Source organism: Parasteatoda tepidariorum, chromosome 7 (assembly GCF_982258835.1).
Source record: "Parasteatoda tepidariorum strain Cologne lab strain chromosome 7, Ptep-v5.0, whole genome shotgun sequence".
Lineage (NCBI taxonomy): Eukaryota > Metazoa > Arthropoda > Arachnida > Araneae > Theridiidae > Parasteatoda > Parasteatoda tepidariorum.
The window spans coordinates 27,708,080-27,852,258 of record NC_141761.1 but is presented as its reverse complement, the minus strand read 5'-3'; the positions used below and the strand labels follow the sequence as shown (position 1 = coordinate 27,852,258).

The window sequence follows — 144,179 nt, the reverse complement described above, 5'->3', positions numbered from 1 at the left end:
TTTGCCGATTGTTGAGACGAGTTTTATTTTGTTAATAATAAAGAGTTTATTTGCGTAATTGATCTTTGATAAAAGGAAAAAAAATTTAAAAAGAAATTTTCTTAATTATATTCATAATTTAGAAATTAACGTGTTTCATAAATTATATATATATATATATATATATATATATATATATATATATATATATATATATATATATATATATATATATATATATATATATATATATATATATATATATATATATATATATATATATATATATATATATATATATATATATATATATATATAGACCAACATGTTGAATAACTGATAAACATTACAACGAGTTCTTATAAAAGAAACGATTACGTGATGAATGGTTATTAACTCTCACTCGTACTCATACGTTCCTGCATCCTTATAAATTTTATTTATGAGTGAAAATTGAAATCATTTTTGAATTCGTCTGTTAAAATATATTCAATAACATTGTAATTCCATCGCTTTCGTTACAAGCAAGTTCAACTGTATGTTTTTTAGACCAACATGTTGAATAACTGATAAACATTACAACGAGTTCTTATAAAAGAAACGATTACGTGATGAATGGTTATTAACTCTCACTCGTACTCATACGTTCCTGCATCCTTATAAATTTTATTTATGAGTGAAAATTGAAATCATTTTTGAATTCGTCTGTTAAAATATATTCAATAACATTGTAATTCCATCGCTTTCGTTACAAGCAAGTTCAACTGTATGTTTTTTAGACCAACATGTTGAATAACTGATAAACATTACAACGAGTTCTTATAAAAGAAACGATTACGTGATGAATGGTTATTAACTCTCACTCGTACTCATACGTTCCTGCATCCTTATAAATTTTATTTATGAGTGAAAATTGAAATCATTTTTGAATTCGTCTGTTAAAATATATTCAATAACATTGTAATTCCATCGCTTTCGTTACAAGCAAGTTCAACTGTATGTTTTTTAGACCAACATGTTGAATAACTGATAAACATTACAACGAGTTCTTATAAAAGAAACGATTACGTGATGAATGGTTATTAACTCTCACTCGTACTCATACGTTGTTGCATCCTTATAAATTTTATTTATGAGTGAAAATTGAAATCATTTTTGAATTCGTCTGTTAAAATATATTCAGTAAATTGAGTTAAAGAGAGAAATAATAATGCGGATTCCTTTTGAATTGACAAAGGAATCAATTTACATATATATGATGCATCTCCCTCATTGAAAACTTTTCACCAATAACTAAAGCAATTGAAGGAAAGCGTTCTGATTGAGTCCATAGGGATAATTCTATTTCCTTGAATAACGACAAAACAAATATATTTGAATAATTTAAACAGAATGAGCTGTTTGAATAAAATAACCTTACGTGGTAAAATCTTCTATTTAAATATTACTATGACATTAGGAAAAGAAAAATTGGGGTGACAAAAAGTGAAAACAATTTTTATTAACTGCAAACTATATTTATCTTTACAAATTGAAATTATTTTTTTAATGTAGAAAGATTTCTAATCTAGATGATAATTTCATAATATATAATTTTTTTACCTTGCAAGTAATCAGTAAAATGCGTGTTTTCTGTAATTTAGTATTTTAGTTTCTGTAAATTCTGTAATTTAGTATACTCTCGGAAAAATTAAAACATAATATCAATACTTTGAACAGTAATTTCGTTCAAACGTGCAGCAATTTTTATGAACTACTAACTGCATTAAGGTTGTAACAAAGTTGAGCAATATTATAGTTAAATGCTTTTAAAAATTTCTTACAGTTTAAGTTTCTGATTGTTATGACACGTTTCTGATTCATGTAGTTCATTCATAAATGAAAGATTTTTTATTTAAACTGAGCGATCTATTTATTTATAAATTTGTGCTTAAATGTATTTTCTCGTCCCCGTCTATTTGTTATTGTAATAATAAAATATAAAATTGTCTAAAAAAATAGAAAATATAGTATTAAGCGATAGTTTTAAACAAAAAGAACAAGAACTTTCTTACACTATGTTCTTCAATGAATGTAATTAAATTGTAGGTTTTTAACTTTGTGTATATGAAAATTACTTGTATAATTTTTCTTATTTTTTAGTTTACGTGAAATATATAAAATCTTTTATTCTTTTACGATTTCCTTGAATTACAGTGGTTTCGAACCAAGTGTTATTAAAGAAATTTTTCTTTAATAAATGCCATATTTAAAATCTTTCGCCACCTTGGAAAATATACTTGATTAATACCTTCACATTTTAATTATAATTAATTTAATTAATTAATTTTATAATTAATTTTTGATTAGGGCAGAGGCCGCATATTGGTCAGAGGTCTTATTTGGTCTCTGGACTGCAAGCTGAATTACTTCAATTTTAATTATCACTATCACGGAGAATATTTTGCCCTCAGAAAAATTGATTCACTGTTGAACCATAATAATGATACCTTGAACTATAATACGGTTCAAAACCAAGTCTTTAAATATGACCACGTTTCTGTTGAAGTTAATCCATAGTAACGTGTAGTTAAGCTTACGAAGTACTATAATCTGGTTCAACTTTGCACCATATTACAGTTTTAGCAAATTTAAGTTATTTTATGATTCAGCAGGCTCCGAAACTCTTAAAAGTATAGTTTTGTGATTACTAGTGAAAGAATTGGGCTGCTCTATTACAACCTTAGTGTCTTAATAATATTTTATACCAGTTCATAATAATAATGTTAATCGTAGCTTAAATTTACTCTGCATAAATTACACTTAAAAGTGCTGACGTTTTGAGTGGGTCTGTACTTTTTACATTAAAATTTTTCTGAACAGAAAAATCTGATATGTCATTGTTTTTCAGTTATATTTACTGTAAAATCACTGCATCACTGTAGTTAAATAAATATTTCTCTAAAAGTTAAGATATAAAATTTTACGGTAAAAGGGATTTTACGAAGGCTTTACTCTAAGGTGCCAATACTTTTTACTATAATTTATTCCGGAATTTCTCACAGTGTACTAGAAGAACGGTAATTTAAGTATTAAATACACAAGTGGGCGACCTTTGTGCTAAAATTCAAACTAAGGTAAACAACTTTTAGAAGCACGAAAATATTTATAAATGCAGACAGCTGTTTCGGGTGCTCAAAGGGCAACCTTCATCAGTGCAACAAAAAGAAATGAGAGAAAACAGGGTAAATATATAGAGAAAGGTGACGTCACAAAGGGTTTAGAGAACCCTTCCCTCCTATTGGCCGTTGCCCTAACCCCCTTGTGACGTCACCTTTCTCTATATATTTACCCTGTTTTCTCTCATTTCTTTCTGTTGCACTGATGAAGGTTGCCCTTTGAGCATCCGAAACAGCTGTCTGCATTTATAAATATTTTTGTGCTCTTAAACGTTGTTTACCTTAGTTTGAATTTAAGTATTATTTTATTCATGCAATCATGATTATTTTCAGCCGAGTGACTTAGTTTAAATAATTCAATATTTTGTAACGATTTCTATGCGAAAACACAAATTTTGGTTAAAATATCCGGATCAAATAACGGTGAAAAGTACCGGCACTTTGGGTCCCGTTATTTTTTACCATAAAATCCATTTTTATTCATAGAACAAAGAATCTAATAAGCCGTAATTCATACAATAGTATCTACTAAAAAATCACGCAATCACTGTAATTAAACTATTACTATAAAATTACGGTATGAAAAAAATTTTAGGGTAAAATTAATTTTACGAACGAAGCTCGCAGAATGCCATTGCTTTTTACTGCAAATTGATTCGGAATTTTTTAGAGTAAAGAAACCTGCTAACTTTTTATGACTATTTCTTATAATCCAGTAGCTATAAACTATTCATGTTTATGCAGTTTGTTTGTTTTTTGTGACACAAGCTTTCATTTTACATGTGTACAGATGCTCGAATTTTAAAAGAAAACCGAAAATTTGCGAATTCCTAACGAAAGCATAGTAAAAAATTCAGGTTAAACCCTCAGTGCAGCCCTTATCATTGAAATAATATCAAATATATGGCATTTCTCAGCCAAATCAACTTTACTTAGCAGTGTTAGACGACTCTAGGGCTTTGGAAAAATCAGTTTTTTCATTTAGTTCTTAGAGGCTGTTTTAAATATTCCCTTCCGTGCATTTAAAAAAACAGCTAAAAAAAAAATTTTTTTTTTAAACTACATTTTTTGAGTAAACCGAATTCAAGCAAATCTTAACTGATTGACTCCTAATTTAAACTGTATGTATAAAATTACGTTTTTATTGAAGTCAGTAAGATCTTTTTAGTTTATTCCGTAGTTGTTTAAGCAATATAGTTAGCAATTTTAAATTCCAAAATAACCTAAAACTATTTCTGTAACTTCCATTCTATCGTTCCCATTGCTAAAATACAAAACTGAAGAGTTAATTTAACCGAATAAATAGTTTCTAAATGGTTCTTTAAAGTATCATGCTAAAATAACCAAATTTTTCACGCATTCTAAAACCTATTTTTTTTCATTAAAATCATTACCAAAGCTCTTCGGTAAGGACTACCGAACCCAAAGAGCCAGAAATACGGTAAATTTTACTATATTCTGGTATTTTTCCTCATACATACATTTTTCCTTGGTGCATTTTATCGTTTTTATTTTTTCTCACAAATCAAGCTGTCAATTGATAGTGTGGTTGCATTTTTATTTTCAAAGATGATTCGAGATGATAGAATATACAGCTTAAAGATAATAAGAGGCAGTATAGTGATCAAACACGATTTCACCAAAGGTGACAAATTTACATCAATCTGTTCCTTGTGATTTTTTCCTGATAGATACTTACTACGTTTATAGAGGAATGTTCACAAAAAACAGCAAAATTCACGGAAACATTTTATTCTCCCCGTAAAAATTGAAATGTTCTTCACCCAAAAACACCATTAAACTGTACTCTCCAGAACAATTAGATAAAGAAGCTTATTATTTTATGGTAATATATTTTGATCTTTAACAGTAAGAGATTTAGCTTATTATTTTTTCATAGTAAGATAACACTTTTTTTCTTTTGGCTTGGAATTCTAAATGATTTTAGATTATTATATTTAGGATCGAGCTTTAAAATTTTAACTTTTTTAAATGAAAATGTAGTTAACAGAATTTTTTCTCTTTCATTATTTTTCCAGATAATTTCCCATAATTTATAGTAACAAAAAAAAGAGTTTGTCAGTGTTTGTTTCTCGTACAACCGTTTATCCAAAAAATTGCCAGGAGCGTTTAGTCAATAACAACAAAGATTAACTGCAATGAGTTTCATTTGACATGATGCTGCTGCTCTTGGCCATCTCATGATAGTCAAAATTTACCACAATCAAAAAAAATTTTTCCTTCACTCATCTTTTCGAGTAAACCATGAAAAACCTATCAAAACAGTACAGTAATAACTATATTAGTATATTTGGTACATACTAAAACTGTGCCAATCACCATAATACCAGTAGTACTAATTACAAAAATTAATTAAGCATTATTGACGTCACTAGTATAAGATTTGTTTGCAGTTCTCTTTAGGGAATCAATATCTTTAATCCATTGATTTTGCTTTTTAGAACATAACTTATTTTTATTTCTTTCAATCGAAATTAATTTTAAATTATTTAGCTCAATGGAAGCACTTTTTCAAAAACGCAACCTTTTATCCATTGATTTTGCTTTTTAGAACATAACTTATTTTTATTTCTTTCAATTGCCTTTAATTTTAAATTATTTGGCTCAATGAAAACACTTTTTCAAAAATACAACTAGCACCAAAATAAATACGTGGTTTCAGATATCTGCAGAAATGCTAACTCAGTGACGCTGCACTGATCCACAGGCCATTCACGTTGATCACTCTGAGATGGTAAAAAAATAATTAAACATTAAAGAAAGGGCAATTAAATGTTAAACAGAATCATCAGCAGTTTTATTTATAACAGTGGCTAATGAAAGCCAATGCCTTCCGAATTTCTTTTCAAGCTTCTCTCCTGAACAAACTAAATAAAATGTTTAAATCGCAGCATAAATTGCTACTTGCAGAGAATGTCTTTCAGCAACATAGAACAAACAGTTCTAGAGTTATAAGACATTTGAAATAGTGTTCAGAGGCACCGGATAGATAAAAATACCGAATAAACACAAAAGAAAATTTTAAAAAATAACAAAAAATGAATATATTTTACTTTTTCATTGCTTTTAATATTCAATTGGCTTTATAGAAATCAAGAAATTGTTCATTTATTAGATAAAAAGCAAACACTTTTAACAATTATTTTACCACTCAAAAACCTCTTAATCATATTTCATTTCCTTTTAACTTAAAATTAGGAAAAAAAGCTCTTTCATTAGCTTTAGTTTTATTCTTTAATTTTAGAAAAGATCACATCTTTTTAAAAGGAGCGAAATCCTTTTCAAAAGAAGAATCTCCATTATTCCTAAAATGATGAACATGATTATAGTTTCTTATTTACAATAAATATGATATGTCTGTTTTTCCTAAAAATTATTTTCCAATTTCACGAGGTCTCTTATTTGTATGATTTAATTCAAATCTCATCATATAACTGGAATTTTAAATTTTTAAGTTCAATTCTTAAAAAATTTAGTTAATGGATGTGTGTTAAATTGAGTAAAAATCAGTTTACTGATTGTTTTCTTTTTTTTCTATTGTAATTATTATCGATTTGCCCCTAAAAGTATTTTGAAATTCTTTCAAATAATAGTAGGAATTAGGTTAAAACAAAAAGGAACCAGAATGTTTATTGCTTTTATTGAAGCAAAAGATCTTAAAGTCTTAAAAATGTGAAACAATCTGTATAAATAAAACAAGATGTTTGTACGTTCCTTATACACATCCATAGTTTTGGACCGTTTTGTTTATCATTAATTTTTATACTTAGAATTTTTGGCAGAAATGAAAACAAAAAAGTTCATTCATTGGATACGACAAGTTCACTTTTAAGGGAGAAAGACTCAAAAACACTTTCAAACTCCATCAAATCACTGTTAAGGAAGGTGGTTGTGCCAAGTATCGAAATCTGTTTGATTTCTGGAGAGAAGAGTTGAACGATAATTAATAACACCCTGAGTTCAAACTGGAAGTTAAACAGATTTTTGTTGTTTAATAAGCAATTTTTCTCAGAAGTGACTTGCAAGAGCATTCTTTCCTTCCATTGTATATCCCTATTGAAGTACTTTGTACAACTAAATAGGATTCTTTTCACAACACTTAAATATTTGCTTTATTTTATTCATATATAGAGAGAACAGTCGGCAAAGAATTCTGTTAGGTTAAAAAACATTTCGCTAAAAAAGAACAAATTCTAAAAGAAATAAAAATAAACAACTTAAAATATAAAAATGCTGTTGCCAGCCATAGAATTTTTTGAAAGTTAACTTAGAAATGACAAACAAAACAATGTTAACAAAATGACGTAGAAAGCGCAACTAGATCAAAATTATGATACCTGAGTGCTTGACGTAACACCTATTGTGTGTAATTGTTTTTCTCGAAATATGTATATTAAGGGGGCTACTAACGGAACACCTAATGTATAGGGGTTTATTTTGTATTTCTTTTTTCTATATATGTAAAGTTGCTCACAACAGAACACATAATGTATAGAAGTTTATTTTGTATTTTCTTTTTTTTTAATACAGATATTAAGGTCGCTCATAACAGAACACGCAATATAAAAGGGTTTGTTTTGTATTTCATTTTTTCTAAATATGCTTAATGAAAGCGCTCATAACAGAACACGTAATATACAAGAATTTGTTTAGTATTACGTTTTTTTTCTAAATATGTTATTAGGTGCTCATAACGGAACACCCAATACATAGAAGTTTCTTTTGTCCAGCATTTTTTTCTAAATATGTTGATACATTAATGTTGATCAAAAAGTACATCCAATATGTAGTGGTTTACTGTGTATTAGCCATTATATAGTAGTTTGCTTCGTATTACATTTTTTTTTCTAAATATGCATATTAAGGATGTTCATAACATACCACCCAATATATAGGGGTTTTTGAGTACTACATTTTTTCTAAATAGGTATATTAAGGGTGCTTATACAAAAGTACCCAATATATAGGGCTTTGTTTTGTATAATATTTTTTCTAAATTAGTATATAAAAGGTTCTCATAACAGAACACCCAATATATAAAGATTTTTGTGTATTACATTTTTTCTAAATCTGTATATTAAGGATGCTTATAACGAAATATCCAATATATAGGGGTTTCCTTTGTATTTTTTTTTTCTAAATGGATATATTAAGGGTACTCATAACGGGATACCCAAATATATATATATAGGGAGTTTTGTTTTATTTTCGTGGTAAAACCTTTCTTTATGTCTCTTGAAAGTAAAACAATTTACAAATACTTTTTCCTCCTTTTTCCAAAACGCAATAATGATATACGAGTATTTGTCATGCTATTGGACTTGGGTGATAAGCTTAGTTGTAGGTGGTAAAGACCGTACATAATTTAGAAATAAAGAAAGCTTTAATTCAAAACTGTTGCTATCAAAATTAAATTTACCACCCGAGTGTTTCAAGACACTGTTTCGGAAAAAATGCGCAGCATTTATAATTATTGAGTCATTACAAATTAAAAATAATAAACATTACCCTATTTCTATATCATTAACTACGAAATAAGTTTCAATAAATTTAATCCATGGTTTATTTTAACGCTTCTTTATATTTTAACAAGACCGTCTTTTAACTATTTTCCTTGCAAGTTGAAGTTATTCAAGCATTTTAAAAGAGTAAGTTGAACTTTAAAAGGTAGCATTGCCTTCAAGGTAAAAGAGATCGACAATGTTTAAAGATAGGTGAAATTCAGAGTAACGATAATAAATAGTTCCAAGTTTAAAACGCCGTGTCAAGTCTCGTACAAAAGTTACACGCGCTTCTAATGCGCATTATACTTGAGGCGTTTCGATAGCAATAACACTATTTAGAATTTCATTCGACACGTCAAATTAGTCCTTTCATTTATAATTGGAGGTATCTTTTATCCCATCGAATATAGAAATTTATTCCAAAACCATTTTAAATAGCTTTTCCGGAAATATAATATGAATAGAAAATTTACGGTGAATTATTTGGAGTTCTTAATGTTAGGTTTTAACTAGAAGGATTTAAACTATTTTAATCCAGGTAAACTGAATAGAATCAATTTTATGACCAAATATTTTTGAAATAATATAAATGTGTTAATTAAATAATTGATTCAATGTTGGGTTTTTAAAAAGTTGGCAATATCTAATATTTATCAAAATTTATCCTTGATAACGCAAGTTATTGTTCAAATCGATATAATTTCAGAAATGAAATGTTGATGTTAATAGAATAAAACTGAGATATCAATTCCTATTTAATATAATTAATTTAACGCGGTAGAACTAGTTTTAGCACCAAAGTCTATGAAATTTTATAAATTTAATATTTCCATAGTAAATTTATTGAAAAATTTAAAAATAAACTAATTTGATACTTAGAAAAATATTTCTTGATATCAATTGTTCAAATCGATTGAGTTTCCAGAAGAAATTGTCTCAGTTTATAGAGAAATAGGGTTATTAATCCATATTTAACAGAACTAACTTAACTAGGTGGAATTAATTTTAATGCCAAATTCTATAAAATTAATAAATTCAATATTTAAATTATAGATTCTTTGATGAATTTTTTTAACAAAAGAATAAACTAATTTAATATTTATAAAACTATTTCTTCATATCAAATATTCGAATTGATGGAGTTTCCAAAATGAATTTTTAAATTTTATAGGGAAAAACTTAACTATTAATCCCTATTTGTTTTAAACTTCTTTTAGAATGGATTAATATAAATGCAATCAAAATTTATGGTGCTGCAATATTTAAGGTGCTCATATTAGTTGAAAATTTAGCAATCCATCAACAGGCGAAATTTATTATGTACTAATTCCTTCCAAATCCTTAAATCTTGTTAATGCTTGCTTGAACTTGGAAGATGGCTCTTTGATAAGTCTAAAGTAAGTTGGAATGATTGTATAATCTTGTGTAGAGGCAAGTGTTGTACTTTGAGACTTTTTTCCCATCTTAATTTTTAACTTCGTCATTTATATTCCTAACAATATAAAATCAAAAAAGTATTATAAAAATATTTTCAGCTGCATTACAATTCTTCTCTCACAAAGAATTTGGAAACAAAATTTTGCCAGCCAATTGAGTTTCAACTTTTTGACCTTTTGTTTATTCAATTGATCAATGTCTTATGATTTATAAATTTCACTATAACCAGCTTATTTGTTATTAGTAGTAATCGATTATCATTGTTTTTACAAAACCCGATTAGATTATATCAGAAAAAACATCAAAATTAAAAAAAACGGGCGATGGTCCTCTGCCTTAGGAAAACATCAGTGTAAGTAAAGCATCAGGCAAGTGTTAACCGGGAAGTGTTTTTATTATTAATAATAAACGGCACATTCAACCCTATATTGTTTTGTACAGATTAAGCTTTTTATTATTAATAATAAACGATTATTAGTATTAATAATAATCAATTATTATTGTTTTTACAAAACCCGATTAGATTATATCAGAAAAAACATCAAAATTAAAAAAAACGGGCGATGGTCCTCTGCCTTAGGAAAACATCAGTGTAAGGAAAGCATCAGGCAAGTGTTAACCGGGAGATTGCACACTCAACCCTATATTGTTTTTGTACAGATTAAGCTTTTTATTATTAATAATAAACGATTATTAGTATTAATAATAATCAATTATTATTGTTTTTACAAAACCCGATTAGATTATATCAGAAAAAACATCAAAATTAAAAAAAAATGGGCGATGGTCCTCTGCCTTAGGAAAACATCAGTGTAAGGAAAGCATCAGGCAAGTGTTAACCGGGAGATTGCACACTCAACCCTATATTGTTTTTGTACAGATTAAGCTTTTTATTATTAATAATAAACGATTATTAGTATTAATAATAATCAATTATTATTGTTTTTACGAAACCCGATTAGATTATATCAGAAAAAACATCAAAATTAAAAAAAAAACGGGCGATGGTCCGCTGCCTTAGGAAAACATCAGTGTAAGGAAAGCATCAGGCAAGTGTTAACCGGGAGATTGCACACTCAACCCTATATTGTTTTTGTACAGATTAAGCTTTTTATTATTAATAATAAACGATTATTAGTATTAATAATAATCAATTATTATTGTTTTTACAAAACCCGATTAAATTATATCAGAAAAAACATCAAAATTAAAAAAAACGGGCGATGGTCCTCTGCCTTAGGAAAGCATCAGGCAAGTGTTAACCGGGAGATTGCACACTCAACCCTATATTGTTTTTGTACAGATTAAGCTTTTTATTATTAATAATAAACGATTATTAGTATTAATAATAATCAATTATTATTGTTTTTACAAAACCCGATTAGATTATATCAGAAAAAACATCAAAATTAAAAAAAACGGGCGATGGTCCTCTGCCTTAGGAAAACATCAGTGTAAGGAAAGCATCAGGCAAGTGTAAACCGGGAGATTGCACACTCAACCCTATATTGTTTTTGTACAGATTAAGCTTTTTATTATTAATGATAAACGATTATTAGTATTAATAATAATCAATTATTATTGTTTTTACAATACCCGATTAGAATATATCAGGAAAAACCTCAAAATTATAAAAAACGGGCGATGGTCCTCTGCCTTAGGAAAACATCAGTGTAAGGAAAAGCATCAGGCAAGTGTTAACCGGGAGATTGCACACTCAACCCTATATTGTTTTTGTACAGATTAAGCTGCTTATTATTAATAATAAACGTTGATTAATAATTGTAAAAAATTTTGATTATTAATAATAACCACGTCACTAATAAATCGTATACCGTGAAATGAAATTTTCTCTAATCTGCCCTTAACCTATCGTCAGAGAAGAAAAACAAAATTTTTAAAAAATATCAGTCTAAAACTAGTAAACAAGAAATTTTCTTTTTATTAAATGAAAAATGATTAATATGATGATGATGAATTTTGATCAATTTGATGAATTTGATGAAAAGTGATGAATTTTAGAAATTTACTTTTAAAACCGAAACAGTTTTTATCATCAAATATGAAAACACCAACTCAATACTGAATAAATCGTTTCCATCCCCATGAAGCAAAAATAAAATATGAAACATAGATCTTTTTGCCTGGTGCTCCATAAAGACTGTCCTTAATTTGTATTTTTACAATGCTTATGAATAATAAAACACCAAAGTAACGCACCGAGAGTCACAAATATTTAAACAAAGACGAAATACTATCGAAATCTAATGAATCACTGCTCAGGAGGGTGGGGGTTTGATTGCGAGTGGAACTGAGGGGGCTGAGCCATGCGCTCTGTAGTGTGGAGGTAGCGAGTTCGAATCCACTTTTTCAGAAGAAATTTTAAAATTACTTCAGTCGGAAAAATTTGACTCATAATAAGTTCAAATGTTACTAAAAGACGTGTAAATGCATTGTTTAAAAAATTACAAAACACTTAAATCATGAAAACTGAAAAAAAATCGGTGAAGAGATTTTTTCTAAAAATGTATTTTTATTTCGGCTTACTATTTTTGAAATTTTAGAAAACCATTGCAGAAATCATAACCATTTAGAAAATCAATATGGATTCTTTATTTATTTTTTTTATTTTTTAATGATTTAAAGCGGGGGATTTTTTTTTTAAAGTAAAATCTGAAATAAGTCTTCATGCAACTATAGAAGTTCCTAATTTTTACACTAACGGCACTTTTATTTGTTTCTTTAGCATAAAGTTAAAAGAATATTTCTTCTCAATATGATTATAATTACGTTTTTGAAGGAAAAAAAAGAGCGTTGATTTAAATTCTTGTCAAATAGTTTGAACCAAAACAAACTCTTCCGCCTCTTTTTTTTCCAGCAGAATAAAGCATACAGTAAGGGAAAAAAACCGCTTCTAATCATTTGACTGCTTTTATTGAAGTACTTAAACTGTCTTGGGATTTAGAATGCATAACTCTGGTAACGTGGTAAAAAAAAGAAGGAAAGAAAATTTAACTGTTATAGCATAGGGATTTCTTAAGACATTACAAACATCTTGAAAAAAAGCCCTTCGCCAAAAGTATTTGTTTTATAAGTTTTCAATTGAATTTCAGTTCCTTTATTCTTTACTTACTTATAGAGAATTAAATTTAATACTTTTTATGGGCTTTGTTGTAACTATTGTTGTTAAATTATTTATTACTTGAAAATCATACTAATTGTACAAAGCGATCCATCATTACCACCCCGATTTTGAATTTTTATTAAGTAATTTATAAACTACTAGTGGGCTGCGCCCCCTGCTCGCTAACGCTCGCCAACCCCCAAAAATTGCTACGCAATCTTATAGGGTTTGCTTCGCAATCCAAGCTCGCTTCGCTCGCTACTGACTTAGATACATTGGAAATGCACAAAATTCTAAGAATTCAAAACAATCATTCAAATCCATATAAAAACTTCTTTTTTAAAAAAAATTACATCTTTTTAGTAAATACTAAGTCATTAAAATAAATTTGAATTCAAATAAATGACATGTAATTCCTTAAACCTATTAGAAATGTGCTATAGTATAAAATCTTAAGATGAAATTTCTAAAACTGATATCTCTTCAAAAAGGTTAAAATTTTGGCTATAATTTAATCTATTACAAATTGAAATAAGTAAATTGCAATGGAAAAACCTGCATATACAAAACATTATGCTTTTAAAAAATAATAATCATGAACGATTCACAACTTTGTTAAAAACATAAGTCTTAGATCTTTGGCATACAAAAGAAAAACTTGCAGAAACTAAACTTTAATTTGCAATAAATACTATAAATACGCGAAATAAATTCGTAATACATAAATTCGTGAAAAAAAGCGCTTTCTACAAATTATAGAATAGAGATCTATCGACAAAGACTACTCACTTCTGCCTAGCTTAATAGTATGAGATTGCCGCAGCTGATAGGGTGAATTTTGGAAGAGATCACATTGGTGAGAATGCTCTCTCTGGTTATTTCAGTTTCCGTTTTTAAAAGCGCTATATGTTGAGCCACCTCAGCTAGGTTTGGCATGCGACATTTTTAGCGACAATCATTGGTCAATTTTCTAGCGTTGCCATTTGGGGAGTTGTAATGAGGCTTTTTTTGTCGCCGTGTAAGAGAAATATATATATAGAGATATTGGAGATTTAAAATAAATTGAAAGATTATAAAGCTCCTCTCTCTCTTTCTCTCTCTCTCTCTTTCTCTCTCTCTTTCTCTTTCTCTCTCTCTTTCTCCCTCTCTTTCTCTCTCTCTTTCTCTCTCTCTGCTCGCTTTACTCGCTTAACACCCTCCTCCCCCTGTATCTTCCAATTCTCTTTTTTTTTCTTGACAGTAAACAAATTATTGCATCATAATTTAAAATTATTCAGAAAAAGATCCCGAAATATTTTTATCTTATAAACTTAAATTTAGATTCACAGATTTAGTTTCCGATTCTATAAGGATAGAATTTAAACTTTACAATTTTTCTCAGTTACCTTTGCATTCTCCTCCACAAACATTTCTTTATTTTACTTTTGATTATTATGAAAGCTCTTTTGATATGTACCGATACACATCCGATACTGTATCCAAATTACTCATGAAATTCACTTCTACGAATAGAATAAAATGAATAATATGATCAAAGAATAACCTAATCCATTACCGAATCAATGAATGTGCATATCGCTGAAACAGGAAATGTATTAATCAGCAAGGGAATAAAACAGGAAATCAATGAACCAGACACATGTGAGTGGGTGAACTGATGAATAATCAAATCAATAAATCAGTGTGTTGAAAATTTAAAAAATGAAACAGCTAATGAAAAAAACTCATCAAATCAAGATACAAGTAAATAAACTAGTTAGATGAATCAAAAAGCTGTTTTTTAACGGCAAGCACTGAACTCTCATTCTTTGCCACGGAAGATACCGGAAGTGTTGCCCTTTAATGTGTGCACCAGGTGCACCTGTGAACCTTGGTCACGGAAGCGAGCAACAATACCCACGCCACATTGTCACAGATACTCGTTCATAGGGTAAATCACATTCACACAACAGAAGACAACACACAAAGAGAAACATCCATTCCCTGAGCGGGAATCGAACCCGCGACCATTGGCTTCACAGTCTGGCACGCTAACAGCTCGGCCACTTCAGCCGGCAAATCGAAAAACTAAATTATAGTGGATTTAGCTGATTATACAAGACTGATAGTCACTATAGTCAGCTAACTATAGTGACTGATAGTTAGCTGACAATAGCAGAGAGATAATTTTAGCTAAGGTGAACATTTAAACCACGTGGAAATGAGAAAATCTATTTTCATATTTGGAAATAAGAGTCAGTTCAAATATTCAGACAACAAACTTAAGAAGACGTGGAAAATTATGCAGATGAAATTTATAACATTTTCATCATTTTATATATTTAGAAAATTTAAACTTCAGATGCAGAGAGAATGAAGAAAAAGCATTTTCCTATTTAACGCCATCAAAACAGTTTTAAAAAAGGAAAGTATCAATCAAACTAGCGTATATGAAAATTGCGTGTTGCTTTTATGCGTATGAGAAAATGGACACTATAAAATCCATTAAATTATTTTGTAACGAATCTAAAATGCCAAAATAATTAGAGTTGAAAGAAGGTCTTGTGAGTTTTTGGAATATATTTGTCCTACTAATTTGTTTCGAAAATGCTTGTTACCTATAGAATAACAATGCAAAAATATTGTTCTACAATTTCTTAATATTTTTAAGAGTCAAAAACATACAACGTAAAGTCATTTTAATAAAAAATAGTATGTATATTTAATTGAAACTGCAACATTGAGATATATTTAATTACAACTTTTTCCTAATAGTTTAAGTAAATTACTTCTAATTTCATGAACATCTGCTTTTCCTTTACTTTATTATTATTCCAGTGGCTTTCAGACTTATTAAATTCTGCTTATTAAATATTCATTCTAACAAACTTCAAAATTGCCTTTTTGATTAACTTCTCAAAAACAGTAATTGATATTTGAAAGACTCTCTGAAAAAAAAATCAAATAACAAAAATATTTTTGTTTTAATTAACTTTTGAAAGATCTTAACTAAGCTTTCATTTTATTTTCTTCCTTCTTAAAAGAAACCCTTTTCTGTCATTTTAATTGATGAGAATAAAATTAATAACTTCAGAAATGTTCACTTTTTGTTTTGACACGATTCATCATTGCAATTTTCTTTCAAAACCCTCAACTAAAAGAACATATAGCGATAGATAGTATACGTTGCTTAGTTTGTTTTATTTTTTTTTAATTTGATCTCTTTTTCACTGCAAAAGTGTTTCAAAATTAATGCAAAATACTTTGAGTTTAAATGAACTTTTTATCATTATCATTGATAAAGACAAGAAACACTTTCATATAAAATTATAAACGTCCAATTGCAAAGTTTTCTAATCCTTTAACTTAATTAGAAAGAATGATTGTAAATGAAGTTCAACGCTATTATGTTTAATATAACTCTAATTTTGAAGAATTAAAAAATAAATAAATAAATAAATGGCATGACATTCTATTGACGGGCAAGGCCTACTATGTCCATCCCAGTTTTTGTGACCTAGTGCTCTAGAGTGCAAGTGCAGATATCCCGATTAGGTAGCGAAACCCTAAGTATTTAGTCCCCAAGCATGCTTGTTATACATTTTGTGACATTACCCAGTCCGGGGACAGAACCTAGGACCTCGAGACTTCTAAGATAACATTTTTCTGATTAAAATGAAGTTATTATGAGTTATGATTAAAATAAGTCCTTTCTGGTTAATATATAGCGCTATTTTGGTTAATATAACTCTATTGTAGTTAATATAAAGTTGTGGATTATAGTTAATATTTAATGTAACTCTCGTCTGGTTAAAGTAACACTATTTTGGTAGTTATTCATACGCTGATTAATATAAGTCACTGCAACTGAAATGTTAGTCATTGTAAATGCATAAGGATAAGTCATTGTATAAGGAAAAACTAAAAATATATAAGTCTTCGTAATTGGATATGGAAAACAAACCACGGGAAAAATATGTCAACAATAAAAGAAAATAAAGTTAAATACAAATTTTAAAAACAATGTTTTTCAAAAGAGTTGAAAAGGAAAAAATAATTTAACTTTCACTTACCTAAAACAAAAATTAGGTTGATTAATTAAAATTAGGTTGATTAATAAAATTAGTAATTAAAATTAGGTGGATTATAGGAGATCGATGTTTTTCACGAAAGTGATGCACCCTTCGTTTTTCGTTTTAGGTATGCCAAAAATTTATCTGTCTGCTTTTCTTTAGTGTACCAAAAAACTAATTTTTAAAAGTTTAATTTTAGTTTATCATTTTCTGCTTTTTGGTTCAGTCTTAATTCTAATAAGCGATCGAAATTTTTATTTGTACTAAAAGGATGTAAAATTCTGCTTTTAACCTTCAGAAAACTTTAATTTTCATCGAGCACAGAACACCATCGTTACAGACACGAAGGAGAGTTAATAAAAACGTAGTAAAATAAGTATATTTTTGATGACGAAGCGAAAAAAAAGGTTTAAAAACTTTCTCGCTCTCATTTGTACAATCTGAATCAGATTTTATTCATTAAAATATTCAGCATTGTCTTAACAACTCTATTCAAAAAAGTTCGAAAGTAAATTGACATGTATTCTATTCCTGTAATTGTAGATTAAATATAAAAAGTTTGACTCATTTTTGAAAAATATTTTTCGAATACTTTTCACATAATAAATTTTTTCATTGAGCATAATATGATAATTTGTAATGTTAAAAATCTTATAACAGTATTATTTTTTAATTTAAATCATCTTTTTTATTAATATTTTTTTTATTAATATTTTTTTATTAATATTTTTTCAAAAATTTACAAGCTGAATCAAAATCCTCTGTATGATTCACATGAGAAGTGAATCAAAATGACGATTCAAACTACACCGAAAAAAAAAGTATGGTTGAAACTACCAGTATAATATATAATTCACTGTGTTCAGCTCCCTATGGGAACACCAAAAGCTCAATAATTTTTACCGAAGCGCTTTGGTAATGGTCTTGGTAAAGTTAAGTAAATAAAATATGATTTTATAATTTGTGATATAATTAGATGAATGTGGTAAAATTTGTTATTTTATTATGATACCTTAAGGTCTGGTTTCTTAGGACAAGCGCCTTATCTGGGCGTCAACGTCCCGCTGACGCCAACAAAATACTGGTTTCTTAGCTCAAGGTCTGGTTTCTTAGAACTAGCGCCTTATCTGGACGTCAAAAAAATACTTTTTTGTTAGCTCAGCGTGAGCAGTCGGTCCAACGCAGACATTATCTCTCATTGCGCATGCGTTAATAACGTAAACGAATATTTATTTTGAATTTGTATTGATTTTGTTATTGTCGACCAGTGTTTTAGAGAACAAATAATGACTTTGCCCAAGAAAAAACACATTATAGCTCAACTAAATGAAGAGTGCTATGTTTAATGAAGAAGCTATGTTTAATGTCAAAATCAAAATCTTGGCTGATTTCAATGTGCTGTTGGATGTTGTCCGCCATTGCTTCCGTGGTTAACGTCACGTTGTAATCCAACTGCAGCTGAGTTGGACGGCAATTGTAGTTCAAGATGAGCGTTCGATGACGTATACTATCAAACTCACAAATAGACCAATCAGAGGTTAGCGCTGATTTCCAGCTGACGGCGTCCTGTCCTAAGAAACCAGGACTTTAGATAGAGCATGGTAAAAAATAAACCATTTATTCAGTTATGGTTTTTATTAACCAGAATTAAAATGTTTGTTAACCAGATATGTCATTACCCTACAGAACGGTAATTTTACTGGAATTTCTTTCTGCGTGGATCTTCAGCAATAACAAAATATCTAAAGTAATGCAATAATTGCATCAAATATTCACTTGATAATGAAAGCCAGTGGCGTACGCAGAATTTTTTCAAGGGGGGGGGGTTCATAATTTTCAGAAATTACTAAAAGAAATTCGAGTATGTAATAAAGCACTATTACTTCCCTAATTTAAACAGCTAGACAATTTTGACTTTTTATTTCGACAACATTGTTTAGTTAAATTTTGTTTTTATTTTTTTAAGTTTAAGAATATAATTTTTTTTATAATAAGAGGTAAAATATTTTATTTTTATTAAAAAGTAGGAATAAATCAAGCCAGAAAAAACTACTCATACTGTAACAGCTACCTAAATAATAACCATATAAATGTGAATATTCCATAGAAAACCAATGAATTTAACTAAAAAATGACTTACCAACAAATAGGGAATTAAACCAGTATACAAACACGCTAAAAATTTATTGATTTATACTGTAATATCCAAACGACGGGGTTTTTTTGCAAGTTCGTTTAAAATGTCTTCGACAGCTGGGGTAAATTTTCTATGAATGCTTAAGAGCGCCAATCCATTCATTCTATTATTTCCCGTTGAGTTGCGTAAATAAGTCTTCAAACGGCGCAAAGTCGAAAAGGATCTTTCGTTTGCACTCGTTGAAACAGGTAGAACGACCAATATTTCTAGGAGTTTGAAAATGTTTGGTGTTATATCTTTATTGCACATTCCAAGAGCATCCGCCGTAGTTTTTGGAACACTACCTCCGTCTTCACTAATCCTTTTTAATCTTTTATACCAGAGTTTTAGTTCAGACTTAAGGCTTTCTTTACAGGTATCCAAATCTCCAGCGTAAAATTCCACTAATGCTTCAAAAGCCTTTATGTTTGAAGGTTGGCAAATGAAAGGATCGGCAGGTAGAAGACACTGAAATCCTTTCAAAATATCACGATGCGATACAAATCTTAAGTTTAATTGTGTTACAAAATTTTCTATAAATGGAACAAAAACACTAACTCTGAAATATGTTTCCGGTGTCGATGAGGGAAAATTAAAGCGATTTTTCTGTCTTCCTGTTATTCTAGGGATTTGCATGGAAGTGAAAGATCCAATGCTTGTTAGCATAAGAGAAGAAGAGCTGAATATTTCAGAGAATGTTTCAGTGGCATTTTCACGCATTAATTTTAGATCTTTAATGACATCTTCTGCAAGACTCACTGCCTCTATCAAATCTATGCTTGTTTTTTGTATGTATCTACAGAGATGGATTGTTATGGTGAAAACTTTGTAAATGCACAAAAGAGATATTACGAACTGGCAATTAGATACTGTGCACAGTAAAGAATTAGCCTGGGTAGCTGATTCCTTATCCTTCCATTCTGATATTTTTTTGTAGTGTTTCGGCGATAGGCTCGAAAAGTTCCACCACAGCGATTACTGAGTCGTATCTTTCCATCCAACGGGTTGCACATAGCTGTTTAATTTTCTCCCTCTTAGAGCTGGTTTCCATCTCCTCTATTGCTGAAGATAGGACATACTGTCTTTTTGGCGTATTTAAAAAGTCGTATAATGTTTTAATTGTCCCTAAGCAATTTCTAATGCCGGTTATTTCGCATGCATTTGATACAGCCAAATTGAGGCTATGAGCAGAGCAATGTACATGGAGTGCTGATGGGACAATACTTCTTACGTGGGCTTGTACACCATTAATTTTTCCACTCATTGATGCAGTACAATCGTACCCCTGTCCACGTAACTTTTTTATATCAACTTTCATAGACTGTAATTGGTCTAATATTGTTGTTGGTATTGCTTTTCCGGTTAAGTCATGCACCGGAATGAATTGCAAAAACTGTTCGGTGATGTTAAAATTTTCTTTATCGACATATCGAACGCATAACGATAATTGCTCTATACCTGCAATATCAGTTGTTTCATCTGCAAGAATGGAAAAGCAAGTTGCATCATTAATCTTGCTGACTAGTTTTTGCAGGATTAAAATATTGCAAACCTCAATAACTTCGTTCTGAAATCGAGGGCTGGTATACTGAGCATTTTTTCTGCTTGACTCTAAAATGTTCTTAAGAGTCGAATCGTTCTTACTCCGGAAACGAAGCAATGCCCGAAAATTTCCGTCGTTCTCTTCACCTGGTTGTTCAGCAATTATTCTCGAATCCTTATGTCCTCTTAGAGCGAGACCTTGATTTCCACAAAATAGGATGGTTTCCATGATTGGAGTAATGTTTTTTCTATTTTCTAATTTTCTTCTGCTTGCTGCACTGTCAACTTGTTCATCCACAGGTTTCATCTTTCCAAATAAAATATCGTTTAATGTCCCAGCAGTTTCGATCGATATTTTGTTATAAAGACATTTCTCGTGTTCAGAAAATCGCTCTACAGCATTTTTCCAGTTGTCAAATTTTACATTGCACAGTTGGCCTAAAGGTTGCTTTCCAGAACCGGCACCACTTGGGACGAAAAGTACACAAAATTTGCAAAAAGCACCACCCTTCACCTCTGAATATGCAAGCCATTTCCAGCGATAAAGCCATTTGTACTGAAATTTCAATTTTCTTTTTCCTTTTTCAGGAAAAACAAATGCTGAATTGGGTTCCCAAACATTTTTAAGTATATCCAGTCTTTTATCCTCGCATGTATTATCTTCTGAAAAAAGTCCAATGTCATATGGGTGGGAAGTAACACTTTGAGGGCCGCTTTCACATTCATCAGATTCTGTTACGCTAGAAACGTTTTCTTCAACGGACGTATCATATTTCTGTTCAACAGAAAAACTTACATTGGTACTAGATGCTGTCACCTCACTAATTTCAGGTCGTGATTTTTCCTCAAAGTAATTAAAATTGTTAAATTCTTGCGTTTAGACATCCTAAAGATCCAAGAACAGCAAAAATATATACATATATATTGGCACAGAAATATCCACTAACCTACGATCTCAAAGTTTCGAGCTGGAATGAATAACTTCAACGAGCACAGAGTCTCCAAAACAAAACAGATTTAGAAACAAGCTCCGAAGGACAAGCGGCAGAGATAACACTTAGTCTGACTAAAATCGAAAATAAATGTAACCCCCTTTCATATAATTTTTTTAACCGCATCTACAAAATTCTCGAATGGTCTCAAAGACGACAGAACGTCTAGTATTCCAGACCTCGCGAATGCCAGCCAGTCTCGAAAACTATCGCGACTGGCAGGTCAGAAAGGAACCAGTGATCGGGACTCGCCCGTAACAGTATCACGTGAATTTGGTTTCAAAAATACAACCCTATTATTGTAAATGTTTTATCAGTATTCTGAGTAGGCATAAGGCAAATAAAAATATATAGTCTTAAAAAATAATAGCCCGCATAATTTCTACTAAAATTTTTATTTTTGTCTGTATTATTTTGTAAATTCACTTTGTCTGAGCTCAAGGGGGGGGGGTTAAAACCCCTAAACCTCATCCCTTGCGTACGCCCCTGATGAAAGCTAACAAATCTGAACCAAATTGCTGAATGAGTTTAGATCGAATTCCTAAACTGAACAAACCCAAAAGCAATTTTATTTCTCACTTTTTTAAAAAGAATTAAATAAAATTATTTTATAGAATTTTCATTATCTAAATCAGATTCCTAAACGAAAATGAGGTATTTGTTTTCAAAACAAATGATATTATAATTTTTTTTAAAACCAATGTGTTAAGAATAAAAGTGCACGAAGTAATGGAATATCTTTTTTTAATAAAAAAAGGGTGTTAAATGACGCATATTAAGCGAGAGAGATAAAAAAAACAATTAATGCTCTTATAAGTCCAAATAAATGACTATATTGACTTTGTAATAATCTCAGAACATTAAGTAAGTTCACATTTAATTTTAACAAGACTTGATATGGTAGTCGTTTGTAGAATCGTCATACTTATTTCCTGCTGATTTTGAAATCATACTAAATTTTCGTAAAGATAAGCTAATTTTTCTCAATTACAGAAATTAAATAATAATGAAGTAAAGTTAGTACCAAAATTACGTACTAGATTTGTGAGAATAGCAAATGCGTCTGACGGTCATGAGGAATCTAGGAACGAAAGCGAGCAAGGAGCAAAAATTCTTAGTTAAAAAAAGTATTAGGCATGTATGTTAAAAATAATGATTAGAAATCTTATTTTTAAATTTATACAAACTGATCACACTTGCCTCCTCTTCCCTTACATCATGCTACATGAACTTGGCATTTTTTTTTTTCCTTTTATTATTTTTAACGTGTTATTGTTGCAATCTTTCTCCAGAAATAAAACTGCTGGTGTTGGAACTTAACTTAAAAACTATTCTAGGTGCATGTCGAAATTAATCAGATAATTCGCATTTAATCTGCATAATTTATTCGAACTTTAAACCTATAATAGCAATAACAGTATTGAAGAAGCAATATTATAAAAATAATAGCAATATTAAAGAAGCAATATTATAACAATAATAGCAATATTAAAGAAGCAACATAAATTACGAAATTATGATTATTAGCAGAGATTTGACTGCTAAGTGTTCAAATTTTAACTTCTTGCTTTAATTTTACTTTTAGCAATATTAAAGTAACAACTTGAATTACGAAATCATTTTTGGTAGCACAAATTTGACTGCTAAATAGTTAGAATTTGATTTCTTACTTTAATTTTATTTTTAACAATATTAAAGTAACAATTTGTATAACAAAATTATTAATATTTGCCTAATTGGCATGGAAATACTTCATGCCAAAACATTCCTAAGTTTCTTTCTTTCATTCTACTTTTGAATAGGAACTTGAAGATTACCTTTCTTACACTAACCACCTTTATTAACATTTCTATACCAAATAAATGAATAGTTCAATTGCCGAACAATGTTTTTCATTTTAAAAAAGTAAAATATATATATATATGTATTTAAAGATTTTATTTAGAGATGAAAATGAAATTTCTGTTCTATTTAGGGAATTTCATTTTATAAAAAAATTCCAACAGATGAAAATTAAAATAACCATTCACATTTTTAATTAAAATTTTCTAATTAATTATGTTTTTGATTGAATAATGACATATCCTACTTAACATTTGAACTTTCATGATTACAGAATATTTTTTCAGGAAAATTTATTTTATTTTTTTTCCATATATGTTGAAAAGACTAAAATTAAAAACGGTGAAATGCAAATGATTAAAAAAAACACATAACAGCACTGAAAAAAAATCAATAATAAATAGGTAATTACATTTTTTTATATTCTTTTCATACACATTTCTTTCTTATTTCACAAATATACATTAAAGGTTTTGGTGCTTAAAAATCATTTATTTGTTAATTAATTTTAAAAAATGCTCTTTATCTCAAGAATCAAAAAATAAATAGATATAATTACTCTTATATTCCCTATTCCGACTAATTAAAAAAAACAATTAAGAAAGTAAAAAATGCTTTTGAAAAAGTCTCTTTACACAAATTCTTTTTTAAAACCCAACAGCACAATTATGATCTTTTTTTCATTAATAAATTTAGTTCAAAATTCCCTAGGATTTTTCTTAAAGGGGAAAAATAATTTCAATGATTTTGGAAGCGAATAGATTTATTTACAGCCTCGCTTCTTGAGGTAATCACTTTTTTCCCCTCAAGTTCCATATCTTAATTAATTTTCTCTGATATATAAATCGTTCGTAGGTTACATTGATTAATTTCGAATGCAAATTAATTTTAGTTAAGGCGACAGAAAAAAGTAAACAACCATAATTTTTATGGAAATAAGAAGAGGAAATAAGACGGAAAATGCAAATTAAATAGTTTTCAAAGTTATCCAAATAATTATTTTAAAATTTATTTTAGAGGGCAAAAATCTTTTCATCACTTAAGTTATTTATTACAAAATATAAAGAGCTGTATTTAACCAGTTCAGAAGGTAAAATTATGTAATTGATATAGTCTGATATTGAAAGGGAGAGTTTAAATTTGTTGTGATAATTACGACTTCAATTTCTTTTTTTTCTTTTTTAAGATACCGAGGAAATTTTAGTAAGTGTATCAAGAAAATAGCTTAAGAAGCCTTTTCTCTCTCCATTCTGGATTTAAGTTAAATTTTTTGTTCCTTTCTTTTCTATTTAACAAAATTTTGATCATATAGCACTGACGTGCGGCAGCGTAGAATCGTCGTCCTGGTGAGGCCAACATACTGAGTTCGATCCTCACAGCTTGAAGAAAATGCATAAATATAATAAACTTTTATTTATTATTCTTGTGTCTTCTAGTAGTTTCTTCCAATGAATGTTAAGAAGAATGTCCCAATTCATCTTTTCCCGTTCCGTTATTTAGATTCATAAAAGCTCAGGTGTTTCAAGTCGAAACGCCAGTTGCTTCATTCACTGTACATTTGAAGATTTTTAATAAATCTCTTTAACTTTCTGGACTGCTTTAGATTAATTCTACGCGTCATTATTTGGTGGAGGCCTCCGAGCAACAAATCAGAGATGGATGGCGATTTAAGGAGTCAACGCTTATAAGGCTTAGGTTCAAAATATCAAAAAATGCCCGAACCTTCCGTTACGTTGAGCAACACATTGGAAATCCCCCTACCTTTTCTGGAGAACTAAATCAAGATCCTGGACAATGGTTGAAGGAATATGATCGAGTAGCCAAGTATAACCATTGATATAGGATAATGTGCCTTACAAATATCTACCTTTTTTTCTAAGTGGAACAGCCAAACAGTGGTTCGAAAATAATGGAAGCAGATCAGCATCATGGTAAGCGTTCCAAACTAGCTTGAAATCTGCATTCTGTGACTGTCTGCGATCAAGTACATCGTGCTGAAGAACAACTGAAAACCAGAGCTCAACTACCGGTACTAATTATTTCATATATACAAGTTGTTCTAGGATTGTGTGATCGTGTTTATCCTAGCATGAGTGAAGAAGGCAAGGTTGCTCCTCTGGTGAAGGGCTTGCTGAAAACATTTACCAAGTCTTATTGACGAAAAACGTAACAACTACGGCCTTTCATGGAATGTTATCAAAGAGTAGTGACGTGGCAACAGCAATGAATTGATCGAAAGACATTTGAAACACTGCCAAATGCTGCAAATTATGCTTGAATTGAAGATAACTTTAACTTGTTGTCAATGATTCTCCAAGTAGTGAAAGAAGAAATCGCCCGATACCTTCCTGCTGCAATCCCGAATCCTGAACCGACTGCTAACTACTCAGAAAAAGTTATACAGAATGAATATGTTAAAACACTGGCTCTCATAACTAAAGCAAATCTGACCCGGTTTCACGCCTTCCTATCTTCTGCACGGCAAAGAAGCTGAAACCAATTTAAATACTATGTTCCCAAATCAACCAAGATTTAAATGTGATTATGCTACGCATCTTGTTTGTAAAGCGGAAGAAGCTGGATAACTTGCCTGCCTGCTTACAATTGATATGCAGGAACAAGGCAAAAAGCGGTACGATTCAAAACACTGACCAGTGTCTTTCGTACCAGGTAAACTCGTTTAGATTTTTCAAGCATGCTCAGAAAATTGGTTTGTCTGAAAAATTATTAAAGTATTTTGGACCTTACAGAATAAAGTGGAAACTATCTCTGATGTTACTTATGAAATCAAAAATGTTGCACCTCCCTCAAAGCGCAAAATTGCAGGCACCACCAACGTGGTGCGCATGAAACTTTACCATGACCCATTGCATCAATTAGAACCATGTGAAACCAAAAATGCAGAAGAACAGAAAAGTTAAAAAACAAAGAAACAATCTAAGAACTAGAGTTAGAGTATCGAGGTCTAATCATCCGATCACTTTCCAGAACAGCCATAAGGTTAAATAGCGAGAACGCTGTTTCCTTTTTATTATTTCTCAGGGAAAATTCTTATTCTAATGTGACCAAAACATTTTCCTTCCAATCGGAATCAAAATTACCAAAATACAATACAAAATATTTGAATGAATTATTTCTTGTTGAAAATTTAAACATCTAAAACGTGTATACATGATCATAAGTTCCAATAATTTTTCAATAAAAGGGAAATTTAAATATCTGATGAAAATCATTCATTTTACCCCTATTTCATGAGCAAAATTATATTTCGAGGAACGGATTTTCATATACTAAGTACAAATCGATGGATTAACCTCCAACATGCTAATTAATTTACGCTAACTAAATTTATAAAAAGGTTAGAGAGCTATAATTAAATCGAAATGGATTAGTAATTTGAAATTGATCAAAAGAAGCGTGAATACAAACACAAATTTAAGTACTTACAACTTTTTCTCTACAATTACTTCTATAAAAGAATAATGATTTTTATTGTTTTATGAATTGTATATATTGCACTTAAATAATTGAGTGAAACATTTCATTCTTGTGTTTTTAAATTTTTCCACAATTTTGTTTTTCAACTATTTCAGTTTTAGTTCTTTTCAGGTGTAAGAACTATTGAATTATATTGCTGCATTTTTAAATATTTTCGAACGCATACTTACGTTACGGATAGAAATTATGACTCTTTTTACCACGTTTATATCAACTTGCCTTCGTGTATGTCTGTTCGGGTGGAATTTTGTAATTGATTTTAAACTAACTCCTTGACTAGCTACAGACTTCAAATTTGGCACATAGTTCAGAATTGGATGACAATGCATGAAAATGAAAAGAAAAAAGACATACAAAGTAAAATAAAATTAAAATTAAGGAAAATTAATATTTTCGCGATTGTCTTTTGTTGTCGATTCGATTATTTCAAATTAGTGTCACATGTCAGTTGAAAGGTTTTGTGTACAGTGAGTGAAAAAATTGAGATTTTGGAAGTGAGTACCAAAAAAAAAATAATAATATTTTTAAAAACTACGTTTTTGTAGTGGAGAATAATAATCAAAAAAACAAAAATTTGAACGTGGGGCTCATGAAATACATTACAGTACATATACACATACATATACACATTTTCTTACTCATACACATGCACAACCACATACACATACACATTCAGATACATTTACAGATATACATACACATGTTCTCAGGAGCACACATATTGTTACTGTTATGTATTTCATGCACCCCACGTTTTTCGTTTTTCAAATTTTTGTTTTTTGATTATTATTCTCCACTACAAAAACGTGGTTTTTTTTATAAAACCATTGGAACCATGTATAGTAGGTCACATAACATACTTTTACTACAACAAATAGTGTTTACAAATAACCATTATTATCACAATAAATTTAGGTTGCGCAATCCATTACCATTTTTATTTATCACGAAACAATTCTAATTAAAACGATAGATATACAACTATAATTAAGCGATAGTAAATTTGTTGAGTGTGGTCTTGTTAAATATTTACTGAGATGTGTTGCGTTAGAAAGCTCTTCAAATTTTCCATTCAAATTTCGCAGTTATAATGAAAATCATCGAATTTGTCAGTTCGTGATGATAGGGAAAATTGGATACAAACAGGAGATGTCATCTTTTCCCTTTAAAGCCTCCCTATGCCATCTTAATCTAAACAGCTACCTCCACTTATTAGAAATCTAAAGAGAGAATCGGTGAATGAATAGAAATTTATTGGAGCCTTAAGTGTTTCCCCAATTAAAATTGAACGCCAAACTACTAAGATAATGCCAATATATCCCAGCGTTAATGAGTTATATATACTTAGGAACGCAATTTGTGAAATTAATTATGTCAAAGTACAGTGTAAGAGTACACTTTAAGCGGAATAATCATGTGTCATAAAAGAGTTAAAAATTAACGATGTCAAATAAAGATGGTGATTAATTGTTTATTATTAGCTGGAGAATAAGGATCATTTCTGCTATGAGGAAAGGAATATATTTGTGCTTTATTAGGACAAGTTTTGGACAAACAGCCTTAAGCTCTCTTTATGTTAAAGTCTTTTAGGAATTTTTAAAATGTTACTGTTTAGGATTACTTGCCAACAATAAAAATGCTTTTTAATACAAAGTTTAAAAATTAATCTCTTTCAGTAAGAAATATATGTTGAAAATTATACTCAAATTTGCAAAAATAATTTTCTTGCTTTTTCTCTTCCTTCATTCTTCTTCCTATTATTATTATTAATACTATTATTAATAATAATAATAGTTATAAGAAGAATTTCAGTTTAGTATTTTACACATTGTGCGATCCAGTTTGAAATATACAATATGAAAAAAGTTATTTAGATGAAAATATGTATTTCTTGTATACTGTAAAAAATTCAAGATTAAATTACATTAATAAGTACCGACACTCAGGGCGCCGGTACTTTATATATATATATATACTAGGGGACTAAGCCCCCTGTTCGCTGCCGCTCACCAACCCCGATTATTGCTTTGCAATATTGCTTCGCAATAATTGTCTTTTCTTGGCAGAAAACAATTTTTCTATTAAATTTAAAATTATTCACTTAACATATACGTACTAAAAGGAATTCTGTTTACTTACTCTTGTGCCTCTACTTCCCACGTCTAAATATTACTCTCAAATATTACTTTACCCAAATATTAGATCTCTTGGTGAACGGAAGTGATTTTTCGAAGTAATCATTTTTTAAAATAACATTTATATTCTTATAGCATTGTATTGTTCAAACAAATTTGATGAGTTCACAACCATAATTTAATACTCTCGCTAATAGTAGCAGTACTGGAAAATAAGTTTAAATTAGGGATACAAAAATATTCAAAGAAAAACAATACCTTTACGACTATTGTTAATTTTGTGCTAATGACAACCTAAACAATATGGAAATGAATGAGGGAAAACTGGATCATACCACGTGGTTTTCTAGCCAATAAAAATGCACGAACAACAATGGAAAACTGCGACACCATCATTAGAATTTTATATATTACTAGCCGCCTAAGGCGGCCAGCTGTCCGCCACGCTGAAGGTTTTCACAATTAAGTTTTTTAAAACATGGCAGGAAATCTGAAGATTAGTGGACAATTAAAGTGTTCCTGTCCAGCAATTTTGTCTTCATATCCAGTTCTGCTGCAGATGTGTTATAGCTCTTGAGGATGTTTGAAATTATATAGCTGCAACGCTTAAGGAAAAAAAGAACTAAAATGCTAAATACATGAAAAGAACACGAAAACGAATAAACTTTTTATGGTATCAATTTCTATTTCTATATAATTTTTTATGGTATAAAATTCTATTTCTATATCTGTTACGTCAAGCACTCAGGTATTATAATTTGATCTAGTTGTGCTTGTATGATTTTGATCTAGTTGCGCTTTCTACGTCATTTTGTTAACATCGTTTGGTTTGTTATTTCTAAGTTAACTTTCAAAAAATTGGCTGGCATCAACATTTTTATTCTTTAAGTTGTTTATTTTTTCTTTTGGAATTCGTTCCTTTTTAGCGAAATGTTTTTCAACCTAATCGAATTCTTTGCCGACTGTTCTCTGTATATATAAAGAAAATAAAGTAAATATTTTTAAAGTGTTGTGAAAAGAATTTTTAGTTGTACAAAGTACTACAATATCGCTATAAAAATTATCGTCTTCGCTTAAGAAAAAAAAATAGAGCGTGGAAAGAAGAAGAAAAACTTATTATAACAATTATGAACAGCGACAAATATATTAAAGCGAAGCGTTCTATTTACGTATCGAATATGTTGCCACATTTTAATACAAAAGTTAAACTTTTCTCCACTTTAATAAATGTAAACTAATGCGAACTTTACAATTAAATTATTAATTCCTTCGTATATTATTGGTTTAAGTTGTCGAAAATTAATATTTCAATTGTGAGGTTCGCATTAGCATACATTTATAAGAGTGGGGTAAAGTATATGCATTTTTTAATAGTTTTTTGAATATGGCTCTTTGAAGACGAAAAAGCAGACGAAAAGCATAGACTTACAAAATGACTGATAACTAAATAACTAATCAAAATTTTTGAAAAAGAAAAAAAATACTTCTTCATTATGTCAAAACACAATTATGGGCCGAGTTTCGTGCCCGGGCGAGGCTTCTGGGGCGATATATTCTGATTACAGACACACACACACACACAGCCGCGTTTATTATTATGTATAGATATATATATCCATCCATCTTTAACAAAACATGTTACTGAATATTAAAAAAACTGATATACTGTAATTTTGGCAGTAATAATTATCTTAAAATCTCTGAATCACACTAATTAAATAAATATTACTATAAAAATTACTGTATAATATTTTACGATAAAAGTGGATTTTACGGATTATGCATCCTAAGTGCCGGTACTTTATACCTTAATTTGTTACAGAATTTTTTACTGAATGCACTTTTGGCCGAAACAACGTTAAATGACAAATTCGTTAAACGTGCACTATTGTATCCGAAAATTCATATTTTTGCGTGTCGATTTAACGGGTTCTAACTAGCAACACACAATAAAAACTTACAGGCCAAGGAAAGATGCCCTCATGTACACTGAGAACGACGCCAACTTAGTCGCTATTTTAGCGAACCTGGGTACTTTAGCGATATTTTTGGCGAAAAAAAAGACTTATCTACCTTCCCGAAGTTTCTAGGATATAGATGCATTAGAAAGGAAGATATTTGAGAATTCACTAGCAGCTTGGCGACTTTTCTCCAACAAGAACGGTACGTGATGAAGCATTTTGGCTTTGGGATATGAATCAGCACCGTTTGAACAAAATCACATAGTTTCATCTTAGGAACAGAAAAATATACACTGTATCTTTGTTATTTTTACCAGATTCAAAGTAGGGTTAGACACACTCAAATAACTTAATTAAATAAAAGTAACTCCTAAATGCTAGTAGCTGTTAAATTCAAAATTAAATTTCTTATCTCGTTAAATCTTATTTCATTAATCTTAAGGCGTTGGATATCTTATCGGAAAACATTAAACACCTGTTTTTTTCTTTTTCAATCAAATGTGTATTTCTCGAGATGACTAGCAGTTTCAAAAATTTTGAAACACTCTATATGTTTTTAGGTCATAAAACGCTTTTGGTCAGTTCAACCAAAGAATGATAGTTTTGGGATAAGTTTTACATCAATTAAAGTTTTGGGTTTATTAAATCAATATGGTAATAAATTAATAAAAAGGTTTATGCATGTATACGATGTATAATAATTTAAAAGTCTCATATTTTCATAAAAACTTACCAATACCTTTCTATGCATTTTCATCTTTTCCATTCGAATAATTAAATTATAGCAACTCTCATTTCAAAAATGAAAAAAAAAGAAGATAAAGCTTTTTACTTTGGCCGTGAAAGCTTTTAACTTAAATGACTAATGTCTTTCAAAGTCTGAATTAATTTATTGATTTTAAATTTGACTTATATAAAAGTTTTCGGTATAAAAATTTTCAATTTATCAGAAGAAAGCAAATAAAAACTCTCTACTGTTTTAGGAACAATTTGAAATGCGATGTAAAATGTTCTAACTCTTTTCTCATTACTTCTAACCGTTATTTCGAAATTTTTCTTCGGCGTCCATATTTTATTAATTCCTCCTCCGTTTCAAATTCTCCTTGACTTTTGAAATGAAATTAAATTGCTGATAAAAATAAAATGAATTCAGGAAATAATTCTTCTTAAAAAAAATTCATTTATACCTGATAGTTTTTTAAATCTTGCAAGACAAATAATGGCCGGGGAAAGAATTTGAAAAGAAAAATAGAATAACAAAATAATTGCATTTTACAATATTTCTTACATTCTATTTTTTATTCCCCCCCCCCCCCCCCAATTTAAAAAATATGCGTAGATTAAATTTTTAAAAGTCGAAAAATACTTTTTAGATTATCGATAAAATTAAATTAGTGTAACAGCATACTATTGACTGGGAATCAAGATATTTAAAAGATCGTAGAGTAATTTCTAAAAAAACATAAACGAGAAAGTTAAAAATAGTAATGAAATTTTTTTAAGAAACAATTTGTCTAACGAAGAGCGTATAAAAAATCTGCAAGCTATTATTGACGTCAAAGATGCTTTATTAATTTTTGTAATTGGTACTTATTGAAATAATAAAACTAAGCTTTGAACCAAAAAGCAAAATTAATGGGGAAAATGTACTCATTTGTTTCGGGGAACTGTCTAAAGTCACATTGCTATTATTGGCACCAACGATGCATAATTTTAGTAATAGGTCCACTGCCATCATGGAAATTGGTGCAGTTTAATAAGTACCAAATATGCTCTTATATAGGGACAAAGTATTTTATAAATAAATTCGGTGCCGATTACAGCTGCACCAATACTGTATGTACATTTTCATGGCAAATTTTTTGCGGCCCCTCGAAGAAGTAACTACAGGAGAAAGTAGTTTGATGGTGTTAAATTTTAAATATGAGTGGTCATGAGCAACAGCATTCAGTCAGATAATTAATACAATTTACCGTTATTTTGATGGAATGAACTAATAATACGTGCTTTGCTTAATATCGTAAAACTACCGAGAAGGCCACCAAATAATAATTAAATAAAATTCATTGCAATTATTTTACCTGTATCATTTGTGTCATTGTTGTTATTGTGACATGATTGCGAGATTTAAAAAGAACTAGCTTTTTTGGAAGTTCTGATTTGACCGCTTTTTACTTGTTTATTACTGTTTGTTCTTGTTGCAAGGTCTGTTTGATCTTGGTGCACCCTCATTCGTTAGTGTTAGCATATTGTTCTAGCAGCGAGATTAAGTTCATTTTTTAAATTGTCACTTAAGCTTAAATTTCAAGGTTAGTATATTTTTAACAAGATAAGAAGTGTTTTTTAACGATTATTTTTTTCAAATGTCAATTCTTACTTCTTGAAATGACAGGTCTTCAAATGACGATTCTCATAACGATTCTTCTTTTAAACATAAATAATAAATCGGGTAACAAATATACGCATACAAGAAATGCTACTCAAGAAAGAGTTTTAAAACACAATGATCGCATTGTGAACCACATAGCTTCAAAGCACACTACAAACAGTTACCCGGAAGTATAGATAGTCAAGAACATGCAGCGCCTCCTAGTGCAGAAAACACCAAACAAAAACTAGAAAACTTTCAGTAACAATGTTTTTTCCTCTAACGCTTCTGTAAAACAAGCTTAAATTAAATTTAATATTTAAAAAAAAGGGTAAAAGTTGTAATGTGACTTAATATATGATCATTTTCAGCTAATTTGTGCTAAAAGGACCTATGTTACCCATCATGCCCGGGCATCAAGCCTTTGTCCGGACTTGCATAAAAATAAAGAGTAAAAAAATAAACTTAAGAGTTTCATCGTTTGAAATAATTAATGCAAGAATGAAAAAAAGATTTTTTTTTCCTCCTAAATCACATGCCTTTTTAACTTCCTTAAATTAATTAACAAAATTTAGAATAGAACGGGGGAAAGAAAAAAAATTCTTTTTTTTGAAATTGTGTGTTAATGAGATAGCTTTTTTGATAGCTACTTATAATGCCCTTTCGAAGAAAGAAACTTTTTTTTTTTAATTTATTTTCATTTGGATCTTTATTTTTCCTTTGTAGTATGACTTCAAATATCTTATTTAAGACCTCTAATATACTTCCCACTCATAAATATTTTTTTATTTATTTATTTTAGATTGAAGTTGTAGGTTCTAGAAGAAGGTTTCGGAAGTCTGAAATGAGCAAAACACTTTTACACTTGAGTGTTCAGCCTCTTAACTTGAAACTTTTGACTAATTGCGATTTAGACAATGCAAAACTTTTTGTCCCCTTTTTTGTTTAAATTTCGGTCAGTTGAATTCTGCACAGAATAAGTAGTACAACTTAACCTCTGCCTTTCATATAAAATTAACTACATTTATAGAAGATTATTTTATTTTTATAACAATCATTGAACAGTCGTCCCAACTCCGTAGCCTTGTAATTTTGAACCCAATCCAGAGGGCAACTTCTGGATCAAGTATTGGGAGAAATTTGTCTTCGTGAAGGAGTTTTTGATGGAACTAACCAGCATTTGCGTTACATTGCGAGAAAAACCACGAAAACCTCCCACGGTTAGCCTCACGGCAAGGGGACTCTAACTCATGATCCGTCTACCACTGAGGATATTTTATATCAGCACTGTGGTCGGTGTAAGCCGGGTGCGGAATTCGTATAGACCAGCCATCGCTGGGATTCGAACTCGGTTCAATTAATTAGAAGGCGAACACTCTATCCCCTGAGCCACCGCAGCTCTAAGGAAAATTATGAAATATTCGCACAAGCAAATTACGGAATACAGTGCAGATACTTATCTCTTAAATTTGAGAGAGAAATAAAATTTATGTGCAGTGAAAAAAATAAAAAAATACTGATCACCGTTAATAACTTTTGATCTAATGATCGGATCTTCATGTTCTGGGACACAATTTTAATGGTTTGAAGCGGTGACCTCAAATATGCTAAATATAAGGGAAGACGATATTTTAAGTGTACGAAATCAGACAGAAAAACGTACTATCTCTCTGCATAAGCATTCCTTTTTTTCGACAGATTCGGATTTCTAACCCACAAAATAACTTAATTCGCAATCTGAGAAATATGGTCCCCGTAGTTTAGTGAGGAGAGCGATCCAAAGTTTGGACCCCTTAATGTTAATTTTACTTTTTACGTAATTCGCTATGTCTCGAGAACTTTCAATGCGAATTGAAAAATTTTTGCATACAATTATAAAATTTGTTTGCCCAAAGATAATTCCATGCAAAAAATAAATTTTAGTAAATATTTATTTTTTTTAACAATTTATTTAATAATAATAAAAAAAAATTGAATTGTAAGGTAGAAAATTTTTTACATTATTTTAAAGTATGTAATTTTACATGACAAAATACAAAATTTAAGCAAAATCGATCGAATAGTTCCTGAGGAATGGAATTTTAAAAAAGTCGTATAGTTAAAATTTGATTTCTCTGGAGCAATTCAACCGATTTCGTTCCAATTTTGTATTTTTTTCCAGCCCCGTAATTTTATGACTAAATATAGAAAAAAAATTACTTTTGAAATCACAATTAATTTGGATTTTTTTGGACGGAAACATAACCAAACATTCTACTTTCATTTGAAAGAAATTCAGATTATTTTAATTCAAGGGTTCGATTTAAATATTTATACAAACTAATGCAAAGAATTTTTTAAACTCTCCCTTGCTTTTTCCGAATGATTTTCCTTTTCGTTCCTTTTGATGCGCAAGTGACGTCTAATCATCTAATTTTATTGTATGTTTCGATTTTGATGATGTTTCTACTCATTTAAAAAGAATTTTTATCAATTTGAATTTTTACGATGAAAATTTTTCCCACGTGAGTTACTTAAGTTTAGTTTTCTTTCAGATTGATCCATATTCACTGCTGAGAAAAATTGAACTATTAAAATTTATCGATTTGAAATTATATTTTGGGTTTTCGATATGAATTTTCATTTATTTTTTTCGTAATTTATTCGGGGGTTTTTTTATTTCAGTTACATTTAGCGATTTTAACTCATTTAGTGGTGGGAAAAAATTAAACGAATAACTTATTAAAAAATCGAAATGACGCTTTTCCCAATTTGAGTTTCCAGCTTTGTTTTCCAAAAAATCGTATGTAATTTCGATACTATTTTTTATTTTTAAACATACCCACTTTTTTCTAACTTCTAGGACAGGTGAAACGAATAAGCGAAATAAACTCTAATCACGAAGAAATTAAAGGAACTGAAGCGTTAGCTGCATTCAAGTAAAATTTTGGATCAGGAACTTTTTTCTGTTTTGAAGAAACGGGTAAAACAGATACATCAGCTCCAGTATCGATAAGAAAATTTCGTTTACTAGAGTGATCATAAATAAAAAGGAGACTTGAATTCTGGCTACCATCATCTTGCGCCGCCAACGATGACCTAATTAGTTTTCCGATTTTTCGAAATTAGCAACAAATGAATAGGGTTTAGTGCATCTGGTTGACTTTTTACCAAAACGACGATGGTACCAATAAATACCTTCCCTTGAATTTGATCGGTTCCTATAATTGGAACTTTGGCGATTAAAATTATTCTTATTTCTAGAGGTACTGCGTGATTTTCCCAGCTCACTAACTTCTTTAGAAAGTTCATTAATTATGTCTAATATTGTTAATATATTCAGACTTTCTGATTTAGTCGCTTCTGGATTTCTATTGGCAGAAAATTCGCCAACCCACTGGTACCTGCCGCAAGTTTCTAAAATTTTATCGCCCATTTCAGCCAGTTTATCAAGAGTTTCAGTGCTGACAGCTAAAATGGCAATTGTTGTAACCAAAGTGGTTTTAAGACATTGTCATTTACTTTACCCATCGCCAAATTCCACATTTCGCATAGCAATTGACTAGGGCGCTTATGGCCAAGATCTAGTTCGGAGAAGAGTTTTTTTCGTTGAACACTTTCGGAATCACTCAAATGAACAATAAGTGCTTCCTTTAATGCGGTTTATTGATTTTCTACGGGAGGTGACAAAACTATATCACTTACCGTATTCAAAATTTTCTGTTCCAAGGCAGCAATGGTGATGTTGTACTTTGTGATTTCAGCCGAAACTTGACAATTCTTAAATTGGGCTTCAATATGCGCAAACCATAATTTCGGAGTTTCATTCCAAAACGGAGGAGGCTTTACTGAGACGACTTCAGTATATTTAGAAGTACTTGGATTATCGAGTTCTGTATCTCCAGTATTAGGCATAGCTTCTTCAATGGTTGCAATTGAGTTATCAAAATCACGTCCGAAAGTCACCAGTGAAGCGCAATGAATGTTTTGAAGAATAAACACATTAAATAATTATTATTTACACTTATTTACAATTTATGCATGACTAATTTAGGATAAATGCGGCATCAAATATTTAAGATGCAAATACGCAAAGATATAATAAAACAACATTCTAATCCAATTCTAAAAAGTAAGAATTAAAGTTGTAGTTAAAACAAACTTAAAGTTCATAAATAATTATAAAAACAATTAATGCAGAATATGATGAGTGATGTCACGTCGCTTCAGAACCAAGCAAGAAATTCTGAAAGTTGGTGAGCAATAGCAAACAGGATGCGAACCAGACAATATAATTTCAACAAGATAACAGTGTTTGAATTATTTTATAGTGAAGTTCGAAAAAAAAATTTAAGCCGCATTTACTTTAACGAAAACTTCTAGCTGCTCGAACCGCGGTGCTCATACAGAAAACTGATAGTGAAGAAAGGGTGATGTTGACAACCGAACTTAACCAAAATAAATGCCTCAGTTTATTTTGTTGGCATTCTGCATCGAATGAAACAAGGAAGTGAGCATGCCTAAAAGAGATTCTCATGACTTCTTATGTCCCGCAGTGGACTGATCGTTAAGACACGGTTCCCAGCAGATCACCGAAGTCAATCATCACTGCCTGCGGTCAGTGTGCGGGTGGCTGTCCACTTGGATCAGTCTGTGTAGGGACCGAGGGTGTGCGGTATGGGTCGTCGTTAAACTGTTCTACCGTAAAGTGCTCGACTTCGCGTGCAGGTAGTCGGGCTACCAAAGCAGGGGTGCCATCCCCTCTGCAGAGGATCAAAACTGTGATGGCATCTTCGGATCATCCCTGAGGATGATCAGAAGATTCCTGACCGTCGCCAATAGCCCATTGTGCAGCTCTAGTGTGACGTAAATGAACTACAACTACAACAACATGACTTCTTATAGAGTGCACAAACTACCATTTCTTGGTTTTCTTATTGCTGTTACCTTTTCATCATAAAGTAACATTAAATAAAAAAAGCATCCCAAGAAATTGAAGCAGTAAGATATTACTGATTAGAAACTTCATTCGCTTCAAAAATATACAAATACTAAAAATGTAATATAAATTCCTCCCCAACTCTTCATGACAGGTGGAAATGTATTTTATCCTCATTTCCCTGTCGACCTCTGTGATTTTCCATGTTCTGTATTTCATCTTTTCTGTAGGAAGTAGTTTTTCTAGTTTGGTTTTTCACCTTTATTTTTCCATTTTTTCGCTTTTATTTCAAATCATTTTTGTTTCTTTACATTAACGTGTGGCAAGTTTTAAAATGGGTGCCAATTTTTAAAGCTCTTGAAACATGTCGTTTTTTTTTTTTTTTTTTTTTTTTTTTTTTTTTTTTTTTAATATTTGTACATTTTTGAAGCGAATAAAGTTTTTAATCGCGCAATACAAAGTAATATCGTTTTAGCTTTAAGTTAGATTACGTTATTTACAATTGTTGAGGTGACTGGTGGACGTTAAAACTGTCGGGGTCACAAAATCCTAAAAGTTCCGATAACAAATCTGAGGTTACAGAATTAAAGATTAATCGTTTCCTGGTTCATATTAAAATTACGAGCTGTGGATGAATGAATGGTGAATAATTGGGTCCTCACTGTAAAACGAGTTTTGACCTGTGTGTGGTTGATGTCGTATTCTTGGCCATAGATGGAGGCACTGAAAAATCAAGAAATGCACCATCTGCCTTAAAGTTCGCTTGATTTCAAACACGCTTGCTGGTATTGGCAAGTTGCATTAGAAACAATAACAACACAACAATTGTTGAATTAAGTAATTTACCAATAATTAATATTTATCTATTTCCTCAAACATCTTAATTTTTACTGCTTTATCTAAGCACGTGATATAAGCGAGCGAACAATCTAAAAAGAATCACGCAAGCAGTATTAAAGGATGGCGAGCGACAGCTAACAGAGGACGTACCCTTGAGGAGATTTAATTATTGACTATGTCAACCTTTCATCTATCAAAAGGTACCTCTAGATAGATTCTAGTAACATGTCTTATGTACTAGTGAATTGGTATTTAATATTTATAGTGGTAATTAAGTCACACCCCTAAATTTATTAAACAAAGTATAAAAGCAGTGAAATCACTCAAGTCTTAAGTTAAAAGAGTGAGCGAAGTGTTCTGAAGTGAACTGTGTACGCATTTCCAGTGCATAGCCATCAAGGAGCGGTGCCAGTTAGATTTTAAACAAAATTAAATTATATCTAGCCTAAAAATATTAATTATAAAGATCGAGCCGCGGTGGCTCAGGGGATAGTGCATTCGCCTTCCTAAAAAGGTAAACCAGGTTCGAATCCCAGCGGTGGCTTTTTAAAACGAATTCCACTCTCTGCGACCACAGTGTTGGCGTAAAATATCCTTTTTGGTGGACGGATCATGGGGTTAAAACCTCCTTGGTTTTAGTGGTTTCCCTCTCCATGCAAACCAAATGCGGGTTAGTTCAATCAGAAAGTCCACTCAGAAGGCTAGATTGTCCCAATGCTTGATCCAAGAGTTCCCTTGCCTTATGGGTTAGGTTCAAAATTACAAGACAGACTACTGATTTTAAAAATGGTGGCTCAGGGGATAGAGCGCTCGCCTCCCAATGAGGTGACCCGGGTTCGAATCCCAGCGATGGCTGGTAGCTGCGAATTCCGTACCGAACTCACACCGAGTGCAGTGGTAACGTAAAATATTCTCAATGGTAGACGGATCATGAGTTAGAGTCTCCTTGTCAAAAGGCTAGCAGTGGAAGGTTTTCCTATCCATGTAACGAAAATGCGAGTTAATTCCATTAGAAAGTTCTCCATGAAGCGAATTTCCTCCAACACTTGATCCATAAGTTCCCTTGTCTTCTGGGTTGGGTTCAAAATTACAAGGCGACGCAGTTGAACATTGGTAGTCATAAACTCGAAATTGGGTTGGCTGCTAAACAATGGTTATAAAAAAAAGACTATTGAGTTGAGTCATTGTAGCTCAGGGGATAAAGAACTCACCTCCCAAGGAAATGACTCAAGTTCAAATCCCAGCGGCAGTTGGTTGTTACAAATTCTGCTCCCAGCTCACACCGACGACACTGCTGACGTTAAATATCGTCAGTGGTAGACGATTAACGGGTTAGAATCCCCTTGCCGTCGGGCTAACCATAGAAAGTCTTCGTGGTTTTTCTCTCAATGTAACTCAAATGTGGGTTAGTTCCATTAAAAAGTCCTCCACGAAGTTTAGTTTGTTCCAATGATTTGTCCAGGAGTTCTTTTGTCTTCTGGGTTGGGATCAAAATTACAAGGCTACGAAGTTGAAAATTGATAGTCATAAACTCAGAATTGGGTCGGTTGTTCAACCTCGGTTATAAATTAAATAAAAAAATAATAAAGATCAAAAACCAATAAACATAATTCTTTCCTAATGATCTTTTAGTAAGTAAATGCGTCTCAATAGTCCATGCAATAAAACTTCTCAATTACATAAAGTAGGTAATTAAGCTACCAACCTATTTAATTTTAATTTCTGAAAAAGCCATGTTTTATATATATATATATATATTCTAGTTTGCTTTTCAAAAGGTATTTGGATCTAGCTGCATTTTAGGCAACTTTTATTCCAATGAGTTTTTATAATTCGGACCTGATAGACGAAATTTTTCATGTCTACAGAACAATTACAAAGTTTGAATATTTTAAAGGCAAAAAATTTTAAAAAGTTTAATGACGAATATTGGTTTTGATTGAGCAGCATCATGAAAGATACATGCATTTTACCATTACGCCACCGAAATATCACGATCCGCTGTTTTCATCTATATGCCATGCAGCAAAAAAACTTTTTAATAAAAAGTTTAAGTGCTTCATAAATTTTCAGAATGTTTAAAGTACCCAAGATTATCATTACGAGATCTTTTTTACTCCTAGAGAGTTAGATAAGCATCATTCAGCTTTTACCTACAAAATTTTTTAATTATAATTTCCTTTTCAGTTAGCTTAATAATGAAATTTCAATATATTAAGACACAATTTTCTTTGTTTTATTAAGAAAAGAAATCAACTGATAGTACATCCAGATACAGAAATGATATTCAATTTTAAGGGCCAATTTCTAAAACAGTTAGGCAGGGTTCTTTACTGAACATTTTTAATTTTGCTAAATCTTTCCATGATATGTTCTTTATGTAAAACTAATAGACACTTGTTTTTTCATTTTGGCGGGGAAAAAATTCTTTTATCTTGAAGTTTTGGTTGTCAAAACTGCAGATCTTCTGAAATTCTGAGAAAAACACATTAATTTACAAGTGGCAATACTTTTTTAGAATGCATGTTTTTATATTATAACATTACTTTATATTCTACTAAGTTTGCACAAACTATTAAGACTTAAATACTTTTAGTGGACTTTTCCATCGAAAGTCATTTAAAAACATCATCAAAATCAATTAATCATCAAAATAAACTAAAACCAACAGTGAACAGTATATATTTGTGCAATTACATACTCATTAGTATCTAAAAAAATAACCATATATGTGGTGTAATTTAACGTGTCCTTAAAATAAACCGTAAAGTAGAAAGAAACTGAAATTTAACAAAACTTTCAAGGTCATTAACAACTGCCTTCGCCAAAACTAGACAAGTATTACTTTTGCTTAAAAGGAATGCTTAAGTATAGCAGAAACAAAAGCAATTCACAGACCTATGGTTACCGATACAACTTTTCAGTGGATGCGGAAGTATTTCAAGAGTTGGGAGCTCTCTATTATTATTTAGTATTTATCCAAATTATCTGAATCTGCAACCAATGGCAATCGAAAATTTGAACTTGCAATTTTAATCTCATGATTTGAATTGTGCTAAAATAAATAAAATTAATAAAAATTGTTTACTTGTAAATTTTTTCTCTCATTTAACTTTTTTTTAATTATATTGGCTGGGACATTTGAAACCAAGACCTTCCCTACGGCCCAGCAACAGGGACGTCCATTTCCTCTGTGGGTGATGATTTAGTAACAGCTTTCACCAAGGAAATGTTAAAGCTCGCTTGAAATGGAGACATTTTCTAACTAAATTTCTATTTCAATTTTTTCTTCAGACATAAAAAAATATCTATTTATACACTGTAAATTTAATTACATAAACATAGAGTGAAAAATTTTTATCCCATAAGGGGCTGTATTTCTTCATTTATAAAATGTGAGGGGGCTGCCTCGGCAAAATCTTAATTACTTCTAAATTGTTCTTTTTATTGGCCAAGTCGTAAATTGATTCAGTGCAAAATAATGCAATAGAAAGTTAATTTGTTCAAAATGGAGAATTTTTCAGAAATTTTTAATAATCAATTGGTTTTGTTCTCATTTGATTACTCCCAAAAAAAATCTATGGAATCAAAAACTTTGTCCGCTATTGTACTGTACTATTTATCCATAAAAAACTTCTATAACTTTTGATCAATTGGGAAATTCGGATATTTAATCACTATAAGAAAATCATCTTTCATATAAAAAAAATAATTAAATTACTTTTTGAACAATCCAATATCAATTGTATCAATTTGAGTGAGGTTTTATTTAGGTGAGGGAACGTATTACTTTTGTATAATGCACTCAATATTTGTATATTGCACCTAAATCACATTTAACAATTTACAACTTTCTCCAAACTATTTCTATATTCAATTATTCAGGTACAGATGTCAAAATTTTGGGCCACATTTTAAAAAATTTGAATCAGTAACCATAAATCTATGAGTTGATTTTAACTTCTGCTATACTTAAGGCTTTTTTTTTTTCTAACAAATTTCATACTTGTCTAATTTTGGTAAAGGCAGTTAATGGCCTTGAAAGTTTCTTATTACTCCAAAGTCACATCAAATATTAACCACGCATTTATTGTTTTTAGGTACTAATAATTGTAATGTATTCGCAGAAGTATATAATTTTGTGGTACACTGTTGGTTCTAGAAGTGATAGAAAAGCAGACTAAAAGTATTTATGTCTTAATAGTTAGAGTGAACACAGCAGAAAATAAAATAACAGTCAGTACGTGATTCACTCATTTGACAAAAAGTATTGCCGCTTGTATATTGATGAGTTTCTTCCAAAATTTCTGAGGACCTTTAGTTTTGACCCCACAAAACTTTGAAAAATATTTTTCACATAAATAAAAATAAATTGGTCAAATAGAACAAGCATATCCTGAAAATTTCAAGAAAATTAAAAATTTTAACTATCCAAACTTTTTTAATTTGCCCGCTTTTTAAAAAAAGCTTTATTTTAAAGCTGAAAACTTAAGTGAGATTTTAAATTTAAATTCAGATATTTAAAAAAATCATCTTACAGACGTCATATAAATTTGACTGTATATCAAATATGTTCATATGAATGTACAAAATTTAGCATTCTACAGAATGCACATGCTAAATCACTTTGCTATGGTTTGTCCAAAAACGTCAAATGTGATGTTCATTTTTTAAACACACATTAAGAGCTGTGTCCATTCTTTAAAGACATATTTCAAACTGTGTCCATTTTCTTATACATGCTTTTATATATACTTTTCTTATACATGCTTTTTGAGCTGTGTCCAATTTCTTAAACATGCATTTCAAACTGTGTCCAGAATAAAAAGCTCACCTATAACATTTCAAATCATTAAATGAAATTATTGTTAAATATATTCACACCTTGCCAAGGCATCCAATAGAATGAAATATCGGCAAAGTATGAAATTTTGCAGGCCAGGTGGACAAACGGTTAGCGCACCTGACTGCGAAGCCAATGGCAGTGGGTTCAAATCCCGCTCTGGGCATGGATGTTTCTCTTGTGTTGTTCTCTGTTGTGTGTGATGAGTGAATGTGGCTCACCCTATGAACAGGTTTGTGGCGTGGGCAATGTTACTCGCCTCCGTGACTTTGGCCCACTGGGTAACGCGAAATGAGTAACAACTCTGGCATCTTCTAAGGCAAAACGAATAAAGTTCAGTGCCTGCCATTCGAAAAAGGAAAAAAAAAGTATGAAATTTTTAATATCCCAAACGATTGCAAAGCATTCAATACAATAACTAGGCAATATACAAATAAATTTCCATGTTTCATACTTATCCTAAAAACTAAACACTTTCTATACAATGACTAACATAATCACTCATTGAAGGTAACATACACAAAAACATTGAAGGTAACAAATTAAGAGCAAATCATGCAAGGTATCTTATCTCATATGAAAAGCATAAATAATCACACACAAAAAAATATTAAAACATTTATATGTATACAACATAAAATTTATTCACAAATAACACAAAATATACAACAAAACTGACTTTACAATAATTAGAAAATTAATTAATATATCAAATAGCCATTTTTCTACCCTCAATACTGATAGTAACGGCTCTTTGAGATTTTTGTAATCTCTTCTTATCCTGCATCTGCCGCATGTGCCTCTCGATACGAGTTAAAGGTTTCTTAGATGGCCCCTAAATAAAGGAAACATTACAATAAAATAAATCAATTGATACTAATTGTAACAAATATACTACATATAGATACAATATAACTGTATGCTGCAAATAGAAATTATTTCTTTTAATTGAAATTCATTACAGGAAATATAATACTCTATACAAAATAAAAACTCCTAAAGAACCTGAAAGCCTTTAAAATAGGCACTTTTTAAGGACCAGAAAAACAATTTAATGAAAAATTAGCAAGGAAAAACTTTTTTACCCGCTTAACTTAAAGCTGTTAAGTGTACGAAACACAGGAAAATTTTATAAAATCAGAAAAATAACTTGCCTTGTAGTAGATTAAAGAAAAAATCAGATAAACATTTTACTAAAAAAAAGGATTTTTTGGTATAATATGCACACACAAACCCATTTTTAAAAAGGCATATTTAACGGTTAGATAGTTACAATACCATATAAAACAATTTTCTCTTCTATGTAGTAGCTTTATTACGATTTAATTTTCATGCATAGAAGATTTTTCTGTTCAATAAAAAGTAAAAAATATATATTGAGCTGATGAAAAAAAAACTTTTTAAGATCTGTACCCTGTTATAAATAATCTCACCTTGAAAATATCAAGATTTTAAAAAACTTATAGAAATTAGTAGCAATAATTGTAGAAAAATCAATCAAAAAAATTATAGAACTGTCACTTTAAAAAGTAAATACTCAAATGCACAATTAAACTTCTGGTAATTACTCAAAACCAATTAAATAACAATGATACAGAAATAAAATCTAATTATTAAATTCATTAGCCTGATTCCATTTTTGTGTGTAGTAATAATATCATATGAAAAATATAGGGACTTTGAACGCACGTATCCATGTTGCAATATTCTATTAAGAATATTAAGATTTTATTTGCTTTCTTAGCTTTTATTTCAGACAAGTAAAAAAAATGTAGGAACAAATATAATGCATTAATCCAATAATTATTTAACACAAATAGTATTAATATCATATGAAAAATATAGGGACTTTAGAACCATATGGATCCACGTTAGAATATTGTATAAAAAATACAATATTGAAAATACAATATTACTTGATTAGCTTTTATTTCAGCCAAATGAAAAAAGGTGGGAACACATAAACTGCATTAATATAATAATTTTATGCAGCAAATCAGAATTAGTAAACAGTTCTCAATTGTAGAAGGCATCATGCTGTCTTACATTAAAATTAAACATATATTTGATTAAAATATAAGTTTTGAAAAAAAAGAGCTATTTTTGTAACAAGATTAATCATTCTGAAAAGAGAAGCAACGAAAAGAAGAAACTACAAGAAAATTGCAACCTCTCAAGAAATTTATCATTATCAAAAATCAAGACAATGCTAATGAAATGGAGGTTAAGCAAATAAAATTATTTGGTGTGAAATGAAACTTAAGAGAGAAACTTAAGAGTAAGAGTTGAAACTTAAGAGTTAAGAGAAATGCTTAAATGCTGACATATAACAGTAAAATTAATTTTATGTAGTTGGGAATTTAATGATTTTCATTAAAAGGAAATAAGTTAATATTGTTTAGAAAAGGATTACAAAATTAAATATAACTTTAAAACTTAACTTATATCAGAAGGCATGGAAATATGCAATGATGGAAATATTAATTGTACAACACTGATAGTAGTGTTTATTTGATTGATCTATTCAAATATTTAAATTCCGTATAACATAACCACTTGCTCAAAGATACAACGAAACAACAAATTAAACTAATTATTTAATATGAAGTATTTTAAGTAGTTCAAATTATTTAAGTAGACAAGGCCAAAAACAGTAACAATTTTTTAAAAAAAAACACAAATATTTTATTACAAATTTTAAGACAGGTTTTAAGTATCTACATGCATCATCAAATTAGTTAATATATAACTCATTAAAGTATAATTAATTTATCAGAATGTATTTGAAGTATTCTAATCATTTCACGGGCATAAAAATGAAAAATAATTTTCTCACCCTGCCGAACTCCATTTCAACATTCCACTTGGGCCTATTTACATAATCTTTATTAGATGGCATAGGAACACGTGCTCTACCAACCCATCCTTTATCACCAGGTCTCAGTGTTCTGGAATAACAAATAAAATTTTCGTTACCTAAACAAACACCACATATTCAACTAAAAGGTTATTATTATACATGTTATGGTGATTCTTTCTCTTAATAAAACATAAAATTGAAGTATTATGAATGAAATGAACAAACAAATTATGTTTTTTTTTTTATCTTTTGAATTTAAATGGTACCAAAACTGAAAAGTTCCTTCAACAGTTACACTAGCAAGTTTTTAAATTGTACATAATAACAGACTAAGAAAAATGAATACAAAAGAGTAAAGAAAAACATAAATTTAATTTATAAAACCATTAGAAAAGTAAATAAAATAAAAATGTTTTGACAAGCAAGCACCTAATTGTTTAAATTTAATTATTGATGAGACAAAAAACACAGTAGGCTCCAGACTATTCAGCCTAAGGATTAATTGTTGGTTTAGTGTAGCATAAGGATAGACTTCATAGAAACTTTTTAAGAGAGAAAAAAATTTTTTTACTAACATAGTCTGAAATTAATGTAATAGATGCGATTGGAATGAGTTGCAGTTTGATTCTCTAAAGAAAGCTAAACTAGAACAGTAAATCGTTACGACTGAGCAATGCTAGAATATTTTTTCTGTTACTTTTTCTTTCTTTCATACTTTTATAAATAACACATAACACTTTTATAAAAACATTCAGGGGCTTCATGTGCCACTTTTGGCCTATGCCCCACAGATTATGCCTCCATTTAAAAGGGTTAAATAATTTAAAATAATATGAAATATACATTTTGCTTCAATTATTACATCCAATATTGTTTAATAAGAAGCTTTGGAGACATAACTAATAGGCCATTAAATTTTTCCTTTTTTTTCTTCTTTTTTTTGCAATTTAAAAGACAAAAATGATTCAGACAGATCCTGTCACTTCAGACACATAAAAAAAAAGAGATCCTCTCACCAACAAACCATAAAAAAATATAAATAAATATAATATCTCAAACATTGTACTAAGAGGAATTAGATTATTTACTTTGTATCACCACTCATTTCTTCATCAATATCTTTTTTACCCTTTTGAGCACTTTCTTCTTCTTCTTCAACATCTCTATCTCTATAAGAAATTAAAAAAATAAAGCTATTTTTTTACATCAGATCATAAATACAGAAAGTTACATAATTACTGCCTTTAACCCACTAACAGTTCTGCACGTAAAGGTCGTATTTTAACCTGCAGTATTCATCACATAGCAAAACTGGTTTTTCTATGTTATTAGATAGGGATATAGTGTATTAGGGAGAAACATTCTCCCAATCTTGCCCTTTTGCTATACCGCCAGTGAGTTAATATGTATTTTTAGAATCTGTATAAAAACAATAAAGTATGCATATTGTGGGCCCACAAGGTAATATTTTAGTTGCACGGAAAAACATAAAAATCTGACAAACTACAGAAAAAGAAGGTAGCTATAATAAACATCAAAACTGATTTAAATGAAGGTTAATACTCGAAGGTGTTTCCAATAATTGTCTTTTAAATATTCTATGTTTTCTCCTGTAATCAAAGATCTTGATGTTTATTACACTTATTTTCCTTTACTGTGATTTGTAGGATTTCCATAAAATTTTTATTTCCCTCTAAAATAAAATTTGCCACTCTTAATATGGGTACTTTTTCATTTTCATTATTGATGAGGATTCTTAAAGTACACAGTCATTAACAGTGGGTTTTATGTGAGACTATATACATGAACAATTCAAATAATATGATAAATACATAAACAATTCAAGCTATGTATAATAAAGGTATAATTGTGAAAACTTATAAATAAAAAAATATATATTTAAATTAGTCACTTGTATTGGCAAGAAACTCACATAAGTGCTTACCAAAACAGACAACTACAATTCACTAATGATGCATTAAGCGTTCAAATGTCTAATGAAAATTAGAAAACTTTTTAATTTCTGTTGTAATTGATGATAACTTATACATTATGTCATTGGTGTCTTGTGACAAAAGCATCTTGACATGCATGGCACATCTTCCCAGCACATGTGAGAAATAGAATTAAAAAAAAAATTTACTTTGTTAATTTTGAGTTTATTAGACTTGAAGATTTAATTACCATTAAACTATAAATTATAACAAGATCCAGTTATATATATATATATATATATATATATATATATATATATATATATATATATATATATATATATATATATATATATATATATACATTCTGCACAAAAAACATATGTATCAACAAAATTCAAACAGGTTATAAAACACGTATGCATTAAGCTACTTTACCTCCTACGTTTTTTTGGCACATGGTCATAATCTCTTTGTTCCCTTTCTTCTTTTGTTAAGGCATGATAATTAGTGGCAACATTAAATATCGGTCTAGCCCATTCAGTAATCAGTCGACCAGCTCTTTCTCTATTTTCTTTTGTTTCTTTAGGATGTTTAAAAAGATACATAAGTGCTCGGCCAACACCACTAGCTTTTAAAAGACTTTGATCAATATTCGGAAACTAAAAAAAAAAAAAAATTAGAAGTTAAAATAAAAATATTTTTTGATATTTCATATTTACTTCATGAATTTCAATTTTTTTTTTAAATCAATTTAAAGCCTACCAAATAAAAATTATTGTTCTTTTAAATCCTTGTACTTACATCATGTAGTTGCTTCAGCATACCTTCACGAATGTTATAATGTGGTAAACTTCTATCAGGCAAAGGAGCCAACCATTCAGCAATTGCATTTAAAACTCCTTGATCAAGAAAAGCCATTTTCAGATCTTGTTTTTTCAATTGAGAAAGAACAAGTGGTAAAATTTTTAACTTTTTTGTAGCAGTCCTTTTCTGTTTATTTAATTCCTTGTCTTCCTAAAATAAAAATTTAAAAAATTGTTCATAGAAAAGCACATCAAAAAAATACTAAATACTAAAAATAAAATTGTACATGAATCAAACGATTTGATTGAAGTAAGCTTTACCTTTAAGAACACATGCAAACTAGTATAAGATAATAGGTAGCAATATAGGGAAAAATTAATGGTCACCACAGGCCAACTAAACTGACAATTAGAAAATTGTCTACCTGTTGCCACATTTTTTTGCAAAAAATACACTCCTCAAGTATATTTTATTATTTACTTTTTTTAAAAAATAAAAAATATGGAATTAGCTTAAATATTTTATAATATTCATAAAATTACTTTATTTCTCGCTTGTTTCGGAATTTTTTTCTTTGTTTCAGAAATGAACATTGTAATGCTTGTCGTATTTTTAGAAAAAAAGGAATGCCAAATATAGTTCATATCAACAATTATTTTAATTGTTTAAATTGACACTTATCTCAAAGAGAGGTCATTGTTAAAAATGCAACAACTCACTATTGGCAAGTAGCAAAATTACCTATAGCATACTTATTATGTTAATGCCGTTTAAAAACTATATAAAAATGAATTTTTTAATATTTATTAACATGTTTTATGATAATGTAACTAATGAATTTTAAAAGCATTAGTCTAAATTTAACATATTTTAATCAGAACTGAAAGAAATAGTAAAAGCAAAACAATGCTGGATGACAAAATAAAATACATAAATAAATAAACCATTAGAAAAAAAAACAAGCTAAGAAGTCAGAGATTTTCAATTTTTATAAGAATTTTTACTTTTTTATTACAAAAATATCATAAAAATATCACAAAAATATCATATATATATAAGGTAATATAAAAATATAAGTGGTGAACACTTATATTTTTATATTACCTTAAGTAAGACCACATTTTGTTAGCAAACATATTATAACTTAAAACCTAAGCTCTTGAATGAATTTTAAAATGTGTGCAGTGACAGTAATTATGAAAAGGGATAATAATGACAATAAACTGATAAAACACTACTTTTTCTTCTTATTCAAGGTTGTTGTTTTTTTCACAACACCATTTGCTCTATAACAATTTATAAGCATAATAGATATTGTTCGTTTTACATTTTAAAGTGTAATTTGTATATTTTATCTGATTTGTTTATGTTTTAGAAACTGGCCTTGGTGGCATTTTTTAAATGACACATAATTTCCTTTTTTTTCTTTTCTTTTCTTTTGTAAATCTTGTGCCTGTGAACAATGAAATTTTTCATCAAAACAGCCTAGTAAAAAATTGTATAACTCCGCAAGAAGTTAAATGCAAAAGAAATTTTATTTTTGATCTTCATTATTATCACCCATATTTATACAATTTATCAAAAGCTAAGAAATATCAAGGAGTAATTAAAGCTGAAATTGCAATTTTTTAAATAAAAACTGACACAAAAAAATCAAAATTACAAAATTTAGAAATGGATGTTAAAATTAAGCATTTATGCAGAAAGTGTAATTCACTATTTAATAGGAGTAAAAGAGTCACATAAAAATGCCAAGTAAACTTCCAATTAAAACTATAAAAAAAATGAATAAATAAAAATACAGTAAAAATTTGAAGAAGAAAAATTAACTATTCAGTTTTAGTTTATAAAATTAATATTTTGATTTTCTAAATCAAACTATATTTGGAACACATCATGTTTGATGTTTATGCATCAGCTAATGAAAAAGTTGAAACTAATGGTGTTGTCAATTTAGGAAATGTTTGCTAAAACTGAAGAAGTGCAAAATGAAACTGATGAAGATGGTGATATGAAACTATGCAAAAAGGTCAACATTTGTGAAAAGTCCTGAAGCCTTTTAAACCATGAGGCACTTTCTCTATTCATACAAACTTAGAAGAAATGAGCAGCAGTCTGTTATGAATGTCTAAAATTTACTGATAACAACAATTTACTGTTGAAAGCATACTTTATTTTAATATGGATAACTATAAGGATGAAATGTTTCAAAACAAATGAAACGAAAAATTATGATTGCAATGAGTACCAAAATGAAATACAGAAATAAAATAAGCACCAACTTTACCCAAATATTAAGAATTATCACAGGAAATAATAGCTAAATTTTAATTTTTTTTTTTTTTTTAAAGTTTAATGTACAGCCAAAAATCGGTGCACTGCATAAACTACAATTCACCACTATTTTATGTTCTAGATATAAACTCATGTTTGTGAAAATTGCAACACCAGGAAGGAATTACGCGAGTGAGCTGAAATTTTCAGGAAATGCAAATTAGAGCATGATATGCAAATGATTAGAATTTCAGACCCGTAGCGCATGCGTATGCTGAGCAGCTCCCTCTGAACGACGGATGGATCCGAATAAATAGACGGCTGTAGCCAAGCGAGTATGATTATCTGTGGTTATCTGCTAGTGGTAAATGTCAGCTTAGTCATTACTTATGCCTATTCGACGAAAGAGAGCGAGATTTCAACAACTTACGGAGTTTGAAAGGGGGAGAATCATCGGCCTTCGTGAAGCTGGATTGTCTTATCGTGCAGTAGCAGCTCGTGTGCAGCGTAACAGCAGCACAGTGATGCGTGTTTGAAAGCAGTGGACGGACGAGTGCTATATAACTCGGAAATCCGGGAGTGGACCCCGAAATGTCACGTCAGCTCGCGATGATAGACACCTGGTTCGCATGGCTCTGACAGATCGTACGGCTCCATCTAGACAACTGGCAGCACAGTTTTCAATAGCTACAGGTGTTTCATTGGGTGCTTCATCAATTCGTAGACGTCAACTGCAGCGTGAACTGCGCGCAAGGACTCCTTTATACAGGATCACCATCACGCTAAACCATACCGGACTGGGGCTACAATGGGCCAATTAGCATAGGGACTGGTGTGCTGATTGGCAGCGTGTCGTGTTTTCTGACGAATCCCGCTTTAATTTGTGGTACCATGATGGCCGGATTCGTGTCAGACGCTATGCCGGTGAACGACACCTTCCGGAGTGCATTATCAAACGCCACAGTGGACGAACACCCGGAGTTATGGTCTGGGGTGCCATAGCATATCATGGACGATCTCAATTGCTACGAATTGTGGATAATCTGAACAGCAACAGGTTCATCAGTGAAGTTCTACAGCCCCAAGCTGTTCCCTTCCTTCAAGCCTTGCCAGATGCTGTATTTCAGCAGTATAATGCCCGCCCTCATATTGCTAGGACTGATCAATCCTTCCTTGCATCGCGACAGGTACAACTTCTTCCTTAGTCGGCGTATTACCCGGATATGTCGCAGATTGAACATGTGTGGGATTTCGTTGTTCGGCGCTTCGCTCATAATCCTCGTCCTGTTGCTTCTACAGACGAACTTTGGGTACGCATACAAACAGTATTGAATTTTCTTCCTCAGACATTCAAAGTTTGCTTGACTCCATGCCATGTCGTGTAGCAGCACTTATTGCGGAGAGTGGCGGTAACACAAAATACTGATTTCGATCTCTTGTTATTGTTTGTTTGCTTTTAAAGTTTAATCATTTATTTGTACCACTACCACTCAACTGTGTATTAAATTTCATTCAATTATGACGATTCCTTCATGGTGTTGCAATTTTCACAAACAGGAGTTTACATGAGGGGGGGGGGTCAAAATACATTTCTATATTTTTAATTTAACTTCTGACATACCTCAGCAGCTATTCGCATTTGTGTAATAATTTCTGCGATTAAATCATCACTATCACTGATAAGATCAACATCTTTCCTTTTCCTTCTTTTAGAGCTTTCATCTTTCTTCTTTTGCATCATTAAATCAAAATCAGACACAAAGTCTTCCCTGAAAATAAAGATTATCTATTAAAGCTGGCATCTTTGTAATCTCCTGTTTTACAGACCAAGTTCTAAAGTAGTATTCATACCACAGCAAGATGAGCTTATGTTACAGGTGTTTTAAAAAAATATTACAAATGAATAAAAACTTATTTAATTTTTCAGAATTTTTTTAAAGTCAAAAAGTTTAGTAAACCTTTTAACTCTTTGATTATTTAACTTTTTAACTGTCCACATTGAACTTAATAGTGGAACAAATCATCAATTTGGCAGTTTTCTGATACAGATATAGAGTGAACTGTTCAGAATGTGTGTCAATTTTTGCACTTTCATTTTCAAATAAAAGTGTTCCATCTTCTGATGACACTGAGTTATTTTGAGGAATTTAACTAAGTTTCAAAAAACTAGGTATATGTGTCAAATTATACAGGATGCATGGAAAAATATTAATACAAATATAATAATAATCTTTTCAAGAAATGTGGTATTTACAATTTGTAGTGTGGTACAAAAAAAGAGATATTTCAGGAGACTAAGGGAAGGAAAATAAAGTAGAATACCTAGTAGAATAGAACTCTTATGTAAAAGTTTTATAATTGTTATATAAAAATTTTGATTGTATTATAACAGTATAACTTTTACTAAGTATGTATTTATTTATCTTATAGATTAGGTTTATTTCTCAAGATAAGAGTCTGATTTTGGAAAAATCTTTTAGTCTAAACCAGTATCAACCCTTTACCTTTCATTGCAATTCAGAAATTTGAAAAGTTGACATATACAACAGAGAATAAGTATTTAATCATATTGATTGTAGAAAAAAGTTCAATTTCAAACATTTTTTTAAAAAATATTATTTACAGCGCACGGTTGTAAAGGCAATTGATATCGATCTCCGAAACCAACTGTGATCATAGTAATCTTATGTTGAAAAACAAAGGAATAAAAGAAAAGACTTTTTATAAGTGATTTAATTTGAAATACTTATGGAATGTGATCATGTGATCGCATTATTACAACCTGTCTAATTGTGTCTTTGCAGTAATTTTAATCATACTAAAATAAAAATTCAAGTTGAAAATAAAAATAAACCAAATATGTATTAGAAAAGATTTTTTCATTTAAAAAAAAGTGTATTAAACATTATTTACAAATTCCCAGACTGCATGATCTTTGAAGAAAGGATTTGGAGCATTGTACAGCAAATATATGAAGCTGATTCTTCAATAGCCAACATTTGCTCAATCACACTGTTCAAGAAGGATGTGTAAAAAAAAAAATTTTCATTGAATTAGTATTAAACATGCAATTATATTCGTATTAAACATTTTTTCCAATTAAGTTAACGTTAAATAAGAGCTTTAAATTAACAAAAAGGTTTTATTTACGAGCTTAGTGTTTATTTTTAAAAATCATTAATCTTTTGTTCTTTTTGTCACATGAGTACAGATAAAATCAATGCGGATAGTTTTCGTGGCATCTATCGAAAGAGCAATATCACAGAATAAGCAATTTGAAAACTATTTGAAACCATGTTTTTATTCTGTTTATCGATACTGGTTTGAAATGTGTCTTTTTTTAAACTAACAGAATAGAAAATTAAAAAAATAAGCTTCAATTACGAAAATGGCGATTCATCAAAAATTTGCACGGATGAAACCATGAGTGTCTCTGGGTCTGCCATGCTCATTTTCAATTACGAATAAAACAGTACACAACTTTCATTTAGGTGGAATAAACTCTAAAATGTCTAATTCAATTTAATAATGAAAAATTTATGGTAAGGGCAACAAATAAGTAGAAATCAGGCACTATGTGGCCAATTAAACAAGATAATTTGTTTCATTGTTAAAAGTTGGTACAGTGAAACATCCAGAACAGATCACCTCTGTATAGTAACTTCCTCTATTTATGACCACCTTTTGGAGGCACAAAATTTTTTTTCCATAGAATCTGCATTAAAGAAAACCTTTAGAAGAGACAATCAAAACTTCTTCCAGCGACTAGGCAAATCCCAGACCAAGTGCGGGAAAGTTCGAATAATGAAACACGAAAAATATCAAAACAAAGTAAACAAGTAGATTCAAATGTGTTCAAAATATTTGTGAATGGCTCTTATTTAGAGAACACCTTTTGACAATCTCCAAAAGAGATTTAAAAAAATCTCCTGTTGCAGCCAGAGTGCACTAAAAACGATGCTATCAATGATTTATTTTTAAGAGTTGAGAGTTAAATAAAAAAAGAAAGTTATTTTAGAAAAAAAACTAAGCAACTCAAACAAATAAACCACTTCTCATTTCAAACCAAACTAATTTTTATGATATATAATTAAAGGCAAACTTAAACAAAAAACATAATTGTTTATATATTTAAAATAGTTTTATAATTCATAATTTGAAAATTTGTTTTCACTAATAATAATATCAATAGGGGTCATTCTTATTGAGGCTAAATTTCATTAATCAATCCAGTTTTTACGACGTCAATACAAGTGGCATTTCCGCACCAAGGAAATGACAATGTCTAAAATTAAAATTGTTAGCAAAAAAATCATGTACCTTTGATAATATTTTGAAGTCAATGGGGTTAACCCCTAAGAACGACAAACCTCCATTAATGACCATTTTACTGCGGAACAAAGAGCGGTTGCTCCCCAGAGGTGTCATTGTATTTGTAATATTCTATTCACTAAAAATTAATAGAAAATAGTAATACAGTGCCCGCCGCTAATAAAATCACTGGATAATAAAATCAGCCGCTTTATAAAATCAAATCGGCAAGAACCGAATCGTTACAATATTAATACATGTTAAAAGCATCCTTTAATAAAATCAATGTCGCCGCTTTTTAAAATCAAAATTTTGACTACATAATAAATCAAAAGTACAATATTTCAGCTTCTTTTGTTCTTATTTATAAAATTTTATTTTTTCGAAGTTTAAAGATTTTTTTAAGAAGAAGCAACAGTTACTCACAAGCCTGTGAAACTGGTGTGGTTAGCATTTTCCTGCGATATTCATAGTGTGAGAGTTAAGGAAAAATGTAGGTGGTAAGCGGCGAGTTCATAGAAATCAATGTCAATTCCTTGGCTTGAATGAAGTTTGGAGAAACCTATCTCATTCAACAGGGGGTCGAATTCTTATCTTATTTTTTATTGAATGAACCATAGAAGGGAGAGAAGTTTCTTTTGTTATCTATCTTAACAGAGAACATGAATAGATTTCCAAAAACTGTGCGCATGTTCCCTAGCTATTGACGATAACCTGCAAACACAGGAGAAAAATCTGATTCTGAAATTGTTACAGACATCAAAAATTGCTAAGTTATTTTCAATCAAGAAATGGAGGAATCAGACTCAGAAGATGAAATAAACTCATCAGTTCCATCTTCAATGGAAGTCAGAAAAGCAGTTAATGTGTTGCGGCAAGCTTTAGAACAAAGAGGAGGATATATCGAAAACTATAAAAACTTGTATAAACTCTCAAATGATGTTGAAAGGTTAATTTTAAATACTGCGACTCAAGTAACCATTGATCGGTTATTTAATCTTATGTAGGGTTTTACTTTATTAAAATAATTAAATTAGTTAAAATAGAACATTAATGTTGTCATTATTTCAGTTTTTAAAATCTGGTCATTTAGAATACAAAAAAAAAAAAATTTCAAATGTTGAATCGCCTCTTAATAAAATCAGCCGCTTAATAAAATCAAAAGAGCATAAAACGAAAGTGATTTTAATAAACGGCGGGCACTGTACCACAAATGCTTATTTTTGAGAATGACATACTATTTATACAAATCACTAAAAAATATGCCTTGTTTTATCCAAGCAATAACAAATTTAACAGCCTATAACTAATAAAAATTTAAAGTAGTATAATATAGATTAGTACAAAGCTTCCAAAAAACTACTTCAAAAAACAAATTGTATACTATTAATTTTTAGTGGTTAACTATGAACAAAAAAAACTCACATTCAGTAATATAACTACATGTTATTTCTTATATGTATCAAATAAACAGTAACCTTATTTTCCGATCTTCATCTTCTGAATCTGAATCTACTTTTTTCTTTTTTGAAGAAGATTGAATCTCTTCCTCTTCACCTTCTCCCTCGCCTTCATCTTCTGCCGCAGCTGGTACTGCAACATCTTCAATTATGCCATGGGCTTCATCATTTTCTTCCGCTATTTCTTCCTCAGTTTTGTCTACCTCTACTTCTTCCTCATCCTCAGAATCAGACATTACTAAAACAGAAAAAACTTCAATTGATGTTTGATGTTTGACAAATAATTTGAAAGTCAAAATAATTTTTTAAAACATTTCAACACAACACAGTGCCTGCCACTTATTATTATCACATTTGTTCTGAGAACATTTGAGAATTAAATACACCAGTATATCTAGACAGAAAAAAATAGGTTTCATATTTAAATTTTGAAAATAAAATTGAAAATTCAATGTCAATTGAAATCTCAAAATTTATTGAGTTAAGATTGTAGAACACATAATTATCAATAAATACATACATATATATATATATATATATATATATATATATATATATATATATATATATATATATATATATATATATACTGCAAAATTCAAACAATATCTATAAGAATTTGTATTTAATTTTCATTTTAGGAGTAATTAAAATAATTCAATTTTTTAAAATATTTTGAGGAAAACAATCTCCAAACAATAACAGCTTAGTTATTAACCTCTTTTTCTTATAATAGTTTTTTGCTTATTTCTTTCCAGTATCAATATAAGATTTATATTAAATAAAACTCATCATCATAGTTGGCCAGACAGCACAATGTGAGCCAATGCCTTCCTCTGAAGATTTCTCCATGACGACTTCCGAATTATCTTTGATCTCCAATTTTTTTTCATTAATTGCGAGAAAATCAGACTCCACTGAGTCAGCCCATCTCAACCGCGGACTTCCCCGCTTTCTTTTTCAAGTGGGTCTAAAAAGCAGTACCTTTCAACTAACTACATTTCTTTATAATATAAAACTACATTTCTTTATTTAGATTTTGACAGTTTAAAACAGAAAAATTATAATTACCTATTACTATATTCAATTAAAATGTTTTTAATTAAATATATTTATAGACGCAACGTCACATTTAATAATAGTTGCATTAGTCAGTTCTAAATTTTGTAATGCAGTTAATTACTTATTTCTATCTTTTAACAATGATTACTTTGATAAGAAAATGAGAAAAGCTGAAGATAACTAATATTTCAGTTATTAGCTAGTAGTGCAAAATTCAAGGAAATAAAAATAATATAAAAAAACTACAAATGTGTAGCTTGATATATTAATTTTTTATTTATTTATTTGTTTTGAGAAGAGCAGTATGCATTATATATTTAAATATCATCACATGTTTCAAACAACAAAAATAAATGCAATAATTGATTCTACTCTAATTACTTTATTTTTAAACATAACATAAGCATGTTAGAAATTAAAAACTTTATATTTTATAAATCTTGAAAACTTTTAATGGGATTATACGATAAAAGAAAAGATTTTAAGTTTAACGTTATTAGTTTAACACATTTTAATTCCAACCTTTACTTTAAGATTTTTAAGAATATTTTGATTGGTCAAATTATTAGATTTAAATTTTTTTATTTGTAATAATAAAACAAATTTTCCTTCAACTATCAGGAATTTCAGGAATACATTAATAATTTTCTTTTTAATTACTGTAATTATGATATTTTGATTCAAAATATTTTAAAGATGCTCAAATAATTCGGCCGATATTGAAGCCTGCATAAATAGGCTTATGCGGTGAAATTTAGGATTTTATGTTCTTGAAGCATAGAGATGGCAGCACTTTTTTAAAATTTTAACTCATTGAATGCTTTTTTGTTTCATTTTTCTAGATTTTCAAAAAAGGGGTCAGCACTTATTTCTGAAGTTTTCTTAATGATTTGGCAATTTATATTTTATTTTGATGTAGCTATTCTAACTGTAACTTTATATTTATTTATTTTTCTTATATGTGGGAGTCTCTTTATTAGGTCTTAGTCTGTGTACTTTTAAATCATTATTAAGACTTACTCTTTGTACTTTTAATTTGTGATAGTTACTAATTAATTTTTCTTTGCATTTACATTTCAATTTTTAATTGCTTTTTCTTATTTGTATTTCCATTATGGGGCCTCAGGGCACTGTCAGATTCTGGATTCACCACTGAAAACAGTGTGTCTCCTGATGAAGAACTGTCCTGCTAACACACATATCTTAAATTTTTGTTGTTATTACTTTAAATGAAGATTACTTTAAATGAAACTGCTTCAAATTCTCATTAAGGGAAAAGGCTTTCGAGTAGCTTTGAACAAAATACACAGTAAATACCATAGTTTTTAACTAGAGTTTTGTTGTGCAGCAATGGATTTAGACTCGGCATTTAAAAATAATAAGCAACAAAAAAACATACTTTTAGCTCTCTTCTTTTTAGTCTTTACTACTTCATCTTTATCCTGTTTTTCAGTGGCTACTTCTTCTTCTTTAAAACCCTTAAAACAAAATGAAACAAAGAATTAAAACTTTAATCAAGCAAGTTTGAGTACATAAAATTTAAAAAGGGTGGTTTCAGGCTTATAAGATTGTGTGGGCAGGAATACAATGTAATCTAAAAGATAATTAAATAAAAAAGAACTTCAAGTATACGAAAATAAGAAATCTCTAAAAGTATTTTTTAAATCTAATTTGCAATCATTTGAAAGCTCTTTCTCAAAAACCGTATTTCATAAAAATTAATCAACTCAACACTTATTAGGGTACCATATAATATTAAACATTAATATATATTCCACCTACACTTATATACTTTATACTTGATTTTTAAAGGTTAAATCTACCTCTTACAGGTCTGTATACTCGAGATGCAAAATGTTATCGTTTCCAGGACTCTGGCCCTGCTTTTAATAAAATTATAATTTAAAAATTAATTTTTTAATGCTGTTTTTATAACAAATATAATGTGATCTTGAAACAGCAGAGAAATTTCTGTGATGCTTTATTAGCATCGCAATGCAACTGTAGTCGTGCAGAGTGAAGTCAATAATAACAAGAAATTATTAAATACATTTTTATTGTAGATCGGAGCTAGAACCAAGAAGAATATAAAAGTTTTAGGCCAGAATATAAAAGTTTTAGGCTAAAATATTAAATTAAAGTAAAGTTATATGCTATAAAATGGCGAATTTGTCATTATCCTGGCAGTCATTTTCTGGCTCATGAATGACATAACATTGAAGTGTTACTAGAATTTTTTTTAACTGCTAATACTGTAAGGAGGGAAAGCAAATATTAACCTAATACCAAGTTTATGTATGATTGTAATATGCTTGAGTGTAATATGCTTGAGTGTAATCAAAGTTATTTATTTATCTAATGATTGATTATTATACACAATTTTGTTCTATTTCTGTACATATCAGCAAAAAAAAATTTTTGATTCTTCCTACAGTGGATACAAAGAATGAATTTAAACAATTTATGGTCCATCTAACATAAAGGCTTTAGTTGAGTTACTTACTATTAACTTAAAATGACTGTTTTTTAAACTTCCAAGCTAATATGACATTTACCTGGCATTCAAGATTCGGTGAATTTCTATTTTATTTTTTGTTTCGAGCAAATGTCAATAAACTACACTGCTGCCTGTAAGATATTAATAAGTGTAACTAAAGCAGTATGCAAAAAAAATTTAGATTATTTTGAAAACTTCAAATTTGAAGAAATTTTTTGTCTGAATTGTCATGTTTAGAAAGAATCACCCATATACCATTTTTAAAAAGGTTAAACAGGTGACTAATAGAATAACTTGCTCTACCTTAGTATAATTTGCTCTATTTTTAAATTTTACCACAAAAGGCTAACAAAATGCACAATTTTTAATTTCATAATTGTTTTGTCTTAAATAGAAAATTTTAACAGTTTTCAAAAAAAATTTATCAATACTATAACAACTCACAATAATTTCAGGCCAATACATGGAAAAATTTTAAATTACATACTGAATCATGGGCAATGCTGAAATATTAAATTTTTATAGACACTGTTTATCAAGAGAGAAACTTCTTTTTCACTGGCACTACTAAAATAACACTTAGATATCAAATGCTCATTTGCAGGTTGAAGTAACAAACAAGTTGTAAAGTAATAAACAAGCATATTTAAAATCATCAGTTATTATACTTCTTTATTATATCAGTCAATTTGCAGAACAAAAGTTAATATTTTCGAATTCTTTATTCAAAATATTAATCAATAGAAAAAAATATATCTGAGAAATGTGTTTTAATGGTTTGACTACTTTTAATTTGGGGTTTAAAAAATTATTTAACTTTTATTTTTAAAATAAACAAAACAAAAACAATTTAAACTAACAAAAACAAAACTTCTGTTCCGGATTTTTTGAAGAAAAAAATCAAATCATCATGGCACTTAAAAAATCTTAATTGAATTCAATATTTTTTAAAATAAAAAAAAAACTGAATATTTCAACAACAAAAAAGGCATTTTTAAGCATAACATTAGATCAAAATATACTAAAAAGATGCTTTTCCTATGAACACAAATGACTTCATTGCTTGTATTCTTTCCTATTTGAGTTTTAATCTCTTAGACTTTTTTCATTGCTTCTGACTTTGGATATGTTAGTTTTATCTTATAGCACTCAGGTTATTATTTTGTCTTGTTATTTTTTATTGCCTTATTTATTTTTATATACAGTCAATTCGCTATAACTCGAAGTACGATAACTCGAATATTACTATAACTCGATTTTTTTATGAGGTCCCGACCCTTTTATCATCAATTTCATGTTAATTATTCTCGATTACTCGAATTTTACTCCCATTAACTCGATTTTTTTTTGGATCTTTTAAAGCAAGAAAAAAAACCTAGGAGCTGATATCTTGCCCCTTCCTTTGCAACACACACACAATGTCTTTCGCACTCTTCATGGAGAAGCTAAAGCTGTCCCTCTTGAAGTATGTGAACAGTGGTTAAATGAAACGTTACCAAATTTACTTCAAGGATACAGTTAAAATGATGCTTTCAATATTGATGAAATGGGTTTATTTCTTAAATGTCTTCCAAATAACACTATGATGTTTAAGGATGAAAACTGCTCAGGGGGTAAAATGAGCAAGGAACGTTTGACTGTCCTAGTTGGAGGAAATGCGTCTGGGACAGAGAAATTGTCCTTACTTGTTATCGGAAAAAACCGAAATCCCCGATGTTTCAAGAATGTAAAAACGTATCCTTTGGATTACAAGTCTAACAAAAAGTTTTGGATGACATCAGTTTTATTTGAAGACTATTAAGAAAATTGGATTGGAAATTCTTCGCTAAAAAAAGAAAAGTGATACTCTTTATGGATAAATGCACAGCACATAGTGATCTACCTAATTTGGAAGCAGTAAACTTGCAGTTTCTCCAGCCAAACACAACAGCAAAGTTGCAGCCGATGGACCAGGGTATCATAAAGTGCTTCAAACAGTCTTATCGTAAATGGCTTGTCAGAAAAATGATTTTAAATATTGTAAGCAATAAGAAGATTTGTAATTAATAAGCATTAATTATATAATCCGACAATATTTTGAAAGTCCAAAACCGAAACTAACGGTAAGTCGAACTTCCGATATGTCGAAGTTTTTCGTCAGTCCTATCAGATTCGAGTTATTGCGAACTCACTGTATATTGCAATGATCCTAAAGTAAGTTAGTATGTAAGAAACAGATTTGTTGCAAAAATTGTGACACACATTAACAAAAATGATGTTTAAGTAGAAAAATAGAATGCATAAAAATTATTTTTTTATTCATATTTACCTCAAATTCTTCATCATCATCACTCTCACCAAAAATATCAGCAATGAGTCCTCCAACCCCAGACCTGCAACAACAAAACAATATAGTTAAGTCAATAAATTTTAAAACCAGCTTTCAAAGCAATCAAATCAACAAAAATAGAATCCTTACAATATAAAGACATGTTGAAACCATTATTTTAAAAAATAAAATATTTAAAGCTGTTTTTTGAAATCAAATTTTTGGGGCTTCAACAAATCTTTCCACATTTATCCTTCCACATTTTCAGTTCTCATTCTTTTAAAGTCTTACATTCCACCTCATTAAGAGTGGAAAAAGTTTGTGCATGGTTGGGGGGAGTAGTGTGCATTTCATTTCATAGAATAGATCAATTCCCAAAGAGGTTGAAACAATGGATCCAGTGAGCAAGGCTAAATACCTGAACCATGTATAAATTAGTAGACAATCCCTAAATTGCAGTTACTAAGAATCTAAAACTTAACTTTGAAATTTCAAATAGATTTGAAAAGGCACTGTATTTAATATTTTCTAATATAATCAGTGATTAATAATTTTAGAGCAGAAAAAAAATAACCAAAATGATAACAAAAATAAAAATTTCAAAAATAAAGAAAATAAAATTTTAAACTTACGCTTCGCTTTCAGCATCACTATCTGAAAAATAGAAATGAAACAGTCAGTGATAAAATTCTAAATATCAGTGAAAGTCATTAATAGATACATATCACTATCATTTCAAATAATAAAATAAAGAATAATACTAGGATTAAAAAAACGTAGAATCATTAATTATTTTAGTAATTTTTAAAGTATTATTCAGCCATAAAAAAATTCTTTATGCTATAACTATAGTTAATTTCATGATATGTTTATATAATATGTATTAAGACTTCTCTATACATAATACATTGAATTTAAAGCTGTTTCTTGTTTGCAATTTTTCGATGCATTTTGTTCCAAACAATATATGTAGACTAGAATATATTTATGTAACTCAGTTTTCCAAACTATAAGACTCATTACATTGCTTAAAATTCATAAATATTACAGACAATTTAAAACTTTAAAAAAAGAGAAAAAAAAACATAATTTCATAAATATTGAGTTCGGTTATTGAAATTCTAAAGAGCATGTTATAGAAATATGCATATTTTTAACAAGCAACTTAATATACTTAAATTTTATTTTTACATGAATGTTTAAATAAGTTTAGCTGATATATTGCTATTAATCACTTCACCAACAACTCATAAAGTCAACACAATCACTTTCATTACAGCTTATTTTAATCAATTTAGTTTAGATTTATATTTTCAGCCAAACCCTCTTTGTTACTCATTAAGTTATTATATCTTATAAACTGTTTGTAATATTTTTGCATTTAAGTTTCAGTTAATCATAAATATACCATTGAATGACTTACTCAAATATGGCCGAAACCTGTGAAAGCAATAACAAATTATGACCACTGAATTAGCACTTTTATTATGTATAGTTTGAAATAAAGCGCGCGTCAAGTTTAATTTTTATTAAATTTATACTCATAAAAATCTAATTTTCTGCAAAGTAATACAAAAATGTTTAGCAAAAAATCCAATTAAAAATATTTTTATTTTAGAAAAAAAAAGTTTTTTTACTTAAAATAATTTTCCTAATAAAATAAATAATTCGGTTTTAGGGGGATGCGTTTTAAACACTATATTCCATCATGTAAATACAGTCTTGAATTTTCTTTTTTTTTTTATGTTTCAATGTAAAATTTATTACTTCATTGTTTTACATTTTTCATTCAAAATACATCCAGTATAACCATATTTTCGCAAACTATTATTTGTGATAAAAACATTTTTGTAAGATATTAAAAACTTTTGAAATTTTTTCAAATGGAACTTTTAATATTTTTGAATTATCTTCTACAAACAAAACTCTAAATAGCAAAACTTCCCACATACTAATTACAATAATTTCTCATATACTTAAAAAATATTATGCAATAGACTTCATTGTCTATACATGAAATTAAATTTTAGACCGTAATGCCAAAATTTAACTCTTTGCAATAGCTCACTGTGAAGAAAAAGAAGCATGTAAAAAATGGAACATTCAAATAAAAAAAGCATTTTTAAAATTCAAATTATTTCTAGAAGTATAATAATAGTTGGAAAAAGACTACATACCTGAGTCAGCATTATCTTCACCATCACTATCTTGTTTCCTACAAACACATTATGAACATCAATATTGATAAACATGTCAAGAATCTTTTTTTTAATGCCTAAACATATCAGATATTAACTTTTTTTAATGCATAATGTGTCAGAAAGTAAATGATAATGCAATCAACTACAAGCACAATATCATAAACTTTTATAGATATATCAAAAGTTATTTTAATAGTATAGAATTTCAAAATTAAAAAATAGAATATCAAATATAATCATTTTCTGATTTTAAATTTTTAAATTCAAAACAGAAAATTATTACACTTGATTTAATCATTTTCCACTTTGATTTTTCAGATTAATAATTATGTTTATTGAACAAGTTATTCAAATTTAACTTACAATTTTGTATTTTACTTACAATTTAACATTTAAAAATAGTTTGCTGTATGTTTTTCCTCTTTTTTTAATTCAATATAGCTTTAAATGTTTTGCTCTAGTCCTAGATTCAATAAATCTCATTACAATGTCAATTGTAAACTTTGCTTACTTTTTAAAACAAAAATTTTCACACAATGCTTCACTTTCTGATGTAAGACCCAAAACAATCACTTGATTTATTATTTCTAATTCCTTCTAACTACCACAAACTGAAATACTATAATAGATATAATATAATAGACGAACTCCTAATAAATACTATAATAGACAAACTCCTCTCGGTAACAAAAACTCTCTCAGAATCACTAATCCAAATTGTCACAATCCTTGAATGAATTGTTTCCTTACCATTACCTAATTACTTACAGATAAATGATTAATAATTATATTTAAAGAAAGCATTTTAAACAATGAAGATTGCCACTCAATAATTAATAAAATTATGCAAGAACATACCTTTAAACAAAAAAGTAACACTTAAATAAAGGTACTAAATTAAAAATAATGAAACATTTAAATTTTATACTTCATTATAAAATGATAAAATTAAATTACTTGGAGTCAATGTTGTGGTTTTTGGTTAAATTAGAACCAGCTCGTATTACTCTTTTGTTATATTGTAATTGAATCAGTAAAAATTTTTGCTCAACAGCATTTCAGATTTAAGTTACTGTGCTACTCTTCTATAAGGAGAATTGATGTAACTATAAGTTACTCTTCTATAAGAAGAGAAGACTAAGTATCAGAACAGCTTGATCAAAGGGGAAAAAATGAGGTTTCTCTGCATTTTATAATTCCCTTTTTCAATCAAATCATTCCTGATATTTACTTATTGTTTTTAGAATTGTTTAAGGAGTAGAAAAAAGTTACTTTAGACAAACAAGAAAATTTCATAATTCTTTGAAGTTAAAGGGGAAAAAAAAAAATTTTAACAGATTATTACAAAAATTCTCAAAATTCATAATTTTTAAATAAAAATGCATAACCCAAATTTTAAAATAAAAATGTTTCAAATAACATCTGTTGACATTCTTATTATAAAAAATAAAAATTTAAAAAAAATAATAAAAATAAAAAGTTCAAAAAATCTTACTTTCCAGCTGCTTTAATTTCATCATCATTTCCTTCCTTTTCTTCTTGAGGAGGAGATTGAGGACTATCATCATCACTTTCTGCAACAGTAGCATTCTGCTTTCTCTCTAAAATGTATCATAAAAAGTTAATAGTTACAGACATATTAATAAATTTGCAAAAACTATATGCATAGATAGAAAAATTTTAAAAATACTTTCCATAAATCTATCTACAACATCTGTTTTACAAAGAAGTTATGAGGATCTGTTCATTTCATTACCACATAAACCTGAGTAATATTTTAAGCTTAGAAAAAAATGAAGATGCAAAACAGGATTTTCTTTTCATATCATTTTCACACTTACATCCATTAATTCTGTTTCAAAATTAAGCAAATATTACACAGATAATGTTATATGCAAAAACTTTCTGTTGTTTAAATTTAATTTGAATTGTATACATTTATCCTTCAACTTTGTTTAGTTTTGCTTCCAGAAGAAACAGAAGTTTATACTTTTTCTAATAAATTAAATCAGAATCAACAGTTTAACTTGCATATGATATACAAATCTTTCATTTTAAAGAAAAATTCAACAGGTGTAATTTATATTGTTCTGATAACATTACAAAACAAAAGAATTTAGCCATCACAAACATTCACAATCTATAACATCGTAAGTCAAACACAAATCATTCATTCTTCTTCCTAACTTTACTCTTATATCTCCACCCCCTGATGATGATCTCTCTAGAATGATCCTCCAAAATGTCTTATCTCGCTGCTCCCACATTCAGATATACTTCCTCGATGTTCTAACCTTCCCATCCTTTTTTTCTGCTGTCACTGATTTATGTAATTGTCCACTCTTTATTTTAACTTTGGTAATAGATAACAAAATTTTTAAAATCTTCACATTCATTTTTAAAAAAATTCTACTATCTACTAATTACTCGCTCCGACACAGTGTTAAGCTTAATATATAAAAGAAAATTAAAGAGAATAAAATAACAATTAAGTTTAGAAATTTGATTCATTTTAACGTTTAGAAAGTTAATTTAAACAAAAGCGGGAAAAATCTGATGTCTGGTCTTACAATGAATATTAAGATATAACCTCACCTTGTTCATCCTCATCCCCACTGTTTGCAGCTTCATTGTCTGAAGCATCTCCTTTTTCGGATTCATTTTCATCTGCACTTTCAATATTTATTTCTGGAATATTTTCTTCCGGCCCAGAGTTTTCAGCATCACTTTGTCTTTCATCCTCATCACCAGACTCCTCATCTTTTTCAGCACTCCTATCTAATGCTTGATTCTCACTTCCATGATCCTCATGTTCCCCATCACTTTCATCACCGCTATTCTAAAATTCGATAAATATGCTTAATTTTTAAGTTTGAATATAAATAAGTATACAAAAAAAGCTAAATCAAAGTTAATACAGTAGGGAACCGATTATCCGGAATGATCGGGACCATCGCTATTCCGGATAACTGATTTTTCCGGTTTTCTGAATCGCTACAAAAAGCCGTTTTTTTATTGTTAAACCCAACTAAAAAAAAAAATTTTTTTGAAATAATCTTAAAAAGAAGAAAAAACGATGGAGTAATACACTAATGATTATTTCCAAAATGATGGTAAGGTAAACATCTTTAAAAAAAGAAAGAAAAATCCTAAAATCTTATAAGGAAGAAAATTTTTTTTTTTAAAAAATGGCGGGAAAATGTATCGAATTTCGTTCCGGTTTTTTGGTTTTCCAGGTTTTCTGATTTCCGGATAGCGGGTTCTGTACTGTACTGCTAATTTGTGGTTATTGTTCTCCTATCCACGGAATTAGCAAAAGAAAGAAAAAAACACTAGACTCCTTTAGAAGTGGAAACAATTCCTATTGCCAATTTCACAGTGAGCTATAGAGAACTTCTTGCAGTGGGTCTATGAGTGGAATAAAGCCAAGCTTTAGTGCTCTTGGGGTCAAAGATAAGAACTCAAAGATATGTTTTGGTTTTAGCAATTGACGTAATTTTAAAATACTAAATTGCAAACTGAGTAAGTTACGATAAATAATCTATACTAGTCTGAAGAAAAACCTAGAGGTTCATTTTAATAAAAAAAAAAGTGTGATATACTGCTAATTTCTAAAGATAATTCCATGGAGAAAATAATTTTTAATAAGTATTTATTATTTTGTATTATTTTATTTAATAATGGAATTTAATTTTGAAATGTTAGAGTATAAAATTTTTTGCATCATTTAAAATAATATAATTTTATATGGCTAAGTACAAAATTTGAGCAAAATCGGTTGAATAGTTCCTGAGAAATTTAATTTTAAAAAAAAATCAGATATTTAAAATTCAATTTCTCAGGATTTAACCGATGCATTCATCATTTTAAATTACAATTGTCTAGTTTCAACAAGTGAAAAAGGTTAAGCTTTTAAACTTTTGTGGGAAAATACCATAAGGTAAACTCAAGTAGCTATATTGCAATAAAATCTTAAAACTCAGTGCCTCATAATTTTATTCTACTGTATTAAAATCATAACCTCATCAGTGTGCGCACAATGCTGTAGAATGCAAAAGTTAAATTTTTTTTATAATTGATAAATATAGGTTTCATAAAAAAAATTTGCTTTATAAAATAATTATGCTTATAAAAAAAAATTTTTTTTTAATTAAATATAAAATAAAACATGCAATAGATATAGACAGGATTTTTTTTCAATAATTTTTTCTTAAAGAACACGGCTGTAAATTTTTTCAGTTTAATACAACATGAGATAACTATAAATAACAACCTGCTTTTCATCACCAGATTGTTGTTCAGATCTTGGCGAATCCGGGCGATCCGGAGAAGGTGACCGGATACCAGGAGAAGGTGACCGGATTCCAGGAGAAGGTGACCGGATACCAGGAGATTGTGACCTGACATCAGGAGAAGGTGACCGGATACCAGGAGACGGTGACCGGATACCGGGAGAAGGTGACCGGATACCTGAAGCAGGGGACTGTGGAGGTGATGAATTTTGCTGTCTTCCCGGAGAGTAAGGTGAAGAAGGTCTTGATGCAGGAGAAGAAGCTCTAGAGCCAGCTTCAGCATCTGACCCTTGCTGAGATGCCGGTGAACGTGGAAATCCAGGTGAATGTGGTGGTGATGTTGGTGAATTACGTGATTGGGAAGAGCTCCGAGATTGAGGAGAACTAGGAGACTCGGGGGATTTAGGTGAACTGCGAGATTGTGATAACTTAGGGGAACTAGGTGACATAGGAGAACTTGGTGATCGAGGTGAAGTAGGAGACTGCGGTGAAGAAGGAGAATTCTGTCCAGATTCTGCATCGCTATCTCTCTGAGGACTTTCACCTCCACTCTCAGATCCTTCCTCCATCTGAAAAAAGAAATTTAATAAACTACTAGAAGCATTTTTATAAGGTGTATGACAAAAGTTTATTGATATTATTCAGCTTCAACACTACCTAATCAAAAATTCTAATGAATATACCAAACTAATAAATAATATATTGAATAAATTCATGTACCATATCAAAAATTTGTCAGTAAAAAAGAAACATTACATAGCTAAATGCAGGGATGCCACTAGACCATTTAGAAAGTATGGGTCTCAAGGAATTGTCTTGAAAAGCTTAAAATCAGATAAGTTCTTCTAAAGATAATTAAAAATCTCCTTTTTCACAATTAAACATTCATAATGTAGATCAAACTTTTAAAATAACATTTCTCTAAGGATAAGATTAACACGCATATTGCTAAAACTAAATAATAAATACAATGTAACTGCACTACTATAGAAAAGTAAGGAGGGAAAAAAGAACACTAAAGTAAAGAAATGAGAAAAATGCATGCCTCCTACATAAAAGAACAAAAATCCCATGTATGTGCATGTTTTATCCTTTCATGTTGCTTTAAATAGACTATTTAAACATGGTTTTACATATAACAATAACTCTGGTTTGCAGAACTTACTCCTTTTAAAATCGCTAAAAATTTGAATCAGAGTAACACATGCTTTATTTTAAAGAGCTGTCATAAATCACACCATTTGAAAACATTCCTTCTCCCTCACGTTTATATAATTAAAAACCACATGCATGCAAATCATATGTTTCTTATTTGGAGTAGAAAATTATAGTTCTTAAAACGTTTCAGAACACTGATGTAAATACTTGATGACAGGAGTGAATGACAAATCAGTTGGACACGCCGGTGTGTTTCGATTTTTCAGTTTTTACTTTCATAAAAATTATATAATAAACAGCTCAAAAATTGATAATACCTATTACTTAAACTAGATTGCAAATATTAACTGCTTAAATATTTTAAATTTCTTTCTGAAAAAGAGTTTCTACCACTTGGGTTGGAATAGAATAAACTTGTTTCTTGTGAGGTGGTTTTGTTAACTGTGGAAGAAACTTACCATCTATGATGTTAAATAAAGTGAGCTCTAATATCTCATCTAATGATTTATGTAAAAGGTCAGAATATCACTTAAAATTGCTTAAAATAAAATAGAGAGTCCATGTTCTGTAATTTATTGAAAGAGTTGAAGTTTCTCTTAGTTTATTTTTATCTAATTGTAAAATGCATTATGTTTACTACAATCAAATGTATAAATGGGAATGAGATGTTTTCTAAATTTTATTTTTTCAGTTTATTTTTAGAATTATTTTCAGTCACCAGTGTAAATAAATTTGTATTGTATACTATATCCAGTATTTTTATATTAAAACTAACTAACTCAGTGGCGCGACAGCCCATTAAGAGGGCCAAGGCCGACTGTGCCCATATCAGTTTTCTTGACCTTGGGCTCTGGGGTGCAGGAGCATATGTTCCGGTCAGGTGGTCAGCCGAACGCGGAACCCCAGTGTTAGTTCCCAAGCATGCTTGGTACTCATTTTATCGACCCACTGAAGGGATGAAAGGCTGAGTCGGCCTTGCCCGGCCCAAGGATCGAACCAAGGACCTGTGGCACGACAGCGCGAAGCGCTACCGCTCAGCCACCGGGCGTCGTTATATTAATTATTGTAATTTTCAAATCACATTTTTCATATTATTTTTTTTTTTTTAAATTTTAAAGAAAAACATGAAATTCACTAAAATTATTTTATGTATTTTTGCTTTATTTATTTAATGCTGCAATATGTCAATAAGAACATTGTTAAACTTAAAAATCCATAATGTTAAAATAAGTGATAAAAAAGTAATATCTTCTATATTTTTCAAACCATTCCTACTAAAACATACCTTTACTATTTTATGTGTCTAAATTTATGAATCTATTTTCTTTCTTTTTTTTCATTCCTTTTCATCATTCTAAAAATTTTAAGTATTTTTTAAGGTAAAAATATATTGCCTTTCATACCTCACTCTCATTTATATTAAAACTTGCATTCATACAATAAATCAAAAACAAATGTTTATTTTAGAACAATTAATTAATATCAAGCTATAAGTTGTATACTGCTAAATAATAACATTAATGTAAATAAGTCTGAATTGTGACATTTCTTTAAATACAAACAATCAAGGAGGTAAACTAACTTTGACATACAAGTACTACTGAAAATAACATTTAGATATAAAATGTTTATTTGCTTGTTAAGTGAAGTTGCATTAATGTTCTTTAATTATTACACTTTCTTCCTTTATCAAAATATCAATAGTAAAAAATATTTCTGTGAAATTTTTTTTAATGGTTTTATTGCTTATAATTTAGGACTTAATATGCTATTTAACCTTTTACTTTAAATAAACCAAAAAAAAATGGTCTAACAGAACAAATATGGATGCATAAAAACATAAGTGAGAAGAGAATATATAAAAAAATTCCGAAGATATAAATAAGTCAAACGCAAATATTGTTGAAGGTAAAAATAACTAATTAATTTTTACATACAAAATTTAAATCGATCAAAATCAAGAATCTTGCCTTAAATAGAAAATTTTATTTTTTGATTTAAAGCAAGATTTCCAGCAAACCTTTTTTTTTTTTTCTGAATCGAATTAATGATACCTACATTTTTGGTTTCAGAGGTAAAATATCTAAAGCATCTCATGAAAATTCTTTAAAATATGCAGATATTCTACATATTTTTGTAACATGACCTGATTTATATTGAGTATTTCATGACTATTTACTTCACTTTTCAACAAAGTTGACAAAAGTTTAGGACAAAATGGATAAATCCACGGTTTAAACCAGGGTTTAATCCGTCTTGTCCAAAACCCCTTTGTCATAAGCTGTCTGAAAGCCTTTTGCTTAAATTATGTCTTAATATAAAAAAAGTATCATGAAAAATAAAATTTTAATTTTTCAACAAGAACCAAAATGAAGACAAGTTTTTGTTTCATTAAAAAAGTTTATTATTATTTTTAATATTGCATATTTATCCTTGTACGAAAACATAATTTATCAGTATTAAAAGCATATACATTCATATTTAAGGGATAAGGTATTCACTTTTGTTGTTCAATGAATTTTCGAAAGTCAAAGTTATAAATCTTTTCCTGTTATATTATTTTCGTTTGATAAGTTTAAGCAAATTGTATTAAAAGTATCAAATATTTATTAATATAAGTAATTATTTATGTGTTGCACATATAGGATTTTTACCTTTCACCAATGTTCAAGTTTTTGGACACTTTAAGACAGTTTTAGTCAGTTTAGGACAGTTAAAGATAGTAAAACTCATGTGTCCAGTCCAAAACCAGTTTAGGACGTCCAAAACCCCAACCCTGCTTTTCAATATCAGTATGAATTCATAAGAAAGTTGGGTATTTTTGAGCGTCACTCCAAGTAGCTAAAAATTTCTTATGATTTTGCCCATCATTTAACGACCTGTAACTAATTGAAAAATAAATTTATTAAGTTAAGAGGTGATATTTCTAAATCTTAAACTTCTTATCTTCAAAGTTACAGCTTGCTAGATATTATATATTTATTTTGAATTGTCATCATCTGCTTGACCCTGAAATTGCCCAAAAAAATTGACCTTATAAAACATTGATTTATTAGATCTAGTAAGATATCTTCCATAACGTGTTCTGGGGCAGAACAATCTGCAAATTTTGGCAACTGTAAAAAAAAATTAACAAAAGGGGTGCAACTTGAAAGGTAGCCACCCCTCAGGCAAACCTCTGCATGTTTTTTTTTTTTTTTTTGTCAATTGCAAGTAAGTTTAGAATCTATTTGATACCTTGAGGATAATAGCTGGCACGACAGACCACGATATGGAAATATACCATGTTGGAATCAACTCAATAAAATGTTCATAACATACAAAAACATAATTTTATAAAAATAAGGCAGTGACACATTTCTTATGACACGATGTCAATTTCGAAAGATGCATAAATGAGTTAAAAACTTAACTTAAAAAAACTAAAGTCCAATTATTAGAAAATGCATAGTAAAATAATCAAGTTGCTAAAGACAGATTTTTAAAAAAGATTATAAAAGCTGTTATGAAGAGGAGAAATGTTTAAATACAACATACTGCACTCATGCTTGATGTCTGCGAATGAACAGAGGATCTTCCTTGGAGTAAATCAGATAACTATTAATATATATTGTATTTACTATAATAACACAAACAAAATACTTGAAAAAAAATAATTAATCAACAAAATTCAATACCAGTGCAAGCGTACAAAATATCGTCGTCTAAATAATTAATAACAAATAGCAACGATTCCTTCTGCCTGTTTCTTCATTTGAGCCACCATCATATTATAGGAAAAGTTATTTCAGATATCATAAAATGACAAAGTAAGGACCCCTATTAGAAAATTTTTTAATAGAAGTAAGTAAATTAATTGCTTCAATTAAAAATATTACTATGACTGTTTAAACATTTTTTTTAAACTAATTAATCAATCAGTTTCATTTTGGAGCCTTTCGTGAAGACGTCGGAGATTTTTTTTCTTGAAAATTTGCCTTGACCCTATATAATTCATATGATTGAATTCGAAACTGAAGAATTTTTAGAAGTAAATATTTGTAAATAATGGCTGATGATGAAGCAGCGCGTCGAAGAGAAATTAGAAGACGGAAAATATTGGAAGGATCTGAAGCTAGATTGAAAAGAATAACTAGTACAATTTCCTCTAAATCTACAGGTTTTTATCTTCTTGATATTATTTGTATTTTCATTTGTTTGATAAACATTGCAATACTCATTGCTGGTAATTTTTCATTGAATCAAGTTTTCTTCCTTGCGACAAGTATTTATTTTTAAAAATTCTTCTCTTAATTACTGAACAAAATAGCAAAATTTTCTTCAAGTTCAAAAACTTTTCGTAATTAAAAGTTACTTTACTTTAAAATAAATACCATAGCATGAATAAATTTTTAATCACAGTTTAAATTATGTGAAATTTTTACTTTTAGATCATGACACGAAATAGTGAAAGTGGTTGTCTAGTTTAACTCTACATTTCCGCCTTTAATCAAATTTTTAATCAATAGTACAAATTGGTGTACAATATTTTAAAAACACACTCTTTCTAATGTGCTCTTTAGTCTATCACATTAAAATAGGTAAAAATTGATTAAAATCGACAAAATTTAATCGGCATAACCTCTGATGGTTAAATTATTGACAAATATTTCTAATCATTTCTTTTTTTCTTAATCATAATATTTTAAATTTCTTATATTGGAAAATCTCTTTTTTTTTTTTAAGGGTTTAGAAATAGATTTCTTTATTAAAGCCTATTTGCGTATAAATATTTCTGTATCAGTATATATTCACATTATCTACAACCACTTATTTGCCAGATGGATTTTAAACTTGCAGGAAAAGAAAATTAAAAAATGCATGTTGAAGTTACACTGCTATCTAACAGTTATAGAAATGTTAATATTAACTCCTAGGAATTGTAGCAAACTTTTTTTTCTACATTAATTTCGGAATATGTCAGGTTTCAAAATCAGTTTTAGGGTACGCAAAAGGGAATCTTTTGTTTTAAAAAAAATCAGAATAGTTGTAATGAATGACAGGTAAAAATTGAAGGATATTTTATTTTAATAATAATTCAAATAGATATATTTTCATGAGGATTATGCCTTTTTCTTTTCTAAATTATTCAGAGTAGGTTTTTTTGATATCAAAAGGCTGTTTAAAAGTGTTAGGACCTTTCGAAATTTGAGAACAGCTGTCAAAAACCTGGACGAATGTCTTTTCCGTCATTGGCATCAGCGTATCTAGGGGAATCAGTGCCTGTCTCGTGAATCTCGAATTCACGCCCTTGAAAAAAATTATATATTCTATTTTTTAAGAAGCAAAAAAAAAATTTTTTTTAATGGCTGGCACTTGGGATGTATTGTCTCATTGTCCTCAGGAACGCCAGAACTGCTACTCTCTTCTCGTTACCCAGTGGGCACCTGTGGCGAAGCTATGGCGGTAGAACAGCGTCGCCCACGTCACACAACCACAAACCCGTTTACGGGGCAGGTCACATTCACACAAAGGAGAAAGAACGTAGAACACAGAGAGAAAGAAACATCCATGCCCTGAGCAGGATTCGAACCCGCAACCATAGGCTCCGCAGTCAGGTACGCTAACCACTCGGCCACCTGGTCGGCTAGAAGCAAAATATAAGCATTATTTTAAGAAAGAAAACAATCCTGACTATATAGTAAAATATTATATTATTTATAATCAGAAATTTGCAAAAAACTGTAACAATGCTAATTTTAATAATCTTGCCGTTGATTTGAAATACAAAGTAATTACAATATACTTATATTATACACTGCTTATCATTTCAAATTAAACAAAAATAAAGAGAACTCAACTGATTTAATGATTTTTACAAATATGATATAGTTAGGAAAAAATGTTGCTCAAATTTTTTTTTTTAAAGGATGATGACGCAGTTTAGAAATACTCCCATTAGAAATTAAACTAAAAGCCGTTGCTTGAAACAATGATAATTTTTTGCTGTAAACAAAATAATAAGAATTTAAAAAGCTTCTAACTGTGCGTATTTTGGTCTAATCATAAAATAAAATTCTAACTATATTATAAACTAAACTAACTAAAGAGCTCAATACTAATAATTACTACTGATTATGACAATTGCTAAGGAAAGTTCAAAAAATTGCCTATTTTAGTTCATTTTTTATTCATTAAAAAAAGCATCAATGATTAAAGAAAAAACATTAATAGAAATATTCTCATAGCCTTCTCCCTGTATTCAAAGAAAAAAGATAGAAAAACTTTGGCTTTCTTCTGTAGATTTTTAAAAATGAAGCACTCAATGCTATTGTTTAAATTATACTGCAGTGAAAGAATTCCAAAAAATCAAACTGGCGATTAAAAATTTGCAAATCGCTATTAAAAATGCTTTTTTCAACTACTTTTATAAATTTTATGTACAATGAACAAAATAAAAATTTTAACATCCTGTATAGCTTTTGATCTAATGATCAGATTTTTCTTTGGATTACGGATGCTTGAATTTTGTTAATTATCAGATGGCTAAGAATTAAAAATGTCCTGATACTGACTGACATAGGACATCAATGTGTTATGAATGTATAATCTGTGGGGTACCCCATATCAGGTTGTACCTTAATTAGTATATTTATCAGTCTCTTCTTTTAATTTTAATATGTTTGATTAATAATGATTTAGCATTATGTAATGATGATTTAATTAGTGTCAATAATAATCTTTAATTTGATTAATCATTGTGCATATGTGGAAAAGTTTATTCAAGTATAATATCATATAATTCAAGATAACCAATTTTATGAAATGATAAATCATCCTTTTATGCTACCTTAATCTTTATCTATATTATATAAAATGCTAATACGTACGTACGTATGTATGTATGTATCAATAAAACTGATGATATTTATTTTCTCGCACTGGCAACAGCTTTCACTTTTTTAATTGATTGGATTCGGTGCGCAAGAGCACGTAGTGAGCAACCAGATAACAAATACCAGAGTGAGCATTATCAGGTTGTTCAATTCAGATTCATGCACTAAAAACATGACAATATTTAATTTAAACTCAATTAGGAATTAATTACTTGAAGTGAGAATGCTTTAAAAGGCCACTGTTGAATTGATATTTTTCTACTGGGAGCTACCTAAACGTCTAAAAAACGTTTAAGTGTTTGTATTGAATGCATTGAATTTTTTTATATTTCGCGTTTATTTATGCATTGAATTTTCACGCTTTAAAACGCAGAATATTAGTGAAGCAATATTTGATAATTTATTTTGCTAATATGTTTCTTATTTAGCTAATGTTTTGATTTTTTCACCATGTACAATCTAAATAGGTAATATACTTTTTTAAAAGCCAATAAGAACATTGGTAGAATTCTTCTACATAAGTACAATACTATGTCTTTGATGATAAAATACTATGTCTTTGATGATAATATATTATGTCTTTGTGCTAGAACATTGTGTTCATTGGCGAACGAGCGCAGCGAGCCATGGTTCACGGCGTGAACCACATAGGATTGCGTAGCAATTCTCGGGGGATATCGAGCAGGGGGCAGAGCCTCCTAGTCTATTATATAAAACTGAATGTCTATCTGTCTGCTTGTGGGTGTCCTTTATGGACTCCTAAACCATTTGATTACGAGCGAGGAAATTTGGCATATAGATAGTCCAAGCACAAAAAGGTCACTGTTAACATTAGAAGATTCTACGACTTCAAGTGGGATGAGCGAAAAACGAAATGGAATTTTCTGATTGGTTAAGCGTTAGTCATTGTTTTAAATTTTACTATAAGCAATTCAGTTTTTCACGTGTTTTAAAGATAACAGTGATAATTTCTAAGTTAAAACTTTATTTGATAAAAAAAAAATAGTTTATTGCTTATATTTAATTATTTTATATTCGCTGTGTCAGATAAATTCAATAAAAAACACATCATACCTATGTCACCAAATTTATACTTTCATAGTTGTCTGATACCACATGCCTTTTTTTATTTATATTAATTCTTTTAAAACGTGTGTCTAAGAAAATAATTGTCTAAAATAAACGGTAATTGAATAAGATAAAAAATATTTATGTATTCAAAGGCAAAATTAATGGAAAAGGGGTACTAATATGGTATGTACTAGAACGGAAAAGTACTGGAGTAAAGATATTTATTTATCTTGAAAAACTGTACGAAATCATGCCATTATTGACATGATGTTTAGTTAATGTGTGTAATATGTTAATTGATATTTAAAAAAAAACTCATACAAGCAAAAGTAATGGAGAATATATACTACTAATAAGCAAAAGTAATGGAGAATATATACTTATTCATTTTAGGAGCCTTAAAAAATGTGATATTAATATTGATAATAAGAATTTTGAAATAAACTAAAATTAGCTATATGCTAAAAAGTGAAGTTAACGGAAAAGAGGTTAAAAGGAAAAACTGTGTTTAAAAAAACTGTGGAAAATCGCCGTTTACAGGTGACGCTTATTTATTGTGTACTACTGACGGTAATATGTACTGCTGGTATTTTGGTAACTGAAGTAGTTTTGATAAGAATGAATTCTGCAACGGGTTTTCTATAGTTTCAGAAGAAGAAAAATTTCAGTGGTAGCAAAGATAGTGTATTGATATTTTAATGAATTAGAATATAAAGAACTTTGTTTCTCCTTTACTTATAAATACTTTAACAGTAAATTAAAGGTCAGCTGGAGAAGAAGGCCATGATCCAAAAGCCTTATCAAGTTCTTATAAGAATTATATATTTTTTTAAAAATTTCAGCTTTAGTTGGCTGTCACTGAACTTTTCACACTGTCACTGAATTTTTCACAAAACTTAAATGTTGAAGGGTTTGGTAATAAGTACCAAATATACTAATATAGGTATAAAATATCATATTGATGTGATTTGGTGATTAAGATAGCACCAATACTAGGCAGTTTTAAAACTGATACTTTGAAAATAGATAAGTGTTTTAATACCCCTCGAAAGGGATATGCACCAGAGAAAATTACTTGATACTGCAATAACATCATGCCAAGTGATGTTAAATGCATTTTATCTTTATTCTAATGGGATGAACTACAAAAGATGGGTTTTGCTTCCTTCAATAACGTAAATAAAAAGGGCAACAAATAATATTGAATAAAAAAAATTAATTGTTTTAGCTATATTAATTGAAAAACTTAGTAGAAGAATCAGGCAAGTGACATTTTCAGAACGAAAAAAATTTTACTCCGAACTGTTTTATTACTAGTTTATTAGAAGGCAGAGCTAATAATTATTTGCTTTCTTTTATTTACCACTGCCTCATTTGAAATAAAAGTCAGGCAAGCATACTAAAAACTAATGTCATTAGTAATGTTAAGATTTAAGTGAAAGCAAAAACAGTTCTGTTACATTAAACATACCCGAATTGATGCAACCACTTTTTATTATTTTCCCTGATTCAGTAATTCCTCTTAAAATTTCACTTATCTGGTTCGTAAATTGAACTCTTTAATTGTGGCATATAGCGGACAATATATCATTTTCACATAATTTCCTTTATAAATGTATGTTGTAAATGATTGCTATTGATTTTGCAACTATATACATGTATTCTTATAGAAGGATACACATTCATACAGAAATATTGTAATATACTTATTGAAAATAGTGATGCTTACTTTTATCATTATAGCTTGATTTGCAAAGGATTCAAAATTTTGCACTTCTTAATTGTTAGAAATAAACAAACAAACAAAAAAGCTTGGAACTATTAATAAATTTAAAAACTAAAAAGAAGAATTTAAAATTTGGCATTTCTTAAATATTAGAAATAAGCTAAACAAAACTTTCAAAACTTGTAACTACTAACAAACTCTAAGTCAATAATTACTGCTATTTTGTCAAGTTAAAAACTTTTATTCAGTTGAAAAAGCACATTAAACAAAACTTAATTAGAAACAAAATTACTTGTTCAGTAGTCGGGGTCACTGTGCCGAGGCATACGATAGCAAGTGACTAATTTTGCGCATTTTTCATTGCCCAGTCGATTTCTGAGTTTAGTTCGGATGAGTCCGAAATTCGAGAAGCTTCTTTCAATGTATGCGGAACTGGATGGGCAAGACATAAGCACTTGAATTAAAGCAAAATTGATAAGAAAAAATTTAAAGCAAAATTGATAAGAAAAGTTTATTTTATGAGGCTTTCTTTTTGGGTGTACGTGTGTTTCTCAAAGCAAGATTTTATAAATGAAAGTAATCAATCTTGACATTCTTCAGTAATGTAATATGCCAAACAAAATGATGCTTGGAAATGCTGAAAATTTTGTTTAGTATCCTAATATTTTACTTCAAATAGTATGTTTTAATATAATCATGTTCGAAAAATGCAAGAATCTGTTCTTAAATATCTTTTAACTACTTTTTTTCTAATTTTATTGCCCAAAAATGAATTAATTTTGATTTATAAGCAGTTAAACTCAAATAAAAATACAGTTTTACCAAAACTAAGGGTTTTTGACAGAAGGATTTTTGACATGACGGTAAAAACTGTCATGTGTCAAAAACTTGCCAACCCTGATTATTTACTTATTTTTTGTTTTCCCCATACGAAGAAATTTTCAGTTTTGAGCATAATTTCGTAGTGTTTCTTAATACTGATTAATTGATTATTTACTTCCTTTTTTTCCCCGTACGAAGAACGGGTATTGAACTAGTTTAAAATGAAATATATGATAAATTTTAAGCATTTGTCACATGAGTTTTCCTGGGTTTGTTTTAATTTGTACGTTTTGAAATTTACCTTCTATTCACAATGCATGGTTTTAGATTTAAAAAGTATTCTTTGATTCAATCAATGTGTATTATTCTTTACTGATTTATTTTAATTTCCTCATTTTAGTAACTTCTTAACTTAAATAAATAATCCACTTCTGTTAGCTATGGGATTTTTTATTGTTGGAAAACTTATTATACTAATTAATTAATTTTAGTAATTAAATAAATTATTTTGATTGAAGAATTTGAGTAAGATCAACAAAACCATCTTTCATTGAATTGGTTTATTTTTCTTTTGACGTAAATCGATTTCTAAAAACTCAAAATGTAGGTTAATAGTAATCTGGAAAAGATGATCCCTATAGTTGAGGCAGGAGAGCTATCGAAAATTTGGACTCCTCCTTAATTTGGACCCGCACTGAAGACTTAAAATTGTTAGCCAGTAAAATAGCCAAGCATCAAAAGTATTAGCCAATTTTCAAAATCTTTAGCCAAAGGCGAAGCTTAACATTTTCTTATGATTGATTTTTATTCCTTAAAAAAATTAAATCGAAATATAAATTTACCATAAATTTAATTATTGGTAAATTTGTTAATAAAATAGTTTATAAAACGCAAATCAAGAGTCAATTTTTAGTTGGGTAAGAGTAAATGAGCAATGAATGGGAAAGGAATAAGTTGGCGTTAACATGTTAAATAACATGTTTTTATCATGTTATTGTCACGAGAAAATATATTTTCTACAAAAATAGTTGGAAGATTATGCATCTTGCTACCATTCAATGTTTTATTGACAACAACTGCAGGAAACAATTTCGTCACGCAATCCAGTAATGAGCGTATTAATCGGTATTTCAAGGTAGTTAGTCTCATGCTTCCTTAATCTCTCTGGTTGCTGATGCTTACATTATCTGGACTTAATGTAATTCTGACTAGTTAGGCGACGCATCTAACGAAAATTACTACAATCGAACAAAAAATACAGGATTTGTTCCTAAAAATTCCTTTTGAGCTTTTTCTCCACAATTGAGGGGAATAGGATTTTTCTTTTCGGTATAAAAAATCATTCACAGAAACATAATTTTTCTCGCCAAATTTACGAACTTATCGCATTTGGCGAGGTGGCGAATGCTTAGCACGAGCCCTGAGTTAATGTTACTCTCACTTTCTTCAAATTTCACAAAAGGTTTGCACAAAATAATGAAATTTAATTATCTAAAGATTTATATATCCTAAGATATTTAATTATCCTCTGTAAAAAAAAAATTTATAATTGTTTATTATTTTCTGAAATCGTAGTTGAAAATTTTTTGAACTGTGAAGTATAACATTTTTTACATTATTTTAAAGTATATCTAATTTTAAATTACAAAATTCGAATACATTTAGTCCAATACTTCTCAAGAAATCGAATTTTGAATGTATGATCTTAAAGTATTACTGTGAGATGTTTTTTGATAGTTGACATAAGATGATTTTTTTTTTTTTAATTATAAGATACGGTGTATTTTTGTTATTTCATGTTAGGGGAAGGTATATTAATATTTGATAATGCGTTAATAAATTTAAATTTAAGAAAAAATTTTTTAGTCATTTGTAAGAATAGAGCGAAGATATGTTCTTAGCACTATTAACAGAACCATAAACTACCATGTAATAAGCACTAAACTACTACTTGAAATTTTAGCTGTAGTAGTTGTTTTCATTAAGCTATGTATTTAATTTCAATAAACAATGACAATATTTATTTATATTTGTTTTTGATATATCAATGCCCATATTTGAAGATGATTTCTTAAGAAGATAATTGCTTAATGGGATACAATCTTTGAACCAAATTAATGATAAAAATCCCAATATGCATGATGTACTAGTAACTAAGGATACCCAGAGAAATTTTTCTAGGGGTAGGTTGCCAATAGAAAAATAATTCAGCAAAATATTTTTTTTACTTTTGTTATCAAAAATTTTCAAATGCAATTTTAATATAATTTGTTCAGTACTACTTAATCATGGGTTTTCAGTATGGAAGTTTAGATTTTTGATATTGTTTCAACTTCATGGTAAAAAATAATAATAATAATTATGATAATTTAAACTACATACAGTATAAGCAAAGGAAAAAAAAAAGTGTTCTAGTGTTGTCAAAATTTTGTGAAGCACAAACCTCATAAGTTGTTTATAGCATTAAATTTAAAAATCGTTATCACAAAGAAAAAAATTTTACCTATTAAAAATAAGTGAAATTTAAAAATTATAAAATAGAAATTTTTAATTTATTAGATTTTAAGGGAGGTGGGATACGGATGCCTCATTTTGATTCTTTGATTCCTACCATTTTTAGTTAGATCAATTTTTAGCCTATCAAATTAGGCATAACTTAATTCAATGCGTTTATTTAAATATTCAGAAAATGATTACTTACAGTAATTGGTGTTTTTTACGATAAAATAAAAATTGAAAATCCAATTTTTTATTTTCTAAATGCAGAGACAGAAACGACATATTTCTTTAAACGTACTTCTTTTATCTGTTTTTATTTTTCAGAACAGAGAGGGTATATTCAGTCTTAAATCGTTTGATAGGTTTAAATTAGTTGTCAAGCAAACCAGAAGCACTTTCTTTGTTAAGTATTTATGACAACTCTTAGGATTTCTCACCGAGGGTGGCAAAAGTATCCTTTTGTTGTGGAAGAATGTGTTTTTTTTTTTCTTTAATTCTTGCTAATTTACATTTGTGGTGAAATCTATTCAAACACAAATTTCGAACTATTCAATCACAATATAAATTTCGAGAACCTTTTTTTTTTTTTTAAGTGATTTATACATTGTAGGGATGGAAAAGCTTCTCAAATTGCTCCTAAACAAAATTTCTGCTACAGCTTGCTTCAAAACTCTAATATTAATTGAGCAAACAGCGTGAATTTGGCGCCAAATTTGTCCACAAAAATTAGTTCAGTTGTTTCAAAACCGCCAGCGATATTCGATTTTTACCTAAATGTCAATTTAGTTAGGCGAGTATTTTCCCATATCGAATAGAGCATGTCAGAAAGTTCTTACTAAAACTAAGCTATTGAAATTCTTTTGTTCAGTAATTCCGTGAATATGTCAAATAAGCTAAAAATTGTAAAAGGAACGCAAAATATTAAGTTATGACGTCCCTTGGAATACGTAATTCTCCAACAAGAGAAAAATAAATAATAAAGACCCACAGATATACGCAAGCAAGATTATAACCAAACTTTAAATATGCATGAACAAAACATTTGTCTTTATTAATAGCTGAAAGAGAAAAATAGAATAATTCTGAGTATCAAATCACACGGATCAGTCCTAATTAAAAGACTTAATTGTCCAAAACTCTTCTTATTTTTAAACTTTTGTTTTTTTCTACCAATCGAAGAATTGAGAATTTGCATGTTGATCGATAAATAAAGAGGAAAAGTATTTATATTTTAAATAAGGACCCAGAAATATGAAAATCCTGTGTCATAAAACCTGTCGTTTCCGAAGTATAACGGAATCACTATTCTCATAATATATAACTTTGTAATAAAAATATTGGAATTTGAACATAGATTTGGCATTGGAATTTGCTCTGGGGAAAGAGTCGACAAAAAATCAGTTAACTCCGTGGATTTACTATTACACAAATAGAGCAATTCCAAAAGAATAGTATCTTAAAATTCGACATATACATATTATTACATACATCGTTATTAAAGCACCGAAATTACAACAAACAAGTAGAAGTGGCCAAAAAAAAACTCGTAAAATATACAATTGCTATGGAATTAGGTGTGTCAAAAAGTTATTTATCAATTAGTCGTTCGTCAAAAATCCAAGTTCGAGAATCTTAATTACCATTGTGCAGGGTATGTAATTAAAAATATGACATAAGTCTGGGAAAATAAGTTCCAAAACGATTTTATTTACACAGAAAACCCATTAAGTAAAAGTAAATTTTTCAGTTATATATTTATTTAAGTAATTCTTTGTTTTGTTTCTATTACATCTTATTTTTTTATAACTTAGAAACACAAATCAAGCAGAAAAGAAGAATATCTAAGATATGTATGTTAGCAAAACAGCACTTCATCAGGGGACTGCCAACCTAACATACAGGAACCTTTCTGTCGTCTGTGGCTCCTTATGTTAGCAGACAGTGTGTCCCCTGATGAATTGCTGTTTTGCTAACATATATATTTTAAATACTATTCTTCCTTTTCTGTTTGATTTGTGTTTCTAACTTTCGAAATTATTAAAATAAGACAAATTTGGTTTTAGCGCTTTTCCATTTTGATTTGTTATTTTAAATGTTCTTTTCTTATTTTGTCTTTTTCTGAATTTCTGTAAATCAGTTTCAGTCTTGATTAGATCTTTTTTTATTTTATTTAACAATCTATTTTTATTCCAAGCTCTGTTAAATAAGATATATATAATGTTAATTTATGTGCTCAATCATGCTCTAAAATCTAATTTTACCAGCACTTTGCTGCTCTAAATATAAAGACTGTTTGTTCAAATCTTCACTGAAAACCAAATTTATTTTCTCCAAAACTCATTTTTTTTCTTCTCTTAAAGATTTATGCTGCTGTTTCATCCTCCAATTGATTATATTGAAGTTAAATAAGCATATCTAATGATAAGTCGTGATAGCTGGAAACTGGACTGAGAAATCCGACGTCTTCTGCAATTTCGTATTTGTTCCTCATCAAAGATACTATATTTTCTGGCCAGTGAGAGGGTTTTACGTCCTTCCGTTCCCCATCTCCCAGTTAAACAGTTAATAAATAAAAGTGTTCCTCTTGTAATAGGAGATGAAGATGCGCAAAGTTTCAAGCCCAAACTAGGAGGGAAATATTTGGACTTAGGGTTAGAGAAGTTACAGTTTTTTTCCTGGAGATTTGGAAAAAAAAAATTTTTTTTTTGTTATTTAGAAATATTGAAATTATTTTGCACAGTGATCAACACTGTCAAGAGCAAAGTACTTTAATGTTCGTGATAGTAATAATAAATGGTGATCGAAATGGACTACAGGTGTCATAGAGCAGAACTCTCTACCTATGGCAACACTTTACATGCTTTCACCATTAGCGTGTGGAGAGTCATAGAAGAGCACCATACCAGAGTCTCGTGCCGGAGCACGGACTCTTCCTCCGGGAGGATCTTACATAGTAGCTTTTACAAAGAGAGAGATCTTGACTTGACTTGATCTATGTTCTTTCCCGCAGATGCGGGCACCACACTTCTTCATCTGAAGTGTGCCCTAGGGCAGCTGTGACTAAATGGCATTCAAAAGTAGTAGAAAATTCCACAGGAGGGCTGTAGACGTCTTGGTGGGAGTAGCGGCTTAGAGGGTGATCTCCGCATCTATAGCTTTCCAGCAAGTAGAGATCGATGCAAGTTGACTAGTTCTTCATCCTTCAGTAGCTGCTGCCTCTCCTTGAAGATTAACGGGAATCTGGTAGCTGAATCTGAAGTTTTCTTTGGCTGTGCTGGATTTCCTCTCATCTTTCTTTTGGGTCTTGCACTGCAGCCTGAAAAGCAGGCCGACTGCTTACCATGACAGTCGATACATTTAGCCGGCTTGCTAATCGGTTTTGTACATAAGTACGAAAAATGTGCGTAGGTACATTTCATTCGAGCTGGCTCGGCTGTGTAGGACTTCTACGTTCTGGCATCTGTAACATTGAATCTCGTGGCGGCCGCCACGAAATCTCTTCATCCGAACTGGTGTTGAAAGTAGGTGTTCGAAGTTGTATATCTCACGATTTTTGGTGTTATCTGTGAGAATGACTATGAAGAGTGTGATGAGCTTGTACTCTTGGCCATGCCTCTTTCTCATATGCTCGATTTTGATTGGCCCTAGTCCAATATCTGCTCGTTCTTTCTTAATATCTGGAATCTCAACATCGGTTAAGTCCTCTGATGATACTTTTGAGTTTTCTGCTGCTGTGCAGTAGATTTACTTTCCGTTCAGGTATTGTAAAGGAAGTCTCATCTGTAGGTGTGGCTTTTCGCTGTATTGTTGTAGTAATGGAGGCTTTATCCGTATTTTCTAAGTCATTGGAGAGATTCTTTTTCTCACATCTCTTTACCAGAGGCTCTTTTAAGTCGAATTCTTCCTCTTTCTGTTGTTTAATTTTAGGGACTGAAGTCTCATCGTTGTGCTTTGGGATAGGGTCTGGACCATGATCCGTCTCAATGTTGACTGGATCAACTGCTATGTCCGCTTGATCAGGATCGGAAGTCTCTGCTGTTGTATTATTAAGTAAACTAAGTTGAATCATTTTCATTGTCTTCATATACATCTCATCCTCGAGATCGGGATGATCGGTGGTGAGTTCACGGTAGGATCGGAAAGCCTTCCCCCGGTTGTTAAATCGGTGTGATGACATTGTAGGGCAGAGCTCGCTTATAAGACAACCTTACTCCTCGAAGTCTGGAACGAGAATGATGGTGAGAGAGATCTGATTAAGTTTCGGCCTTTTCATCAACATTCGGCATCATCGACCAATTATAAGCTACTGAGCATCTAGCATAAGTTATCTTACAAGTAGGTGAAGAGTTGAGTAGTAACTGGCTTCATCCGTGAAGAAAACATGGTTTCACGAGCGTGATTTGTTACCACTCCCGCTGATCGAACTTTAACGACGTCATCCCGTGACTTAACCCTCACATTATATATTCTTTGACTTAACTAGAGGTGAACGACGAGCATAGATTCGAATGATTTGCCACTATTATCAATCATATTTCCAACATGAGTAACTTGATCTATTGGATTTCACGTACTGGAACTAAATCCTTATAGTTAGAGGGACTGACCCCAAATATACTCATTAATTAGTGCAGACGACATTTTAAATTTTCTAATCAAACACAAAAATGTACTTTCTCTGAATAAATATACCTTTTTTCAACAGTTTCAGATTCCTGACCCCCAAAATATAGGGGGTAGCAGCTATCAGGGAAATATGGTTCCGATAGTTTTTTTTTTTTTTTTTTTTTTTGAGAGCGGTCCAAAGTTTGGACCCCTTTAATATTAATTTTAATTTTTCGGGAATTTGGCCATATCTCGAGAACTTTTTAAGTAAAGTTAAAAAAATTTGAAGACAATTACGAAACTCTCATTTATTTAAAAAGAATTCCATGCAAAGAAAAATAGCTTTTAGTAAATATTTATTATTCTTTGTTATTTTATTTAATAATATAGTTGAAAAAATTTTGAATTGTTAGGCGTAAATTTTTTCACATCATTTTAAAGAAATGTAATTTTACATGGTAAAATACAAAATTTGAGCTAATAACTAATTCTCTCAAATTTGCGTCTAATAGCTTCTGAGAAATCAAATTTTTAAAATACAACTTTTTCAAAATTTGATTTTTCAGAAACTCGATTTGATCAATTTTACTAAAATCTATTTCTTGTATGGAATTCTCTTAGGATAGACAATTTTTACAATTGTGTTCAGAAATTTTGCACTTAAAAAGTCCTCGGGATCTGAGAAAATACGCAAAAAGTAAAATTAACATTGAGAGGTTCAAACTTTGGACCTCTCTCCTGATCAAACCATTGGGGCCATATTTCCCAAATTAAGGCTACCCCTTATATTTTCAGGGGTTAGGAATCCCAATCTATTATTCAGAAAAAGTACTTTTTCGTGTCTTATTTCGTAACTTAAAATATTATTAGCATATTTGAGGTCACCCAATCGAACCTTTAAGAGTTAGTCCTAGAACGTAAAGATCCTATCATTAGATCAAAAGTTATTCGGGGGGGGGGGTCCGTTTTTCATTTTGTGCACTGTACATGAACCTTTTCTATAAATAATGATTATAATATATTCCCTGATAAGTAAACTAATTATAATTTACCAAAAATATGAATGTTTAAATCAATTATTAATATTTCTCAATCAACCAATTCAAGGGTTTCAATTAAGTTATTATCAATATTTAGTGCAATTATTAGGATAAATTTCCTAATACATACTTTTTTTTAATGTTGCCCTGTTACGGTTGGGTATAAAAAATGAAAAAAAAGTAGCATATATAAAAATAACAACTGAACTTTTGAAGAAATATGGCCGAATTATAAAAAAGACAATTAATACAATTACGCATAGTGTCCGAATAACCCATGTAACCATCTAAAAGAAAAACAGGAAAAAACAAGTATTTACCTGAAGTTATCTTCTAGAAAATCTAGATGAATAAATCACTCAAAGAAAGATAGTCACTTTATGAAAAACCAATAGTTCTTTTTATTAGGTGGATCCATGTTGAGAGACAGGAAAATAGTGTCCAACGGTGGAGTAGTGGATGAAGGGCAGGAGATTCAGTGAAAAGGAAATTTTTAGATGAGATTCAGACAACTGTTGGTTGGTGATGGATCATTTTAGTAGTTACTGGAAACACCGGTCTTTCCGCACAAAAAATCGGTTGGAGCATTTCCCAGAATTTCGGATTCTTCTCGGCTTTGATTTTTTGAAAAGTTAAAAGCAGCATTACAACAAGCTAGAAATGACTGTGAAGAAGTCCATCAATGGTGGTGTCTGGGTAGCGAAGGCGTCCCATCAATATATTAAAAGCAGGAGATATCCCAAGCACAAAGCTATAAATGACTGTGAAGAAGTCCGTCAATGGCGGTGTCTGGATAGCGAAGGCGTCCCATCAATATCATATTAAAAGCAGCAGATTCACTTGCCAACATGGCGGTAGACGTGACGCCATCCCAAAAAAATGTTCTCTTCCTCTATAAAAAAGAGGAGGGGGGGAAAAAACGTACTGCCAGGGAGCAGCGTGACGTTGGGGTGATGAAGAATTTCGAATGCACCGGTCATTTTTCGCGCGCTCTTTTTATAAGAGACAAAAACTTAAAAGTTGAAGTTGTAGTACATGTTGTGCAAGTTAAAGTTAAATTATCTAAAAATTACGAGTTGAGACGAAAAATTGATTATACGTTAAAAGTTACGGTTGAGAAACACAACATACACGCGGAGATGAAAGATGCCGACAACCAGTGCGAATTCTCAGAAACGAAAAGGGTGGAATGTTCTAGAAGAAAAGGGGGTTTGCAAGGAGCTGGTAAGGAATTTTAGGGGGAGAATGTCCAAATTGCACCTAAAGCTTAAGGGGCTAAAGAAAGATGATGAAATAAAAAATGTATTATAAATTAAGTCGAAAGAATTAGTATTTTGATTAAAAAAACAGGATATTTAGAAAATTAGACTGTGACCTAATGTCACAAATGTAAACTTTTATTTTGTATTAAACTTAATAATAGATTATTACATTTGTTTACGTATTAAACGAACTTTAGTCTGTAGACGTTTTAATAGTTATAATTTAATTATGCAAAGCAATTAATAATTCTAATTCATTAGCATGTTGCCGCACACTTTTAAATTGAGGATCATGTTTAGAAACACATTTTTTTTTTCATTTGTTTGTGACTACCATATGAAATAAAAGTAAATTATTTTTAGGTGCTTAAGTGAAAATTATCACGTTTTGTGATAGTTTTTCCATAAAAACTCTTGGCGGATGAAACTGCCATTAGCTTATCACAACATTTTTTTTTCCTCTTCCCATTTGTTATTCGAAATATTGGATATCTTTTATCAATGTATTAAACTGAAAATTGATGAGATGAAGGTAATTTTAGAAAATCAACCAACACCAATTGCAATATTTTATTCAGCTATAATCAACTGCCTGTTACATAATTAAGCTTACTCTGCATTTTAAAGAGAGTGCCATCTGGTGCTATAAAAATGCTTACAAAAATTACTTTAAAAGATGCTATAAATAATACTACACTAGTGTATTAAATACACAAATAAGGGATAAGTTTTCAAAAACTGCTGACCTGGTTGCTATAGTCCAGAAAGTTTCCAAATCGTCAACTGCATCACCTCCAGAATCAAAAGTTAAAACAATTCTGCGAACTGAAATTACGTTTGAAACCTACGATAATAATAAAACATTTGATGGGTAGTACATCCAGAGGTTCGAAAACTGCTCTAAATTTGAAGGATTAAGTGTTACTTTTTTTATTTATTAAAATGTACATTTGCCTGCACTATGTCAAAAATCGGACAGCTATAGCCATCATTTGTGGCAGCATTTAATCAATGAAATTAACAGATTAGATAAATTGCAACGTGTCTTACTCTTATTTATAATTATTTTATGTTTATAATAGAATGTAATTTCTACACCAATATTTTGGATTTTTGATGGTTATTGTCAAAACAAAAAGGTTTGATGTCAAAATCATTAAAATACACATGTAGTAGATTGATTACTTGTAAGTTTTATGGGCTTTCATTTATAATCGCTTCATATTTTTATGGCTAACAATTATATATATATATATATATATATTTTTTTTTTTTTTTTTTTGCAATATTTTGGGTTTTTAAGAATTGTCAAAAACGAGGTTTTGGCTTGGCATGACAGTTTAAACTAAAGAAAATAGTCTAGTGTCAAAAATTTATTCTGGCATGATAGCGTAATGTTAATTAATACCAATACATTAAATATACATAATTTTAATTTACTCAGTAGAACAAATTAATATTCAGCCGATATTTTTATAAAAACAATTCAAAAAACAAAAAATCTAGATATAAAGCAAACTCTCATTCCTAATATGTTAGTGCGTAAAAAAAATTTTACTTTAATGTATGTGGGAGTTAGTGCAGCATAGGAGTAAATAACGAGGATAATTTAACAAACATAACAATTGAATAGAAATAAAAAGGATAGAAGGATAAGTTTAACAGTTAACGTTATTGACATGACTCGTGAGAGCTGCCTTCGCGCAGTGGTCTCCGGAATGCATGTGAATAAGAATTAGATTGTTCTATGTTATAAAATCAAGAGTTAATTATAAATTCGGGAGTTTCCCTTCGGGACTGGATGGCACCTCTCAATTACAAGGAAGTAGTATCACATGATTTCTTCTCAGTATTACATGATAAAGAATGATGATGTAATCTCCGCAGTTATTACACCATAATACTGTAACAACAGCTCTTAACTCCACATCTTCTGAAGAAAATATTTTTCTTTCTCATTTGTTAATATAAGCCACAATGGTTCAGTGTTCAGGTCTCTGTATAGTATGAAGAACTGGAATTCGATCTCCTGATGCAGCTAAATGCCCACCTAGCTTCAAATCAATAGGTTCCTTGTTTGTAGATAAAGACAGTTGGTGCTTAATGCTTACCACACTGCCATCATCATGTTGTTTATAATGAAATTCTAGAGCTTTAACCTCCGTAACCCCTAGACCCACAATACGTTGTTGCAGGAATACCTTATATTATTTGTAAAGTTTTCTTGCAACAGCTCATACGTAAATCCATAGCAGCTATGTTATATTATAAAAATCCATAATATTTTAATTTAAAATTAATTTTATTTCTGGTATCTTCTAGGTGAACATGTTCTTGAGGAGCACAATGAAAAACAAACAAAGGCAAATCAGAATTTTGAAATAGATCAGTATCATAGTTCTGAACATGACATTAATGACTCTCTAACTAATGCTGATGATGATTTTTCAAGTGAGCAACTCTCCCATCTGAATCATGAAAGTTTTGAGACATTCAATGAACAGTTTTTTGTTGATGACCTTTCTACTGTCAATGGAAATTTTTCTCGAGCTGGGAGTTCTGAGAATTACACATTCCCAAAAAAAGTATCTGATGCTGAGTCTCGTTCCTTCAGAAGGACGAGAGGTGATGCTCGGCGTAATAGTACCTGCACCCAAATGATGATGGAGACTTTCCAGTTTTCTACTTTAAGTCTCAACCTTCTTCGTCCTTGGATAATATGTCTGGGGGCTTTCATATTGAGAATTTATTTACTTATAACACATGTACTACCTTGCTGTGAGGTAATTATAGCCTTTTTGTTTATCCTTTTACTGTGTTTAATCCTTCAAGCGTAGAGCCCCTTGCAAAATTATAATGAAATTGCTCTGTTCCGCTCTGAATAACATGTGGAAAACTGTGTTTTTTTTATGAAGGAAAGCCACTAGCTTAAAGTTTTGTAAAAGCCAAGAATAACGCTCAGGTTCACAATAAGCCATAAAACACTTAGGCTTTTTTTTTTTGCTTTTTTTATCTTGAATTAACTTTTTTACTTTAAAAATATTTAAAGAAAAAGTATTTAGAAATTTTATTCATAAATCAAAATGTGGAATTTTCATTGATAAAAACACTATCAAAATTTATCTCACCTTGTAACGCACAATAATATTGATACTATTATAACTCCAAAATGCATATCCCGCAGTGAATTGATCGTTAAGACACGGTTCCCAGCAGATCACTGAAGTCAAGCATCACTGGCTGCGGTCAGTGTGCGGGTAGGTGACCACTTGGATCCGTCTGCTTAGGGACCGAGGGTGCGCGGTATTGGTCCTCGTTAAACTATTCTACCGTAAAGTGCTCGACTTCGCGTGCAGGTCGGCAGGCTCCCGAAGCGGGGGTGCCATCCCCTCTGCCAGAGGATCAAAATTGTGATGGCATGTCTTTGGATATTTCTCAGGGATGTATCCCAGACCATCGCCAATAGCCCATTGTGCAGCTCTAGTGCGACGTAAATGAACAACAACCAAAATGCATGTAAACTAATTTTTAACTTGTAATTCTCAGTATTTATTTCTTATTATTTAGGAAAAATAAGTGGTGGCACATTATCTGTTGAAAGTTTTTAATATTTTAAATTATATTAGCACAGTGGGCAATGCAAGCCGGGTGTGGAATTCGTTTCAGCCTTCGCTGAGATTCGAAGCTTGCGGCATACTTTATTTTATTATATAACCATCGTTAAACACCCATCCCAAGTTTTGAGTTTACGACTACTAATGCTCAACTCCGTAACCTTATAATTTTTATTCCAATCCAGAAGACAAGAGTACTCCTGGATCAAGTATTGGGTGAAATTTGTTTTTGTGGAGGACTTTTTGATGCAACTAACTCACATTTGTGTTACACGGAGAGGAAATCCTCCCACGGTCAGCCTAATGCCAAGTAACTCTAATCTGTGATCCATCTACCACTGAGGATATTTTTATGCCTGCACTGTGGTTGGTACGAGCCGGGTGCTGAATTATTTGCGACCAGCTATCACTGGGATTTGAACCCGGATCACCTCATTAGGACGTGAACGCTCTATCCCTTGAGCCACTACGGTTTGGGTGTACTTCATTTTATATATAATAATATATATAACTGTCGTTGAACAGCTGACCCCATTTAGGGGTTACAGCTACTAATGCTCAACTTCGTAGCCTTGCAATCTTGAACCCTATTCAAAAGACAAGGGAACTCCTTGATTAAGGTTTGGGAGAAATATGTCTTTGTGGAGGACTTGTTTGATATAACTAACCCGCATTTGCATTACATCGAGGGGAAAACCGAGAAAACTTTCCACAGTTAGCCTGGACTCTAACCCATGATTCGTATACCACTGAGGATATTTTTATCGCTGAATCGACCAGCTATCACTGGGATCGAACTCGGGTCACCTCATTGAGAGGCGTGCACTCTATCCCTTGAGCCACCATGGCTCTGGGTATACTTTGTTAGATTTTTCTTTTGAATCTTCAATCTGTAAACTACGAGTATTTGAAATTGATTACTCATTTATCTTAAAATAAATTGGTGCCCATAACCATATTATATTGCTTTTGTTGGGAGAAGCAAATGAAAGATAATACTATAGGTCAATATAAAATTGATTTGATCATTTTCTTTCCAGATATTATGTCTCTATGGTGGAGGTTGTTCTCCATCAGTGGCCACCAAAGTGGATTTTACTTGGCCGTACGAAAATACATCTTGATTATGAAAATATTAAAAATGATCATGTTCAGGAAACAATATATAAATCGTTTAGTGAAAATTTATTTTATTAAGCATAATTGGTGATAGAGACATCCAAAAAAATATATATCCCTTAAAGGAATTAAATCAGAATGCTCACTATTGAGAGAACATACAGCCAGAATATCATTTCTGACGGTTAGTAATTGAGACTAGCGAGGCCTGTAAGAGCACTCAAAGTAACTACAAATTTGAAATTAAAAGTGAATATTGTACCTAAGGACACAGCAAGTATGGGTAGGAGATCCAAAATTGGCGAATTATCAAAACATAACATAGCCAAAGCAAAGCTAACCAGCATATCAATAATGGGTTTAAAAGAATACCTTGGCGATCACGAGTCGCCAACAAATTTATGAGAATTATTACAACCATACAACCGAAACATTTAGCGGTTAAAAATTTAGAATAAAATGTTATAAATAGATTGTTATAAATAGAAATGTTTTAAATTGTTTTCGATTATGCGCCACAGTGAATTAATAAGTCTGCATTAATAATGAAATAAAAAGTATCGGTTACATTGATCTATACGAGAAGGAATAAATATTTTATGTTCGTTTTAAAAGAATAAGTCTTTGATTTATTTTAAATATAATTCTATTAATAAAAATAAGCTTAAGTAATCAAAGATATTTTAAAGGATAGGAAATAAATATGTAATGCCTACTGTGGCATCACAGTCGCAAATTGGATTTATGGTTAATTTTGTTCAATTGAATTGCTACTTTTCAATTATTTTTATTTTTTATTATTTTCATGATGTGCAAATTACATATTGCAGACGATCTATACAGAATTTAAAAATTACATATTGCTACTTAGATGCTCAAATTTTATTAATCATGTCTTGTTCATATTCTTGCAACTTATGATTCACTAAATTTAAGAATTACGCATTTTGATGAGGATATTAGAATTCACTTGATTTATGAAATGCGCATAATCAGTATTGTAGTTGATTATGGTGGATCAAGATACGTGTAAAAAAATTAACTAACTAAAAAATAGCATAGTCAGAGATGTTAATGTAAATTTGATCAAAGAAACTAACTTTGTTTCCTGATTTAAGATACAAGGCAATATTCAAATTATGAGTTTTTAAATTTTTTGTTATGTTGATTTTTATATCATTAATGGCCAGTATCTCCTAAACAATATATTCTCTAATTTAATAAATTTGGTAACAGTGGTTAAGTTATTAAACTTTTAATACATTTTAGGGCTCCAAGAAATTGTTCATATCAGTGAAAAACTGTGTAAAAAATTTTTTTAACTTTTATTTTACGTTCAACTTCTTCCTTTTCAATTATGTGGAGTTACATGCATGCCAAAGATATGTAGGTCAGCTAGCATTAAACTTCATAAAACTATAATTTTTATTTTTTTTTATCGAGAACAAATAGTTACCTTAAATATTGATATGTGTTCTAAAAATATTATAAGTATGAGTAATATATCTATAAAATTGTTATATTCTTTTTACAAATATTTTGTAAAGAATGTTCTAACCAGGACATAATAAGATTCAGAAATACAGAGCTAATATGAAAGAAATTTCCAGAACTTAAAAGAGAGAAAATCAAGAGAAGTGCCCTGAATTTTCCTCTATTTAGTAGATCCTAAGTGACAGCTGTTTTTTTTTTTTTTTGTCACCGCCGATTTCTATGCAACAAGGACAAAGTTTAAATGAGTGTTCAGCTACTGGACTAACTTTAATACTCACTATGAAGTTGAATTTAGATCAAAGTTAACTTAATAGAGTAATAGTAATTAAAATATTGTAATTAAAACAACAAAAAAATTAAAAGTTTTTTTTTTTTTTTTTTTTTTTTTTTTTTTATTATTATTATTTTCTAGGTTAATTTTAAAAACATATTTCTCTATAATTTATAGGGTTTTTCTTATTTGCTCTGCTTGCTTATCATCTTTCTCATTTGCTTAGTTGATCGTTAGAACAAAATGTTTTACAAGAATATGACTACTAAAATGCTCTCATTTAAATGAGTAAAAACAGTTTAAGATAACTTTAATACAATGAACCTAAATTGCTTCATAAAATAAAATAGGACAATTCTCAAAAATTGACCTGATCTACTTATAAAGTATGATTTCTAAAACTTGAAACTTCAACTCTTCACTCTAGAGATTTACATCTTCTGTTGTTAAAAATCCCAAAATATCTACCTTACTTTATTTAACCTCCAAAATCGAATTATTCAATGTTTTGGAACCTCCTTAATCTCAAATACAGTTTTTTTTTCTTCTTAATTCTACTCAAGGTAGTTTACTTAATTTTGTCTAAATTTAATATGTAGTATTACTTTCTGTGTCCTTAGTTTTTGAATTTGCTGATTTATTGTAATAAATATATTTACATATTTTGCAGACAATATATCTCCCATTAATAATGCTTGAATTAGCATTTTTGGCTTGGTCACAATTAGAATCACAGGTAAATAAAAAATAATTTATTTTCATTTCAATTTATTTTTATCTTTGATACAAACTTTAATTTATGTTTTATAGTGTTTGTTATATGTAATTTAGTCATACTATGTAAATAATTAAGTACTTTGTAATCCTATGGTACCATTTGAATATTAATTTACATAGAACCTGCTTCGACTTATAACAAGGGGATTGATGGAGAAAAAAAAAGTATCAACTGCAATAATTAAAATGTATTGAAATTTATCATAATGCTGGTAATAAAAAATGTTTTGTAATAATGTTTTTTTTTAAATTCTTAATTAATTTTTTAAAAAATTTTTTAAAATTTTTTTAAGGAAAAATGGACACATTTTAGGGACAAAAAATAGGTATAACTCATTTAATGAAAAAGATTTTGGCAGCAATTTAGTTGCATTTCTTTTATCTCATTATGCCTAATTTTACTTATTTCAAGTATTTGACAATAAATCTCTGTTTAAAGAAAACCTTAATCAAGTTATCAGAGCTTATTGATTTTGCAAAGATACATAAAACTGCATAATTTCTATTTTTGAGAAAATTCTTTTCATTTACTATAGGGCAATTCCACTGTTAAAGAAATAACATATTTAGACTAAGAATGTGTATAACTTAATAAAAAACTATGAAATATTTTTTAAAGGCAAAACTCTTTTGGTCTTCTTTTTAGCTGACACTTTTTAACTTCCATAAATTTGAAAATGTTTTAAAAAATAAAGACTGACTGTTGCTGAGCTAATTTCTACAAATGTTAAAATTGCACAACAGGCAATTAGTTAACATATTTCTATAAATTTTACAAAATTTTTTTAAAAAAGCTTTTTTAGTATATATTCAGAAGTTTAAAACATTTTCAAAAACATTCAAGTTTTAAAGATTGTGACTTTTAATAATTCTAAAATACTTAAAATAATTTGTTTACCACCGAATATTGTCGACATAATATTTGGTGTTACAGACATAACACTGTATGATTTTTATTTATGGATTAGCTTTTACAGAATGGAAACTGTAAATAAATGAAAAAATTACATAAGAAAAGTGACTTGTAATTGAAAATAAATAGTTTTACTTATTCTCTGAACATATTTGATAAGCAAGAAAGAATTTTATTGAAGAATCTGAAGAATTTTTGAGTAAAACAAATACTTTTTATACTCTTTTATAAAAGAAATAATTAAATAAAAATTTACTAAAGTTCATGGTTTGATCATGTTGGTGATTAAATAAGAAATTAATAATGGTCATATTTTAATTGTTAAGTAAAAAATTTACAGCACCATGAGGAACTTTTTTAGCAAAGTCTAACAATTTCCTTTGAATCTGTCAAAGGCTAAGCTAATTTCTTCTTTATTCAAGCTTTTCTATTGTTTAAAATGTTGATTTACACTATCAGAAAAAATATAGATACAATGAAGATAAGGAAGTTTTTTTTTCAGATCTCTATATAAATTGCATAGCGAATGATCTGTAATCATTGCATTTGAATATTTGCCTCATACAGTGTACATTACAAATTAATCATTTGTCCAGTGTGCTCTTGGTACTTTTTTTTGTTCCATAATAATGAAGTTCTCACTAAAATCTACCTGATTTTATCTAATATCTGATCTTTTTTTTTTTTTTTTTCATTTTTGAACGTAAAGATGTTGTTTTGTTTTTAAGTAACAATGTTATGAATTAAAAATTTTGATATGGTTTAAAAAAACTTTTATATTTTAGTGAGTGTTAAATTAAATTTATAACAGTTTCAAGGTGAATAATATATCTCTTAAATATCACTATTTTTATTTGAAGTCAGAATTTGGTAGAGTTAATTAAAAAATTTCAAACAGATAATTTAAATTTAAGTCTTTAATTTTACTAAAAATAAAACTACAAATTTGCTTTTATTTGGAAGATTTTTCTTTTGCCAGATTTAAATATTAAATCAATATCAAGGGTAGAAATTAGGAAATTTTAGTCTCTGATCTAAAGGACTAAAGGATACAACTAGTCAGTACACATTTTCACTGATACATTTATCTGCTTCTATTAGTTTTTAATTAAAGTTAATTCATAAGAAAAATTATAATGCAGAGTTTGTGTAATATCACATTAAGCTTTTTGAATAACCCTGTATATAATTCACTGTACTTTGTGCTTTAAATTCTGAGACAAAAATTTTTACTTTTTTAACTACACTAAAAATTGTTTAAATTATTAAAAACAGTCATTGCATCTCCCTGAAGCCATTTTTTCTGCTATGACCCTCTTCGAAAAGATGTGATCCCTAACATAATATGTACTGTAAAACCTCTATTTGATGATATTGTTTAAGAATAATGAGGTGTGAAACTTTTTTCTGATTTTTATTTTAAATTTGCATTTGAGTTTCTTAGATTTATTTATGTTTCAGATGTTTAGCAAGCCTGTGGAAGGTTCTCTCATCTCTGGTATTTTACTGCTTTGTGGGATCAAAGAGAGACTAATATCTAGAATCATTGCAGTCTGGAATTTTGTAAATTGCATTGTCTTAGATTTTGCTATTTTTACTTTCCTTTTTGTATTTACTCACTATGTTTGTGAAGTATCTATGTAAGTGAAAAATAACGTTTCACCACACACAATTATAAAGTTTGTATTTACTGTTATGTGTTTGTGTTATATTTTGCAGATAAGTATTAAAAAGAAAAAAAGACCTCACTGCTCAGGAAAAAAAAAAAAAAAAAAAAAAACTTTTTTTTTAAATTAAGGTAAATATGTTTAAGCATTTTTATCCTTTTTTTTTCTATTTTAAGTATACTGTTTACAAACCCCCATGATTGTTTCGCATTCATCATTTTTTTTTTTCTTCTTGAAAGTCGATAATTTTCCACTAAAACAAAGAACATTTTGTTAACAAAATACATGATTCATTTCTCTTATCTGATAACTTGATCTCTTATTTGATCATCATAAACTTGAGTATTACTCTATCAATTGGAAACACTATAGTTAATGTTCATTTTATTAGGTTGTGTTAAATAATATTATCTATACGTTAGAATTGGCGAATGTGTTAATTATTTATTTAGAATAATTTTGTATTTTTATAGACATAAAAATTTAGTTACTATGTAATTATTTAGATTTATTCTTAATCCTTTCTAAAATGGATAAAAATATTTAAATTTTAGACATAAACAGTGCTATGGTGCATACGTCATACCATTTATTACCAACGGAGCTTGCCTTTTTCGAACAATAGCATAAATATATTACACCATACTCCAGCTATGGCTCGAGTGGTGCGTGAGGAAGTAGCACAGCATGTAATGGAGCATTAGGTTATGATAAGTTTTCTGATCTTTACCCTCACAACTGAGATGGAAATACAGTAGAGTCCCGATTACCCGAGTTAATGTAGACCACAACTAACTTGGATAACCGAAAAAATCGGTTAAAGCGAAGAGAATTAAAGGGGGGGGGAAGAGTAGGTGTAAATGTAATATGTTAAACAAATACAAAATTTAAACGAGTACACCACATACAATTCATATTATAATTAAAAAGCTTATGTAAAAACACTTGAAGAGAATTAAAGAGTTTTTGCTTAAAAAAAAACTTAATCGTTTTTTGTTTTACTTTTGCGCTTTTCTGAAGTAATGTTTCACACCATTTTTCTTAAGGATAACAGGAAAGCTAATGTAACCACATCTTGTTGTTCTATGTATTCGATAGCTTTTAGTCCATCTGTATGAGAAGTTTTTATTTGTTCATTTTCATCGTCACTGTCATCTTCGCTAGATTCATTTTCATTATTGACGATGTGTCGTGTTGTCTGTCAGCTTATTTTCCTGAGTGTTTGGAAGGTAAAATTCAGAATTTTTTTCCAGGGTAGTTTTAAAAATAAAAAATAATCTGGAATAATAAAAAAAAAAATCCTTGAAATATTTGATAGCTCGGTTAAAGCGGATAATCGGGACTCTACTGTAATTTTATTACTTGTGCTTTCTATGCTAAAGTGTCCCGAACTCATACTTACTGCGGTCCCGCAGTAGACTGATCGTTAAGACACGGTTCCCGCAGATCACCGATGCCAAGCATCACTGGCTGCGGTCAGTGTGCGGGTGGGTGACCACTTGGATCAGTCTGCGTAGGGACCGAGGGTGTGCGGTATTGGTCCTCGTTAAACTGTTCTACCGTAAAGTGCTCGACTTCGCGTGCAGGTCGTCGGGCTACCGAAGCAAGGGTGTCATCCCCTCTGCAGAGGATCAAAATTGTGATGGCATGTCTTCGGATCATCCTCAGGGATGTTTCCCAGACCGTCGTCAATAGCCCATTGTGCAGCTCTAGTGCGACGTAAATGAACAACAATAATTTTAAATATCTAAATGGGCTTCAAACTCTCGCGCTAAGGTTAACATTACGTAACTAGCGAACTTATTTGCTCCATAATAGCCGACAGCTCCGCTCCCATTAATCACTATAGAGGAGCCTTTTTTAAATTAATCAATTCCAAAAAATTTTTCGTTCACGTCCGGGTCACCAATGTGGGGGCAGAGTTATCGACAATGCCAACCTTCATCTATCAAAGGTACCTCCTGACTGAATCAAGTTAGCATGTCTTATATACCAGTGAATTGATGTTTAATATTCGTAGTAGTAGTTACGCCACAATACTCCCCCACCAGAATTTTATCAGGGATAGAATTCGATGAACGGATACCTCTAGTTGCTGTACTTGTGAAAGACCGGGAGAGCTGTAACTAACGTCACCGGGTTTTTGAGTGCTGAATGTGAGAGATGCATTAACTTCACAGTCATAGTCGCTCCTGTGTTGCCTTTAGCAGTCGAGTGTATGCAGGCTGACGTTGAGTATGATCGAGACGAGACTGAGCAGAAACAGCGTGAGGAGGTGGATAATGTCGCAGTCACAAGTAGCAAGTCAACTGTTCAATGTGGATCATCCATCGAAGCAGGCGTAACCAGATCGAAGTGGGCGTTACTGCGTGTACAAATCACGTCCGGGTCACCAATGTGGGGGCGGAGTTATCGACAATGCCAACCTTCATCTATCAAAAGGTACCTCCTGATAGAATCAAGTTAGCATGTCTTATATACCAGTGAATTGATGTTTAATATTCGTAGCGGTAGTTACGCCACAGGCTCACGACCTATTAGAATTTATAAATTATAGGAAACTCTTATGAATGATAAAATCAAGCGTAAATTTCAACACAAATCACAATAATAAATCTGTTCACACATCGCCTCGTAAGCATAACATAAGCGGAGGAAATCGCTGGAAGTTTTTTAAATTTCTTCCGGTTTTGGGAATCTGGTTATTTTTTACATTCAGTCAACCATCCTATTGGGAAAAGGATGGTTTATCGTGTAAAGTTAAGAGCAGTTGACGGTAGAGGGCAAAATTCGTCGTGAAACTTCCGGGTTACTATTTCCGATTGATTTTTACGTCTAAGCTTGAAAAAGCGCCTAATTTAATATCATTATATTTCAAGCGTTTAACATGTTTGTGTTGATTTAACTTTCAACGAAACAAATAACAAATTAATTCTGAAGTTACTGATAGCATGCTGTGATATTTTCCCTCCAAAAAAAGCAAATGGTGATATTTTACACAAATGTAGCCAATTAAGGGATAACACTCAAGACATGGCAAACCTTAAATTTTATTTATGTTGTGATAATAATTTTTTACAATATGTTTTAGGAGCACAACCTTTTTGAATTTATAAATTACAGAAAACTCTTATGAAAAACTCTACTAAAACTTTGCATAAATTTTAAGAAATATCACAATTCTTGAAAGCCGCGACCCATAGAGGGCGTTGTTATTTGAGACAAATGACTGCTAGCAGAACAACAAGATCATCAGTTGGACTGGATATGTCTTCAGTGTAGCATTGTAACGTTCTTTCTTTATTGTGGCTTGCGACATTTCAAAAGGAGAAATGTTTGATAGTCTTTCTAATGCTAGCGAAAACAAAATGGGATCTTTTGTTTAGAGGTTTGTTGTAGTTCATTTACGTCGCACTAGAGCTGCACAATGGGCTATTGGCGACGGTCTGGGAAACATCCCTGAAGATGATCCGAAGACATGCCATCATAATTTTGATCCTTTTGCAGAGGGAATGGCACCCGAGCACTTTACGAGGACCAATACCGCTCACCCCCGGTCCCTACGCACACTGATCCAAGTGGTCACCACCCGCAGAGAGTACAAAGAACATCCGTGCCTTGCCCGAGATTCGAACCCAGAACCTTTCTGATGCAAGGACGGCTCCCTGCCCCCTACACAGACCGGTCGGTAATTTGTCATTATAAAAACCCTGCTTTATAAATCCGGCGAATTCAAAACGAAAAGTTTTTCTCGTGAAAATTTTATTTTCAAATAATTTGTACATAGATTATCCTTTCATTACCTTAAGATGACATACCACATAATAATAATATATGTACAGTCAATTCGCTATAACTCGAAGTATGATAACTCGAATATTACTATAACTCGATTTTTTTATGAGGTCCCGACCCTTTTATCTTCAATTTCATGTTAATTATTCTCGATTACTCGAATTTTACACCCTTTAACTCGATTTTTTTTGGATCTTTTGAAGCAAGAAAAAAAACCTAGGAGCTGATATCTCGTCCCTTCCTTTGCAACACATACACACAATGTCTTTCGCATTCTTCATGGAGAAGCTAAAGCTGTCCCTCTTGAAGTATGTGAACAGTGGTTAAATGAAACGTTACCAAATTTACTTCAAGGATACAGTTAAAATGATGTTTTCAATATTGATGAAATGGGTTTATTTTTTAAATGTCTTCCAAATAAGACTATGATGTTGAAGGATGAAAACTGCTCAGGGGGTAAAATGAGCAAGGAACGTTTGACTGTCCTAGTTGGAGGAAATGCGTCTGGGACAGAGAAATTGCCCTTACTTGCTATCGGAAAATACCGAAATTCCCGATGTTTCAAAAATGTAAAAACGTATCCTTTGGATTACAAGTCTAACAAAAAGTTTTGGATGACATCAGTATTATTTGAAGAATATGTAAGAAAATTGGATCGGAAATTCTTCGCTAAGAAAAGAAAACTGATACTCTTTATGGATAAAATGCACAGCGCATAGTGATCTACCTAATTTGAAAGCAGTAAACTTGCAGTTTCTCCCGCCAAACACAACAGCAAAGTTGCAGCCGATGGACCAGGGTATCATAAAGTGCTTTAAACAGTCTTATCGTAAATGGCTTGCCAGGAAAATGATCTTAAATATTGTTAGCATTTTAGAAGATTTGTAATTAATAAGCATTAATTAAATAATCCGACAATATTTTGAAAGTCCAAAACCGAAACTAACGGTAAGTCGAACTTCCGATATGTCGAAGTTTTTCGTCAGTCCTATCAGATTCGAGTTATCGCGAATTCACTGTATTTGCAAGATCTTGATACGAATTGCGATATATAACCTAAAAACTAGATCTAGTTAAATTAATCACTCAAAATTAAAAAATGCTTACCAAGAATACGATGAAAATTTATTAATAATCAATAAAAATTATACTATTTCAAGTAATTATTTATTGTTTTCCGAATTATATAGATACAGAAATATATATTGGCGATCGCAACACTCGAATACGCCATCTGGGGAGAGACCGGTTTCATGCCTTTAGCTCTTCTCCCTTCCCTCTCCTCCACTTTTCATTTGTATAGGAATGTTCTACGATATTTTCCCTTTTCTTAATATTTTTCCTTTTTATTTAATAAAAATATTTTTTAAAATTCCCGTGATCCTTTTCTTTAAAACTATGTTTAATGTAGTTTTTAGTTCCATATAGTTTTCCAACTTAAAAGATTTTAATCTATATGAACATCAAGAGAGAAACTAGCGTACTTCCTTCCTCTATGACTTTCCACGCGCTAATGGGGAAAGCATGTGAAGTGTTGCCAGAGGTAGAGAGTTCTGCTCTACGCCACCTGCAGATCGCCAATACCACTCTATAAAGAAGAAGAATATTCTATAACTGTTACAGTTCTGCACTTTTTATCCTGCTATTTCATTTATAAATGGAAAGAAAGACAAGTTAACAAATTCAAGTATTGAAGATAGTATTGATTTAACTGACAATCTATATGAATCTGCCATTGATATTGCGGCAGAAACGGTTCTTGTCGAAGACGATTAAAAAATGTCTGTTGATTCTTCATTTGATTCAAGTACTGAAGATGGTATTGATTCAACTGGATTAGTTGATCCTTCATCTTTTTGTGCCTCAGTTGTAAGAAAGAAAAGTTGACAAATTTATGTACAGAAGATGGCATAGTTACAAATGCGGCTCTTGTTGAAAACGATTGAAAAATGTCTGTTGATTCTTCATTTGATATCTGTGCTAATATTCCATGTATAGCTAAAAAGACAAAAAAAGTCAAGTTAACTGAGCCTTCAGCGATACAGAAGGTCCCGCAGTGGACTGATCGCTAAGACGCGGTTCCCAGCAAATCACCGAAGTCAAGCATCACTGGCTACGGTCAGTGTGCGGGTGGGTGACCACTTGGGTCAGTCTGCGTAGGGACCGACGGTGTGCGGTATTGGTCCTCGTTAAACTGTTCTACCGTAAAGTGCTCGACTTCGCGTGCAGGTCATCGGGCTACCGAAGCGGGGGCGCCATCCCCTCTGCAGAGGATCAAAATCGTGATGGCATGTCTTCGGATCATCCTGAGGGATGTTCCCAGACCGTCGCCAATAGCCCATTGTGCAGCTCTAGTGCTACGTAAATTAAATAGATATTTGGAGAGATCAGATGCAGAAGATAATAGTAAATCAAATTAAAATCTTAAGCATTTACCTGAACTTGATAATGAAGTTATAGAAAATAACGAGCATAAAACGAGTCTCACTAAAATAGTATTTACATAATACGGGGAATCCCCGGCTGAAGTGTAAGTAGTAGTTGTTCGGTAGTGCTTCTTATTTTTATCAATGTCTTACTACCTCAGTATGACGAGATTACCGACCAAACAGCATTAAGATAATGATTACAATGTGATTATGACATTTTCTGATGATATCTCGTAGTTTAGATGCACGTAATACTTAAGAAGTTCAAAAATGCGTACACCTTTTAATTCTTTGCAGTTCTCCTCCGGTACCTCAAGTGCCGCGCACACTCCACCAGTCAAAATACACCATTAAAGAAGTACACCCACCTCTCTCCCCCATTCCAATCCACCTCTTTTCATCTTTTCGCATTTTTTCAACGCGTCTTCTCGTTTTCTACGAGACCTATTTCAATTGGCGGCATTTATATCAAATCAATCCTTCACATTTTAAAGGCAGTGTTAAATGTGCATCGCTAGTTGTATTACTGTTTACAGTATTGATTGTCAATATAGTTGTTTCGTTTTGTTTCTGCTAGTAGATTACAAAGCATTCTTAAACAATGAACCCAAAAAAGCGAAAAGCCGATGATGAGGATGACAGCTGCGAAAATAAAACTGAATTTTTAAAAGAAGATGGAAAAAATGAAAGTTTGGATGTTTCAAATTGCGGAAGCGGTGAATGTGGAAATTTAACGGATCAACAAAAATCGGACAATGGCGGTTCAAAAGAAGAGCCCGGGACAAGCGATGGCAAATGTTCCGATAAAGAATCTAATAACTGTGCTAATTTATCGAGTGATCAACCAGAGAAAAAGAATATTGTAAGTCACCACGTGCTAATGTTTACCGATATTTCCTATTGAGATTGGTTCAATGAAAAATTTATATTTTAAAGCTAAACATATTATTTTTTGATGATCGTCAATGTTAGTCGTAAATTACGTTTCTCTTAAAATGAGCTATGCTGTGTTCTCGCTATATTAAAAAATAAGCACTGCATAATATGTTTATATTTTTAACATTTTTATGACTGACATGCAATTTTACGTTATCAAATACTTAATATAATTTATAAATTCAAATAAAACAATGTTTTTAATAGTCCTCTATTTAATTTTTTTTTTTGAATGAAATTGTCCTGTTTATACCCCTTCCAAATTTTTTCGTTTTTTAAACCTAACATAAGCGAATTATTGAACAGTAATTAGAAAGTATGTAAAACATTCATATTTAAGGTTCGATATTCCTTATTTACTACATTAAATCTTAAAAATTGACTGATTAAATTCTTAAAACTCTTATGTTGACCAAAAAAGATACAAACGATTCAAAGATCAAAGGATTATTTTTTGATGAAAATTCTGACTAATATAGAACGTAGCGAACATTTATTTCTACATATTTTAAAAGTTGGAAATAGTTAAATTTTTATTTCAGGTATAAAAATATTCTGTGTTGTGGGGTGGTTTTTTAATGGTTAAATCACTTGTTTCTATTTGTTGCTGATTTTTAAATTGACCATTACTTTTCATTTTCTTGTGAAGCTTTCAAGAATTGTATTATTTAATTTGACTTGAAGAAATTTTTATACAGATTTGCAGAATGAATATTTTGTTGAAAATTTCAGAAATTAAAATTTTTTTCCAAATTTAAACTATTATTTATTGCTGTCAAGGATCCTGAAAACCCTGTTAGTACCACAGTGCATATGTTTGCTTATTAAGTATCTATTGCTGAAGTAGTATCAATGGCTGGTTCATTATTTTAAATCTAAATTTTTTATTTTAATCAAATTTATCATAGTATTGCCATGTTAATAATTTACAATAAGTAAAATTATATTTTCACTTAGTGTGTTTTAAATTACTGCACTTATGAAATAAAATTTAAAATTTGTATAATTTAATATTACTTATGTTATTTGTTTGGTCTGCTTTTCAAATGTTAATAATATTATGATTTTATTCCACCTCCAATAAAATTGAATAATTTATTTGTAAGCATTATATATTACTATGTCAGACATTTTCTTATACAGTAAGAATTTTGTTATTTATTTATAATAATATTATTCCTCCTAAGCATGTTTAGAAGAGCAGCTTGCCCTTTGATGCTTATAATAGTGCCCTCCTTGCCCATTTTGTGAAAATAAATTACCATTCTTTAAAAACAATGCTTATAATTTTTTTTTAAGAAAAGATTTTCTTAACCACCTGTTTTAATGAAAAGTTTACATCTGACTAAAGGTATTGATGATTATATAACTTTAATTTTTAACTTCATTCCTTCATTTTAGTACGATTTTTCTTATGTCGGCTAGTTATATATAGTACTATTTGTATAGTTACACAGTTCTCTAGTTACCTAGTTATATTACCACTAGATTTTTCTTTCGATAACTTGGATTTTTTTGCTGATATTGTACTATTAGATCAGGTTGATAACCAGAGTTGAGATTTCTTTAGGAAAAAGTATATATATTTTGTCTAGACTCTAAAAAGAACAGAAAATATTTAAAGTCTAAAAATGACAGTACAATTGATTAGTAAATAAAGCATTCGCTTAAATTTAAACTCATAAAATTTAATATAATACAAAAAAGTTGAAATTTTCCCTTTATATATACTCTTTTAAATTATTCTTTCCTTATTTTTATATAAAATGTTATTTATTAATGTAATTATTATGTTAAGTAAAATGTTATTTAATGTTAAGTATTAATATGTACTCTTACCACCTAGGTGAATTATTTGATTTTTTTATGTTTATATAATTCATTACGATTTTTAGATAATAATTAAACGCAGGAAAAATTTATTTAATTAAATTAATATTTCAAAAAAAGTAAATTGGTTCTGATTATTATTACTAATATTTAATATCTTAGGATTATTCTGAACTGGTTAAAATTTTGTTAAAATCTTGTTTTTTTTTTTGAAGGGGTATTATAATGAATTATTTAATGATTTAAATTTTTCCATTATCTATTATTTAAAAATGTACTTTTGAATGTTTATTTTCTCATTATTTTCAGTTTAAAATATAAAAAACGATTTTCAAGTTGTTTATCAGTTAGTCACCTTTTTTAATTTACTTATTTTGAAGAATTTTTTTTACGCAGATTGTCTTTTAGTTTGTTTTTTATTGTTTTTCAGAAGCTTTAAATTTTTCTGTTATTTTGATAATGCATGGGAATTACTTTGAAGTATACACATGAAATAATATAAAAGGTTAATTGAAAAATTTGAGGGGCAAATTTAGCTATTATGTAATATTAGACATTTTGATAAATTTTGACAGTGGTAAGTGAGTGCCAATTTGAAGCTCAAACTGCCCTTTTCTGGGAGGAAGCACCCTGCTCTTTTTTATTCCTTAGGAGAACTTTGATAATATATTTATAAAAATAAAGTAATTTTAAATAGAAATTCTTCAAGTTACTTTTAAAACATTTAATTTAAATCCAAAATATTTTATTTGAATAAGAATTTTTTTTATTTTTAAAAAAGATAAAAATTTTGACTTTCATTACCTATTACCATAATGAACTAAGCATGAATAATATTTGGGTGAATTTTTTTTAATGTTCTGACCTCTAAAATATCCTATATCCTCTTGAAAATTTGGAATCACATTTAAGTAATCACTTTTAGACGTGCTCAATAGGTGCAGATTCTATCGTAAATCATGTGTATTTTTACAGTCATTGCTATGGAATTCCACATGGTTTTATCAAATTATTTTAATGTAATATTATGATAGGAAAATTCCAAATTTAAGTATAATAATTTTTTGTCTCACTTTATTTTTATCATCTTATATCCAAGTGACATTCTGACCAGTTTTTCAGTACTTCTTAATATTAAAACTCGTACTGTGGTTTGTAAAATCTGACACATTTATTACAATGTTTTGACCCGCACGTGTCAAAGCACACATTTAGATAATAATTTTTTGTTGTGCTATATTTGTATCCATTTGATCATAAATCTAGGTGTTTTTTTGCTGTTATTCCAACATTATTCCATGTGATTTTGAGAACCCACTGTATGTTTAATGATTTCTTTCTTTCAATAACTGTTTTGAAACATTTATCTTACTGTTTTTGAGGAACTGATTTGTTAATATCTTCCATGTTATCTACATTTACTATTATAGTAGTTTAAATTTACTATTGTGCCAATCACTTATTAAATCATGAAATTAAAAAACCTGTCAAGAAATTAGTCAATAATAGTCTAAATTTCTAACCAGATATTTAGTATATCTAGCCAAAATGATTTCTGTTCTACATTTTTTTTTTCAATTTAGGTTTTTGAAATGAATATTTTTTAATGCAAGCAACTCCTGTATAAAACAATTTGACATTTATTTTTCCAAGGCTACATAAATTTTCGTTTAAATCCCTTGTTTTTGTGCAATTTTATCTATTTTTTTAATTTAAATATTTTTATACTTCAACAATAAATGAGTTTTTTTTTACTATGTATATTTATTTTGTATATTTATTCTGTATATTACAGCGCTCGAAATTAACGGTGGCCCGTTGGTCCGTGACCACTAAAATCGGAGTCGGACCAGCATAAAATAATAAACAGTGGTCCGCCGGACCACCATCCACCGCAGCCGATCTCCGTTAATCTATTCTCGCAGCCGATCTATTCTTGATCTTACGAAACTTAAACGACCTTATTTAAAACTATTTTAGAGCTTATTCACAATTTTTTTTAAAAAATTTTTTATACAAAATTAATATTAATCAAAAAAATGCGATTTAAATCAAAAATTTATGATTTTTTAAAAAAAAAGCATGATTTTTTCACTCAAAAATTTTAATTTTTTTATTTTTATTTGCAGCTAATAGGAACGCGTAGACAGACAAGTAAAGTTTTGTGCGGACTAGTAAAATATTTTAGTTACTGGTCCTATGGGCCAGTAATTTTTTTTTTTTTTAATTTCTACCCATATTTATTTTGTATATTTATTTTGTATTTTATTCATAGCACTTAGCTGGTCCTGAAGCATCTGGGACACTGTTATTTTGTGGTGGTACTAATTGGGATCTAATTGGCCGTAAAGAGTTGCCAAAAACTGGTGAGTAGTATAAATTAATATTTGAACAGAAAGATAATTTATTGTGGTTTATATATAAGTGTGTGTTACTTTAACATCTTCAAATAAGTTTGAATTTATTGCATGCATACTAATAAAAATGAAATGATTTTAACAATAATTGATTTTCTTATGCTCTTTATAAAGTCTTAAAAAAGGCTTTAATTTCTCTATTAATTTTATATTTGAGCTTACTAAATTTTCGCAAAAGTAACACAAACAAATAAATAAGAAAGTTGTCTTAGATCAGTTGCAGGAAAATATTTTTATAAAAATTTTAATGGTGAAACCTATTGATCCATAAAGTAATTACACAATTAAGAAAGGGAGAAGATTACACATGTTAGTTCAGTAACAAATCTTTTAAGGTGTGCTTATTGAACTAGGCTTGGATAATTAACGAAACATTTTATGAAAATACCTAATGTTTTTTGATAGTGAAATAAATTTGCAATTTAACTTAAAATATTGAACACAATTGAATTAAATAAAAGTCCTAGTGGGGACATTGTCGCAGAGCTCTTGCAGCAAGATTTTTCTTTTGGGAAATAAAAAATTAAGCTTTTCTTTCCTGCAGAAATTTTTGAAAGATTTTATCTTTTCTTCAGAATTATAATCAAGATACCTTTCTCGCACATCGGGGTGGGAGAAATAAATGCTTATGATTTTTCTATTCTCATGTGAGAATAATGAAAAATAAAGAATAATGAAGTAAAAAATTTGGTTTTCTTTTCTGTGGAAATTTTCATTCTATTTTTTCATGCAGTTATTACTGCTGATTTCCACACAGCTTTTAAAATCCGATATTATTTAATACAACAATTGAATCTCGAAATGAAAACACCAATTTAGTACTCCTTTTGAAGAGTCCAATTAGCATGATTTTGCCATCTATCTCTTTTTTTTTCGGTAGTTACTGCTACAGATTTCAAGAATTTTTGAAAATATTTTTTTAATGTGTTGATAAGTTACAAAATGCGAAAAAGGAAATAATTACTGTGTTATCTTCCTACAAAATGTGAGAATATCTCCCGTTAATATTAGAATAAATTTTAAAAAATAATTTATTTGATCCAATTTTTAATTATTTATTTATAAGTTAATGCTTCTCTTACTTTAAATTACCTATGTATATTTGTTACTTTTAATTATCTTACTGAAAGGTATTAGTATTAAACAGATATGTCGCAGAAAGTTCGAAAAAGTTCTGCCACGGGTATAAAAATATTATGTGTGTACTAAAAATGTCACAAAACTGAATTGAGAATTTTTTATATTTTTATATATAACACATGTGAACACAGCTTCAAATATCTGTGGCACTTTACAAGTGTTGTTCTAATGTTGGCATTACTAGTGTTGGCATCAAATCACAATTTGTGAGAGCCTAAAATAATTTAAAAACCATAAAAATAAAAAATTTTCGATTTAAAAAAGTCTTGTGAAATGTATTTTTTAATTTGTATTTAAAGAAAATTTTTTTCCTTTTATAATCTGTTTTATGTTTATTATAATTGCGCATTTATTTCACTAAGAAATTTAAATATTTCATAAATTTTCTTACCAGCAATTTGATTATAATGTTTTTTTAAATTTTTTTTTTATCTGAGTCAGGTAAGCTATGCAGGATTAGATTTTTGATGGTAGAAAGTGCCTAAAGTGCTATAAACTGTTGAAATTGGGCAAAAACTAATAAAAACAAAAACTGTAGCAAGCTTCTTTTTTGTCTTTGCGAATATTTTAAGGAATACCAAGCTACATAACTGTTTAAATCATGCGCTAGGATTTCATTAATAGTACTAGTATACTTACAATTGGTATTTTACATCATGTATAAAGAATATTGCTAAAATTATTGAAACTATTTACTGCTTTTTTTCCCAAAAATATGGTATTTATGCTTTAAGGTATATTATTGATAACTATTGTTATTTTTGTGTTATTTTCGATCTAAACGTTGATAATTCTAACAATAATAATCTATTGTAAAAATTACAATTTAGTTTACTCTTTGTTAAATCATTTCAAATTCCATAAAAAGAAAGAAAATAAACTGTCTAAAAATACTTAGCTGAATATTTGGCTGAACATTCCACAAATAGGCTGAATGCTGAATAAAGGCTGAATATTCGTTGTCCCCATTAACAATATTTGCTAATACTGACATTTACATGAATATTATCTCATCGCTAAATCATGATTCTTATATATTCTTTGATAAGTAAAGAATTGTAATTTACAAGAGTTGTAAATGTTTGTTTTATTCAATTAATTTTTTTCAATTAATCAATTCAAGTATTTTTCTTAAGTTATTAACAATTTTTAGTACAGTTAATAAAATTAATTTCCTAATATGTCATTTGACTCAGGAAAACAGCATGTCTTTCGGACAGTGGAATTTTAAATTTCTGGGTCCTTTTTTAATAATAACAAGTCCCTATTTGAATTTATATAAATCTCTACTTCAAAGATAAACATAAAGTAAAAAAATTTTAAGATTAGAAGAACAATGTGATTTGTAATTGATTCAATCATAATTAAACTAAGAATGAACCAAAAACACTTTGCTAAGAGTAATAAAAATGAGGAAAAGATATTAGGTAACTTTGGCATAACTTAATATGAAATTATTGTATTCCCATAGATATAATCAACTAGTAGATTATTTTCAAAGATTTTTAGTAATCATTTATTTCTAATGAAACATGTTAGTAAGTTGCTACTGATTTGGGAGTAAAAATTAAAAATTTGATTGTAGCAACTGTTTCATTTCATCTGTTGAATTCTGATTTATTTTATCAGATCTGTGGAGAAGGAATGAGATTGGCTCTTATCTTTCATAACTTCATTTTAATAGACTTAATATTTTACAGTGAAAACACTCTGATAAATAATCATACTTGTTTAAAGTTCCTATATTTTTTTCTTATTAAATTCGATGAATTGCAAATTTTACATATTTTTTTTAATGTTTATTCAATGTATATTATCAGTGTTTTCACTACAGCGCGAGAACGCGAGAATCTCGCATATTTTTTTCTTTTCTCGCATTAAAAAATGATTACCGCTAGAAATTCACGCATTCTATAAAGTAATTTCAAAATTCGTGAATTTCTTGCATTTTGAAAAAAAATTTACCATTTAAAATGAAATCTGTTTCACTTTTCTTCCTGGATCTTTCATTATTTTCAACATCTGCCCCATTATCTAGCTTCCCTATTTACCAGTATTGTTCAGAACCTTTAAGAACAACGGAACACCATCCCGCGGAACCACGGAACCTCTTTCAGAACGCATTTCTCTGCAACCATGTGTTTACCGTAGGTAAGGTTTCTCCATGTAAGATGGACAAATACCTTGTAAAGGCAATATCTTCTACTCCGAAACGGATAAATGAAAATGAAACAAATGTGGGTAGAAACGATCAAAATGAAACAAACACGCATTTGAGCAACCTAATGAGAATAGCTGATAAAAAACATTTTCCATATGATGATGCAAAAAAAAAATATTCAGTGCTTTAAAAATTAGAAGATGTTAAAAATGTATTATAATTAAAGAAATGATTTTTTTTTCAAGTCTCTTAGTGTTTTTTTTCTTCTTTTTTTTAGTTTTTATATATCTCACTTAACTTTTTGAAATCTCACCCTGTTTTTGAGAAAGGGTGAGAAATTCTCAACCATTTTTTTTTTCTGCAATGAAAACCCTGATTATAATGATTTTCTTCTGTAAAATTTATGATTTTTGATGACAATAATAAAAAAGGGTTTAGTGTCAGAATGATTTAAGAACATTATAAATTGATCACTTGTAATTTCATACATACTTTCAGAGTTTTTCCTAAGAATTAAAAAAGGGCAGGATGCTTCCTCTCTGAAAAGGGTACTTAGAGGTTGGAAAAGTACTGACTTAACATTGTAAATATTTATCAAAATGTGAAATATTATGTAATAACTGAATTTTATCCTCAATTTTTTTTTTTTTTTTAAGTCACCTTCTCATAGTATGTTATGAATATATTTCAAAAAGTTATTCTCTCTTATTTTTAAAATGTAAGGAAAAATTTGTAGTTTATAAAAATTATTAAGGGCATTTTGTGCATATTTTTTTTTCTTCAACAAAATAAATAAATTACTAATTGATATAGAGTTTGAAAGCTTTTTTCTATAATTTTAACCAAAAATTATGAGAAAATAAACTTTTAAAGGTGAATTTTTTCTTAAAAATATTTCTTTCATTTCTCTATAATCTTTAATCATTGTTTTATTAGAGGCATTGCTACAGAAAAAATACTGTAGTCATATTAAATCTTTTTACGTACAAAAAATTTATATCACAAAGCATAACACAGCAAATTCAACATTTCTAGGCTCTATTCAAAACATGGCTCTAACTAAAATTGTTAGTCCTGCATGCAACACAAAATGATAGTCTCACACCTCGCTTGCAACTAAATTTCCACATTTTTTTTTATTTATTCAAGCATTGTAAATTGATAGAAAAAACACATACAAGTAATTCTTTAACAGCATAAAAACAAACATCGTAATTGATACCTGGTATTCAATTAAACTTAAAATAAACACGGATAAAGATTTTGCTCTTGTGCATCAGTTTAAAGTTAAGATGATAACCAGGCAATTCTCCACCTTTAAAAAATATTGGTGTAAAGAATGCCATGCAAGTTAAGACAGGGCAATCGTTCTAGAAATTAATACTTTCTATGTGTTTTTTTGTGAAACTTTCACTCATTCAACTCTCCCAATTGTTACATTACACTTATTTGTGTGCACAATTATATTCCAGATACCCCATTTTCACATATTCTCTTTTGTAATATATCTTTTGTCAGGGATAATTTTCTATTACAGTTTTTTATGGGGGGAAATTTTATAAAGTGGTATAATTTTGGCTAGAAATTTATATTTTTTGTGTTAACTAGACCATAAATTTCCTTACAGCTGCCTGAATTTCACCTGAACCTTGTTTGCCTGATAGAGCGTTTTTCACTCCTGTATGTGACTAAGATTGAGCTGAGAATTCAATCACAAAATTCCTGTCATGAATTACATGAAGTAGAAAAATTTGATAAAATAATTTTTTACTGAGAATTCATTTTTTTTTTCAGAGTGCTTGTGCCCATCCTCTTAATTGTTAAAACTTTTTCTCCAAAATGTAACTTAAACTTTTGAATCATAGCAGGTGCTGGCAGAATATAAAATTGTACTATTTTATTTTGTTAGCTAAAGGAGCTGGTGGCGTGAATTTGTGGGGACCTCACAGAATTGCCTCTCTTCAAGGCATTAAAGTTACCGGTGTCTATGCTGGTAGCTGTGCTGTACACAGTGTTATTATTACTGAAGGTGGTAAACCATATACATGGGGTAAGTATATAGACAGACTTGTTCTTTTAAATCCTCATAGTTTTAATATTATAGGGTACCCAGAGTAACTGCTTAATTTTTATTTTGGAAAATAAGGGCCCTTAAAAGTACTTAATTTTGATTCAAGGTTTTTAAAAGTCCTTAATTTTCAGTTTCACTAGAATCGATAAGGAACAATTTTTCAGTCTTGCAAAAATATTAAAAATAAAAAGTCGTTCTTTTATCCCCTAGAATGAGACCATGCATCAAGGGTAGAGCTTTTTAGAGTGAAAAGGAGAATTGTATGCAAGGCAAGGGGAAGAAATGTCCTTTCATTAATATATTGGTTCTTTTATTATAAATTCTTTTGCTTAGAACGGTACCTCATGAGGAAAGGGGATCATTCTAAAAGAAAAGAATAGGATGTGGATTAGAAGGATACTGTACATGCAAGAGACTGATGATAGAAAATTTATTTCGAGTTGCGGATATGCATATTACGCAATATATTTCTGCCATTGGATGCCCTGGTTAATGAATAGACAATCAATATGTGCTTCTATATTTATTAACAAAACTTAACAATAAAATTGAACTATTAGACTGAAAACGAAAACAACAAAATATGAGAAATAAAAAACAACAGGAGCTTTCAAGAGGTGCTCCTTCTTAAATGAGTGTATCCAGTACAACTAAACAAAATAATTTTGATTGGCGACGGATTGGCTCCGCCGAAAGGAAAATAATTTGTAACAACTGATGATGATACTATTCCCACAATTGTGATTTTGGCTGCAGCAACTACACTCAAAATTTTGATAGAGCTCAGTCCTATTGTGTGAAGTGCTCGAGCACATTTTATTTTTGTGTATTCAACTTTTTATTATTTTTTAAATTTTATTTTCAGAGGAAGCAAGGATGCGAACTGTCTGAACTGAAAAGGCTAATTAAAGCATTAAGAAATGATTTAGAATTATTAATTAGCTCATATAAACATGAATTGTTATTTCTAATAATTTTTCTTGTATAAATAAGCCAATTAATTACTCTGAAACACTTTTTATCAAATTTTTCTTTCAATCTTCAACATTTTTAATTTTGAACATAAATATAAATTAATTCCTCCAGAAAAATTTGCCTTTTAAAAGTAGTTAAGTAGTCACTACTTATTTTAAAAAGAAAAAAGTTTTAATTGTTGTACTACATTTTTAGTAAAGTAGTTGTTAGCCATAAAAAATATAGTTTTTCCAACCACTGCTCAACTATTCAACTGATTTCCTTAAAATTTAATTTTTAAAAAAAAAAAACTAAACTAAACAGTTCAAAAATGTGTGAAAAATTTGGATGTCTTACAATTTAAAATAAGATTGTATTATGTGTCAATCTAATCATTAGATTAAAAGGGAACTGTTAGAATTGTTCTGGTTTTTATGTAGAGCACAATACCTGATTTCTCAACTAAACATTCCTATACATTTCTATAAACATTCATTTATAGGAAGAAATGACAAAGGTCAGCTGGGCCATTGTGATACTAAACGAAGAGACATTCCCACTCTTGTTGATACATTAAAGGATCACAATATAATATCAGCTGCATGTGGACGATCTCATACTTTGTTCCTTTCAGGTAAATTTTGTTTTTATTATTTTGAATATTGATATTGACTGACTTATCTTGAACCAAACTGTAATAGAGACACAAAAGATATAAAGTAATTGTAATCCTTGAAAGCCTCAAATTTTTAATCAAGAATGACTGCTTTTTCTTAAGTAAAACTTACTTGACGTAAGTTAACTTATTTTTCCAACTAAGTAAAAGCTAGGAAGCTTTGTTAAGAAAACTTTAAATTTTCTTTACAAAATCAGTGGTCCACACAACTGAAAAAGGTGAAAACTGCTTCTACATACTATTTCCTTATCACTTCTTCTAAGTAAAAAAATATAATTTCAGGTGGATAATACCTGTTATCTAAGTATACATTCGGAATAAAGTGGCATTAGACCCCCCCCCCCACACACACACATGATTTTTCTTGGCCTAGACTCTAAACAAGTGTCCATGGTTCAGTACCATGCTGCCCGTGACCCACTTGAGGGCTACTGGTTTGCATAGATGAACTGACTAAGTCTGCTGTTGAATTTGCTGTCCAAGCAGGGAAACGAAATGATATGACTTAGCTGTCAAAATCTAATAGTTAAATAAGAACTTTAAAAGTAAAAAAAAATTTAATTGCAAGAGTTAGAAGAAAAAAATAACAGCAAATAATTTAAATTTTACGTGTTACAAGCAAGCTTAATGATTTACTGTGATTTTTTTTGTTGTTGTTGTATAAAATGCCATATATTTTCTTATATATTCAAATTTAAAAATATAAGTTTGGTAGGTTTTTATGTAAATCTTTAACATCTGTTCTATGTACTTTAACAAGATTTAATAAAATATTTGAAACTGGAAAATGTATTTATGTGTGAAAGTGATAACTTTGTTTACTTTTCTTGATGAAGTTTAACAAAGTCAGAATTTATTTCAAAAGGGCTAGAAAAAAAATATCTTATGCAAAATATACATTATTGCAAGTTCTTTATAATAACTGCTTTTAAATAAAATTTAAAAAAAACTGTCTAGTTATCTTTTACACAAAATTTTTAAATTTTGGACTCCTTGGGTTTCTTCTGCTGATCTCTGTATGAACCCTGATCTGAGTTTTATCCAATTTCTTAAAATTTTCCGTAATGTTGAAAATTTGTCATTATTTTATTTTTTTAATCAATAAATCCTTATGGTTTACAATACTTTTTCTTTGTTAATTAAGTTATAATTTTTTTTTATTCCAGAAAGAGGTATTGTTTATTCATGTGGTGACAACAAAATGGGACAGTGCGGAGTGGGATCCCAGAATAATGCTATCAACATTCCAACAAAGGTACATTTGGATCTTTCATAATGAAATTTCTCTAAAATAACACATTACAAGAAAAAGGCACAGGTAGTATTAAAATAAATATTAACCTTTAGCTTACAGTGCATGCTACAAACTTATTCTGGTCCATTTAATGCACCAGTTGTAAGCAAGAGGTTAAACATGTGATTTGTTAGAGATATAAAAAATAGGCATCTATTTGTTACGGCTTCCATGCAAAATAAAATCATATAGATTCAGATAAACTTGAACAATATTATTATAATTATATGAATAATAATTTAATTAGATTTTTATTCATATTTAGAAACTCTTTGCAGGTGTTATTCAATACTATTAAGTTTTCATTTTTGAGAATTGATAATTTTTAATTTTAAAAACACAAACATACATTTGCGGAAGAAACTTGAAATATGGTGGGAATATTTACACAGTTAATTAAATATTATTATAAGTGTGTAATGTGTATAAGTGTCCTACAATGAGTATTTTTACATTTTCTATAATGTAGGTGTGGTCAGGGTTCATATAGACTTAAAAAGTATTTGAGTTTTTAAGGCCTTGAAAAATCTATTCAGTTTCATTGAAAACAATTTTTGAAATCTCAACTAACAATTTAAAATGATCAATCAAATCTTTTCATGCCACTTTTTTTAAAAATAAAAACATATTTTGTAGATCCTTTTCCTAGCATTTATTTCTTAAGTTATTCATTCCAAAGATGCTATAATAATTTTTCACTTTAATAGTTATTATAGTAAGTTTAATTTTACTTTTCTACTATACTAACTATATACATATGTCCTATAAGCTTTATTCTACAAGTTCATAATTATTACTGCTATCCAATGCAACTGTGAGACATTGATTTTTTTCAGAAAAAGTTGGCTTTTTTTTCTTCGTTAAGCTAATTTAAATCATTTGTAAAAAAAATGTCTGGCATATGTGTTTACATTATGTTAGCACTATGTTTACACTATGTTATGTGCTTACACTGTGTTACACTTCATTATCTACTTTCAGCAGCTTCATTTAGAGGTCCAGATATGCATAAAACAAAGCTAAATGCAAGCTATGTTAAATATCTATCAGCTTTGCAAAAATGTTTGAATATGTTTTGAGCAGCCATATGAAATAAATCGGGAACATGTTACCATCATGCCTCATGTTACAAATTTTAAAATACAATTTTAATGTTTTTTTTTTTTTTTTTTTAAGTGTTCATGAAATTTAATTTTACTTCTCCATTATCCATGTGAGGTACTGTTTATTATGAAATTTTTTTATTTCGAAAATTTTTTTGATTAGTAAAAATCTTAATCCAACTGAAATTTACCTCTTAATTTCATAAAATGTACTCTCCCAGACTTATATTATTAAAATAACTTTTTTTCGTACAAAGCATTTCCCAAATGAGAGGTAATTTTTAAGTAAATTTAAGGCTTCCTAATGATCTTCCTTCCTGTCTAAAGTCTGTTTTAGTTCTCTTTTTGTTGTTTTGGTCCTCTTTACTCTTTGAAGTCTGTTTTTGTTCTCTTTTTATTGTTTTGTCCCTCTAGGTCCTCTTTTATATAATTTCAAAATCATTATGTGGAAGTTAAAATTGTAATGCTTACCTCTGTGCGTCATCTTCTCACTCCATTGCTCATGCTATTTGAAAGACAATAATGTTTTTTGTTAGTGCTCTATTGTATTTATTGATCAGTATTATCGTAAATTTTAACGATGAAGTAATATAAATATAGTACAGAACCCGTTATCCGGAAAACAAAAAACCGGAACGAAATTCAATAAATTTTCCCGCCATTTTTTTAAAAAAATGTTTTTTTCCTCATAAGATTTCAGGATTTTTTTTTTTCTTTTTTGATGAAGATGATAAAGATGTTCACCTTACCATCATTTTGGAAATAATCATTAGTGTACTTCATCGTTTTTTCTTCTTTTTAAGTTATTTCCAAATATATATATTTTTTTACTTGGGTTTAACAATATAAAAACGACTTTTTGTAGCGATTCAGAAAACCGGAAAAATCAGTTATCAACAATAGCAATAGTCCTGATCGTTCCGGATAATCGGTTCCCTACTGTATATATAAAGTCAAATTTTTGTTGCAAGGCATTAATGGGTTAATGATGAAAGTTTAAGAAGAGCCATTCACTTATTTGCATATGAAGTATTTTATTTATTTGGTTATTATTTTTCTTATTCATAATACATCTCTATAAATTTGATGTCAGTAATATTAATCTAATGAAGTACAGACTGGAAAAAATGTAGATGTAAAATCGTGGATACTTGTGGAAAAGAGCTATAAAAATATTTCTTTAATTAATTTTCTCTTTTAGTAATAATTATTACACAGTTGCTGTATCATGTCTGAAATTTCTGCCATTTCAAATAAGTTTTGAGAACTTACTCAAGAATCAGATTCATTTAATTGGTCTTCTTAAGTCTCTTTTCAACTAAAATTTGAATTCTCTCCATTTTTTTCTCTGCAGTATATTGGGATCCTTTTAAATTGTAAGAATCCAATAGAATCAAATAAATAATTTTTGTAAATTTTTTTTATTTAAAATTAAACTGTATTGATTGCTGTTATTTGTATAATTTATGTTTCTTATATTTATATTATAAATTATTTATTTAGGTTCCATTTAAAGGGAAATCTATTACCAAATTAGCTTGTGGTGCAGAATTTAGTGTAATCTGTGATGCAAAAGGGGGCATGCATAGCTTTGGATTGCCAGAATATGGACAATTGGGTATTAATGAACTATAATATTTATTATACTTTTTTAACTTTTGAAAATTTGCTTTGCAGCTTAAACCCATTCTGACTTTGCCTTGATATTGCAAACTAAACTATAAATTACCTGTTAGGTTTCCTTAAAAAAGAAAATCTGCAACATTTCCATAAATGGCCATTAAATTCTAAAAATTTTCTTTTAAACTTAATAAAATTTAATTCATTTTAATGTTTCGAATTAGCAAAGTTTTTACAACAATTAGGTATTTTCAGTTTATTACAAATTTTGTATCACATTATTAATGCATTAAATATGTTATTTAATGAAATATATATCATTTCGGTTTTATATAGGATCAGATTTGGCTCATAATTTTGTTGTACCATTGTTCATACAAAGTACACATTTAGATGTCTGTTTGCCAGAAGCACCTATTTTTGGACACTTTTTAGACAATCAAAATAAACAGATCTATTCTTAGAATTCTTTCTTATTATTTCTTGCTAATTTTCCAATAGCTAAACATTTATTCTGTCTCTATAAGAATACTAAAAGATTTGTTGAAAAGACATGTGCTGTTAAAGAAAAACAATCTTTGTTAAAAATAATAATCTATGAATATTAATGAGGCTTAAAATGGTGTTGAATAGAATACCAGCAGACAAGTATTCTGGTGCTTTAAATAGTAAATGTTTTCATTAAAAAATATACTCAAATCTGTTCTTTGTTTTACATTTTTTTAAAATTTTTTAGATTGATTTACTTTTGAAATTTGAGGCAAATTTCTTTGTTATTTTTATCTGATTCTGCTCTTCTAATTATTCACAAAAAAAGAATTATCGAAAGAATAATCTTTATTCATGAAAGTGAAAACTCAAATTATTGCTCACTTTTAACTTATTTAAGTATAAATTTTTTTTATATTAAATATTCTTTTGATAATTATAATTAATTAAATGTTATTCAACCTATAAGAAGACATTGTTGTATGAAATTAACATTAATTATTTCTCCTTTGTTATTTGTTTATTAAACAACCATTATTTCGATGTTTGCTTAGCAAAAAGTCTATAATATAATAGGGAATCCCAAAATTTTAAAAATGTTGTTCAAAATTTTATTTTAAATAGATATCTGTCACAGTTATTTAAAATTGATAATTTATAAAATGTCTCTACTTTTACAAATAACCCTGTATATGCTATGCAATAGACACTTTTATTATCAGTTATATTTAAAATAAATAAAAAGTTTTTTTTTATTTATTTATTTTTTCCAAAGTAAGTAGGGTTTGTAGTTGTCCTAATTTTTATGATAAGGTATATATTTTATCCCGATTTTCAGACTATTTTGTAAGAATACAAATGCATTTTTTTTTTTTTTAAAGTAGATTCCTAGAATCGAATAATTTAGGATAAACATTTTTTGTAAAATTCAAATTATTCTTTTAAAAATAGCAAAATTTGAGCATTAAATTGAAGGAATTTATATGTACAGTCAAACCCCTTTATAGTGAACTCCCGGATATAGTGAACGAAATGTTAGGTCCCGTGCCTTGCTATATACGCATAATGTTATTTTTAGTGGATATAGTGAACCAAAAAAGTGAGGAAGTTGGATATAATGAACTCTTTTCTGTCTTCAACTGATTTTTTCTTCATTATTTTTGTAATAATTTTGAAATTTTTACTTTAAAATAAATACATTTACTGATTTTTAAAACCACCTATAGAGGGGAATTTAGCGATAAGCTTCTTTTATCTCACTTTCCCATCCCTAAACAAACCAAGCAGATAGTGCACCTGTAAGGTGTCAGTGGGATCAATATGAATTTTCTGTCAGGATTGCTCATCAGCTAAAGATTACTAAACTTTTTTTTTGTAAGCAAGAGGAAGAGTAATGAAAAATAACACATTTTTCGCTACTAAATAATATTTTTCAGTCATTTATTTAAATAATGTGTAATAAAAGGGAGGAGTTTGGGAACCATTAGTTAAATTGCCTGCGGAACTGATATAGTGAACTCCTGGTTATAGTGAACCAAAATTTCGGTCCCTTGAAAGTTCACTATAGCGGGGTTTGACTGTATATGGTTAAGACATTTAGTCTTATCACATTAGTTAATTTTTTTTCAGTAATATTATATTTAAAAAAAAAGCAATCAATTAATAATTTTACATTATCAAATTTTCAGGGTGATGAACTTGTGGGTTGTATACTTGTTTATTATTTTAATTAAGCAAATGCAGTACCAACTCCTATAGTGTGGAATTTCATAGTTTCACAATTTATTTGTCTTTTTCATATAATTTTAAAAACTATTCATTCCAATCAAGGTAATCATATCATATAATATTTAAATGTCTCTTTCATTAAATTAATTTTTTACAAAAATGTTAAGCAATTCATTGTGCTTTCATTTCAAGATTATTGAAACCACGCTTTAAAATGATTTGGAGAAATAAGGAATTATTAAACTTAATTGTTAATTTTAATTGTATATTGAATGAAAGAATGTTAAGTAATTGATACTGGTTATTTTTTTTAATGAACAGTACTTAAAAAAATTTTTCATTGTTGATTTGAAGGTATAGTGAGTTTTTTAGTACTGATAAAATTATGCTCGAAACTTTTAGAACTTATTGTTTTAAACAAAGTAATTCTGAAATTAGTATTATCTATTATTCTTTTGTCATAAAATTTGCTTTTGTTATACTAAGGTAGAGTAATTAATATTAAGCAGTAAATTATACTTCTTTTAGTTTGCCTTTTTTTAAAAAAAAGTATTCTGATATATGTATATTGAAAGGTCCTGATTTTTATTATTTTTTTAAAATAAAATATTATTATTATTATTTTTTTTTTTTTGGTCTACTTCGAAACCTGGAATAATGAAAATGCATTTTTTATTACTTTTCAAAATTTCAATTAAATTTTTCTTACATTAACAAGAATGTTTAATGCTAATCTAATGAAAAAATATAATTTAAAAATATATAAATTTAAAAATATATAGCCATTCATTGTTCCAGAAGAACATAGTGCTTGCAATATTTCTATTATGAGCAGTATAAAATATTTTTTGTATACTAATTAACTTAGGTACTATTTGAGGTGCCTCACAATATGTAATTTATTCTTATTCAGCTCCGCTAAGTTTGTTGAAGTTTATTTTGATATCAAGATTCTATGCTTTGTTTTCACTATACCTACAGCTTATTAATGTTGTATTAATTTTAGGACATAATTCTGATGGAAAATATTTTGTAACCAGTAACAAGTTATCCTTTAGATGTGAAGTTGTGCCTAGGCGCATAATAGCATTCATTGAAAAGACACGCGAAGGACATGTTACTCTTGTTGATGATGTTCATATTATTGATGTGGCATGTGGAATTAATCATAGTGTAATTATATTTTCTTTAAATGGAATTCTTGCGATCTTTACAAATATTTTTTCTTTTCTTTCTTGAATGAATAATTTTATTGTAGGTGGCAATTGATTCTAAAAAGCGATGCTTTTCATGGGGATTTGGTGGGTATGGCAGACTGGGTCACGCTGAACAAAAAGATGAGATGGTGCCGAGACTTATAAAATCGTTTGATGGTCCCAATCGAGGTGTGAAAAAAGCTTTTGCTGGTGGTACTTACAGTATGGCTGTGAATGAATTTGGTAATTCATCTATTTTTTCATTCATTATTTTATCTATTAAAATGAATCATGTAATTGCTAATACAGTCAATTCGCTATAACTCGAAGTACGATAACTCGAATATTACTATAACTCGATTTTTTTATGAGGTCCCGACCCTTTTATCTTCAATTTCATGCTAATTATTCTTGATAACTCGAATTTTACTCCTTTTAACTCGATTTTTTTTGGATCTTTTGAAGCAAGAAAAAAACCTAGGAACTGATATCTTGTCCCTTCCTTTGCAACATACACACAATGTCTTTCGCACTCTTCATGGAGAAGCTAAAACTGTCCCTCTTGAAGTATGTGAACAGTGGTTGAATGAAATGTTACCAAATTTACTTCAAGGATACAGTTAAAATGATGTTTTCAATATTGATGAAATGGGTTTATTTTTTAAATGTCTTCCAAATAAGACTATGATGTTTAAGGATGAAAACTGCTCAGGGGGTAAAATGAGCAAGGAACGTTTGACTGTCCTTGGAGAAAATGCGTCTGGGACAGAGAAATTGCTCTTAGTTGTTATCTGAAAATACCGAAATCCCCGATGTTTCAAGAATGTAAAAACGTATCCTTTGGATTACAAGTCTAACAAAAAGTTTTGGATGACATCAGTATTATTTGAAGACTATATAAAAAAATTGGATCGGAAATTCTTCGCTAAGAAAATAAAAGTGATACTCTTTATGGACAAATGCACAGTGCATTGTGATCTACCTAATTTGAAAGCAGTAAACTTGCAGTTTCTCCCGGCAAACACAACAGCAAAGTTGCAGCCGCTGGACCAGGGTATCATAAAGAGCTTCAAACAGTCTTATCGTAAATGGCTTGTCAGAATAATGATCTCAAATATTGTGAGCATTTGGAAGATTTGTAATTAATAAGCATTAATTAAATAATACGACAATATTTTGAAAGTGCAAAACTGAAACTAACGGTAAATCGAACTTCCGATATGTCGAAGTTTTTCGTCAGTCCTATCAGATTCGAGTTATCGCGAATTCACTGTAATTTGTGAATATAACATAGAATCTTGCTTAATCTTACGAAAAAGTAGTTCTCTTGGGTGCCCTTGCATTTGATTATCTAAGATAACTGCTTTTTTAACAACCCGAATAATTTACAGGGCTGTGTTTGGCAGCTAAAAAGCAATCTTTTTCTTCACTTCAATTGACCAATGTAATTAAAATGAAATATTTATTGCCACTGAAGTGAAATACAGCTGTGAACCATTGCAAGAAAGTAGTTGCTGTAGATTGTTACAGTACTGTTGAAGATTGTTTCAAAACAGTTGCAAATCTAAAATGTATAGAACAGGGGTGGCCAACCGGCTACTCGCGAGTCACGTGCGGCTCTTTGAAGGATTATTTGTGACTCTCAATAAATGTACCCGAGTTCCCTTTTCATTTTTGTGCTATTATATTTTTAAAAAAAGTATTGTCGTTCCATATGTGTCTTTTAAATTACTGAGAGCAAATATGAAAAACTAAGTGCAATGTTGTTCAATTCAAGGTGAGTTTTCCATTTCCAATTTAATTATGACACAAAAAGCATCTGGAGAATTAGAATTAATAGAGATGCAAGAAGATCAAACTTTACAATTAAAATATAAGTCGACGTCAATTACTGAATTTTGGAAATTTGTGCCAGAATCGAAGTATCCTGAATGAAAAAAAAAGGCTGTTTGTCGAATTATTTCAATATTTAGAACATAATGTACTTATGTGAATAATTTTATTCCACTTTAAAATTCGTAAAATCCAAACACCGATCAGTATTAACTACCCAGCATCTCAAGGAATTACTGAGAAGTAATGTCACCAATTATTCACCAAATTTTAAAGAATTATCAAGAGAAGTAAAATAAATGTGTTTAATTTTTAATATTTAAATTCAATGCACATATTTTGTACTTTTACGTACATGTTTTCAATAAATATAATTTATGTAAAAAAAACTTTTTAATACCTTTTTTGCATACCTTTTAAATACGTATTTAATCGCAGCCCGCGAAAAATTTCACATTTTGAAAAATGGCTTGACTATCAAGGAGCTTGGCTACCCCTGGTGTAGACTTTAATTAAACATTAAAAGTGCAGTTTAATTTACACCCGATTTTTTTTCTGACCTTGTAATTACTCATGAGTGTTTTTAGCCCGTCTTTAATGAGGCCCGTCTTTAATGATATTTTTTTTAGAAATAATAAATTATGTTTTCAGTAATAGTGGTATTTAAAACTTTTTTATTTTAATGATTACATATAAAATTGTACTCATCAAGTGAAACATATATGTTAAATATCTTTCTAGTTTTACCTACTTTAATTTTGTAATTTTATTTTAGGTAATTTTGACTGTTTATTCTCATAACTGTCTTATTTAAGAAATGTGTTAGATCTGTTCTATGGTCGTAATTGAATTTTAATGAGATTGCAATTTTATAACGATGATTAATTCCTATCAAATTTTTTTTTAGTTCCTAGCAATATTTAATTGAAAGTTTATTAAAATGACACATTTTACTGTTCATACAATATTCATGTATATTTTATTCTGCATAGTTGAAAATAAGTTCTACTATTCTAACTGTTACACTATGCTCATACATCTAACCCATCCTTTTATTATAAAAATGAATTAAACTACAGAGCTGGCACTTTTCTGCGCATTCCCGAATTATTTATTATTTTATTTAATTCTTGCCAACCTTGTAAAGTGTAAATATTGTAAAAGTATGTACTATTCTATGTCTTTGGCAACTATTTTGGAGACAATTTTTCATACCTGAACCAACTAAAGTGACTATTTTTGGACTCTTACCCGAGTGGCAGCCCTGAGGGACTGTTTTCAGTATTTTGGGAGATTGAAAATTATCAGTTCCCCATGTTATTTTGAAAATTAAACATCATATTTTAAATATGATGTGGTTATGTAGTCATTTACGTTTTTGTATCATTTTTAATTATTTCATTGTCATTATTAATTATTCTTAAATTATGTAATTGATTTTTCTTCAATGAGCTCATGTAAAATTTTGGTCCTGGAAAGTAAAATTGACTTAACCTCAAACTAGCTTTATCATTTTTTTCTTTGAAGTCACAATTTTCCATTTTTCCTTTATGATTATCTTTTTTCATTGTTTCCCAATTTTTTCATGGATGTTGAAAAATTACGCACTGTCAAAAAAAATTCTATCTGGCATTTTTTAATTTAAAAAAAAAAAAAAATCATAGATTGCTATAGATACAGTAGAGCATCAATTATCAGAAATGATGGGGGCCATCGCTATCCCGGATGTCTGAATTTCCAAATTTTCCGGATAACTAAACAATTATTCAATACAGCTTAACTATATTTCTACTTTAACATTTAATAAACAAATAGCCATTTTAAAAACAAGTTTTAAAAAATAGTGTAATTGGTACTTGTTACTTAATTCAAGCAATTGCAATGTGATATGTTTGAATGAATGAGAGATTTCGGCTAAATTTTAAATATTTTGTAATCTATTAAATAATTATTGGTGGTGTTTTAATTATTAATAATCTTAATCTGTCGTTAAAAATTCATTAATGCTCAATTATTTTCCAGATGTTTTGTATTTCTGGGGCCAAAACCGAAGATCTGGAGAGGCAACCATGTATCCCAAACCAGTTCCAGATCTTGTGGGATGGTCAGTGCGTGATGTTGGTTGTTCAAACACTTCAGTTGTATGTGTTGCTGATGAGAGTGTTATATCATGGGGTGCAAGTCCCACTTATGGCGAATTAGTAAGTCTAACATTACAGTTAAGAGTGGCTAATTGTTTAATTACGATTCGAAATAGTTAAGATTAAACTGACGGTACTTAAAGGCTATTGAACAGATCTGCATAAAACTTCCAAGTTTTTTTAATTTAAATCATGGAACAGAAGATTCCAGCAAGAAAAATTTATGAAATTTCTCCAACAGGTGATGGTATAACACAGGTTAAGGCGCTATCGTTGCATTGCAAGTAAAATTATTAAGGATCTTGAATTTTAGAAGTGCAGGCAGCATTGTAGTACTGAAAACTTAATTACCAGAACATAAGTCACTGCACCATGGAGGGAGAGGAGAAAAATCTAAAATTATCAAAAATAATTTTGACTGACTGTTTTCAAATCATCTGAAGTTTTCACTTAAGTTTCCTTATTTTTATTGTTTTGTAACCTCTAACCTTTCTCCCCATTTACCGATAAACAATTAGCCAATCATAGATTGCCTAAATATTTTTATTTGCATATTTATCTTTACTTAAAAATCCATTTGCAATGTAAAAGAGTTTGCAGATCAGGGTGCATAGAGTTTTTAAAAAGTGCTTAAAGGTTCTTATTTTCGTTTTTTAAAATCCTTTAAAGGTGCTTTTTTCATTGGGTGTTTTTAGAGAGTGCTTAATTTTTCCTTTTTCAAAATGAGATTTTTCTTTTAATATGTTGATTTTCGTTTTGAACTACGCAAAAAGGCAGTTCACATTCAACGTTTTCACGATTAATTCAACCCCAATCTATTTCGGCGTATTGTCAGTCCATAGAGTATTAAAATGCCACTCTTTTTTTTTCATGATTTTTGACAATTGGTCAAAAACAATGCCAATTTTTTTTTTTTTTTTTTTTTTTTTTTTTTTTTTTTTTATGACATGACGTTTAAGACAAGATAAAATTTTTCATTTTTAAAAACTTTCCAACCCTGCCTAGTTATGATATTTTTTTAAAGTGCTTAAAAATATTTTTTGAGTGCTTGACAGGTGCTTAAAAGGTGCTTATTTTTTGTTAAATAATTTGGCTACGCACCCTGTAAATTTTTTCTTAATGAACCATTTACATTGATTGGCTTTAAAGAATTTTAAAATTTTTTATGCTTAATTTGTGTTTTCCTCTTAGTCAACTATTTCTAGAAACAGCTGTAAGGAAATCAAGTTTCAGCTTAAAAATAGAAACATTCAGTTAAAAAGGTGACTAATTTTACGATTAATCTAACAAAATTGCTTTCACACTTAACAAAGTTAGCTATCGATTCAGTAGTATTACAGGCATATTATTCTAATTTTTTATAACGTCTAATTATCTCTAAAATGATTCTATTATTTTCCTTAGGGTTATGGTGAATCCAGGCCTAAATCATCTACTACTCCTCAGGAAGTTAAACCTCTTAATGGATTGCACATTCAAGCTGTTGCTTGCGGCTATGGACACACTCTTCTCATAGCCCGTGATGAAGCAGAAGAAGACCAGAAGGAGCTTAATAAATTGCCAGAATATTCACCATGATATTCTTTTTCTCCCACACTTTCATTATTAATGTTTAATTTGTGGCGGGTGAACTTAATAAAATGTTTTTTTTTTTTAAATCTTTAAGGTTGTAAGGTTTTTTTTATTTTTGAACAATTTTTAGCATTTCCATTTTATGTATAGAATACTGTGCTTGTTTTTGTGAAATTATCATATTCCATTTTTTTAAAATATTTATTACATTGTAGGGACGGAAAGTTCCTTTTTACTTAACACTGAAATATGTTTCATTTTTTTAAATTTTTATTAATTTCATATTTGGAATTTATATAATTTATCCCAAAATCATTAAAAAGGTGCGAAAATAGCCCAGCATATTTCTGTTAGGTGTTGATAAAGGCAGGGAAATTTTACAGTTTATGCTTTGTAGGTGATTTTAGAAATGATACTTAAAAAGAAAATTATTTGTTATTTAAAATTGTGTGATTCTTGTAAGTAGTGAATTCATTGGTAAATAGCTTTGCGAGAAGCTATGTTTTTATTTCATTCTCATTGTGTGTGTTAACTTTGTGCTAAAAGAATGTATCATGACTCACTAATGTTCTATTAAATGTCCTCGTGAATGGTTTAAATGTCTTCACATTCCATGTTTTTCAACTTTGTTACATCATCTTAGTGAGTTTTAATAATATGAATTTCTAATTGATATCATAGATGGCAATGCTAAATAACATTTTAATATTCTAAAAGCAGAGAACAGCTGTTTTCATCATTTGTGAATATTATGTATATAATAAGGTTGACTTCTGTGATATGCACAAACTTATGGGTACGGTTAAGCTAGCTTAAAAAATTATCAATCATCTAAATTGTCTCATTCCAAGAATTTCTTTCTTTAAAATAATGCTGTTTTTCTGCTTTTATGTTCTCAAAAAATGTTTTTTTAAAAAAAGAAAGATGCAATCACCGATGTGCATTTGAAATAAAAGCTTCACAAAGTGAATCACTTTCAATATGTTATCAATTGAACAACAGTGCAGAAATTTGTGCTTTTCTGAAATTATTCTTTTTTTTTTATATTCAAAAAGTTGCAATATTTAGAGTGTTTTACCTCTCAGCTATTTATTTTGATCTGAGATATTCATCACCATTGGTGCTTAATCCATTATTTTTGTCATAAATTTAATATCAAATTTTTAAAAGTATAATGTTGTGTTTTTTAATCTGTCAAAACTGTTCGTTTTGAAAAATTTTTTTTACTTGTACATCTTCAACTGTGAACTGGTATTTGATATTACTTACTGTAACCATTAACTTTAAAACAATAAAATTGCTTTTAAAAGTTACCTCCTTTTTTATGGCATTAATTTTAATTTATTTTCAAATATGGCATCTGACATTGATGAAGATTCACTGCTACTTCCACACTTTAATGCTAAATCTCTCTTTTAGTAAAATGTTTATATAAATCATAAAATTAAAGAAGCTAAACCATAACATAGATGTAAAAAAAAAAAAATAATAATAACTATGAGTATTGTGCATTTTGTTTACATTATTTTGTAATAGTGTTGCATGATTCTATTGTAGGCTGGGGAAAAATAGTGTGTGGTAACATAATTTGAGATTATTTAAAAGCATCAAAAGAAATCCGCAAAATAAGGTTGCAACTGATAATATGATTAAGGTAAATGTTTTAAAAAATCCTGATTTTTCAAGAAGCTCCTCATTTAAATGCCATTCCGACGTTTCTAGAATCACATTCATGAATCTTTATGAAGTTATATTTTTAAATTTATTCACTTACTTCGATTATAAATTAAATCTTTTCCACCCAAGTGTGTTGACCGCCCCAAGGTTTAAAGGAGCTCTACCCATTCCAGCAGACAGGAACGTGGGTATAATTTTTTTATTTAATTTAAATAACAATTTGAACACAGTGTTTACCTAACTGTTAATTCTGAGTAATATTTTGTATAACATAATTTTCTGAAAATAAAAATTAGCATAGTAAAAAAGAATTCTGAAAAAAAACATCAGAAAAAAATGAATCCCTTTAAGATTGTTATTCAAAACTGACCCATAAACTATTAATGTGTTTGTTTTAAAAATTATGTAGATTTCAAAACAGATTTATATTTTTATAAATTTGTATTTTTATGATGGCACTATCTTATTTATTGTTTTAATTTACAGTAGTTTCTTAGAGGGTAAATTGTGTTTTAAATTAAAATTAACAAAACTGTTGAAGTTTTTCATCAGTTTTGTTAAATTTAATTTTGAGACAATTTTTAAAATTTTATGTGCTCATGATTATATATCACAATATGATAGGAGAATTATTGGAATTTAGAAAAGTTTTAAACTGAAGATTCCGAATAATTAAATATAGTTTTTTCCCAATTATCTTCAAACTAATTTTTACATATTAATTTTTAAAATAATATTTAACTGAATTTAATTTTCGTACTCAGTTTTACATTATGAAATGGACTTCACATATTTTTACTTCACTGCCTTTTTTTCGATGATTTATTTTTTAGGTTTTTTGAGTGCTTGTGACACCATGAAGTCTGTTTTATACATGTTTGACTTATCTTAATTTAATGCGTTTTAAGTAGAACAATTTGTACCAGTTAATGTTTTTAACAGCTGATAAAATTTCAACTAATTCAGTCTCAAAACAGTAAAATCTGTTGATTATGTGATGAATGCTGGCTTCCTGTGCTAAAAAAATAGTTTTTAAGCATCCCAAACAACTAAATGAAATATATTGTTATTTTGTCATATCGTTGAAATAGAGAAGGTGCCAATTTAATGTTTTTAGCAACTGTACTTTATTGCATTAAATTTTAAATTAATACAAAAAAGTACAGATGTTATTAATTTGAAATTAATAAGTATTTTTTGTATCTAATTTTTTTCTGATTACTATTAAAGAATTTTTTCCTTCAAAATTTGTGGACTCAGAGCCACTACTTACCCAGTTCTTAAGCTCGCTTCGTTTTCTTATTTCACCTTAATTTTATTTAAAACCCACTTTTATACTTAAAATTCCTTTATTTTAAATGCATTAAACAAAACAAAAAATCTGGATATCGATGTGGATTGATATTTGTTCCTTTCATTTGAATTTTATACTTTAAACGAGGGTGTGAAATTTCTACTCGCCTATCTAATAGTTAGGGTTGGCGAGAAAATTCTGTTTAGTTAAATGTTGTATTTTAAATTAAACTACTATATTTTTAACAAAATTGAGAAGTCTATAGATTAGGATGTCACAATAGACTAAAGACAGTATACAAAATCTCTTGAAGGCTGAGACATTTAATGGTTTTGCTTAGAATTTATAAATGGGGCCTTCTCACCTATTAATAGAGTATGACCGTTGGACTGCAATTGACAAATGGCATTTCTGATATTTTAATGATTTCTTAATGCATATGAGTAATAATAGAATTATTAAAACTTTATGCCAACCTTTTTTTAAGTTTTATTTTTATTTTGCAAAAAATATTCTATTTTTTAGTTTCTGCATTCTTACCTGGTTTTGTTATACAGAACAGGGGCAGAAGTCCTATATTTCATATAAATCTTCATGTATTTAAAATTTATTCTTTTTTTTTTTTTTTTTTTTTTACATGAGGTGCGTAAAATAAAAAATGGACCACTCTGAATAAGTTTTGCTCTAATGATCAGATCTTCACGTTCTATGATTTGTTCATAATGGTTCGAGGAGGTGACCTCAAATATGCTAGTTAATTACTGCAGGCGATATTCTAAGTTATGAAAATCGGACACAAAAACGTCCTTTCTCTGAATAAATGCTGCTATTTTCCCGCCGATTTCTGACCCCCAAACAATAGAGGATAGCCGAAATATGGTCCCCGTAGATTAGTCGAATAAATGTCCATCAGGTATCTATTGGAACTTAAATCGATGGATGTTTTATTACTTTGTAAATCACTTTTTCCCGTATCCCATACCAATTTTCCACCTGTTGTGTGGTTCCGTAAGCAATCTTATATCACTTACATCCAGACAACATATTAAGAGCTGTTATAGTTGATGTTTATGGATTTTAGTAGAATCCTTAATGTAGGCGTAGGGGATAGTCGCAAATGTAAAAATGCTTAATCAAAATTTACACAGCATGACTTTAATTTTGTATTGCAAATTTGTAATATCAAATTAAATAAGTTGAAATATTTGGTGTTGCTCCAATTCACCGTGGGACAATTCATCACGTATAATTAATTTTTCGGAGTGACAATTTGTCATGGACACAATTCATTGCGAGGATAAATCGTCATAGATACGATTCGTCAAGGCAAGAATTCATTGGGGGCAAAATTCATGGTGTACCCAACTCATCGTGATGAGAATTCCTATTCCTTCATGATGACAAGTAAGGTGGTATTTTTCTGTATTTTAATATAATGAGACCAAACATGAATCATAAGGCTTTGATCTTAAAAGCTGAAAAGAGTTTTTTTTTCCTGCATAAATAGTACTGTTTTTGAATTGCACGTTTTAAGGAACTCCTTATAACTTCAAAACTATTAATGCTATTAGAACGAATTTTATCTCATTCATTCAGTATAAGAAATTTCCCATGGAAAATTTACATAACATGTTCAGATAGCTTTTTGCTGACGAAGTAAAAAGTGTACATAAGTTATGCCAAAAATAGTACTTTTTAAACAAACGAATGAAAATTTTGAAATATTTGTTCTATTGACTCTTGTATATTCTCTCGATTCGAAATAAAAACAAAAATTCATACTGAACAATATTTCACTTGTTTACATAGCAATATCAAGTACAAAATTATATTTTTTGTACATTAAACTCTTATAACTACTAAATTATTAGTCTCATCTTTTTTTTTTGGTGTCATTCAATTTAGCATGCAAGAATATATCAGAAGCAATGCCTCACTTGCTCGGCAAGAAAAAATTTCTTTCTTCCCCTAAAATTATCCTCATTTCGCTTAAAATAGAGGGAAGGGTGCAGAAAAGAGTAGGTTTGTTTTCAGGTATAATTTAAATAACATAAATTTTTTTTTGATAAAGCATTTTGCGTATAATTTTTTTTTGAAGAAACACTTTTTTTTTTTTAGCCATAATTACTGAACTATTCATAAAAATCTCCAGAAATTGTGAGTGGTTGTCGCGAAGAATTGTCACGAATCGTCTTTATCGACGATTACTATTTTTAATTTATAAAATTATTTCTCCAAAATTGTTATTTCAAGAAGACTGTTCAACCGATTTATTTTAAATGTATTTTGTTTTACAATATATAGTTTTTATAAGATAGAAAGAAAAAACAAGAAAAAGATTCCCCCTCCTTCGTTAGCGGAAATGTATTATCGTAAATGGCGCTAACAATCGTTGTTTACTCGTTTTTGTAAGGTTATATGTCGCCTGATAAACAATGATTCTTCGATCTTTAAATTCGCTACATTATCTTTATTACCTTCAATACTTAAATAAACGTTATTTTAATTTTATTAATGAGAGGGATTAATTCCTTTTGTTATCATGCGTATTATCTATGTGTAATTTTTATAGTTATTAGACATTTCGTTTCTATTCTCGAATTAAGATTCGTACATCACAAAATTTTCGCGATTTTTCTAGGACTTTTTCCCCTCTATCGTAGAAACTTATTATCGCTGCTTTTCAAGAAGCATCTTCTTTTTGAAGTTATACTTCTTATGCGACTTCCAACAAGGTTGCGTTAAACGTTTAACGCTACATTTTTATTGGCCGGGAAATCACGTGGTAAGATCCAGTTTTCCCTCATTCATTTCCATATTGTTTTGGTTCTCACTAGCATAAAAATAATAAAAGTATTGTTTTTCTATAAATATTTTTTTTAGTTTGTTTTGATACACATATAATTAAATAGGGTAGTATTTTTTATTTTCAAATTTAGTGGATAATAATTGTAAAAAATGAGTGAAAACAATGCGACGGATTTAAGGTTATGTCAAGGTACGTCCCTTGTGAATATCAATTGTTTGTTAGGTTTTCTCTTCTGAAATTACATTTTGACGCATTCACATACATTATTAATACAAATACATTTTCCAGGGCGAGACGATGAGGCAACCACAAGCACTTCCACTGGTTCAAGAGGTCCACGAGGGAAAAATGCACAATATTACCGTGATTACAGAGCACGGAAGCGAGCGGAGCAGGAAAAAGAGTCGTTGAATAGAACTAGTGATCCTTCTACGACTGCTGATTCTTCTACAATTAACGTCGCAGGTTGCGAAGTTTAACTTCTTCCTCGCGGAGGTACTCCACGCACTATTTTTTTTTTAAAGCATGGTTTAAGCATAAAATTTCACGCATAATCAGCTTTTTCGTTTCTTTTTTAAAATTTATTTATTTATTATAAGAAGGGGGGAAAAACTTTAAGTGCTATATGCTGAAATTATTTATTTTTATCGCAAACTTAATTTAAAATTGCTTTCTGTTTCCAAAGTTAAAATGAATTTGTTTACCTTGAACTATAAAAATTTATCGTTATTTTATTCTACTTTACTCATGATGCAAAAAAATAAGAAACAAATATTGTTTTGCTATTGAAGCGTTGAATTTAATGGCAAACGAACAAAATAATGTTAAAAAAAAGCGTAAGGTTTAAGAAATTAGGTTTTGATTTTTTTCTTTCTTTTTTTTGTAAATATTATAAGGTTTGATGATTTTTTAAGTTATTTCATTTTGCGTTGTGTCGTGCGAAGTATTTTTTTGGTTGGTTCATTTTAATAATCATTCAAAAGGCTAGTATATGGATGAAAAAAGAAACTTTACCCAACTAAATTGAGCTAAACTAAAAGAAACTTAATTAACTACGAGGAGACTATTATGGCTATTTTTTTTTTTTTTTTTATATTTAAGGACAACAAAATCAAAATTTAAAAACTCCAAAGCAGACAAATATGTGATTCCTTACTCAAAACCATAAATCGAATCATTTTATTGCTCGACATTTTTGAGAAAAAATTTAATAATGTTCTATAAATTAATAATGTAATTAGTTAATAATGTAATTAATTATTTGCGAGACAAAATCTGACAATTTTTTTCTTACAAAATTATGCCAATACAATTCTATTATCAACAGTTTTTGATAGGTACTTAAATAGTATACAGTTGTTTGGACCCCTTAATATTAGTTTTACTTTTTGCGTATTTCGCTTTATCTTACATTTTTTTCCCTTACATTTATGAAATTTATTTATCCAAAAGTATTTCTATGGAAAAAATAACATTTAGCAAATATTTATTATTCTGTATTATTTTATTTAATAATAGCTGTAAAAAATTTTTAATTGTAAGGCAGAAAATTTTTGAGTCATTTTAAAGAATGTAATTTTACATTTTAAAATATCAAATTTGCGTGAAATTGGTCAAACAGCTCCAGAGATTTCGAAATCAAAAAAAAAAAAAAAAAAAGTTGTTTAATTAAAATTCGGTATTTCAGGAAATATTTGACTGATTTCATTCAAATTCGGTATTTTGCCATAAGAAATTGCGTTCTTTAAAATTATGTACTTTACATTTCAAAATTTTTTTGACTATTATTAAATAAACTAATGAAGAATATTTGATAAACGTTATTTTTTGCACAGAATTATCGTTGGAAAAACGAATTTTATAATTTTGTGCAAAAGTTTTTCACATCGCTAAAAAATTTCTCGAGATGTTGGCGAAATACGCAAAAAGAAAAATTAGCATCAAGGGGACCAAACTTTAAATCGCACCCTATTTTCCAGATTGCAGCTACCGCCTATACTTCGGGAGTCAAAAAACCTAATCCTTCGAAAAATCGGTATATTTATTCGGAGAAAGTAAGTTTTTCTGTCTCAGTTTCGTAACTTAAAATATCGTCTGCGTTAATTAATTAGCGTATTTGAAGTCATCACTTCAAGGCATTAAGATTGAGTCCTAGAACGTGAAAATCCCATCATTAGATGAAAAGTTATTTAGGGTGGTCGCTTTATTTTTTGGAGCACTGCACACGGCTAAATTCTTTCAAAAGGAGTTGGATTAAAAAGCAATTATCTTTCTTTAAAATGTATGGTTTGAAGGAACGATGTAATATGATATATAAGTTCAATGTCGTACTCATGTATAGAATTATTTTTCTTTAAATATTTAGAAGTACATTTAAATGATTAAATTCTTTCTTTGAACTAGCGAAGAATTTTGATTATTTAGAAAAATGTTTTTTTTTAAAACTAGTTGATGGAATTTAATCTGCAAAAGAGAGAAACGAGCAACCTGTTATATCCGACAAAATAATTAATTTTTCCTCCCTCGTAAGGGTCATACGAAAGGGTCTCCTAGTCATACAACCCCTACTCTGAAATTCATTCTATCAACCTCCTGCTCTCCCCTTAATCTTGTTCGAATATCCTCTTCCCTTTCTTTTTTAACCTCTGTATAATGTATTTTAATTAAAAAAAAAAAACATTTAATAGAGATGACAAAAAAAATTTGAACAACTCTTTTTTGAGTTAACTGACTCTTTCGAAATAGCATTCTATTTCGAAATTGTAGAGTTTAGTTCAAGAATTAAACTTAATGAAAAGAATTTATAGAGGAAAGGAATAAAAAAAATCATTATTGCATGTAGTTGCTTATTATCGCTAGTAATTTATTTCTTAATGTAAAAAATTTTCGATCGTAATTTTAAATTTCTTAAAGGGAGACAATACAGTGATTTCCCTTTTTCAATCCCCAAAAAGTCAATTATCAATTTTTCATTCAAAATGAGAGCAATAATCCAGATTATTGAGTTGACTATCTCAAATTTGAAAGAAATTTCCTTTATTTCTACGCTTATTTAATACAACATTTTGAATTGGGATTATTTACTATGACACAATAAAAAAATTCTGTAAAAATACAGAGAAAAAGCAAGAATCTTTGTTAATTTACTTAAGTTCTTGTTCAAATATAAAATACCATTCCCTTCTTCAATTTTAAAAAAAAAATTATTATTATTTTTAAGTCTAAAGCAGTGTTTCCCATCATGGGATACACCCTAAACAAAGAGGGATGCAATTCAAAAATGGACTCGTCCATTTTGTAAGTTAACCATACATTAAATTCCAGTGGCTAGTCAAGCTGGGCAAATCTATATACTGTCCGTTATGTTGGTGGCCGTGGTTTTGCATAGACGCTGACCTAGGCTTACCCATATATAAGCACACCATAGTGCCAACCATAGGGGGAAGCTGGTTGACAGATACAAATCTGTCATTGTAGATGACCCATTGCCACCCATAATTTTTTCACCTATAAGCATTTTCAGACTTTCATTATTATACATCCCTATGAATGGTGTTTTCTACACTGGGGAACGCTGCAAGCTGGGTACCGCTTAAATTTCCGGGTTACTATTTGCGTTGTATTTTAAAGCCATTTGGCATTATTGTGTTTTGAGATTCTTGCAAACAATGTATTTGATTACTTATTACTTATGTTTACAATGCTAACAATACTTGTGTTTGCAATGCTAAAAGTGTTAACACTAACTCAAGATGGTGCACAGCTTGCAACAAGAACAAACAGTAATAAACTTATGGAAGGAGGTCAAATTAAGACTGCCAAAAAAACGAGTTATTCAAAATCTAGCAACCATGTCACCTTTTTTAACAATATATCTCTAAATAACTAAAACAAATTTTCACTTCAAACTCACCAGAATTACGTAATGACATTGATATCTTATGAAATACGGCATATTTGAGCTCAGAAATTATCTAATTTATTTCTTTTATTGAAAACAATATTATTCGTTTGAAAATATCGCATCGCAGAATAACGTGTAGTAAGCAGCAGCAAACTTTCTAACCGGACCTAGAGCAGGCATACAGCTCGAGATTGTTATTGTTTACATTTCTACTGAAAACACCATCCATTTGAGATATCTTCTCTGAAAAGTTCGATGATTTTTTTTTAAATGGATATTAACTTGAGACAGACAGTAAAAATATTTTTTTCACGTTTTTTAAATTATTATGAGTAGTCAGTATGGAATACCAGGAAAATTTGAATAAAAAATTGCCTTACATTTCACAGAAATTAAAATAAAAATAATAACTTACTTAAAATCTTTCGGCTGAGTTAACTTCCAACTAGAAAGTGTTGCGAAAAGCGTCAATATTGGCAGTTATATAAATTAATTAATTTTTGTTAAATCACTTTATTTTAATTCAGCATGCAAAAGAAAAAAAAAAATTTTGTGGTGTTTTTCTTAATTACATTTAAGGGGGCATCAAAATTTTCTAAAGGGATTAGGCCTTTTAAGGGTCCTAATCTGGCCTTGCTCCCATTTGCGTGTGAGTTAAGTTTTCGCTTACCTCGATTTGGGTTTCGGTACCCCGTGTTATTACTGGGCATTAGATCAGATTATTTTTTTCTCCAATCGGATTACTCACACGATCTGCCCCTAAGTAAGAGGGTCGAAACTAGCAGGGTGACAATGAAGGGATGAGTGTAAATGGTCAAATTGGAGGGGCTTCCTGTAGGCTGTTGAGCTTGGCGCGTTTGCAAGTAGCCAAGAATCTCTAGAGAGATAAAAAAAGAAATATATATTGTTTTTGACTTGTTGTGAATTAAATGGTATCTTTTTTTTAATAATAACTTCAAAAATGATATCTTTTTTTTAAAAAATACTTTAAAAATGATGTCTTCGGGTTTGTTTTTAAACTCCATTGTTTCATTAACGAGTCATAAAAACCAATAAAATAAAATATATATGTAAAAAATGGAATACATTTTATTTTTCAATAAAATTTCTGCCTTAAAATAACAATTAAATATGATTGCGAAACAATCATTGGGCATAATCATGAAATTTTTGTACCATTTGAAAGAGAACTGCAGCATGATCATTTTTCAAATGACAAAATATTAAACAAATTGAAATATTACAAGATAATTACCTGCCGAAATGCAAAAAATAATTTAAGCACATTTATTTATTTATTTATTTTTTAATTTCTGCGGTGACATTTCTTTGAATGATAATTAACTTCTTAGCTTTTTGAATGTAAAAAAAAAAAAGAAAGAAAAGAAAGAGATTAAAAATTTACAGGAAACTTTGTACAGTTCAGTATTAAAAGTTCAAAAGAGAAAGTTGCACAGTGTAGTACTAAGTGGAAATCCCGTACAAAATATTGAAGTAATTATGGAAAGTGAAGAATAGATTCGTAAAAAGCTTTTTTAAGAAGCCGCATTCGTAAATTTTTATTTCTAAAGAAATTGTGACTAATTTCTCTCAAATTTTGAATTTTTTTCACCTAAAATAAAGCATTAATTTGTGTAACGCACAATTCACAAGTTTTTCGATTATTATTAAATAAAATAAGGGTTAAAATTTATGAAAATTACTTTTTTTTTGCATGAAATATTAAAACAGTATTTTACATCTTTGGGTAAGCGAATTTTATAATTGTTTGCATAATATTTTTGATAGATTGAAGTAGAAT

The 144,179-nt window shown here is 29.5% G+C and overlaps 3 protein-coding genes across 3 annotated transcripts; 2 read left to right on the top strand and 1 right to left on the bottom strand.

The window, feature by feature from the left end:
* Positions 1–45,008: 45,008 nt before the first annotated feature.
* Positions 45,009–75,302, bottom strand: LOC107443445 (uncharacterized). Its single transcript, XM_087167562.1, has 16 exons — positions 75,232–75,302; positions 75,092–75,132; positions 70,378–70,965; positions 68,700–68,943; positions 67,600–67,705; positions 66,081–66,118; positions 64,536–64,557; positions 63,904–63,967; positions 60,498–60,576; positions 58,055–58,274; positions 53,887–54,034; positions 49,989–50,201; positions 49,623–49,846; positions 48,339–48,419; positions 47,227–47,338; positions 45,009–45,225 (listed from the first exon to the last, which is right to left on the bottom strand). The coding sequence occupies exons 2-16, from the start codon at positions 75,098–75,100 to the stop codon at positions 45,100–45,102; spliced, it is 2,274 nt and encodes a 757-aa protein (XP_087023688.1). The 5' UTR covers positions 75,101–75,132; positions 75,232–75,302; the 3' UTR covers positions 45,009–45,099.
* A 204-nt stretch (positions 75,303–75,506) lies between these two features.
* Positions 75,507–101,338, top strand: LOC107443436 (uncharacterized). The gene is made up of 4 exons (XM_043039636.3): positions 75,507–75,713; positions 93,777–94,237; positions 98,623–98,688; positions 101,104–101,338. Exons 1-4 carry the CDS (start codon positions 75,602–75,604, stop codon positions 101,284–101,286), a joined length of 822 nt encoding a protein of 273 aa, XP_042895570.1. The 5' UTR covers positions 75,507–75,601; the 3' UTR covers positions 101,287–101,338.
* A 6,530-nt stretch (positions 101,339–107,868) lies between these two features.
* On the top strand, positions 107,869–134,007 carry LOC107443444 (protein RCC2 homolog). Its single transcript, XM_016057299.4, has 10 exons — positions 107,869–108,395; positions 112,575–112,665; positions 117,927–118,067; positions 119,545–119,676; positions 120,885–120,973; positions 123,619–123,733; positions 126,959–127,125; positions 127,211–127,391; positions 131,004–131,182; positions 132,527–134,007. Exons 1-10 carry the CDS (start codon positions 108,135–108,137, stop codon positions 132,698–132,700), a joined length of 1,530 nt encoding a protein of 509 aa, XP_015912785.3. The 5' UTR covers positions 107,869–108,134; the 3' UTR covers positions 132,701–134,007.
* The last annotated feature ends 10,172 nt before the right edge of the window (positions 134,008–144,179 follow it).

What these genes read in the sequence shown, in the direction of transcription:
- LOC107443445 (XM_087167562.1), bottom strand. An exon ending in TGAAGATAATGCTGACTCAG is followed by an intron (nt 64,558 to 66,080) that starts GTATGTAGTCTT and finishes TCTATTTTTCAG; the next exon opens with ATAGTGATGCTGAAAGCGAA. An exon ending in ATGATGATGAAGAATTTGAG is followed by an intron (nt 60,577 to 63,903) that starts GTAAATATGAAT and finishes TTTTGTTTTAAG; the next exon opens with GGTTTTAAAGAAGAAGAAGT.
- LOC107443436 (XM_043039636.3), top strand. Translation starts at nt 75,602, where the DNA reads ATGGCTGATGATGAAGCAGCGCGTCGAAGAGAAATTAGAAGACGGAAA. An exon ending in AATTTCCTCTAAATCTACAG is followed by an intron (nt 75,714 to 93,776) that starts GTTTTTATCTTC and finishes GGTATCTTCTAG; the next exon opens with GTGAACATGTTCTTGAGGAG. An exon ending in GGTCACAATTAGAATCACAG is followed by an intron (nt 98,689 to 101,103) that starts GTAAATAAAAAA and finishes TTTATGTTTCAG; the next exon opens with ATGTTTAGCAAGCCTGTGGA.
- LOC107443444 (XM_016057299.4), top strand. Translation starts at nt 108,135, where the DNA reads ATGAACCCAAAAAAGCGAAAAGCCGATGATGAGGATGACAGCTGCGAA. An exon ending in AACCAGAGAAAAAGAATATT is followed by an intron (nt 108,396 to 112,574) that starts GTAAGTCACCAC and finishes TTTTATTCATAG; the next exon opens with CACTTAGCTGGTCCTGAAGC. An exon ending in GCCAGAATATGGACAATTGG is followed by an intron (nt 123,734 to 126,958) that starts GTATTAATGAAC and finishes TATTAATTTTAG; the next exon opens with GACATAATTCTGATGGAAAA.